The sequence below is a fragment of the Micrasema longulum genome, unplaced genomic scaffold (genome assembly GCF_059751315.1).
Source record: "Micrasema longulum isolate JH-2025_06_02 unplaced genomic scaffold, ASM5975131v1 h1tg000066l, whole genome shotgun sequence".
NCBI lineage: Eukaryota > Metazoa > Arthropoda > Insecta > Trichoptera > Brachycentridae > Micrasema > Micrasema longulum.
This window is the reverse complement of record NW_028277273.1, coordinates 300,164-444,342: the sequence shown is the minus strand read 5'-3', so window position 1 is coordinate 444,342 and position 144,179 is coordinate 300,164. Positions and strand designations below refer to the sequence as shown.

Sequence of the window (144,179 nt, the reverse complement as noted above, 5' to 3'; positions counted from 1 at the left end):
TGATTTACAAAATTCTCGAAACTCTTGATTTCCAAATAACTTAATTTTAAATAGATGCAATGCAACTGCAGCTTTAAATCATAATTTATATGTTGGGGAAAAAACTTTAATAATCTTCCAGAAATATATCTATATAAATCTAAATAATCAATACCAAATATTGAAATATTTAAATCTAAATTTAAAAAACACACGAGACCTTACCTATCCTGAACTCCATACAGTAGAAAATTTTGTATTTTCAAGAATATAGGATGAAGGAGAATTTTAAAGAATCTGTGTTAGATTGTAATAATTAAATGCAAATAAAATATTAAATATTCACTTATAAATATTAATGTAAAACAAACTTCCTTTCTTAACACAAGTTGTCACTCTATTAGAGAGGTATAAATGTTATTATTAATGATGTAAGCACAAAACATTTATTTGTAATTTTATACTTATTTTGTTAACAATTTTTTCAATAAAAAATAATTGTTTCTGTAATCAAAACTATTCTAATTAACTAAACTGATTAAAAGTGGTATTTGAAGCGTCATTAAAAACATTTTTATTGTACCTTACCCACATTTTACTAATTTTCCTAAATCCGCTGACACTAATATGTGATTTTAATTTTATTTTCAGATTGAAGCAAGCATATTATTTTAAGTATTTTATCAAAAAGGATAAAAATGAACACATTTAAACAAATTTACAAATCTTTTCAAGTATTTCTACTCCTACTGCTGAGTGTATCAGATGGTAAATACTTAATCATTTTAATTTCCGTACCCATTCATTTTAAAGTTAAACGAATCATGCCTTATGCCTTTTGATATTGTTTGCTTATACGGACCTTAATAATCTATTGTGCTTTTTTATCATGTTTTCGTAGAAACCTAATTATATAATATATGTACATTGTAATTAATTGGCAGTAGTGATGTATTGTACATTTAAATAAATTAGTACGTACTTGTTTTTTTTTTAGAAAACATAATAATAATTGAATAAATAAAGCATGTTTATATGCAGGGCTCATGATTATGCAATGGGCTGGTTTCAGTTTATTTATTTATTTTTATACATAAGTTTACTGTAAATTATTTGAGACATAAGTCCCAACTCCATGGGACTAAAAGTTCTGTATTGAGATGGGACTAGCAATTAGTTGACATAGACACATGAGTATATCACCACAAATATAGGATCAGAAACATAAAAAATATTTTTTTTTTAAATATATATTTATATATGGCACATCAATATGATAAACAGTAAAACTCAAACATTCGGAAAATCATCAAGGAGTTTCCTACTCAAATCCCTCCCACTAAGGAAAATCCAGTCCTTAACTACTTTCTTGAAAATCGTTTTTGTCCTTAAAGGTTAATACGCTCTTCTAAAATATTGAACACTCTCGGTGCGATAAATGAGAGATGTTTCTGAGCAAAAGTCGTACGGGTTTTGGGTATGACATAATTCGTGCTCTGGGAAAACCTCGTACGGACATTTTGCTGAGACCTCTCCTTATTGTTCGACCAGAAGTGTGTAAGTGCTTCTTTTAGGTACAGTTGTCTCATATCCAGCACCTTCATTTAGTGGAATATCAGTATCTGATTACTTTTCACCCTGTGTAAAATTTACCATTGTCTGTGTTTAAACATCCATATTTCTATTTTTAAAATGTACCTTTTAAACCTTATTAGTTTTTATTTTAACTTAATATCATAGAATAAAGAATAGTCCAGAAGGAGCGTAGAATCATATTTGAATACATCGGACTGTGTCCAATAATTCCCCCACTATGCCCTACTTTCGCCGCGCGCATTCGTGAGGTCGTAGCGTAATGTTGCTTGATGGGAAAAAAATCATAACACAAATGTAAGGTAAAATCTATTAATTTCTCTAAAACTTTATTGTGCACTCGGAAATATTGATTGACACAACAGAGTAGATAAGTAAAGGGTCATTTAATAAGAGTAATTGAATTAATGAACTTTAAACTCAAAATATAAAACAAATTTTATTTTACATAAAACGTATATTTTTATATCACGTTAAATAATATTTGAAGTTTTGAAGATAATGTCCGTCAAATGTCTAAAACAGAATTGTTTAATCCCAATTTTCATTAATTCTCTCATTAGATGAGCAAAGTAGGGTAAAAAAATTTACTACCCCAGGGTTGCCAGCAACACTAACGAAATTTCCATTTTGTTTCTTCGATAATCTGTCGGATGGAAAAATAATTCAATTTTTAAGTAATGCATTTGCCAATTAAGTATTCGTTTGCTAATTACACATGAAATGTGATACCATCCTGTTTCTTTAAGATCCTAGCAGTATTTCTACACTTTAAAAGGACACAACGCGGCATATTTGAATTCTAATCAGGGGTTGCGTACTGAGCGACGTCTACAAAGAAACTAATGGGTCAAAACGTAAACCTACTCATTTACGAGTAGTTTAGTCGCCTTTTGTTTGATGTGCGTATGCGATTTCTGGACTATTTTTAATTCTATGCTTAATATGTTTGCAGCCATATTTTAGATTTTATGAATTTTGATATTTTATACGATAATAATTCTTACAAATATATTTATGACATGATTATTAGAGATGCCACGAATATTGATTTAGCCGAATACCGAATGCCGAATATTTGGCCACGCTCTCGGCCGAAGCGCAAAATATTCGGCAAAAGATGTGAGCATTTTGCGCGTGCCAGGTTACGAATCACGACATGTCTCTGCGGTGCGAGGTGCGAGCAGGAGTGACCCAGTGACAGCGAGTGACAGGTGACAGAGCGGGCGTATTTGTTTCATTTGCGAGTAAATCATGTCGCGACTCGCGACATGCGTTTTTTGTTCATTATTACATCACATTGCGTAATTACTAATTATTTGTTCATTGTACGTCACGGCACCATCTAATGAAAAATTGCCTATTTGGAAATACATATTATGAGAGAGGTAATAAACTGGCTGTGTAACAATAAGATCTCGTGAGGAAAATCGCAATCGTTTGCCACCAACAAATGCTGAAAATTTGTTTTCATTCATCACAACTTACCACTGATAGATTTTAAGGCTGTAGTGTGGTAAAATGAACGCAAAATTAGGAAATCATACGATTTTGTCATTTTAAAACGAACGTTTTTTTTTTAATCGCACAATAATAAAAAAACATAAAAGGTATTTCTGTTATATACTTAAATTTTTTATGTAACTAAAATGTAATTACTTTTAGACCGGCAGATTACACCATTTCAAATTTAGACTAAATTTAGGTATCTGAGATCTCAATCAAGACTAAGTATTGAACTAAAATATGTTAGAATTATTTGAAGATAATAAATTGATCATGAAAGTGGCCGAAGCCAAATTTATTTTTTTTGATTTTGAAAAGAAATACAAGTATTTTAAATCACACACATTTTTGTGACATTTTCTTTTATTTCTATGTAAAATTATGCCTTCGGTTACACTAAAAAAAAAAAATTTTTGAAATATTTTATTTGAAACCATTTTTTAAAGAATTCTATTTTTTTTTTTTTTAAAGAAGATAATTCTGGTTGTAATATTTAATTTAAAACAACATCTTATTCACGACCTGCATACCTGCCCTTACCGAAAACGATAACGATAATTTGGTATTCGGCCGAATAGTACGCAGTATTAGGCCGAATACCGAATATTTAAAAATGTAGCCGAATAGACCGAATACCGAATCATCATCATCATCATTCCCTTTCCGCACATAGGGCCCTGCATTGGTATACAAATCGCAGCGTATCTTGATCATTTTTGTTACTCAAAGGTAAGATGATCAGTCTTACGTTTTAGGTGCCAGTCCAAGGACTATGAAATTTTCTAGTGTAAAAACACCTTTTTAAATCAATATTTCGTGTCAACCATGTCGGCAACCGAACCCGAGATCTCTTGCATGGTGGGCAAATGCGCTGACCACTACACCACGAGGCCGACGAATACTGAATAGTAGACTAATATTCGTGGCGTGGCATCTCTAATAATTAAATTCTCGAATATATGACGTATATTTTGTTATATTATTATTTAAACTATTTGCAATCGAATTACTGAATCTTTTTGTTTGCCTTTTTAAATGTGTTTTTTCCAAAGAAAGGTAAACCAACATGTTGCAGTGGGGATGGAGAACATTTTAGGCAAGGAAATTAAGCATTGACGGGGTTCGTGAGCTTGTTTAATGAGAAATATTGCCTTTTTAGTATTTGGAATCCGGTGCTTCCAATGTAACAGTAATAATAACTCCGCTTGTACCAACTTGGAACTCATCGGCAAGAATCCCCTTTACCCAATGCCCTGTACCGGACAGTATGACGGAAAGGAGCCGTTCTGCAGGAAAATCGTTATAGAAAGTAAGTTTATTGGGAGATTATAAAATGTATTACTTTTAAGTAGATAAATATCAAATCGCATAAATATGTTGTACCTAAGTAATTTTAAATTATACTTCCGCGATACCCGTTGTTCCAAGAGTTTTCTCCTGATCTAAACGTAATAGTACTGTCATATGCCTATGACAGTACTACTACGCGATGATCTCAGCATATCGTCACTTGAGCGGCCATATGACCTATCTATTTTTTTTGCACTTTATAGGAAAGACAAAAAACTGAATAAGATTTACGTCATGTTGTCGAGAAAATTTTGATATGTCATGTTAATATGAGTCGATTTGTGGCGCCTCTAGTGTGAGTTTGTCAAAACTGAGTATGCAGGTCGATTCAGAAGGCTACAAAGCTTTTTACATACTTCTCTCAATCTGGTAAAAGTAAAAACATAAGATTGGTCATGTTATGTAAGTAATTTATTACAAAAAAGGTTCGTTTCTGGAGTATTCATTAAGTATAGCCTGTATGTTCATGGTCATTAACAAAATAAATGTTAAAACAAATAAATGTAATACGAAAAATAAGTGTTTAAACTAATAAATGAAATATATAAATTTTCGATGCGGAGAAAGGCTTAATAATAAAAGTTAGTTACACTGTTAACAAAAAAACAGAATATTTTTTTTTATTTGGAAATATTTGCGTTCTTACGATTTATCCAAATATTTCAATTTTTGATCATTTTAAACATGTTGTAAATAACTCACTATTAGAAAATAGGAGTTAAGTTGGAGTAGAGTGGGGTCCGAACCTCGGACCTCTGATCCGTGAGTCCACAACACTAGCCACGGGAATACAACCCGAGTACATGATGTCTTACGAAGTGTGTTCCAATGCAATTAAGAAAATTCTTGAAAAACGTTTTGTTTTATTTGAGAGCCAACTGACAATTTATTAAATCATAAAATATAAAAAAACACGATATAAATAATGTATTAACTAATTAGGTGCTTTCTCGTAATATATTAGTTACCTAAATTGTCACATAAATATAATTTATAATTTTTGAGCATTATAGCATATAAGATACCTATGTATAAACATATTGACAGTCCCGTGGGTAGTGTCGCGGATCCCGAATCGGGATGTCCGAAGTTTGAACCTCGCTCTACTACAACTAGGTTTCCTTTTTAACACGGTTATCTAACACCAAATGAAAATGCACCAAATTTTAAATATTTTGGGTAAATCACAGGTTTCAAGCGCCGCGCCGTGCCAGATCAGGAACCAGAAATATTAAGTATAGTGTAAAAATACTCACAAAAATATTTCTCGTCGACCTTGCCGAAACCAAGCCAGTGGGTGCCAATTTCTACTCAATTCACCCAAATTAGGATTTTTACTCAGAATAGAGAACAAGTCGACAACACTCTTTCAGAATTCTGGTTCTATTATACACGGAGAATCGTTTTTCATTTAACCTGAATACTAGAAGACGAAGTGATTTTCAAATTATATTTTAGAGGTCTTATTATTTTTCTGTTTAAGTTTTGGACTCAAATAAGAACATCGAAGGAAGGACCATTCGGGGATGCGGCTGGATACCATTTAAAAACCCCTGTTACAGTGCAGATAATGATGACCACAATGAAAAGGTTTGCCAGTGCTTTGAAGACGGTTGTAACTCATCAGAGAAGACATTCCACTCCATTTTATCGGCTTCACTGTTACCAGCGTTCCTGCTAGTGAGAACATTCACTTAGCAAGCTTAAAAAATTACTCCAGAATTATATGTTTAAAATAAATAAATGACATAATTACTGGAGTTGGTGTGTATCCGTGTACCTGGTCGACATACCCGCCACAGATCTCCTTTTTATTCTGCAAGTTCTAGAACCAACTATCACACGCACTCCCCTATCCCCAGACCCCACGGATTAGGTAAATCAGTATGAGAAAAAGTAACCTGATAAGCTGTGATTTTTGGATTCTGGACTTGCTAATTATAAATCGAGTGTGATTAAAATTTTTTACTCGCTACATAATTCCTAAACTTTTATCTATGTTTGAAAATGTTTTTTTTAATATTTATATTTGTGTATATTTTTAATTACTTGTGTGTAATTTTCAATTCAATTCAATTCATTGATATTTAAATCATTAACTTTGTGGTCAAACATGTTCAAAAATGTTATTAAATTTGTATATAAGCACTGTTCATTTGTTTTTTTTTCTACATTTAATTTTTAAAGATTTTAGTCGTTCTAAAAAAATATTTTAATGTGCCAATATGTCTTCTTTCTCATACTGATCATCGTGGTTTCAGATGTAACAGGGTTTAAAGAACACCTGTATGTGTCTTACTTAACCGTAAGTTTGAATTTTGTTTCTTTTTTCAAAAATGTTTTCATAAATCATAAAAAAAAAACTGCCGTATAATAAAATTTAATTCGGAGACGTAATTTTTTTTTTAATTTAAGAAGTGTGAGTGTGTATTTATCAATTATGGTTAACTCACTATTTAAAGTAAAATATAAATAAATTAATTTGAATCGGGTTGTGGTCCCGTGGCTAGTATTGCAGACTCACGGGCCAGAGGCCCGAGGTTCAAACCCCACTCTACCCCAACTTGATTTATATATTCCAATAGTGAGTTATTTATAACTCGTCGTTGAAAATAGCCATCAAAATTGAAATATTAGGATAAATTATAAGATGGCTAATATTTATTTAAAAAAATATAAATGTACTTATATATTTTCTTATTACGCCTCCACTCTTTTGCGGGTGATAAAAATATGTACTATGAATCTGTACAAACATTCAAATACTGTTAAAACCTCTAGTAATAATTCGCCAAGCTATAGAGAAGCCCTTTCACTATGTTTCATAGAACAGAAGCGTTGTTGGTTAGCGACAACTTCACTCTGCTGGCGGCCATTTTGTTTTGTTTGACAACAGACACGTAACGGTTTTAACGGATGCTTTTGTCGCTGTGCTTGGCTTTGTTTATAAATAACTTGGATATTTACGTTTAAATAAATAAATGTTTTCACATGCTATTGATTTGGAATATTTTCCTTTGATATACATTGATTTTTGGCATTTATTGTCGCGGCATGTGTATTGTGTTGCTTAAAAACTTTCCTTAAATCAACATATTTACTTTAGATACTATTTTTTCTCAATTTAGGCGATAAATTTGTGAATTTAAGTATGTTTACTGCTGATAATGACAATTGATTACGGGCAAGATGTCAGGGCCGCACTAGGCATCCATGTACGTGTGTTTAAAACTGTCAAATAATAAATAAATAAACATTTTGTTGATTATCTCTGTTCATTAAGTTAGTCTTCTTTGTTTATTTTCAAATGTAAAAATATATTTTTTTTAAAGTACGTCGATAAGTGTCCTCGGCTCTGGTAACCCCAGTGAGGTCACATTATTTTTATTATCAATTATTGTTTGAAAGAGAAAAAATATAATTAAATAAATTTAAATTCCTAAAACTTGAAACGCCTATTTATATACATTTTGTACGTTTTCTGTAATGATTAAAATGATTAAAAATGAAATGTATAATAATGTGCATTTTGAATGTTCATGTGTAGGCACTTTTTTTAGCATTCCTAAAGATGACAATACGCGATAACAATGGATTATATTAATTCGATTTTGCAATTCTCGACCTGAGTGTTGCCCAATGTTTTGCTATGAACTATAGCTAACTTAATACTTGATAGTCAATAGTCGTAGAATGTTTTTTTTACGTTTGGGCTCATCTATAGCTTGGCGCATTATTACCCTGAGGTTAAAACGCATTTTAGACAATGATGTATAATTAATGAGAACAATGAACATTAAAATACATTAATTTGTATGTACATTAAACATTGAAAGTGAAACTGTTACAAAAATGTATCTTATTGCGTTCTATTAAATAAAATAAAAATATTTACCCACTTATACCCATTATAAACAATTTGAATAAAGAAGGTTATCGGTTTGTAATGACAGTTTTGTTTTACATTTCTTTTATTATATTTTGATTCTTAAGGTTAATATTTATGTTATTTAGGATTTGAAAAGCAGTAATTAACTTTCAAAGACTACATAATGGATTCAGAAACAGTTATTCTAATTATAATGATGGTATCATTGTTATCAACCAGATCACAAGGTATGTTTGGAGTATAAATTTAGAGTTTTTCGACGATAAATAATTTTTCTAGGCAGATTTAAAAATGAACACGAGTCTTAATCATAGTCATCATGAATCTGTGTAACAAGGAAAAAATGCTAAACATATCATTAGGATTCCTGTCTAAGATCTTTTTATATTCGCACACATAATTTTAAAAAATCTATTATTGTCATCGACCAATCAATTCACAATAAGTATTAATTCGAAATTAAAATTTAACAGAAACATAAAATTTTCGCTAAAACACCATTTTAATATTCCTATGTATTTAATAATGCAAACTTGAAAATATATTTAATGTTTGACAACATCATATCATCAGATTGTACCTAGTTAGGCAGACTAGACATGATCCAGAGAAATCTATTACCTAAGTGGATATGTAGTAGATAAAGTAATTGTTATTTTGTTAATAAACTATGATTATACGTATAATTATTTAAGTGACTAGATTTCGCATTTTTATAAAATGACGTGTTTTTTAATTTTTTAAATTATTATTTATTTTTGCACCACAAAGGCCATAAGGCTCAATTACAGTAGTGAATTACATCACAGAACACCTAGGGTTTAGGAAAATCACATCGAATTTTTGTGTTCTCACTGGGAATCGAACCTGGAACCTTCCGTCTGTGAGTTGAGCGTCTTGACCACTACACCACCTTATATTTTGATTTTTGATATTTATCTGTTACTGTTATAAACTCTCGTAACTCACTGAGACCAATCCATACTAATATTATAAATGCGAAAGTTTGTTTATGTTTCTTTCACGTCGCAACGGATGGACCAATCGATGTGTTTTTTTCCATAGGGATAACCGAAGAGCTAAATAGTGTCATGGGATACTTTCCATCCCGAAAAATCAGTCTTTTGGGAATTTTTTTTGGGGAAAAATGTATTAATAATTAAACAGAATAACGATGCTGCGTCGTAATCGTAACGGATTGTCGTATTTTTGCATAGCTATAGTTGGAGGACCAGCAAACAATACAGGCTTTTTTTTTTCAGAAAAATATTTCATTCCGTCAATGAAACTCTTATTGTTTAACGTCAAAATCATTAATGAACTTATTTCTCCCTAGTACCACGCTAGCGAAGCCGTGGGTAAAAGCTAGTATTATTATTATAAAGGAATATTACCGTCAAACATGACAATTTTGCCCACTGCCGAAATCCTTAACAAAATCAAGTTTTAAAGTAAGAAAAGTTACTGGTATCATAAAAATTACATTTGCTAAGTATATTTTGATAGTTCCATGGCAAAACAAAATATTTATTTTACCGCCAGCTTCAGTTGATCACTTGAAATTTGAAGTTAAACTTGAAGGTCTATTTGTGTATATCTCCAAATATTGTCAAAACTTTTGTTGTTGCGGAGTTTGTATTGAAAGGAGGCGAGTAAGTTTTATATATTTCATTGCATACAAAATAAAGACGCTATAGAACGTATTTCTGTATATCTATTTGAACAAACACAATAGATATTTAAGTGGGCAAATTGTCTTAGATTTCTTAGCTAGTGTTTTGACAATTTTGCCCGCGTCTAGGGTTGTCGCTACATACTACATTGAAAAAACATTATCCAAGAAAGTAGAAAAAAACAAAGTAGAAAGTATAAAAGAAAATGAAGTAAATGGCAAAAACATGATTTTAAACGAGGTAACGCGATGTTTTGTTCAAACTGGCCCATAAATCAGATTTTTTGCCAAAGATTTAACAAATAAGATTTAAAAATCTGATGGGGGTTTCAACTCAAATACACGCTGAAAATGACAAGCTAGTTATTCTGTTAAACTTTTTCTACCCCACAACAATTGGTAAACAATCCATCCGATTTTTCTCTGCAATCAGGATCAAAAGATACCTACACCTTATAGAGGAGAACATTTAAAAATGTTATAGCGACACGGAAACAACAGACTTTGATGCCTACTCAGTTGATGAATCAACAGATTTCGAGACATTCATGAGTCATTACGACGAATATGAACAACGTGCCTCCGAATCTTCGGCCGAGGAAAACGAAAAAACAGTGTCTGATTCGCTTGAAATTAATAACGGTGAAAACGTCGCTTTCGTTTTAGTAAAGTTTAACACTGTTGATACGCAAAATGACAAATATTATGTCGGTTAAGTTATCAGCGCATCAACTACCACAATTTTAATATTGTTATGTCATTTGTAAGACGCAAACGTAATGTAACTTTGTGTGATCTCAAGTTGAGGATATTGCTGATGTATTTAATTGGAACATAGTGAAATCTTTACTTGAACACAGGTTACAGAATTGAAACAAGATTACAGAATCTTGCGTCAAGGTTTTCATAAATTCAATGTAAATCTTAAAAACTGCAAGATTGAGTCATTTTCTGTGAGTAAATTAAAAATTGTTGTACAAAAACCAATTTTAATTTTTACCACTCAAAAATATTTTAAACCATAAAAAAAATTGTAAGAATATCCGACCACATTTTATTTATTAAATTTGCCAGTTTTTTGTGAAATTATGAAGACTTATTTTTTATTTTAAATGTTTTTTGTATAAATATTTTTAACAGTCTAAAGAAGAAAATAAAACATACAAAATATTATGAATTCTGTACAAAAAATACAATTTCAAAGTATAGGTAATCTAGCAATTAATTGCACTGCTGTACAAAAAAAATAAAGATCGTCTTTTTTTTCTACATACACATTTAAAGAAAAATCGTTTTGGTGGGAAGCTCCCTTGATTACGAAAATCGCATCAGAACTGAAATGGTTTGTAAAAAAAAAAATGGCTTATGCATAGTCAAACACGAACAAATTAAAAGGATTAGAGATAAACTCCTTTGGTTTTGTTAAAAATCCAATTATGTGCCAACCCTGGCCCACAAATCCACATTGTATAGAAAAATTGAGGAAATAGTTGACAATTTTGCCCACCGGTTTTTTTTCATTGATTTTAAAATGGTGATGCCTCAATGATGCTATTGTTTAAACATAAACAGTTTTTTTCGCCCAAAAAGTAGTAATAAACCGTATGATAAGGACGATAAAACCAAAAATAACAGTTAATTACCAAGTGAGCAAAATTGTCAACAAGTAGAGATAATTTTGCCCAGCATGTTTTGTCTTCTAAAATTGCACAAATAAAAGAAAATCAAACGTTTTGTATCTGTAAAAATGTTTAGAATAATTAGTATCACTATTCAACAAAATGGATAGGAGTACTCCTGTACAAAAAAAAATGATATTGTAAAAGTTTGTTAAAACTGAGCACAATTGTCACGTTTGACGGTAGCTAATTTCATTAGTTTATAAATATATTGTAGTATACTAGTATTTATTTAAATATGTTGTATTCTTCTTACATTTAAATACTATTTTTTTATCGTTGTTAATTGCTTACTTTTGTTAATTATCATCTGATTTAGTTCAAGGAATTAAGTGCTACCAGTGCAACAGCGTTGATAATCCGGATTGTATAAATCTTGAAAAAGATTTAATGCTTTTGGGTCCAACAGAATGTCCCCCGAAGCCTGATAAAATTGACGAATATGAAGGAAAAATTAGAAATCCATTTTGTAGGAAGATTTGGTTAGATCGTAAGGGCTTACTTTATTTCTTATAATAATAATTAAAGCTCAGACATCGCATCCTTGGACAACAAGCACCGGAGAGAGACAGCCGTAGCCAGAGAAGTGTGAGAGGGACCTTCGAAGGATTGTAATTCTCTGTTCTGAGGTTATTATTATTATTATTTTTATGGAAAACTTATATAGCGCCATTTTCGTAATACAATACCTCAAAGGCGCTTTACAAAGTGACTTTATAAAGATACTAATTTAATTTTAACTTTTTAATTTAGAAAAAGAATGTACTTTGTCACCACATGCTAAGAACTTACTCAAATGATTTAGAGAACAAGTGGGTTTTAAGTTTCTTCCGAAACATCACTTTACTTTCACAGTTTCGGACCTCTGCTGGGAGAGCAATCCATGCCGTAGGGCATGCGACCGCAAATGCGCGTTTATACCTATCAATTAATTTTTTTCAAAAATAACTTTTTTATTTTATTTCACTTTATTTCATTTCGTTTCCCATATTCTTTTTTTAAAATTTCAACATGTTTGTTCATATGTTGAAATATGACATGTTGACATAATGACAGTTTGTATGACCCCTATGACGCCCCCCCCTCCCCACAGCTCTTGACAGCAACGATTTAGACATTCCCAAAACGATTTTGGAAATTAATATGACCACACAACACACGTAGGGGAGACCGAGGAGAGTTGAAACAATGGCGATTTCGTGAAATCTACATATATCGCGCATTTATTGGTTTTTTTACGTGCCACTTGATGGAGTCGGCAACAGCAGTCTACAGGGACTGGTTGTGTGTATACTACATCTGGACGGAAAAAATACCAAAAGTAAGTTTTTTGCCAGTATTTTGATAGCCTGTTATCCGATATGCATTACGTAAACCCTGACATATATTATTTCCAATATGCACTGACTATTCAAGTTTCGAAGCGTGTTATTGTTTTTTAAAGCTCGCCTCTAGTTTAAAAGTTAAAAGCCATTATTATAAATAAGGCCTGATTTTTTTAGCCCAGGAGAGTTGAAACACCTTGTTTCAACTCTCCTCTGTTATTTATTTATTACTATAATGTTTTGTGGTGTAAATTTGGACACCGAATCATTAATGGTTCTTGTTTCAAAATTCCCAATCAATATGTACGAAATACTCGAAATATTGCTAAAATTTGTGATTACTGTACCATAAAGCCTAACCCATATATTTTTATTGATGAGCATACCAACGGTTGATTAAAGCAGTTAAATTTGTTTCACGCGTATTTTTCTAAATAAATTTTCTTATTTTTAAAAATGGTATTGTATTTATTTTTAAAAAATAATTATAATCCCCAAATACCAAACTGCTACAACTTACCTTAACCTCTGTTTCAACTTACCTCAGTACTAGAAGAGTTGTAACGCAAGGAGTTTTTTTAGTTTTAGCTGATTTTCTCATTAACCCCGATTATTTTTTCGTGTTATTTTGCTAAGATTATATAGTGTATAAAATTGGCTACGTTAAGATATAAAGTTCATTGAGGTAGGTCTATTTAGGCTGAGATATACTTGGTAATGTAAAAACTGTTTCAACTCTCCTCGCTCTCCCGACTACCTATGCACGTGTGATCTTAAATAAACAATGTTTCAATAATTTACCATTAATTTAAAAGGGTACTAAATCGATTATAATAAATATTAATTTAAGTACCTACTTTTGATTTCAGTGTATGAAGGTAGAATTTCAGTGGAAACCAGAGTGTTTAGGAGTTGCGCCTATATATTTCGCACCTTTAAAAAACTTTCTGAGGGTTGCCATGTCATCAATGAATTCAACAAGCTCCAAATAACCTGCGAGTGCTTCACTAACGGTTGCAATGGCGCCCAGAGTGCCCACTGCACCAGTCCTCGCTTACTCACCCCAATGATTACTGTAATCACGTTGATTGCATACACCTATTTTTGATTTTATTCAATCTGGTATCCTTTACCTACTCGTCTGTAAACCGTTATATAAAACCTTGAGTTTTTAAACATACAAGCAAACGTTACAAGAAAAAAAATGAAAAAAACTACATACATGCATTACAGTAAAGTTAAAATATGGCGGCCTCGTCGTTAAAGCTAGGGTTTCCTTGGACAGCGGTGCCGTATCTTAACGGCCGTATGAACGGTGATGCGGTGGACAGCCGTCGTAACGGTGACTAGAAAGTGGTTTCCTTGGAAAACGGTGTTAAACGGTGTTGATAACACCGTTTTTCTAGGAAACCACTCTCTATAATAGTCGCCGTTACGACGGCTATCCACCGCATCACCGTTCACTTCGGCCGTTAAGGTACGGGCACCGCTGCCCTAAGAAACCTTAGCTTAATGGTCAGCGCTTTTGCCTACCATGCAAGAGGTCTCGAGTTCGATTCCCGGCATGATTGATATGAAATATTTATTTAAAAGGGTATTTTCACACTAGAACATTTCATAGTCCCTGGACTGAAGCGTAAGACTGATCATCTTACCTGCATTTAACAAAAATGATCAAGATACGCTGCAATTGACGTACTAATGCATTTTTTTGTTTCGTTTACTGTAAAATGATGTAAATAGATATGTAAGTAAATTGAGTGTAAATATTAGTTTATATACTATGTAATATAAGCTAACTTAAGAAAAAAAAATTACAAAAACATTAGGTGCGGAAAGGGAATAATAATGATGAACGTTAAAATATAATATAATAATGTTGATTTAGAGTTTTGTGTTGAAAATGTGTCTTAGTTCGTTCCCAGTCGGCGCGGCGTCTGAGATTAACGTTTACAAACAATATGACATTATTTCGACCCTTTTTCAAGAATGTTAAGATTATAATAAAATAGAAAAAAACGACACTATTGACATTTACTCGTATTACAATATACCAGTATTTTTTAAACTTTTTGAATACGCGACCCTTAATAATACTTTATTATTTATATTATTTTATTTATTAATTGGCAGATAAACGTACGAACCAGTACACCACGAGGCTGACTAATCTTCACTCGATTTTCTTCAGTAAAATAAAAGTTATAAAAGCGTGTAAAAAGTTTCGGAAAAATATTGAAAAAAAAAATGTGTAACTTGTAATTTGTAAATATTTGTTCATGAGTAATTAACAAAGCTTAAAACATTTACCATCATCATCATTCCATGTCCGCTCCCTAGTTGGAGCATATGGTGTCCACGAAGATCCTCCGAGCATCTCTGTCGGCTGCCATCTCCTGTGCTTCCTCCCAATCAGGTTCGCGTCTTGTAGTTCTGACACGTATTTCCGACGAACAGTCAGCAGTGGACGTCGCGAACCTGATGGCTTGTAAATTAAACAAGGGTGGTTAAGGCTTTTGGGAGGCCTCCGCAGCACATGACCATGCCAACCATATCGCCTCCGGTTGATAACAGTTGTCATTGTTGTTAAAACAATAATAGTTCAAATATAAATACTGTTTCTTGTAAACGTCAAACTGCGTATAGCGGCACAGCGAAGCTCTTGTTGCAGAAGTGCACTGATAAGAATACGTTTTCAAAATATGATAAACGTGAATTAATATTATTTTTTCATTCCCCAAAATCCATTGAAAAGAAATAAATGTGTAGAAATGATTGAGAATTTAAGGAAATAATCTAGCGACCCAGTGTATGCATACTTGTTAACTGCAGCCCTGGCGTAAATAAACTAACTCGGTAACTACAGGTAAGTTTTCGTGTCATTACTTTTAAAAATATTTTATTTTACAGGGCACGGCACGTCTGTGTATTAATTTGTCAGTGGTCTATTTTATTTGACTTGATGTCTGAGCACCCGGTAACAAACTATTATTTGACTGTTTATCGGGGCAAAATATGTTTAATATTTTAAGTTTTATGCTATAAAATAATATTGTAATTACGTGTGTATTTTCTTGAATAAAAACGCTCTATAAAGAAAAACTTTTTGATGGTTTTTTTGCTAAAAAGGAATAGATTTTAAAAAATACAATTTTCGCATGATTGAGTTCAGAAAGGAAATCTCAAGATAAAAGCTACTATTTTTTAAATATTTTTTTAAATTTTGATGGCGTATGACTTCAAAGGTCACATTTTAAAACTAATGACTTTTTGGTATAGGGGGAAATCTTACAGTACTGTCATCTTAAGGTTTTTTGTCAATGAGGAAGTTCAGTGGTTTTTTCAAAAAAAAAAATTTTTTAATAGACTATTAAAGTAAGTAAAACAATTTTTTTTTCAATTTTTATATATCGTATTATCAGCGCTACGGTTTTTTAAAGTTTTGTATTTCTGAAATAACTTCGCGTGTAACGTCAGAGGTTCATTTCCGCTTATTCTCATTCAGTTCTTTCCATTGGTCCAGAAACGACAAGCAGACCGGAAATCTTCCAGCAAACTTTACGGCTGCACCGAAAATCCTCCCTCCATGGTATATATCTCTGTTATAAAAGTAAACAAGCAGCGACTGCTTCGCACCCCGCGAAACATGTACTTGTGTGAGGACATTACACAACGAGACACTGTCTGATAATAATAATAATGTTTGGATAATTTATATATCGCCATTTTTTTGAAAATCACCTCAAGGGTGATATTTGTGTCAGTATTCCTTAACAGTAACCGGCCGATACTGTAGGACTTCCCCCTAAGTTACCATTTTGCAGAATTTAAATGTTAGAATTTAATTTCCCCCTTAACTACCATTTTGTTATTTTAAATGTATTTCTGGGGTGCAATTATGAATCATCTCTATTCCCTAAAGAGTGACTAACCTTTTCCTTCATATATGGCCACACTGATGATCAAACGTCAAAAAATATACACACGTAAAATCAAACATGACGATTTTCATTTAGAACTAGAACATTATTGCGACCTTAATTATTACCCAAAACACTTAATTATGTTGAATTGACCAAAAGGTATTAGTTTTATTTCCGTTTTTAACGCAGTTTTATACACGATTTGACGTTTGATCATCAGTGTGGCCATTATATGAAGCAAAGTGTCGCCCCATTAAAAATATAAAAATCTTCAAATTAATCACTTTCTAGGGGGTAGAAACGATCCAGGATACTACTTCTGGTGAGTAAGCATATGGGTTTATTGTTTATTAGTAACATCTACAATATAGCATCTAATATCAGAGTAATAATGCGTAACCCAGAGAGAAACCCTATCACTATGTTACATAGAACGTAAGCGATGTTGGTTTGTTGGTTAGCAACCAATTGGTGGCCATTTTGTTTTATTTGACAACATAAACATAACGGTTCGATTAGATGTTTTTGTAGCTGTGCTTGGCTTTGTTTGTAAACAAATTGGAAATTTACGTTATAATTAATAAAAATCGACTATGGTGAATTGCAGTATGTTTGGTTGCGGCAGTAGGAGCGTCAAAAGTGTTAAAGGATTTAGTTTTCACAGGTAATTGGTTCCGAATATTTTCCCATAATTTACATTGATTTTTAGCATTCATTGTCCCGACACGTTTATTATGTTGCTTAAAAACTTTCCTTATATCAACATATTTACTTCAGATATTATTTTTTCTCAATTAAGGGGATAAATTTGTGAATTAATGTATGTTTACTGCTGATTATGGGCATTATGTCAGGGCCGCACTAGGCATTCATATAAAGTTTGAGTTTTTATCGAGTAGAGGTCGATTCAAATTTTACTTGAAAGTAGCAACGTTGACTTTGAAATCACATCTAAAATGACGTGTCCAAATTTCAGGCCGCTACGACTCGCCATTTTGGAGATGTGACGGACAAACAAACAAACTCAACACTGGACTTCGGTTCAATGGAGTTGGGATTTATGTCTCAATAAATATAACATAAATATATTGTGAATAAAATGAATAAATAAATAAAAAATAAAGACAAATATGTATTTTCAGTTTTATAAAATAAATATAGGCGAATTATAGAAAAATAGATTGGAATAGCCCTACAATGATAAATACACAAGTACATATTTAAAAATAATTACAATGCAAATTAACATCCATTTGGCAATTCTCGACCTGAGTACGGCCCATTGTTTTGCTGCGAACTTTACTTTACTTACTTTTAATACCCAATAGTCATAGAATGGTTTTCCTACGTTTGGGCTCCTCTCTAGGTTACGCATTATTACCCTAAGCATCTAATACTTTTATTATTTATGATAACTTCCTATCTTTCGTAATATTACGCAATGTGTCAAAAGTTATCGCCAAATGGTTTGTTTAATTTTCCGTCATTATTCGATAATATACAGGCAGGCGTGTCAAACTATATTTTGTAAGGCGTTTCAGGCCCAGACCGCGAAACTTTGGACGTTCCTCGTGGTAAATTAGGTAGTACTACGAATCGGGTTGTGGTCCTGTGGCTAGTGTCTCGGACTCACTGACCAAAGGTCCGTGGTTCGAATCCCACTCTACCCCAACTCGATTACCATTTTCGAATAGTGACTTATTTACAACTCGTTGAAAATGGCCCTCAAAATTAAATATTTGGGTAAATCATAAGAACGCAAATATTTCTTTTTTCATTAAAAAAAAACAAATAATGCTATTTTTGAGGTAAAATAATATTTTGCAGTTGGTTTTTTAGTATACTAAAAACTAGTAATCAGCAATATTTTGAGTTCGTCAAAATGTTTGAGAAGAGATGATGTCCCGTGGATAGTATCGCGGACTACGGATCCGAAGGCCAGAGCTTCGAATGCCACTCGACCACAACTTGTTTCCCATATTCTAACACGGTTATTAAAAGGAAATGACTCAAAATTGAAATATTTGAGAAAATCGGAACGCAAAATTTCTAATAAAAAAAGTACTCGATTTTATCCAGATAACGAAATATGGGTGTTCAAACATAGGCAGAATAATAATGAATGTTACACAGTGTGTAAAGTTACCACTTGAACCAGCACTTTACGTAGAGAGTAGACTCCTTTTATTTTTACTAATTTTAGAAAATTATATTTATTTCAGTGCCTGAAATATGTTTACTTCAATAAGGATTTATTTAGTAATAATCTAAACCGGATTAGCAATAGATCCGATAGAGTACTGTCAGTTCCAGGATGCAGAACTAAGTTCGCACAGAGGCACTCCTTGCATGTTGGTCAAGATCTTTCAACCTTCTACCTAAAGAATTACAAAAGATTAAATCACTGATACCGTTTAAAGTAGGTTTGAGGTCTTGGATTAGCATGGATGGAATAGATAGACACCTTCTTTAAAAATAAAAAAAATTATTACGAAATACTGCAAATGAATCCTGTGTGTTGTTCTACCAGCATATGTTAATTTTGTTTGTTCTTGTTTGTTTTTTTTCCTATCTTTCTTCATGGTTATGTCATCCCACATTTATATGCTATAAACTTTTAAATCATTCAAAAAGGAATGGCCCGCGGTCCGACTTAATAGCTCAATTTTAAGATGTATTTTTTAAAGTGTATTTTTTTAATTAAAATATATGTATGGAAAAATAAACAAATAAAAAAAATAAAAAAATTAAAGGTCGTGAACTCTGCAAACGCCTAGATTTTAATATTTCCGTATCTAAAATGTTTTGCATCTCTGTTGTAATATATGTTGATCATGATAACTCGTCGGGGCTAAAATTCAGTCCCTGTCTACAAACGTTTGAACAAACTCAAAATATTGTTCATAAAACCTACTGGTCCAAGAAGAAGCATAATTGTTTTTTATGCTTTCTGGTCTTGTTTGTAAGTAAAACAATTCAGTCAGATGTATCTCATCCGCATCAAGAAAAGTTTCAGCTTTTTGATTTCACAAAAATTAACAGTCAAAAGAGTTGAAGAAACATGATGTTCAACAGTGTGTGAAGTGGCCACTTAAACCAGTCAATGAACAGGCCATAAGCCCTGTAAATGTTCTGACTTCCGTATTCTTCTTCTTCTTTTTCCACATCCGCTCCTAAGTGGAGCATGTAGACATCGGCAGACGCCTCCAAGGGTGCTATTCTGAACCGCTCTCGTCGCCCTTAAATCTCGCTGGCACACTAATTTGTCTTAAAAAATAAATGTCCTACAGGAAAATACTCGACGTGAGTTGCATCTACACTTACAATATTTATTAAACGATTCATAATATGTTCTTCAATACGAATATCAAAATTTCTTGATTTTCTTCCAACGTAAACTAAAGGACAAGAATGGCATTTTAATTCCCTAAACACGCTACTCTCTAAAAACATGCCGCATTCCATGCAATGTTGAATCGTTTAATAAATGTTCCTCTTTCTAAACTTAACTTCGAAAATGAACAATTATAACTATCGAAAATTAATAATGGATATAAAACTAATTTAATAAATACTCTTTTAAATAAAAAACTAAAGAAAAAAACAATCAAACAATTTTTATATTCTGTCGACAGTAATTATGGTAATACTAAAAATGATAATAAATGAAGAAGAATTCTTTACGAAAATACTATATCCACAAATGTATTCTTTAGTTTACGTTGGAAGAACATCAAGAAATCTTGATATTCGTGTTAAAGAACATATGAGGTGTCTCACAATAACAATTTCTCCGAATTCGCAAATCACCAAATCAATTTTAATCATGACTCTTATAAATTATACAGGAGTTAAAATCTTACATATAAATAATAAAGGGTCAAAAGTAAATAATATGGAAATATTTCACATTTGCAAAGCTTTAAAAATAATGTTACATTGATCAATAATCAAACAACCTTTCAATAATGGTAATGGTCACCCTATACCTATTAAACTCACGCCCCTCCCTTCATCCCCTCCCTCTTTTTTCAATTATTTCTCTCACGACATAAAATATTTTCATAACCTAATCAATGCATGTTTGTCCTAATCAGTGCATGTGCTTATTAAAATGCATGTCTTGATGGTTTTATATTTTTGTGCAACAACTATGGTGAAGGTGTATAGTGGGTTTTGCATGTTGGTTTAATTGTTGTCCTGACGAAGAGACGGATACATCTTGAAACCGGTAGACATAGAAAAGTCGGTAAGGGGTTATATTCAAATATTTAATAACATTTAGTATATTATTACTATATTTTTTACTAATTTTTTAAGTGTCAAATCTGCCGACGGACACGTTAAAATGACCCAATTTTTAGAGTCTGTGATTTCTGTTTAATAAAAAATTTGCTTTAGTAAAAATATATTTATTTGCCAATTTTTAAAATGGAATTTTCTGCATCTATTTTTGGCAACACCATCTCATGGTCATAAACCGAATTGATAATATAATGATTAATTGAATAGATCTCATTGTACACAAAATAGTTTTTTACCCATGACTGCGCCGAACACGACATACATAATATTATACTCACTATCAGTTACACGTTGTGAAATTAGATCAACAATTATTCCGTCTCACTAGAAAAAGGTTTTTAGATAGGTGCATTAAGTATACACTAGCCAAAAAAATAAATTTATTAAATAACTCTTCACGTTAAATGATGCTGTTGTGAATTCAGGCTGATAGGCCGTCAAGTGACAAGTTAACATTTCGGTCAACATCCTGCTTAATTCCGTTGGTCTTCAGTGTTATTTACGCCAGCAAACATTTAATACGCTTATTTAACCAAATTCAGGAACCTCCATTTGCAAAAACGGATTAATAATTCGTGATGATATCCATCAATAAAAGTTATTTTAAACTCTTGATCGTTATGCTGATTTGTCACCTTCAATTGTCAACAGGTTCGAAAACTTTTTTTATTTTAGTAGCAATAAATTATTATTACCTTCATTAAATAAAATGTAATAATTTGTCATTTTCAGTGCAGGCAATAAGGTGCTTCCAATGTAACAGTAATAACAATTCAGGCTGTACAACCTTGGAAAATTACAACAAGAATCTCTTTTATCCAATCCCATGTGAGAATTATGACGGAAGGGAAGCTTTCTGTAGAAAAACAGTCATACAAGGTTAGTTGATGTAACATGTACCTTCATATCGCCATCATATCGCCAATATAAAATGTATACCGTCAAACGTGACAATTTTGCCCAGTTTTAACAAGCTTGAATGGGACTACTCCTATTCATTTTGTTGAATAATGATACTAATTATTCTGAGCATTTTTAAAAGTACACAACGTTTGCTTTTCTTCTATTTATGCCATTTTCGAGGACAAAATATACTGGGAAAAATTATCTGCACTTATAATATAAGAAATCAAACACTGATTTGAGTCTACTGAACACTTTATTTTATTTTTACACATATAAAAAATATAAAAACAAAAACTTCGTGACAATTGTTTCGCCTTGTTGGGGCATTTTCAAACGAATGTGAATATTAGATGGATTGAATGTCCTTATATAGTTATATAATTCAAGGTACTTAAGTAGAAAATAAAAATAATATTATGAACTATAGCATCAAAATCAGTGTTTGATTTCAAATATTATAAGTTTAAATATGGAGTTATACAAAATAAACACCAAATCAATTAATAATTATCTGCACTTGTTGACAATTTTGCCCACTTGATCATTAACTGTTATTTTAGATTGTATCATCATTATTATCATACGGTTTATTATTACTTTCTGGGCGAAAATGCTGTTTATGTTTAAAAAATAGCATCATTGAGGCATCACCATTATAAGATCGATGCAAAAAACAAGTGGGCAACATTGTCCACTATTTCCTCAATTTTTCTATAATTGTATATTGTGGATTTGTGTGCCGGGGTAGGCACATGATTGGATTTTTAACAAAACCAAAGGAGTTTACTTCTAATCCTTTTCATTTCTTCATGTTTGACTATGCAAAAGTCAATAAATTTTAAATCGCGTTTGCAATTTGTTAACAAACCATTTCAGTCCTAATGCGATTTTCGCAATTAAGGGGGCAAGCTTTCAAAACGATTTTTCTTTAAATGTGTATGTAGAAAACAAAAAACAATTCTTTATTTTTTATTTGGTACGGCAGTGCAATTACTTGCTAGATTATCTATCTTTTGGAATTGTATTTTATGCTCAAAATTCATTATATTTTCTATATTTTATTCTCTTCTTTGGACTGTTAAAAATATTCATACAAAAAACATTTAAAATAAAAAAAATAGGCCTTTATTATTTCACAAAAAAGCTTTCTTAAATGTGGTCGGATATTCTTACATTAAAAAAAATGTTTAAATTGTTTTTGAAAGGTAAAAATAAAATTTGTTTAAGTATAACCATTTTTAATTTACTCAATGAATGACCCAATCTTGCAGTTTTTAAGGTTTACATTGAATTTATGAAAATCTTGACTCACATTGATAGGTTTAGGCAAAAATTTCACTATGTTCCAATTAAATACATCAGAAAATTTCCTCAACTTGAGGCCACACAAAAGTACCCTTACGTTTGCGTCTTATAAATGACATAACAATATTAAAATTGTGGTTGTTAATGCGCCGATAACTTAACCGACTTAATATTATTTGTCGTGTTGCGTATCAACAGTGTTAAACTAAAAATAAAGCGCCTTCTTTACGGTTATTAACTTCGTTTAATAGATTGTTATCCAATTGCTGTGTTGTATAAAAAGTTTTTATGAACAGAATAATGGGCTTGTCATTTTCAGCCTGTATTTGAACTGAATTCCCCATTAGATTTTTTAATCTAATGTGTTAAATCTTTGGCAAAAAGTCTAATTTCTAAGCCAGTTTGAACAAAACATCCGGTAACCTCGTTTAAAATCATGTTTTTGTCGCTTACTTCTTTTTCTTTTATATTTTCTACTTTGTTTAAGCAGTTGGTACTTGCATTTTCTTCGGGTCGGCTGATGTATTCATTTTCTGTAATCTAGTTTTTGTCTTGGATAATGTTTTTTCAAAGTAGTATGTGGCGACAACCCTAGACGTGGGCACTATTAAGTCGCGTTTGTTGCGTGTTGTGGACCGGGAAATAATATGCAGCTACAGCAGCTCTAGAGAGATAATTTTCATTATTTGGTTTAAACCAAAGTTCAGTACAAATTTGAGATAGGCTATGTTATGAAAAGGCCTTGAAACTGGTATTCCTCTTAAAATACTTTAACGAGTACCCTGAAGCTAGATGTACTGATTTTAATTGGATTCGGGAGGCTTTGGTCACAGATGCTAGTGATGATTCCTTGTCGTTTGATGATACTCGTATCCCAATAGTTAACTTAAGATTAATTTCTGTTTCATCCTTTATCTTCCTTGTTTAATAAATATAACATATATATTAACTACCCAATTTAACCGTACTTCTAACATCTATTTCCACTTTATTCCAATAAAACAAATATATATTTTTGATATAAATATATCGAATATATATCGCGATGTACATCGGATATTTCAATATGTAAATACATAAATATTATGATATTTTGGAACCCTGATTTACGTACAGTAAATAAAACGACCTATCTTATTATATTGAATTTGGAAAAGTAAGCAATAACCAGAATATACCAAGACACCCAAGGTACAAAATTCACAACCTTCTAAACAATGCACAATATTATAAAATATTGTTTTATAATTAAAACATTATTATTATTAATTATTACATAATAGTTAAAATAACAAAAATACGGATATAGTTTTTTTTTTTACCAGTGACCGGGCTTCGTCGTGACCGACATCGTCAGACTGGTGTTATTGGCATATTAAATATTTTTTATCTAATTATGAGTTTATTTATTATCAAATCTTAACTAATAACGTTTCCTTTTTTATTCTATTCGGTGTACCTACATACTATAAAATAATTTATGTTACAATTTTTTTTCGGTGGATTAAATTCTTTTGTAATAAAATCGAGTTCCTTAAAAAAAACTATTCTCAAACCCCGATTTAAAATGAATTTAACTTTTACTGTGCGTTTGGCGATTTGTATGGAAGGCAATGTCGGATATCGTCATTATTTCACCTCGACCACATTGTTATTACAAGGAAACTAGAAAAAACTGCGGTCATTTCGCCCTTCATACAAGTCTTCCTCTTCTTCCCCAGCCTTTATCTCTTCCCCGCCGGATATGGGCCTCGTTCATGCCTTCCTTCTTTGTCGTTTGCATTTTGTAGCCATCTTTTCCCAGCGGTTATATCATCGGCCCATTACTTTTGATGTCTTCCGAAGCGACGCCTCTCTTATTCTAGGAGTCCATCTTATGGCATTTTCCCCTGCGACATGCTCTGCCCATCGCCACTTTAACATCGCTACACGATCCATGATATCCACTACTCTAGGTCTGCACCTAATTTCACAATTTCTTAGGCCTATACCAAGCATGGACTTCTCCATGGATCGTTACGTGTATTTGAGCCTTTCTGCGTGTTTCTTCGTAAGTGTCACCGGTCACCGTCTCCCGTCCATGCGTTAACACCGACAGTACTGTGCACCATTCGAAATCGTTTATGTTAAAACTAATTAAAATCTCTTTTTCTTGAACTATCTTTTTTATCCCGGGCCCGAACCAAGAAAAAACTGTTTTTATATATTTTTTTAATTTTATTAAAATTGCACACACATTACTACTTTAATAATAGAAATCCTTACAATTTAATGCTCTAATTTTAACCGCGCATAAGAATACATTTTTTATATCCAATTTCCCATAAGGCTGATCTTCCTCATTTTCCAATAAATATTGCAAATTAGGGGGGTAGAGGGGCCCGTACCCGGGGCCGTACCCCTCGTCGCCCAGAGGCCCGAGAATCGTTTCACCGGACCTGCTTACACAGGAATTTATTCGGCTTTTTTTACAGGGGCGCCTACGCCTAAGGTGTAAACTTTTGTAGTGTGTAATGTACTGTATTTGTTATTCCATTCGTCTAAATTTTTCGCTTGTGTTTTCAGTTCTCGATAAAGTAAAGCACGTGGAGCCGAGGGTAATAAGGAGTTGCGGATATATTCCTTACAAGAGCCCTTGCTACAGAGCGGACAACGAAGGACACACGGAACAAGTCTGTCAATGTTTTGAAGATGGCTGCAATACCGCTAACACCATCACGCTATCATCATTATTTCTCTTTATTTCACTTCTTATTTCTAAAATATTGTTTTATCGTATTTAAGTACCTAATAATGTTTTGGATTGATTCAATTCAGATAAATGTTTAACTTAGTTCCCACTGTCCCTAGTGCAGACACACTATATTTAAAACGTATATTGGGCTTAGAATAATAATTTATACTACCTAATAGTCTTTGTGTTGATGAAAACGAAAATATTAACTTCGTATTTATATAAATTCAAATTCAGTATTTTGTAAATTTAGATACTAGCGACATCTGTACCGATGTTTTAAGAACTACTCACATCTGCTACGGAAAGAACCTACAATATTATGTATGTAGGCGGAACAAAAAATATCGTTATTAATTTATAAAAAATGATGGGAAATAAATAATGAGTATTTAATGCGTAGTTTTACTTCTCCTGACTGCATTTTTAAGAATTGTAATGCTTATTTTTATGTCTAATGACTATTCACGCTAATCACGTAGATCACGCTTCACAACAAAGTTAATGGGGTGGATGCGTTTTGAAGCTGCAAGACTTTTTGTGATATTAGCTATCATATTATTTTTATCATATTATGTAAATGTTATCAACTATCAAATATCTAAATTTAGTAAATGGGGTCTAGAATTTCAACCGTCCATGCGCTCAGTAGCTGCAAGACTTGTTGTTATCTAAATTCTAATTTTATAAATTTGCTTTTTATTTCGTTTTTAAAATATCACTTAAACTCTAAACTTCATTGTAAAATAAAAAAATTGAAAATAAAAATGTAAATAGGGGCTAGATTTCTTGTTGTCCATGCGCTCTGTAGCTGCAAGACGTTTGGTTATCTAGCTCATATATATCATAATTGTAATATATCATAATTGGAGACGAGGAACTATAATCCCAACCGTCCATGCGCTCTGTAGCAGCAAGACGTGTTGGTATATTTATTTATTGTACAGCGCCCTTGAGGTGATTTTCACAAAAATGGCGCTATATAAATTATCCAAACATTAACATTATAGGGACCTAATTTTTATATTACATTTTTTGCCATTAAGCACTATTTATATTTATTTATTCGTAACTTCTGTCATCAGTAGGTACGAATAAATTAAAATAAACTAATAAATTCACATGCCCTTAGTACGAAATTGTTATACTTTACATTGTAAAGCGTGTGTATCAGCATCTAGCGACAAAACTAACTACTAAAACTCACTCGTTTCAAACAGTTCAACCTGAGTACAATTATTTGTGGTTACACAGCTACTAAAGATATCTACATACTGTTCAACGTTCAACCTATCTCGGTTTCAATGTTTCAAGGTTATATTTTGTTTGCATTTCGAATTTGGGTGCTACCGGCTAGAGGTGTGTAGTTCGCGAACGACCCGGTCATACTGACAAGGTCAAAAACATTGAACTAGAGATACGTTTCTCACATCTCGTTTATCTAGTTCGCGGACGAAAAGATCGCCGAACTAAATATAATATCTTTGGAATCTTCGTAGCATTTGCATCTCTAGTTAATTAAGTTCATTCATTTGGCTATGACTGCGTCCTTATCTCCATTGTAGATTAGGTGCCTACGTATATTATACGATATGTATCTGTAGTAGGTACATACATGCCGATGCCGGCTCCTTTGTTTTTAAAAGTCTCTCATCGCACGCCGTGTCTATGCCGGCTCGGTGATTTTATGAGATGTTATTTCCATTGAGACATAAACAAAATCAAATGTGAATAGGAGGTTAGTTTGTTCGCTAGAGTTTATTAGATATTATGACCTTTGCTGCTCAATATCAAAATTTTAAGCAACATTTTTATTAATTATTAAATTTAGAATAACTGATTAGTTCATTTTGTGTTAATGATCCATTATTGTTTTTTTTTCCATTTGAATTTGTATATTGTATACATTCACCGTTCATAAATGTAAAAACCTACTTTAGAGATAAATTACAACCCTCTAAGGGCGTTTAAAACCTTTTCTTGTTAAATAAAGCATTCATTGTAAAATTTGCTTGTGCAAAGTAAATAAACTTTGCCAATTTGTTTCGATTGTCAAGAAATCTGCTCTCACGGACAAACGTCACTTCATGGATTCGCAAATAAATGCAGCAGAAGAGGCATCTCACAGAAATGACTCCAAAACACTGTCCAAAACCACTCGCCAAATATGTGGCAAAACAACACCGTCCCCGGGTGCTGTTCGCAATCCCAGTGGGGTGGTTGAGTCTGATATGCAGCGAGTGTGCGACATATGGAAGAATAACTTCTGTGGGGTCCTTAATTGCCTACCTCCCTCGTACCTTTTTGATGTTTCGGCAGAGGCTGTTCAAAAAAACATCCCTATAGCAGCCAATATCCTTGACCATTCTCCAACCACTGACAAAATCATTAAGGCGGTGAAATGCCTGAAGAGTGGGAAAGCGCCGGGTGAAGATGGCATTAGTCCCAAGCTGATAAAAAGTATTTTGGAGGCAATGGTTCAACTTCTCCACACTTAACTGTCGAAAATTTGGGATGAAGAACGTTGTCCGAGGGATTGGATTAATGGTACAATCATTACACTTCACAAGAAAGGCGATTCTTTAGAGTGCAATAATTACCGCGGAATAACTCTGCTGAGCGTTCCAGGAAAGATTCTTGCACACATAATCTTGGGCAGAATACGAGCTCCTGTACTGCAGATTCTGAGAGACAACCAAACTGGTTTTATACCCAGTAAGTTGTGGGCGGACCATATCCATAACATAAGATGCATTCTCCAACAGAGCAATGAAACGAACTCACCCCTTGCGTGTTGCTTCATTGACTACGAGAAAGCATTTGATAGTCCGCATCGACCATCTCTTTGGAAATTTCTCAAGATTATTCCCGTTATAAAAGCGCTCTACATAGACATCAATTGTCGTGTGAAAATTGGTATCTCTTTGACTGATTGGTTCGGGGTCTCCACTAGATAAAGGCAAGGCTGCGTCCTTGGACCGTTCTTATTTATCATACTGATGGATTTTATCGTATGCAAATTAAAAACCACCTGATCGGAGCATAGAAGTGAACTCCCCCTCAAAGTTGTGTGACTTGGAGTATGCAGACGATGCAGTTCTTTTTGAAAAGTCTGTTGGTGATTTTCAGGAAATTGTTAACAAACTGCAGGAAAACTCAACTTGTCTGGGTCTTAATATTAATACAAAAAATACTCAGATTATGTACAAATCCTGTTTTGACGTGGTAGGAGGCAAATATGCTGGCTGGCGATAGGGTCTCCTGGAGGTAACTGGTGATGTCCACATGCTCCACTTAGAAGCGGATGTGGAAAAGAAGAAGAAGAATTCGTTTCATATAAAAATACCTTTATAGTATTAATGATCTTTTTGCAAATAAAATAATTTATCTGTTTTCTACAGGTGTGCAATATTATAATGTATGTAAATGGAACATTATTATAAAATCGATAAAAAAAAGTCGTGTTGATAAACCAGCCAAAGCTTATTTAATTATTTGTTTCATCCGTGTTCTTCCTCACAGCTCGTACACACCGCTCAAGAACTAAACAAACTACAGACACAAATGACAAGAACATACGAAAGATACGAAAATACAAATGATACGAATATGTAAAAGATACGGAAATACGATGACCTAAATGAGCCGAATGAGCTAAAGATACATTCGTTCAATTGAACTACTTAAAAGATTCGGTCACTTTGGTGAGTAGATCAACTGATACGTATCCTCTCGGTGACTGGGTCTTATGTCTTATCCACCTCTAATACCGGCCGGCCTGTAATATTGAATACTTCTATCTACCTAGTTCATTCTAGTATATAATATATAATCTGCGAAATCTTTAGTGCTTTATTCATTTTGAATCTTCTACTTGTCGGCAGTGGTCGGTTGACAGATCTTTAATCGGTAAGTTTTATTAAAATTTAGCTTCAGTTTGTAAAAATAACGTTAACAATTCAGCATAAACTTAAAGAAAATTAAAGTAATATTTTTCGCAGCGTTTCATACGAAATTATACCTAACGCAATTTTGTTGATAAACATTTTTTGTATCGAAAACAGTTTATTTTTTTGTGAATACATCTTGGGTAGGTACCTATATGGCATATCTTGCATACTATGCTTGCATAATTATTATTTTTAGTGTATTCTAGATGCAAGATAAAAGAAGTAGATAGCGAATGACTTCTGAAAACATAGGCTTAACTTATTTGCGATACGTTCGTTCGTAGTTTCTAGAACATTATTTTTCCATGGCTGTCTTCTCCTGTTGCATATATATGTATATCCATATATTATTCAATTCAACTTAAAAAGTTAGGCGAGTTTTATATTTTATTATTTCGACGATATTTTACAGAAAATACTTTCGATTTTTACAGTAAGAGTTAAATAACACTTACGAAATTAGGTTTTATTCTGAATAGGAGCTGTTGGCCATATGCAATGGGAAAATATCATTTTTTTAAACATTTTTAAAGGAATAAAGGTCTATGACCATAGGACTATTTTTCTAGCAACGTATTTTTATTAAATTTATTTTTTACATTTATGTATGAAAACATTTCTCCACAATATCCATATTGATTTTGAAAATACAATTGATTATTCTTAATCCATTTCATATATTTTTATCGGTATTCGTAGTATGTGATATTTCCCTATTCACCCATACAATCGAGAAAATCTTATAGAAACACCTATAGGTATCACAATGAACGAATCCATTTATAAATTAATTGCCCAATCATATAACTGAGATAGCGAAATGAACTACCCGCAAAATGTTGCTTTAGATGTGACACACACCTCATAACTGAAATTTTCGGCCAATTTTAGGTTTTGATGCGGAAAAATCCGCAAAGTCATTTTCCAACTTTTTGGTGATACGTTGTATGTACAGGAAGCTTATTTCACTAAAAAACTTCATGCAAGCTACCTCTCATAACTAGCCTTGCTAACACTTTGTACTGTAGACTTGCAGTTTATTCTCTCATCTGTGGATTCTGAATCTTCTGAATCGCCTTGAGAGTAGTTAATTTGAGGATTTTATTTTTTGCATGCACCTTAACAATGCTTCATTTATGGCCACGTTGATAGTTAAACGTCAAACAAATACGAACACGTGAAACTAAATGTAAAAATTTTCATTTAGATCATTATTGCGACCTTAAGCATTACACAGAACACTTAATTATAGTCCTCAAAATATAGCTTGATTAAATTGACAGTTGCCAAACTAATGTGACTAGTGGTGGAAAGTACTGATCACTTGCCATGAACCGATCAAATCCATTTTATCAGTTTTTTCATGCAAACATGAAACTCTGTTTCCGAAAATTGATATAAAAACGCTAAAACAAGCCTATTTCAGTGTGTTTAAGACAATTATTCACCAAAAATAAGACATTTTATACCTTTTTCATGAACAACATCAAAGAATTCTTTTTTTATTCGATCGATTTACATTGATCAATTTGTCCATTGGTTGTATATAATTATGTTGATTTAAATTTCAAGCATTGTATTAAAAAAATAAATTAACACTCCAGATACGAATGATTTTTCGTGTGTCAATATAAATCATTCCTTATAGTCCTTAAAATATAGCTTGATTAGAATGACAGTTGTCAGCAAAAGTGAGTGATTTATATTGACACACGAAAAATCATTCGTATCTGGCATGTTAATTTTTTTTAATACAACGCTTGACATATTAATCAACCTAATTATTTAAAATCAGCTTTAAACTAAAAAAAAACTAAAATAAACCTAATTAATAACGACGTTCTTACAAGGTTACGTCATTTTACAAAAATGTTAGAGATGGACAAATTGATCATCGTAAATCGATCGAATTAAAAACAATTCATTTGTTGTTATTTATGAAAAAAGGATTTAATGTCTTATTTTTTAGTAAATAATTGTCTTAAACACACTATAATGGGCTTGTTTTTGCGTTTTTATATCAATTTTCGGAAACAGAATCTCATGTTAGCATGACAAAACTCATAAAATCGATTTGATCGGTACATGGTCAGTGATCAATAATTTCCCATCACTAGTGACATTAGTTTGACAGCTGTCTATTTAATCAAGCTATATTTTAAGGACTATAGACGTAACTTTGCGTAACTACAAAGTTATGTCGTCACTTTTACTGACAACTGTCATTCTGATCAAGCTATATTTTAAGGACTTATAGATTGAATTGACCAAACCGTATTAGTTTTTTTCCGTTTTTTTAAACAGTTTTATGCATCGTTTGACGTTGAATCATTAGTGTGGCCATTTTATGAAGTAAAGTGTTGTCGCATTCAAAAAATTAAAAATCCCCAAATTAACCACTCTCTTCCCCTTACCCCTGGGCTGGTATTCCAAACGATCTCGCGGCCATAGATAAACCATTTATTTACTTACAAAATACACGATATAAAATGATTTCTACCCAAAACACTTAATTAGGTTGAATTGACCGAACCGTATTAGGTTTTTTTACGTTTTTAAACAGTTTTATACATCATTTGACCTTTGATCATTAGTGTGGCCATTTTATGAACCAAAATGTCATCGCATTAAAAAATTTTAATTCCCAAATTAACCATTCTCTAGGGGAAGGGTACAGAAGATTCAGAATACCACCCCAGCGGTGCTAGAAAACATTTTATTTCCATCCGTATTGGTTTTTTTTCTTGTTTTTAAGCAGTTTTATACATCATTTGACGTTGAATCATCAGTGTGGCCGTTTTATACCGTGTCACCTTACTAGGGCCCAAAGCAGCAAAATATTGAGTTTTGAGAATAAGTGTCTCGGAAGAATCTTGGGTGTGCGGTGGTTTGAATTTGTGCGGAATGAAGTAATAATAGAACGGACGCCGCAAAATCCGGTGACAACTGTCATCAAGCGGAAGCGATACGGTTGGCTTGGCCATGTACTACGGATGCCTCCTGAAAGCCTTAACCATGCTTGCCTACTTTATAAAGCATCAGGTTCTCAACGTCCTGGACGTCCACTGCTGACTGTTCGTCGGCAGTTCATGTCAGAACTACGGGATGCAAACCTGACTTGGGAGGACGCACAGGAGCTGGTAGCCGACAGAGATGCCCGGAGGATCTTCGTGGACACCATATGCTACAACTAGGGAGCAGACATGGAATAATGAATGAATGAAATGATACTTTCATTAATTACATGATTACCCACATCATAAAAAATCTACAAGTAGAAGAACTGAAGAATTTTTACAGGCAGAATGGTGAATCAAATAGTTTAAGTTCTTACTATACACGCACTGTAACATTCACCATTCTGGCCATGTTTCAACATCCATATTTCTACAATTCTTCAAATTCATTTATTTGAATAAAATAATTCAATGTAAAATTTCAATTTTAAAAATAGAATATTTAAAAGAACATTTCCAAAGGAATATCTGAGAATCTCAATTAATACCCTAATAGGTTAAATTCAGTTTTTGTCTTCAAACTTTGGACATAATCTGAATATTTTCAATCATTCATTTTTACTAAAAAAAACAATCAACCTACCCTTTTAAAAAGTCATGAAAACTATCGATATATTTCTTGCCCTAAAATCCTTATGTTTATTTTTCAGCACTAAAGAACCATGGCACCGAAATACCGAGTTTCTTACTTCCCTTTCAAGGCCCTCGGTGAACCAATTCGTCTTCTCCTGTCATATGGAAAAATCGAGTTTGAAGATCGCCGCATCAGCCCAGAGGATTGGCCTAAATTCAAGGAATGTATGTAAAAAAAAATATTTCACTATGAAGAATTAATTGTAAAATTTTCAATCATCCTCATTCCCTTTTCCGCACCCTATGATACTTAGAGCACTGCATTAATACACCAATTGCAGCGTATTTTGATCATTTTTATTAAACTAAGGCAAGACGATCAGTGTTACGCTTCAAACGCCCTTTCAGGGGCTCATTTCAAACATTTAGGGAATGAAAGTCACGGCTTCTTAACAAGGGGTAAATGCATATGCACTTCAAGGCGATCTAATTTTAATCTAATAGACAAAATTTTTGAGGCTAATATTCTTCCGCTATTCTGTTGTTCATATATTGATCTAGAAAGTAAGTTTGTTAATATTTTTTGCCATCACAGTTTTGGTCACAGTCAAAAGGAGTTGACGCCATTATGAGTTAGCTGACTGTTGTGTACACTTAGTGGTGCTTGTTTGAAATGCTGAATAAAATGGAAAATCCCGCCGCTTCTGAGATAAGACCAGTAATTCGCTTCCTTAACACGAAGAACATTAAGCCGGTCCACATTCATCAACCGATCTGTAAGGTGTAAAGAGAAGATGGGATAAGCGATCCAATGGTAAGGAGATGAGTGCGACAGTTCAATGAAGGTCATGATAATGTGCACAACGACGAACAGGGTGGGTGTCCCCTTTTATGAAAAGAACGGCTCCCTTTCATGAAGAAGGAAGACAAAAGCTTGTGTCGCGATATGACAAGTGCCTACAAAATGGTGGGAGTTGTGTATGTAGAAAAATAGTTTAACCGCTCGAACGTCAAACTAGTGGGGCGTAAAACGTATCCCAACTGCCGAGCATTTTGCCTGTGCGCACTGATTTTTGAGCCTTTTTTGTAATCATAATTTTTACATGAACGGGACATAATATCTGATGGGTTGCAATTCTTGGTTGGCCTCCATATAAACTGTATATTAACGTTCTTTTAACTCTGCAATATAAGATTACAATACAACATTCTTAGAGTGATAACTAAAATTTTGTAATTTGTGTTAAATTCGAATGTGTTAAAAATACTTAACTTCCTCATTACTTCTTCTTGCTTTTATCATCCAGGTTCTACCGGCTATCAAGGCAATGTTGTCGGTCCATCTTTTTTGTGGCCTTCCAACACCTCTTTTGTTTGTCCATGATCTTCACTTTGTTATTTTTATCATTACTGTAGATAATAAATCATGTAATAACTGTGTATTTTACTTGCTCAATGAATTGTTTATTTGCAGCTATGCCCATGGGTCAAATGCCAACTCTGGAAATTGACGGAGAGACATATTATCAGAGTGGAGCCATTTCCCGCTACCTGGCCAAGAAGGTCGGTCTCGCGGGAAGTACTGATCTGGAGGCTATGGAGGTCGATATTGCTGTTGACTCTCTGAATGACTTCAGACAAAGTATGTAGTCTGCTTAACTGGATGTAATAGCAAACATTTTTAGTATGAGTATATTTAAATTAGATCCAATATGTTTAATTGAATGCTATTTGGATGTAGCAGCAATTTAGTTCAACTCTCGCTATTATAAGAGTAGATAGTTCGCCCACTCTTTTGGTTATTTTCAGAATTAATGTAATGTGCATACGTATGGCTGATCATTTATAGTTTTTTGAGCATATTCCCTATTTTCTTATTTAATAAATACATATAGCTATTAATAAATATGGCTACGTTTTTTTTTTGTGCAGAGGTAGCGGCTGTTCACTATGACCCTGATGAAGAGTTAAAGGAAAAGAGATTTGTTCCCCTGAAGAATGAAGTGATTCCATTCTTCCTCAAGAAACTGGAGGCCATGGCAGAGGCTAACAAAGGTCACTTGGCCCTTGGCAAGGTAAATAAATAATGAAAAATAAATTAAAATATATTGAAATAGGCTCGTGTTATACCACATTTATGTAATACATATTTAATTTCATTATTTTATAGAAAAAAACCTTTAAAATATGTTTATCACTGGCAATTAATTACTCTACTGCATTTTTATCTTTAAATTCTCTTATTTTTTCCTATTCTAAATCTATGCTATTCTTATAGATCTTATGTTTATTTACAGCTTACATGGGCAGATCTATGGTTTGTCGGAATTGTGGATTATTTGAACTTCATGTGCCGCCAAGACATCCTCGCCAAGTGTCCTAACCTCAAAGCCGTCAAAACCAATGTTCTGGCTCTTCCTTCCATCAAAACTTGGTACGAGAAGTCTCCCAAGTGCGAATTTTAAGCCCTATTATAAAATAAAAATACAAAATATTGCCTCCAAAAACAGTTGTTATATTTAAGATTGTACCGCATATTTTTGTACTACTTACATAATAGGTACTATATTATATTTGTGTTACTCAAATGTGTAAGTTGCATATATTAATATATAATACATTTACCGTATGTCTTTATTTTTTTATTTAATACTGTGTAAATCTACTCCGCCTCTGGAAACTGTCTGACTTCAAATGCAAAGATGATGCTGTGCAAAATTTGAAGGCAACTAAGACAGCGGGATCAGCTCAACTGGCCACATCTCTCATGCTCCAGTAGATAGCTGCTTTACTTGCTGTCTCCTAAGATCTCATCATGAGTCATTTTGCCCTTCGTAACCACACATCTCCATTCTCCTCACTACTCATATCTTTGGTGAAAATTCACAATTAACAGCATCTACAGAATGCATTCATATATTGTTTACGAATATCCTTAAATCACAATAGCTGCCCACCACGGCTTTAGGTGTCAATAAATCTTGTAAGTAGCCAAAGGTTTGACCAATCCACACCAAATAGAAATTAGACTTATACGTATATATTTATGTAAAATAATTATTTTTTAAATGTTTTTCTTATCACAATGAATATACAAAAACAAGTATATACTGTATCTGTAATTGAACAGAATTATTTTTTACCTTTAATTCATTTTATTAGTGTTATAATCCTGTTACTCAAAAATTTATTTTTAATTGTAAAGGTTAACTAATTTGACCTTCATGTGATAGACCAGTGTTTTTCAAACTTTTTGAATACCCGACCCCCTTACGAGTAGAAAATTAGCTAGCGACCCTTCCCCCTCCTCGGACCAACTTTTGCCTTGTTTGGGGAGGTCGCAGTCATAACCAATGCACGGTTAAAATAAAATTAAGGTCCTGGGGAGGGTAGTGCCATATTTCTTAAGATCTGACACTAACCCCACCCTCCTCCCCCAGAATGCCAGGTTTTCATGTCTCACTTTTTACTTTTGCTTTGCTTTTGCCCGCGACCCACAGGTCTAAAACACTGATAGACCATTGGACATGATTAAAATCAATTTATAATCAATAATCTAAAACATTTTTATCACTTAAAATGATTTGGTAATTATTTGTTAGTATTCTTTGTTAATAATCAGAATTTAATATCTGTTTCATCAGCAAGTAAATATGTAATAATAAACTGATAAATTCATTCATATTTTAATTTGATTTGTGTCTTGACTGATTTTGGTAAGATTTTTTCTATGACTTAGTTTTGAGATATTGTCATCACATAATATATGGTTCACTTTTTCATATAACTATTAGTTTTACTGGGTAAATAACCTTAAGTAAAAATTAAAAGTAAATCAGATTTTTAGTTCCTAGATTTTCCTCTGCCTACATGTTTTATTGATTGAGTACAATAATATATTTTTCAAACTAAATCAAATCAACATGCAATTGATTTTATGCTAATTATTGTTTTAATTTATAAGTTATAAGTCCATTCACATACATTTGATATTTAAGTACCTAATAAATTAATCATATTTATAATTTGACTTTATATGACTCCTCTTTGTGATATTATATGGTTTAGGTATCGGTGCTGTTCAATTGAAATTGAAGATATCCAAAACAAATATTTAATTTGTAATATTACTGTATTATATGACTCATCTGTGTGATATTATATAATATATGTAGATATCTGTGCTGTTTGATTGAAATTGAAGATATCCTGAACAAATATTTTATTGGTTTTATAAAAAATTTAAAAGAGCGGTCAATCAGCTGAGCCTTTTTAGTAATCTGCCAGAAAGTATGTACTTCTAATGAATAATCTGCTAATAATCCTACGAAATGTTTTTTTTATCTGTCTCACTCCCTTTCTTCATTTTGATTGATTTAAGTACTTCTTGTGAATATTTTGTAAACTATATATTTTACAAATAGGTATATTAAAAAAAGACATTTTCAGAGAAAAGGGATAGTATAATAAAATTAGATTGATATTTTTGATCAAATTAATTGCGCATCTTTATAATCACTTATTCTGTTCAAAACATAAAAAATGCAGTTAAGTTTTCAGATTTGATCAACAATGGCTCCTCAGTACAAACTCACTTATTTCGCACTTAAAGCTCTTGGCGAGCCTATTCGCCTTCTTTTGACTTACGGAAAAATTGAATTTGAAGATGTGCGTATCTTAAGTGAAGACTGGCTCAAGATGAAGGAATGTAAGTATATTTGTAATTAACCAATAAATATGAATGACCAGGTGAACAATTTTTGAGCCCAAACTAGTGCATGTGCTTATTAAAATGCATGTCGTGTTGGTTTTATATTTTTGTGCAACAACTATGGTGAAGGTGTATAGTGGGGTTTGCATGTTGGTTTGCATGTTATTTTAATTGGTGTCCTGACGAAGAGACGGGTGCGTCTCGAAACCGGTAAACATGGAAAAGTTGGTAAGTGGTTATTTACAAATATTTAATAACATTTAGTAATAAAACTTTTAAGCTGACAAAAGAGTTTTCAACTATAATACATGTCTCATTTCCAATAATAATTTGAAGCTAGGTATAATGTGGTAAATTGTGATTAGATTGTTTAAAAAATATAAGCTTGTAAATATTGATTATTGTTTTAGCCATGCCTTTAGGACAGTTGCCTGTATTGGAGTTTATTGGAAAGACAGTTTATCAAAGTGTAGTTATTTCCCGCTACTTAGGCAAAAAAGTTGGTCTATCTGGGAGTAATGATCTGGAGAATTTGGATATTGACATCATTGTAGACACTTTGAATGATCTCAAACAAAGTAAGATAAAAATATTAAAAAACATAGTCGCTAAATTTATTTATTTATTTACTTATAGGTAGTTTATTACACATTATTTAAGACATACTTCCCAACTCCATGGGACTTAAAGTTCTGTGTTTTGCTGGGACAAGCAATTAGTTGACACAGACACATGAGTATATCATTACAAATATTATAAAGGATCAGAAACACAACAATAATATTTTTTTTTTTAAATATATATAGATGGCACATCAATATGGTAAACTCAAACATTCGGAAAATCATCAAGAAGTTTCCCACTCGAAATAGATTTAACTTGGAAGAAATTATTTTTAATCATCAGTAATGTAATATACGAGTATAATAAAATATGTCTTATTTATCTGCCAATTGTCATTTTTATTGATTTTGACTGTATAACAAAGATAATTAAAATCTTTCGATGGGTATTTTTTTTTAGTGTGAAGCCATTTATACTAAGTAGGTACTTACTGAAATGTGTCAAAATATGAATTATGTTTTTTTTAATGTAGACAATCATTTTCTCAGTGAGATGTATATGGTTTGCTACTGTACATAATTCTTTTTTATTTAAAGAGACATTTAATTACATTCGCACCGAAAAACAGTTAAAAGTTATATTTCCTTTTTTCATGCAACTCGTTTTGGCAAACAAGGTTATAATTATTTTCAACTTTTATTTTTTTATTTATTTATTCCTCCTGATTTTTCTATTAAATTTGTATCAGAAAATTAAATTTTGGAAATAATTTGTTCTAATAATAACAAAAACAAGCTGTATAAACAGTTAAAATTGCATGGTAAGATGCCTGGAAGTATGAAGAATGGAAGAAAGTTTAGTGATTTTAAAAAAATATGTCAAGTTTATGTAATAAATAATGTTGATTTATGAAACAAACCAAACCCTGACAAAAAAATTGAGATAAAAAGCATATTTGATCAATGAAGCGATGCACACCAAACGCGGATAAGGGAAGCGGCTGGGTAGGAGATGGATAAGGGTTTGTGGAAAAAATGCTAGTATGAGAAATTAAGGATTTACTCCATTTTTAGATTACAAAAATAAATGACAGTAATAAATTATTAGGATTTTTTTAGTTGACCATGAGGAAGTTTCTTCTCAAATTTCACGGTCTGGCCCTTAAACACTGTGTATAATAATGAAAATAATTGTAAATATTAGTTGATAGACAACAAATTTAATATTAACTAACTAAAGGAAATTAAATAAAAAAGTAATATTTAATAAGGACACTATATTTATTTTACCAAATAAAGACATAAAATTGTCCTTTTTACTTTCTGCTGTGATATAAAATTGTTATGTACACGATAACACGGATCTATCCTTGAAATCAAATTCCGAATAGAAGTATTTAAGAGCCTATGAAATATTTTCTCTTTTTTAATTTGATTTAATTTTTTTATAATCTTGGTTAATTTTCCAGAACTTGTCAATGTTCATTACGAGCCTGATGAAAAAATTAGAGAACAGAGATATATACCCTTCAAAGATGAGACCATTCCATTCTACCTCGATAAAATAGAATCTATTGCTGCTGCTAATAATGGACACCTTGCCCTTGGGAAAGTACGTAATATTTTGTTAACCCTCCGTGTAATTATTCAATATATAAATTTTCTGTTGAACTTTATCCAAGTCTTATAATAATACATAATATGCTACGGGAAATTGGATAAGAAAAATGTTTTCTTACGTGCGGTAAAAATCATAATTCCATATCCACTCCCTAGTTGGAGCATATGGTATCCACAAAGAGCCTCCATGCATCTCTATTGGCTGCCAGCTCATGTGCGTCCTTCCAAGTCAGGTTCTCGTCCCAAAGTTCTGACATAAACTGGCGACGGACAGTAAGCAATGAACGTCCAGGGCGTCATGAACCTGACGCCTTGTAAAGTAGACAAGCGTGGTTAAGGCTCTCGAGAGGCATCCGCAGTATATGGCCCAGCCAACCGTATTGCCCCCGCTTGGTGACAGTTGTCACAGGAGTTTGCTGCTTCCGTTCTCTTATTACTTCATTCCTTACAAAGTTAAACCACCGCACACCCAAGATTCTTCTGAGACATCTATTCTCAAAACTCAGTAATAATAGAGCATTTAATTGTACTGGGAAGTTACTCAAAAATGTATTAAGGAATCAAATAAAAAAGAGCTATTAATATATTACAACAGTGATGAAGAGCATTTTATAGAAGGGAATTTAGAAGTTTAGGCATTAACAGGGCTTATGATATGTCATTGGCTGGTTTATATGATCACCATTCTGCTGATGTTTGAATATGCATATTTCTTCAACGCTTTCATTTTGTGAAGTAAAAGAGCTGAATCTTTATTGATATAATCGAGTAACTATATACTAGTGGTGTGTAACGAATATACAATTAACCAGTAACAAACCGTACAATTTTTTATATTTTTTTAAAACTAATGTTTAACATCATCATTCCCTTTCCGCACATAATGGTGCAAAGCGCAATGCATCGGTACACCAATTGCAGCGTATCTTAATCATTTTTTGTTACATGAAGGTAAGATGATCAGTCTTACGCTTCAGGTGCCAGTCCAGAGACTGTGAAATATTCTAATGTAAAAACACAATTTTGAATTAATATTTTGTGTCAACCATGTCGGGAATCGCACCCGAGACCTCTTGCATGGTAGGCAAACGCGCTGACCACAACACCACAAGGCCGACGGGTATATTAGACATACCTACTTAAAAACTATAATGAAAAATAATTAAAACATGTCATAAATATATAAATAGATGTTTTTCACTGTAAAGTATGTTCAAATGTTTAATAAGGTTTTGTTAATGAGTCAGTGCCTGTCGGTGAACCAAGTAAGCATACAAAGTTTGTTTGTGTTAGTAGGCACACTAGAATATTTTATTTGAAAACATTTACATAAGAACATTTTAGAACTGTGCTTTGTTACAGTTTCAAATATGCTCTTACTGAATTATAAGGATTATATACAAAAATTATTGATATTATCGCATTAAATATTTTTTACAGTCTTCAAATATAAAATTTACTTGTTACGGATTTACATTATAATTTTTTGTTTGCAGCTAACGTGGGCAGATATATGGTTTGTTGGTATCCTCGATTACCTGAGCTTCATGGCACGATTTGACATCCTAGAAAACAAACCTAATCTCAAAGCAGTAAAAGAAAAGGTCCTTGCTATTCCTGCAATCAAGACTTGGTATCAAGGACATCATTTTACTTTTGCCCCATATTAATTCAATAATAAATTCGGCCCTATTGTTTATATATTTTTTAACTGTTTCAGTAATTATTTTTTCTGATTCATTTCATCATTAGAAAATTGAAATTACCTGAGAGAGTAATTAACACTTAAACACCTACATATGTAAGATATTTATCACACCCTCACCTACTTGTGGTTATTGAAGCACTTTGATTTAGATGAATAATTTTTGCTGTTCATTTTAATATTCATACATATTTGAAAAAAAATAAACATTCAATTTGATTTCATGTATTTACTTAATATAAATAATGTGTGAATGTTGATAGAACTTTTATAGTAAAAAAAAACACAGGTCATACTTTTTGTCAATATTATCTGTCGCATTAAAACAAACTTATTAAAATCTTTATTAAACTAAATAACATACCTAAGTAAATTGTCGGAAAAAAACTATTTTTGCTGCAATTTTTATATTATTTTGACAAAATTGCTGGCGATTTTAACCTTTTTTTTGCAACCCAATTATACACGGTATGTGGGAACATTCACCGCAAATGGGATTCTTACGTTTAAAACATAGATGAAGTATTTTATTTTTAGAAACTCAAGTAGTGCATTTCATATTACTTTTATGATCAGCGTTTGATGGATCGGGAACTTCAGTATTAATGTTACCAACTCGACATAATGTAGAGGCCCGCAATGAGGAAGTTCAGTGTCTTTTTTATTTTATTTTTTGTTAATAGACTATTAAACTAAGCCACAATTCTTATTTTTACATATCGTATTATCAGCGCCATTGTTTTTTAAAGTTTTGTATTTCTGAAATAACTCCACGTGTGACATCAGAGGTTCTTCTCTATCAGTTCTTCAGGATATCCTTCACAACTTTCATATCATTGGTTGGTGCATATGAACCAGTGACTTCGTTCTAAATAGTATGTTTTGTTCAAATATTTTTTATTATTTTTTTCTTACATTTTCAAGAAACTTTGCGGTACAATTTAATGCTCTAATTTTCACCGCGCGCAAGAAAACTTTTTTGTATCCAATTTCCTGTAAGGCTGAAGTTCTTCATTCACGAGGTAGGCGTCGATTTCTTTATGATTAGCTAAATATTATAATGGGGAACCTAGATATTTTATCACATTGTGGATGTATAATATGAATGATTGTATGTATTGGAGGCACACATGACAAGAATCTTTCAAACTATAGCCATTTCAAATGGTTTTTTTGAATAGTTGAGTAGTAGAGCATTTTTGATAAAGCATTTCTACTCCACATTAAGTCAGTTTAAAAGACTCAATTATTTCGAACTTCTAAGTGTTTTTTTTTAAATTGAATTGTCATGATGCATTGATTATAGGAAGAAACATTATATTTTTTGTAAAGCCAAAAATGTTTGATTCAACTTTCAACAGAAAAAACTCCTTCAAAATTTCTGTACAGTTTTTTCGGATTGTTGCAACACATATTTTTCTTAAATCCTCAATTCGGTGGACAAAAACGAATATCCTAACTTGTTGCCTGCTAGTAGGTTTGCATGCCTAACGGAAACAGTTTCTACCGAAATAGTTTAATTCGTAATGAAACTCCGCTCTTCTGGGTCTAAATATTCATACAAAAAATACCCAGATCATTAGCAACAAATCATGTCCTGACCTTGATCAGCCTTTCTTTAATAATGGGCAGAGGATTGAGAAAGTTGACAGCTTTGAATACCAGTAATTCTCCTACAGCATGGTAGATAGATTCCTATAAAATGTTTTGCTATGTGAAACCATGTTATATGAAACTCAGAGCCAGTACAAACAATGGGGTTCGGTCCCAAAAAAATTCAAAACTAGTTTTTTTCACATTTTTTTTAGTATATATTTTTCAAACTGTAAAAAAAAACTTTTTTCAAAACTAGTTTTTTTCACATTTTTTTTTAGTATATATTTTTCAAACTGTAAAAAAAAACTTTTTCTATTTTATTAGACATTTATATCACATAAAAAAAGGAGTTGGAATTTTTTTCATCCAAAACCAGTTTCGTCCATATTTTTTGATATTTCATTCTGGCTAAGTCCTGCCAGTTTCGTGGTGCAGACTGAGAGGTTCAACTGATGCAGATTTGCCGCGTACCTGATAACAACTCCTTTGCTTACCACAAAATCTGCAAGAAGATAGTCTTTGATAATATTTTCTTTTAGACGTTTTCAGAGCTTTTTGTTTAAAATCAATGATGGCTCGAATCATTGCTTCGTTTTAATTTATAGCATTTTGACAATGTGTAACATAAATTTTAAATTTTTACATCAAATTCAATCAATTTCTCTTCAAATTTGTTTCAACCGTGTTGTGAGAAGCCGTCTTGTAGAAGGGTTACCTGTACTTGAGAGTTCTCGTAACTGAGGATGGTGGCATGCACAGAGAGCTCGCAATCCGACGCGGAATTGCTGGAGTAACATATAACACAGCTTGAAGAGAATATTATAGGTGGTTCGATTTCATGACTAACATTGAAGTCCGAGACTGTTCTCGAGACGCATCCAAATGCAGCAGCCTCCTATAACGAGCATTTTGAGGATGCAGCGGTGGACCTGGCTTGTACATGTGCTGTGGATGCCTCAGGAGAGCCATAACCAGAGTTGCCTCTTCTTCACACCTGCGTGCTTTTACCATCCTGGAAAGCCGTCAATGGCGATCTATCAGCTTTATTCGGCAAAACTAAGGGATGCGGGATTTACGTAGGATAAGGCAAGAGTGCTGGCTAGCGGTAGGGTCTCATGGAGGTGTCTGGTGATATTCACATGCTCCATTTAGGAATGTGGAAAAATTAGAAGAAAGAATTAACAAAAACAATAAAGACTGTTTTTTTATAAATATTATTATTCCTTTCAGAACAATTTACACTTTGTTCCTTGCAGAATTTTGAATTATCGCCTTCGATATAATAAATTAATTTTGTATAAAATATTAATTTTGCCCTTAAAAAGGGTTTTATTACTATGGTTAAAACTGGAATCTTAGAATCATTATCCGTTTTGCAGGTCATTTTATTGAATGATCATAAAATATTTAGCACCAAACTTTGAACTAAGTTAACATATTAAAAATCTTGCTTAGTGTCAAGATTGTGAATTGAAAATGAATATTATTATTTAATATACTGCATGTGGATAAAAAAAAATCAAATGTGATTTTTGACTTTTGAATTACTTTCGAAAAACGATGTAGAAAAGTGTGGTAACATGACTTACAAGCTAAATAAATATTTTGTCAGTGTAATATAGGTACTGAAGTGTTCAACAAAGTCAAATAAAATACTTTTCCCGCTCTGATATAAACAAGAATAACTCTAGATTTGGTGGAAAAGTCATAGAGTAAATGTTATCGGCAAATAACAAGTAGTGGTGCGCATAACATTTATGGAAAAAATAGAGTAATCGAATATAAAAATTAGTTTTAGTTTTATCCATCAATTATTCATAATTATTATGGATAATAAAGCACAATTTTCATAATACTTTTAAAACCTTTGAGCTACGATTACAAACGCTATCTTCATTGGTACATATCGAGACGGTATAAAGTAAAATTCATATTTATGTACGAAAGGGTGTATATTTGTATGAAAAATTTAAGTATCTTCATCAGAAACCTGTAATTGAACATGTCTAGAAAAGAAATAAAAACATAAGTGTTCTATTTTTAAGTAAACTTAAATTCACTTTCTAGATAAAAATTGAAGATAAATTTTAACTTCCCATTGTAATTCTGGCACATGTAATAGCGCTTCACAAAAGTGGCAACGTCTAATTTGATATAAATTGAAGCCTAATTTGAAGATATTTTTTTTTGTGTTTTTTGATTTCCATTGCTTGTGGTTGGGAAAATTAAATAAAAATTATTGTTTATTTGGATAACAATACTTGATCGCACATATGCGATATATCACATAATAACAGGTTCTATGGTTGCGGCTCTGACATTAAATCTACTTGGAATGAAATTAATAAAGTATTAGGAAGAAATAATAATACTGATTGTGACACAGTTTTTGAAAAATCCAATAGAAGACACGACAGAAAAATTTGGATTTTTTTTTTAGGTTGGAGTGAAAGACTTGCTGCACAAATGCACTATTGAAACCAGTGAAATCACGTTTACATCAAAACAGCATTCAATGTATTTGCCTAGAGCTAAAACTTCTCAAATAACAAAAATTATAAGCTCAATGAAAAATTCTAAAACAACCGGAATTGACAATATAAGAATGTGCGACATCAAAAAACATGTCTCGGTGTTAGGTCCTATAATTACACACCTTATAAATATTATTTTGCTGACTGGTGTGATTCCGGATATGTTTAAACATAGCATAGTTAGACCAATTTACAAAGGGGGGATCATTCAATTATTAATAATTATAGACCAATTTCACTTTTACCTGCCATTGAAAAAAATTTTGAAAAATATGTCTGCATTTATTTAGATATTTATTTTTAAAAGTTCAACATCACTGATCCTTTTCAATATGGTTTTCAAAAAAAAGAGTTGCGATGACTTACTGCAGGACTTCGCAGATTTCATCAATAACAAATTAAATATTTTGCATCATGTCACTGTACTTTTTATCGATTTCTCAAAAGCTTTTGACACTTTACGTCATTTTAAATTAATATGTATTTTAAATTAATATGAGTCAATTGGCATAAGGGGTAATTTATTAACTTTTTTTTCAAATTATTTAGTGGGGAGGAAAATGAGTATAAAAATAAAGAATTCATTAAGTCTAGCTAGGGAATGTTTATCAGGGGTGCCAAAAGGGTCTATCTTGAGTTCTTAATTGTATATAATTTATGTGTCAGTGATTTGCAACGTTTTTAAAGAAGTAAGGAGATTTATTTTTGCAGATGACACCGCACTAGTTATTTCCAATAAAAACCCATTAAAATCACAAGAGATATTGCAAAGTGATTTCAATAAATGCAAAAAAGACTAAATGCTTATACATAAAATCTCCTCATGCCAAAAAATATGTTTTGCCTAATATTATTGCTCATTGCACAAATTGCTTGCATGATGGTATTTCTAACACATGTAATTGTGAACTCATAGAATTTGTGGAGGAGTATAAGTATTTTGGTATTTTTATTGATCATAATTTTAAATGGGATCGTCATATATTTAAACTTTGTGATCGATTGCGGACTCTTGTGAGTACTTTTTAAAAGTTATCTTTTATTTTGCCTAAAATTACTCTTAATTTATTTTTTTTCTTTAGTAGAATCAATAATAAGATATGGTATACAGTCGTGAGGACATTCCACCAAAACTAATATTAAAATGATCCAGGGTCTACAGTATTCTATAATTAAGCGAATTGTACCTGCAGAGATTTACGAACAAAGAAGTAATAATGTTGTCCTGTACAAAACAATCAAAACTCTGCCTGTTCGAGGACTACTGTGGCTTTGCATCATTTTGGAACAATTTAATAGTTATACATTCAAGCTTCCTCTCAAACATAACCATAATACACGCTTCACGTCTAATGATGGCTTGGTTGTACCAAAAGTATGTAATAAGTATGGAAATAGAACTCTCAAATATTTAGTACCTAGAATTTTTAATTTATTACCGAAAGAACTTAAATTTAACTCACATTGTAACAAGAGCAAAATAAGAGAGTGGCTACTCGATCAAGAGTTTATATATGAATAGTAGCTTAGGTGTAAATATTTTAATTTTTCATATATTTTCTTGTATTCAAAAAATAAATTTATATATTATTTTTATAAACATGTTTATTCTGATCTTTCCGGCTGTTAATTTTTATCTGTTATTCATTGTTTTTATAAATGTAAATAATATTATTAAGTTAGTATAAATATAATCTTCACCAACAAGCTACAAAAAGTGGCTTAGTGGGATTTTAGTTTCAGTAAAAATATAACAAGTGAATTTTTTTTCAAATTGTAAAAATGTATAATTATACTATTAAATAAATATTAAAAAATAATCAAAACAATGGTTTTTGAGCAACGACTAAATTTTGTTGAATTAAATGTTACTAAAATAAAAAACAGAAAATAATGACTATTTTCACCACCGATTATGAATATAGGTACCGAAATGTCAAAAGAATGTACCTAATTTAATGATCGATTACGGATAATATAGTCGAATAGTTCCATTGTGAAAATAATCGAATAATTATGTTGTGCACAGCATTACTTAATGTCATTTGTCATTTTGACTTTTCAACGTTTCTCGAGTTTTGAGCTTGAGTCTTGTGATCTCCTCGATATGATAAAGGAGAAGCAACTTCGCACATGGCAAAATATTGAGTAGCCTCATCTCAAGCCAAAGGAAGACATATTTTCCAATTGAAACCAAATGTAACAGAAAAGCCTTGATTTTCCAAAGTGATTCTGAACAAATTTGAGACATCTTCCATATGTAAAATGCGCATTGGATACTGTTTTAATAGTTCTCACCTGTTCAGAATCCATGTCCGGGACTCTGCCATGTGCGAATGTCAGCTTGAGGAGGAAGATCTAAATCATGTTTTTTTTGGATGCCCCATTAATGATTGTTATCCTGAGTTCCTATCTGACCTCTCCAATATCAACATCCCGTTCCCTTTTCATATTCTTACTCTCCTGTCCCCACCCAATAAACGTGTATTTAAAATTATATGTAAATATCTAGTTATAAATGGTGTTAAGCTGTAAATATGTCATATTATTATATGTGTATATTATATTAAATACTAACTTGTACATATTATATTACTAACACATGTGTAAATATGTATAAAATAAAAAAAAAACTCGACGCAGGCCAGAACACCCAACTTGAAAGGTAAAAATGCCATTAAAAAACGAAGAAGAAGAAGAGCTTGAGTCTCGTTTTTTGTGGTATCTCGGTATCTGGTTTATGACGTTTATGTCATAAGTCAGCATAAAAACTTATTATTTTTGTTCATTTGTCAAAAAACATCTAGTTGCTGAAAGTTTAAAGTGTTCGTTTCGTCACACAATAGTGCTGAATAACGCTGGTATCATCAAATTAATATCAAATGACTGCGTCAGGGTAAAGTCCAATATTTTGCCATAATACAAGTTTTACCGCTTTCAGCTTGCGCAATATAATTTCTTCACTTCAGTAAAGAAGGTTGTGAGTTGTAGAAAGTGTGTTCTCGGGAGTTTTGATATTATCAAAGTAATTTTACCATGGCACCTTCTAAAGTTTACGTGATCGGAGTTGGTATGACGAAATTCGAAAAACCGGGTAAAAGGGATGATTTTGATTATCCCGTTATGGCGAAGGAAGCCGTGACAAAGGCTTTAAGCGATGCTAACGTTCCATACACAACTATTAAACAAGCTTGCGTCGGATATGTCTATGGAGACTCGACTTGCGGACAGCGGTGCCTTTATGAAGTAGGGATGACCGGTATACCCATTTATAATGTAAATAATAACTGCGCCACCGGTTCCTCGGCTTTGTATTTGGCAAAACAGTTGGTAGAAGCGGGAAATGATTGCGTATTAGCTTTAGGATTTGAAAAAATGGAGAAGGGTTCCCTCAGCTCCAAATACAACGATCGTACAAATCCCCTCGATAAGCACCTTGAAAAGATGATCGACCTTTCCGGGATGGATGCATCTCCGATTGCCGCTCAACTGTTCGGTAACGCCGGGATCGAACATATGAATAAATATGGTACAAAGCCCGTTCATTTTGCTAAAATAGCTTACAAAAATCACAAACATTCCGTTAACAATCCTTACTCCCAGTTCAGAGATGAATACTCCCTTCAGCAGATATTGGATTCAACAAAGGTGTTCGGTCCGCTCACCAAACTGCAGTGTTGTCCGACCAGCGACGGCGCCGCCGCTGTTGTCCTGGCAAGTGAGGATTTCGTGCTCCGAAATAATCTCAAATCCCGGGCAGTAGAAATCCTCGGAATGGAAATGGCTACGGATCCGCAATCTTCTCTGTCTGATAGCAACATCAAAGTCGTAGGATTCGACATGACGGCTATGGCGGCGAAGCGACTGTTTGAAAAAACTGGAACTAGACCCGACCAAGTTCAGGTGGTAGAGCTGCATGACTGCTTCTCCGCAAACGAGCTGATCACGTACGAAGCGCTGGGTTTGTGCGGGCTCGGGCAGGCGGGGGCCATGATCGATGCCGGAGACAACACGTACGGAGGCAAGTATGTGGTGAACCCGAGTGGGGGGCTGATCTCCAAGGGGCACCCGTTGGGTGCGACGGGCCTGGCGCAGTGTTCCGAACTGGTTTGGCAAATACGGGGAGAAGCTGGTGCTCGACAGGTATTTTTAAATTATTTTTAAATAATAATTCTTATGTTCCATATGGTACCTAATTTTAAATTATTGAGAAAACTCTGAAATCTAACAAATTATTTATTCATTTACTTATAGGTAGTTTATTACGCATTATTTGAGATATAAGTCCCAACTCCGTGGAACTAAAAGTCCTGTGTTGAGTTGAAACGAGCAATTAGTTGACACAGACACATGAGTATATCATCACAAATATATAGGATCAGAAGAACAATAATTTTTAAAAAACAAATATATGGCACTCTGCCCATGTTTAAGCATCCACATTTCCTCAACTCTTCCATCTGTTGACAAGAATGTTACACAGTTACATGTGTAAAGTGGCCACTTAAACCAGCCAATGACAGGTCATAAGCCCTGTAAATGCCTAGACTTCCATATTCCCTTCTCAACAATGTTTTCCCTCTCTGTTGAAATAAATTTAAATATGAAAAACTCCCTAGGGAGGAAATCCAGCCAGTCTGCAAGCATTTGGACATACTCAAACATTGTTGAGAAAACTGTTAGTCAACTCCAATATCTTCATGTAAAACTTGAATTTCTGTAAAAATAATAAAATTAGCAATTTGCTGTATTATGCTAGTAAATGTCTTATCGAGTTCTTGAACTGTTTCAGGTAAAGGGAGCTCGCTTGGCTCTGCAGCACAACCTGGGACTAGGAGGTGCGGTGATAGTCGCCCTCTACAGGAAAGGATTCTCTTCTCCTGGAGCTGCTGCTGCTGCGGTAGCTGATTCTCCCGATATCTTCCAAGCGCACAAGTACCTCAACATTCTTAGTGTCGCAATGGTCGAGGACAAGGAAAATCTCATTGAGAAGGTGAGGGGTATTTACGGATTTAAAGTCAAAAATGGGCCGGGAGGAGCTGAAGGCTACTGGGTCATCAACGCGAAGGTCGGCAAGGGTAGCATAACTTACAATGGAAAGGAAAAACCGGACGTCACTTTTGTTGTGAACGATAGCGACATTTCAGAACTCATATCCGGCAAATTAAACCCCCAGAAAGCATTCTTCCAAGGAAAAGTCAAGGTTCAAGGAAACATGGGCTTGGCTATGAAACTTGCAGATTTACAAAAAACTGCTGCAGGCCGTATTGAAGAGCTTAGATCAAAACTGTAAATAACTCATTAGATTATAAAAAAAACATAATTTCGCTGGTAATATCTACTATGCAACATTTTAAGAATATGTTTTCCAATATTATTTTACAGCCAACAATTCATTGTCTTAAAGGAAAATAATATACATATTTCTGTTTAGTTTACATTCATTTAATATGGGTGGTATCAAGGTTATTTTTAATGTATTTATCCTCATAAACTGATAAATTGTGTTACTTAGCATAAATTACCCGAGCAATCAGAAAATATAATTTTTTAATACTTATTGTTAAATTTAAAAAAAAAAAACTTAATTTTACATTACATATCAATGACTGTTGGTTGATAAAAATAATGATTGATGTTCCATTTTCTCATCATTCTGATTAATTTGAACAATAATGTTGACAAGGTGCTTTGCATTTCTAGGAATGAAAACAGAGTCAACATATAACAGGTTAACATAAGTTTTGTGAAAATAGTTAGAATTATTGTATGCATCGGTGATAGGGTACAATATTTTTATGATATAAAAAATGTTAAATGTTTTTTAATTTCACCCAATACTATTGCTATCTATAAGTTTATGCATTAGTAGTAACCTTATTGGGACTCAAATTATTTTTACTCTTATAATATTTTTATATTCTATTTAATAACATTATTATATCAATAGGTAATATAAAATAATAATAGCTATTTACTCTTTGAACTGTCAGATGTTGATAGCTAAAAGCATTTAAATATAAATTATGTATGAAAAAATGTTATTTAAAATTCAAACTTTTTTTTTTCATTGTTGTATACATCCCTACTTTTATACAACCAACCTACTGTTTTTTAAATTTTTATTATTATTATTATTTTGCACCACAATAGGCCAGGAGGGCCCAATTACAGTGGTGAATTACAACGCAGAACACCCAGGCTTGAGAACAATCACATTCTATTTTTGTGTTCTCACCGGGAATCGAACCCTGAACCTTCCGTGCGTGAGACAAGTATCTTCACCACTACACCACGGAGGCCACCTGATTATAATTATACTAAATTCCTGAAAACTTATGCTAAAGAAATATAAAACATGTGTTTTTTGCTTTAGTGTCAGAGTGCAGAGGATTTAAAAAATAGTTTTGTAATAAACTTTGTGATATTTTCAATCCCCCTGTGGCAGTTAAAATATCGACTGTGTTTGGGTTGGCTCAAAGGCTTCAAACCATGATTTTGGCCAAAGTTGTCTAATTAGTTTAATAATGTTTTTATGTGTTTTTGACCAATTTTGTGGGTCTTGTACACATTCTGGCAAAAGAATTGCGCCAATAGGTGTTTGCGGTTTAAATACTTCTGCTAAAATGTGTATAGGACCTACGTAATCGGTTAAAGACACTTGAAACTGCTCTTTCTATAATTGTGGTTCAATGCCCTGAAAACAGTCGATGTAAAAATGTAGTAAATATGTTAAAAAATGTTTTTTAATTCAATATAACCTATTTTTTTTATTGTAGTTATAAAAAAACATATTGTGATAGTGTTATTTCTTTTACTAAATCTATCCCTAGATAATTGATAGTTGCCGATAAAACTTTTCTAGGCTGTTATTCCAAAGTATCAATATAACTTCTTCCTGACGTTTCCGACCGCATCGCAGTATCTATCCTCTGGACTAGTGTATTGTTAATCTGGATAATAGGCACTGTAATGTAGCCTGGGATAACAACACGGAAAATGCTATTAGTATGAAAGGCAGTGAAAATCTTCTAAATTTTAATAGTTATTTATATCTCATCTGTATCGAAATGTTGATAGTTGAGTTTGACATGTCAATGTATTCACATTGTGCACAAATTTCATGTTCATTATATTAGTTATAGAAGATTTGTAACAGATTTATACTGTTCTTATTTAGTAAGCTAGATACATATTCTTACTTTGATAATGCAAATATAATCTCTTGAATTACATATGTCATATGCCATGTCTTTCTCGTTTTCTGCATCCATCAACATTCGCATCGTATATATTTTTAGCCGTTCTTTCGCTGTCCATTCGCTCTACATGGCCTTGGCTACAATGATCCAGGGACTGTGAAATATTCTATTGTAAATACATCCTTTTAAATAAATATTTCACATCAACCATGTCGGGAATGAAACCCGAGACCTCTTGCGTGGCAGGCATTCGCGCTAAACATTACACCACGAGGCCGACAGCGCTATTGAGCTCATTGACAGCATTTATTGAGTCTGATATTAAAAATATTTATCCTGTTTCATCTGAAAATTTAAGCCACATGTTATCTTCAGTTGCTATCATTTTGATTTGTTTGCATTTTCAAGTGTAAAATTTATGTAATATTTATGCTCCCTGTTTCTATATTTTCTGTAAATGTTACATTTATTTATTACTTGTATATTTTTTATATTATATCTGACACATTTCGGTCTAAATCTGTTCTTATCAATGCTAATTTTGTACTGTCAAGCATCTATATAAAACACACATCTTATTTGACCAGAAAATACTAGTATTTTGTTTAATTTTTACATTTGGACTTTAAACAATATGAACTATTCCAATGTCCTTATCAAAAGGTCACATTTTCACACCCAAACAATTCATTTTTAGTTTAATGTTCTGCAAATAAAATAGATTGATAATGTTTTATTTAAAAATATGATATTTTTTAATTTTACTTTTTTAGTTAATTTTTTTATAGAAATATTTACAAACAGACAGCGCCTCCTCTACATTCATGATTATTCTGACATGAGATGTCCATCTTCAAATATTTGTTAGATTTCGTAATTCCATGTCTTTCTCGTTTTCAGCATCCGTTAACATTCGCATTGTAATTTTTTTTAGCTGTTCTTTCGCCATCCATTCACTCTACATGTCCAAACCAATGCAGCACTTCTTCTTGATTTTGTCAATAATGCTTGTCTTACCCTTACTTAACGCACGGATCTTAATAAAACTGTTTAAACAAGTTCAAGTTTTCAGAGTTACCTATCATTAGGAGTTAATGGAAAACATATTATAGTTTTTATTTTTTATGATGTAGGTACTTAAAAAAAAATCCTAATAAATTTTTTGGAAAATTGCATTTTTAAATAAAAAAAATTGAGATAAATGTATTCGACCAGCCAAACAATACGCACCGGACGCGGACTAGGAAAGTGTTTAGGTAAGAGAGGGGAAGGGGTTGAAGGGATGCTAGTCCGATATATAAAGAGTTTTCTCCATTTTCAAATTATAATTTAAAAAAATTATTAGGATTTTCTAAAAAAGTTTACCATGAGGAATGTTCTTTTGAATTTTTGGAGTCTAGCCCTGGAACACCATGTTTATTATGATATTTATTGCTGATATATATAATTTAGTAGGTGTCTTTGTTTTTACGAGATATTCCCGCGCTTCTCAGTATTTAACTTTATCGATATTTCCCGGGTACCATAAACTCGCGTTTATTGCAAGCTGTGGACTAGAATGAGGATCCACCTGGAGCAGGAAAATAATAGCAAAATTGGTATTTATCTTTAAATATTTCAACCAGCACTCTGAAGCCAGATGTACTGATTTAAATTGGATTTGGGAGGTATTGTTCACAGATGCTAATGAGGATTCCTCTTTGTCTGATGATATTCCAATCAACTTGATAACAGATTAATAAATATTACATGTATACTACAGTCCCGTTTAACCGAATTTCCGGATCAACCGAATCACGTAAATACTTTTTGTATTATCATATTCTATATAAATAGCAGGCGAGCTCAGCTCCGGTGATTATGATGGTCCATTCCTTCAAGAAAAGAAAGGGCAAAACCATTCAGAAGCAACTAGGATGTTTGAAGACCTCATGGTGTACCTTGACCGCCAAGAGGAAAATCTCTTGCTGAGCTACTTCTTATTAAACGCCTTAGAGATCGAGATGTAAAGGAACGTTCTTTTCATATGAAGCAAAAGAAAATATCACGTTTTGGTATGTTTTTAGAAATTTCATATATTTAATCATTCTATGCCACACGTTTTCGCTGTGTACATATTTTCCGGTTTAACCGAATTTTCGTATAATCAAAACCTTTTTGGTCCCATCAAATTCGGTTAAACGGGACTGTAGTGTATTTAAATACCTAATTAAACAGTATTTTAACATCTATTTCCCTTCAGTAAATATTCAAACATAATGAATATCCCTTTTTTTTATTATTTAAGTAAATATTTAAAAATGATAATTTTTTATTTATTTCAATTATCCAACAAAATAAATACAAATATTTACAAGGTTTCCAAAAAATATATACATATATAATACATTTACATTCTTTTTTTATTATTTGTGGATATAGCCACTACTCCGCTGGCCCATAGACATGTTCGTCGGTGTATTATTTATTTTATACAAATGAGTACTTTCTCATCAATTATAGTTATAGTTTCATATTAAAAAAATTAAAAGAGATTAGAAAATTAATTTTTAAAATTTGTACATGAAATGAAAAGAGAAAAGACTTACAATAAATATAAATTATACTCTGATATATGAGACATATTCCTCAGCTTCCCTTTCTAGTCCTTTTAGTTATCTATTTATAGACTAGAGTTTTAAAAAGGTTATTAATTTTGCTTATCGTTATCTCCATACTCAAGAAATTAAATATATAGGGGCCAGAAGATTGTAATGTCTTTGTCCGTAATTTGATTTGGTGAATCGAGTATTATTTAATAATCGCATTAAAGCTCAGTCCAATATACTGACATCTGTTAATGAATTTTGTAACATTTTATGTCGAAATAGGTTTGAAGCTTGGCTAAACAGATAGTTAATAAAGTTCACATCCTCTTTTTTCCCATTGAAGACTAGTATCAAAATTCAATCAATTAATTTATACACATATTTTTTTAATTCTTTTTTAAAAGGAATAATCCGCTAATTTTAATGCTTCTATTTTAAAGGCCTGTCAGCAGGCGGGAAAGAGAGGATATGTGGAATGAAGTTATGAAAAATACACCACAACACCCAGAGCAGTTGAGAATAAATCCTACTAGGATTTTTTCCTTGCAATTGGCAGGAACAGAATCCGCGATGCCAGCTTCACAGTTAGCCATCTAACCAACTGCGCCTGTCTATTTTTGTTTTTTTTTCTCACGCATTTTGAAACTAAAATTATAAAAATAACACCTTTTGTTTTATTTGTTAGTGGAAGAAATTGCTATTTGGCATTAAGCTCGCCAATGTACAAATATATGTACACGAAGGATAATAAATTTTTACCTACTTTGCTTCCGAGACCAATTAACGTATTAGTCCGAATATAACGCAATACTTTTTACTGAAAATATAAAATTATTAAAAAAAACATTAATTCGAGTTTAGGCCGTGTCCAGATGTACCAGAATTTACCCTACATACACACACAGTATAGCCGTTTCACCTATTGCGCACACAGCTATTGCGTGTCAGTTGCGTTGGTGAGACCTGGGAGCAGAAGAGTGGAAATGACACTGATGATGATACAAGCATGTCTGAAAAATGAAAACATTTTTTTTTTTATAATACAATTAACCTTATATTTTTTGCTTTATATTTTCAATTTTTTCTTTCATTCCTGCTCCAAATATATAGGTTGATTTGTACTCGAGGACGCATTATACTCGGACTAATATGGTATTTATTTATTTCAATATCACTTTTGTACTTCTTGCAACGTCATTTATATTTAAAAACTGTAATTCCAATATGAGAAAACCACTTAGATACTATGCAACCTCATTGTAATACATTTTGAAACACAACTTACTAGTCTTTTTTATCAAGGTAAAATAATTTAACTAATTAAATTTTCTTAATACTACCAGATTCAATTGGTGTACAATTGTTTTCAATTGAAGCTTCGGATGTGTGCATTTAGAGTAGTTTATCATTTTCCGTTGTTTTCAAAAGGTTTCATAAAAAAATGGCATTTTCTATAGAATTAGTTCTATAGAGCCGTACCTACCATAGGTTCAATGCCACAAAGAACCAGACACTTGATTATAAGGGATGGCAGCATAATATGCTCGTAATTATATACAAACCTGTCCCTTTTCTACTGATTATGGGGCGCTAGTGCCCTTTAGATCTGGCGCGGAAAGCAGGCTTCCTAGAACGCGCTTTTTATAACCTCACATTAGCGTAAAATAAATAAATAATTTATAACAATTATAATAATATTAGCCTTATACATTTAAAAAATATACTTTTAACCGTTAGAACTCCTTTGGCGGGAGCCACCCGCCCGAGCAAATTGTCATATAAAAAACGCGGTAACTTTCTTATTGTTCAGCATAAAATGATAGAGTTTCTATCTGTTAGAGAAAAATAAACCTCTCATAAACAAAAAAAATATGGGACGAAATACATCAAATTCTTACAACTGATATTCGATGTTTGAAAAATAGTCGGCCCATTGTATACTTTTCTTAACTCTTTCACCGCTAAGCTCATTATTCATTTTCATTGTGCTATAGGAACTTACTCATGTTTATGAATGTGTTGATGGAACACTGCACGGAGACACATAAGCACAATTATTAATTTTTACATTCTTAAATGATATCTTCAATACATTTGTTCTTGGTAAAACTCAGCAAACACACTTATTGTTTGTTCAAAATTCGTCCAATATTATATCCTAATTTTTCATATTTATTTTTTAACATCTCTTCGAATTTCAAAATGTATGAGAAGTGAAATCATAAAGAAACTCATATTCATGTTATTTTTTTGTTAAAATAAAAATACTTATCTTTATGATTTTAAGTTCCTACATATAAAATAATAAAAGTGAGTTTATCTTCTGTTAAGATCTGAGTTTTTCGTGGTATCTATTATATGGGAAAAATAATATTTAGAATATCGTCTTCAACATGAAAAGATTCATTCTCTGCTCATCACTCTAACATCGGTTTGACATATTGAGATATTATGATTATTATTTTAAAAATGATTTATGTTTAAAAAAAAAACAAAACATGAACTAAACAAAATGAACTTTTTGATGTAATTAATGTAGTAGTTATTATTTAAAGCCGTTATTATTATAAATACAATTATCATGCCTTATCAGTACAATAATAACACTAGGTACTCAATAACACGATCAACGAGCAGTTCCATAGAGATAAGGCCAATATGAGACTCGAGATACAGCACGAGGTTAATACCGAGCGGGAATTTTAAAACTGTTCTCTAATTTTTTCGCCTGCTCTGATTAAAATCTTTAATAATATGAACAAAAATAATACAAAGAGTTATTCAGAGATGTCACTCATCAACAAATGTTCAAGAAATATTTCGATACAAACTTTTTGGCCATCTATTGTGAACTTATCAAAGTATCAGCCTGTAAACTAGAAAATGTCTAAAGACAGTTGCCGCGTATGTGGGGCTCGATTTTTCAGACTGTCTAAAGATAGTTCCCGCTAGGATTGGGTTAACAACGATTTAAGATGGAAAGTCACACTTCTTAGCCAAAAGAGAGAAAGGTGGATCTAAGGACTGTGCAATTTCCAGTAACTGAAATAATAAGGGAGGGAGAAAAGAAACAGTGTAGTTTTGCAAAACATATTTCTGGAAATCTGGTCTGCACCCAGGATTGTGTTTTAAAAAATACTACGAAGAAAAAATTTCAATACTCATAAAATAACTGATAAAATGTTTTTTTATTTTAAATAAATTTGTTGGTAAATGAATTTTTTATTTTTTTTGTTAATTGATATTTATTTCTATTCTTTCAACATTTAATTCAGAGCTAGCCTAAGCTAAACAGTAAGTGTAAAATAAATAGAGTTCAAAGGTTATTGTATATTTAGGTTAATAAACAGTTGTGTTCTGGAAACTTGGAAAAGTTTAATAATATTAAAAATTACCTAGTTTACATATTCTACATTTCAATTTAGAAAATAATGGAGTTTCTCTAAAATGACTGACATATGGAACTCTTTAAATTGTGTTTTTTTTAACAGTTCTTTTAGAAAACGTGAAGATCATTTACAATGAGTGATGTGCTAGTGAAGATCAAATGTTAAAATATAGATTATTTTAGTTTCTGGATTTCTGTAATTTTTATCTTCGGATCTTTTCTTATCTTCGGAGTTGCGGGGAAGGAATAGAATAAAACAAAAGTTAAAAGGCGTAATGTGGGCATATATTATAATAACATATGGATGGGTACGTTTTTTCTGTAAAACTGTTTTTTTTAATTAATAAGAAACATTTGCAAGTTCTTTGTGTATTTGCATAAATATCTTAATTGGTTTCGCTTTTAACCTAAGTTCTAGATTATTGACATTTTTAAATAGATTTATTAACAATATTGCATTTTGAATGCAACAATTACAGGTAAACACGCTCACACCTTGAGATCACATGAGTACTAGGTCAGTCAGTGGGGGAGAGGGGGACACGGGCAGAGGACAGGGGGCAAGATGGCTACTACAAGGGCGGGAGGGCAGGGAAGGGGGGGAAATATGTTCCCCCGCTGCCCGCTGAACCCCTCTCCCGACACTTCCCTATTCGTACTTTAGAAAACCTATTGTTAAATCTACCATTAAATGTATTACATTCATAATTTACCCAATGCTGTTGACAATTGATACAGCACCTTCAAGTTTTGTACTTTCAAATCGATTAAAATATTTTGGATAGACGCATAAACGAGTAATATAATTTTTTAACAAATAATCTGGAAAAAAAATCAACAAGTAACATCGTATAATTTATATATGTACTCTTCTCAACAAATTCACCGAGTAAATAATATTAATAATCTTAAAGCGTAAGAATGATTATACAAGACTTTGTACATTGTTTCATGTATAGCGTGACTATGAGATATCATACTCGTTAAAATAGTACATGGGATTACTATGTTTATAACATAAGTACAATCCTTCCGCAAAGGACACACACGCGTCTCCCGTAGCGGACCACAACACTAACACTAGTGTGGAACTACCGGAGTGACACGCGTGAGGAACATGTGCAAACAATTTTATTGTTAGCTGCTCCATCATCCACAATCACGGAGGAATCCACCCATCTTGCTTCCATTACTCAATAATTTATATTACATTCTAACAGTACATTCTTTATAGAAAGTCTTTCTTCTACATACATATTAAGAAGGTGGGTTTGTTTCATCAGATGGCCTCTCCTCCGAGGGGTAGAATACTAGGCGAACCGCACACGGGTGCACAATAATCCCCGGTCACTCCTGCGGACTGTCAGGTGGCGGACTCACCCCTTCACTAGCCTTAATGTCTACAGTCTCTACACTGCCTGCCCTACACCCCGCATCCTCCACACTCACACTCACACTCGCACTCGGAGGTGCACTTTCTAATATAGTCTCACTGCCTATTACTGGTTCCTTTTCTATTAAAGCTTCACTTTTTTGCAAATTTTCTTCTTCCTTCTGTTGTAGAGCTTGCTCTTGTTTTGCAATCAACCATTCTTTTTCTTTTAATATTTCCGTCTGCTTCATTATAATTATGTCCTTTTCTTTTAATAATTCTAACTGCCTCGTAATAATGGAATTTTTTTCTAAGACTGACTCTGCCTGTTTGGCAATGACGGCTTCCATTTGCTTGACTTCTTCGGCCTGTCGGGCTAGGAGTTGATCCTTTTCATCCGGACACGGGGTTGTCTGCACGCCGACCTCCTGCGGCCCTTCCGGCCGATAGCTGCGCTTGGCGTTGTTGGCGTCCTCGTCGTCTGTGTCGGTGGACAGCTCGCAGTCGGGCGGCGGGGGCGGCGCGGCTCCGGGCCCCGCGGGTGGCGGGGGAGACGTAGATGAGGTGATCTCGTCCGAGCTGGGGGGGTCGGAGGATGTTGCGGCTTCAGAGCCACGTTGGGTTGGAATGTTCTCTCAAACCTTGATGTGTCTTTAAGACGCACAACTTTCTCAGGATGCTGCAGTAATGGAGGTTCTCGTGATAAGAAAGTGTGCTTGTTCAACCACGGCCCGTATCCTGTATAATTAACGCATTCATTGTATAGCGCTTTCATTTGGAAGTACTGATCAAACGGAAATCTGTAGGCGGCAGTGTAGAATTCCATCTTAGATTTCTTTAATGGCACTTCTAATGGCTCAGCTTTGCAGGGTTCTAATACCTAGAATAAAAAGAAAAGAAAATGTCAAAAACTTATATTACTTTATAGGTACATACATTTTCTTAAAATTACATAGTAGTTATCACATAACTCAAATGAGGCATTATTCAATAATTGAGAACTACAAAGCAACAAAAGCTTCATTTTGAAAAGTGTTAGTGTAAAATTATTCACCAAAATTAAAATTGACCATTGAAATTGAAATTATTTGACGCTCACTAAATGAAATATATTTTTTATAGTATAGTATAGATGATCATAAAATATTTTTTTAATTCGTTTACTTTAAAACTAGTTTATCCAAACTCCTGTCATCTGGATTGCCAAATAACAAGATCGTAATCAGAAAATAAAAAATACAGAAGTTTTTAATTTTGGTGCAATTAATTTTGCTTGACATATTTAAGTAAGTTTTCAATATAATTCCAATTCACTGTATTATTTTAAAAGCAATAAAATCTGGCACTCATTAATCCGGATAATTGGAATGTGATATTTTAAATGTATTTTTCATTAACATGCTAATTCTAATTATTTAGATTAATTAATTCATTCTAACAAATTAACATCAGGCGCCCTTTGAAAGCGAATATTATTATTAGGGTGCAATTTTCACAACATAATAATAATATTCAAAATGCTTTTGACAGATACATATATAAAGTAATACTGTTTAGGTACATATGGACATTTAAAAAAAAAATTTTGGGCAAAACAAATTTCAAAATGTCAGATCCCACAGTTTTTGCTTTATTAAAAAAAATCGATAGCGTAAATTGTTTTTTGAAAAGAAGATAAATGATGTAAGTAAATAATACATGCCTTCTGAAATATTTTTTAAAACATAAAAAAATAATTGCAAATTACGTAGGTATTAATACAAAGCCTTTTCGGACATTATTACAAAATTAAATAATCCAACATATCTTAATTTTCAATTTATTATCGCGCAATGATTTTCATTAATGTGTATTACATAGGTTAGATATCTTGCTTGGAATCAATCCGAGAATAATTTCTGATTTACACATACTATAATTCTGTTTTAGAACTATCGAAATTACATATCTATACAAATAAGCTTTATTTTTAGAGCTTTCACAAAAAACGGAAATAGATTAAAAGGCAACAGTTGCCTAACTCCAACTTAACAACCAACACCTGTCCTGCGCTACCAAACGTTTTTTGTACAAGACTTTTCCGCCAAGATTTTTTCGACTAATTGAAATTTATAATAAATATTTGTACGATGCAAATACTAAAACATAGATAAATGAATTATTATTTATGTTGGGGATTTCGTCGTTAGAAAACGTTATATTTTACAAATATTTCTTATTTTATTATAATTACAATGTGAAGTATTGATAGAAATAACGAATTATCTCCTACTACCTATCCACCATTGGAAATTGCAAAATACGAATCGCACACAATTCTGCCAAATGGTACACATTACAAGCACGCGTCGTGCAGAATGAGATAGTATTGGTTCACATTTTTTTTTTGACAATTTGACAAGTTTGAGAATGAAGGCAACTATTCAATCAATTACATTAATTTGGTTTTGACTTGTTATCGTATTGTTTAGGTCGTTAAGAACATCTTTGTTCGATACCTAAAAATGTAGTTTTGCAGAAATGCGTCATAAATATCGTAGCGACAATAATTCGGTGGCAAACTGGCGCCGCGCCGCAGAGTGTCGTCGCTGTCCGAAATAACTTCCTTTCTTCTCTTCTCTGCTGTAGTCAGGTAGTAGGTTACATTATATATATTGGCTGCGCTCTGTACTCTGTATCTGTATACCAACACAGCCATCAGCCCGCGTCCGCGTCCCGAGGAATGTGTTCAGCAATAACAGGCGCGACCATTAAATCCGCATCATCTTCGGGAGTTTGTCTTATAAGAACAATCAGTCCCTAATTACCTACTCGAATTCATAGCACGCGATGTACATTTCTATGACCGTGTTCTGTACGCGACTCGCACATCTTATAATTCTATACGGCACTACTGCGTGACTGCGTGTACTAGGCACTAGGCACTAGGCACACTCACATAAATTATTAGTTACCTACGGCCTACAGAGGTTCGATTGATCCTTCAGATATAAGAACGAGTGGCTAACGGCGATACAAGGGTTTAGAAATTTGCGAAGCTTCATTACGACGGTATAATTAAGAATAGTTATAAACAAAACTTTACTGCTAGATGTTCAATGTAATTATGACCCATCGATTTTTAGCAATTATCCCGCCACTATTATCAAGAAAGTAGAGATACAAGAGATTATTATCGAATATCTAGAGGCATTTTTTGAATTTCAACCAAAAAACGTAGAAGGAAGTCGAAAGAGCATATTCCTCTGCTGAATGTTGGCTGGATACATGGAAATTTTATTGTTAAATTTTCAGAAAAATAATATTAATAATTTGAAGTACTTAAGTCAATAATATAGATACTATATATATATATATATATATATCACTGTTTTATTTCAGTCTTTATTACTTTAAAAAAATTACAACTCGGAAACCAAATTTCAGATCTGCGTTTTTTAGTAAGCGGAGTTAGCGGTATTGCATGCTGAAAAATAACTCATATTTATTACTTGTTCTAAAGAGTCTAGGACGAAATCTGTACCTAGAGCTAATATTAATTTGGTGGGAAAGCCTTGAATTTTGGAAATCGGTGCAATATACACACTACTTGTTTATATTACTATCGACTACGCGCATGGTGCATTGCAAGGCCCGCCCCCGCCCCCGCCCCTCACGTCCCGCCGACATCACAGCCTGAATAAAAATGAGAACATCCAGACACCGCCACCACCTCCGCCGCCGGTACTGTCTAGGTCTAGAAGTTTACAGAAACAGCTGAGGCCGTGTGAAAGCATTATCGATCGGCTTTGCGGCGAGGGTGACGGAGAATCGACGTTCACTCTCTTTCTGCGCGGTTGTCCCTCCTTTACTAACGAGTAGGTATTTCGCCAACCTCTTCACACTGGGACCATATTACGGAACATCATTCGAGCGACAAAAAAACGACCTCCTCAAATGGTCGGATTAGCAACGCGAACGAAAGGCAGAACCCGCGGGCTATGGAATCAAAAAATCAAACAGCGTTCGACAGCTCGACTATTTAATGAGTTCGTTTTATCTTTCACTTGTATCACGTTTCCGTAATAGGGTCCCGACGCCCCAATAAGCGACTGTCTTGTCCAAATATTTCACCTCACAAAAAATAAATGGATGGTGGCAGTTATTTACAATACCGGCGCATCTACCCGCGAGTTTTATGACAATAAGCGCATTTTTATTATTACAAATTCAGAAAAAATCAAATAAAAATTTGTAAGATAATTTAATTTAAAGAAGCTAATAAATGCTGTCATTATGACAGTATGACCTGTTTCATAAGCCCTTTTTATACGATGATAGCGCCTACCTTGTCCTAAAACAAAAAAAATGACTGAATACATGTATATAAGAAGAAACGAAATGCGCGTGCTTTTATTTATTTTTATCAAATTATTAAAAAATATATATTATATCGTAATGATGTAATAACTTATATTTACATATAAGCTATTTATTTAAAAAAATACTTGGTGGTAATTGGTCAAAATAAACAAGTGGAAGTGTACAAAGTATTTTTTAAATTAATAGCTTATATGTAAATATAAGTTATTACATCATTACAATGGAATTCCATCAAGAATTGTCAATAAATAATTTAAATGAAATATATTATATCGATCAATCGAGGACGTCACGCATCTTGACATCGGCGTCGCGAGTAGCGACGTGACGTAGTGAAATGGACGCACCGCATCAAATAAATCAAAGAAAAGTTGTTGTTAAAAAGAGTATTGCACATTAAATTAAACGTAATTATGCAGAAAGCAGCCAGTCCACAATTTGAGATATTAGTGTTATTGGGTACAGTAAGGTCAATTCTATGTTCCACTAAAACAGCCAGACTGCTTTCATACAAAAAACTGTAATAATAACCTTCTGAAAATAATGTTGATCACAAAAACGACATTTCTCATTTTGCATAAAACACCCACAACACTAGAAAAATCTTACGGTACACCGTACGATTTTTATCTATAGGCACGGAAAATTAATGCCTCTAGAAATCAGGCGCATGCGGTGAATATTATCAGTAAGGATGCTGACAAAAAATAAACAGGCTTTTAAATTTAGGGGGTGTGATAGTACATATGGGTAGATACCTAATTAAAATCTAATTCTAATATCATAGGCCTATGTAAGTTTTCCATTATAATAAAAATAATTAATGGTTGATCATATATAAATTAACGGAGCACAGGAGCAGGCGCGTCTAGCGGTATAGCTTTAAACATTTGAGCAGTACCTAAAACTCGAGATATTCTAAAATTTTGGTTAAATTTTAATTACACGCTATTCAAAACTTTTTACTATACGTTATTAGCCGTTTTTTCTTTGCATTACTCAAGTTGGATGCTCTTATCTCTGCGAATCTCGTAGAATAATACAACAGTATGAACATTAATGCGCGTGCGCGGAAATTCGAATATTTGTAATAAGAGTAGATTCAAAATGAAGAGTAGTATCCAGATTCCAGCGTATCAAACGAGTACTATATGGAATTATGCATACGTATGGAATGCATACTGAAAATATTGTTTGAAATTGTAAATTGCGTGCGCTCGAACATTTTTTGCGATAATTTTAGGAATATATCTAGATTTTTTTCATATTTATATTTTTTAATAATAAAATACAAATAAGTATTTTCAATTACTCAAGGGATGCGCCGCATCCACAGTATATACGGACGAAACGCGACTGCTAGAAATATAGTTAACTTAAATAAATTAAAGTGGATAAATACAAAAGTATTTTAGTGTTGTAAATTCATAAATTTAAAAATATCTGTAATAAAAAAATATGTTTTAATACATAATGTCACCTTATAAATTCAAAGTTTGAATAAGATATCATTAACTTAAAAAATCACAAAAATTCCTTGAACACGTAATTAAAATATTGTTTAAGTTATTATAACAAATGAATTAAGTCATAACAATTAAGTACCCTTATATAAATATAAAATAACATGTTCAATACATAATGACACAACACACATCAGAGTTTTCCTAGGGCTGGCTGTTTTCTGCAAAATGCTCATCTTGGGTTGTGTGGTCAGCCAGACTTTAAAAATTATTAAAACTGGTCAAATACATAATGAAATTATTTTGTGGTATAAAACCTGAACGTGCGCATTATTAATAATTTGTCATAGCAAAAAACATTCCAATTGTTGTGTAGATTTGATTATCCACTATTATCCGCTATTATCTCAGTTTCGCTTTTCTATGGCTGGCTGCTTTCTGCATAATGTTCAATTTATGTTGCATTGTATAATTTTATACTTTTTCCACACTCACGACATGCAAATATTGAGACTATTGAAAAAATAAAACGAAATTCGTATTAAAATAATAATATTTTACATAAAAAATTCCTCGAAAAAATAGAAGATATTTACGTAATCTACTAGAGATAAGATTGAAATTGTGTATTTTATTAAAATGTCAATGATCATTGAAGGTCGCCGTAAAAATAATAATAGTACGAAAAATATTTTTTAAATGTCTATTGAGAAACGAACTACTTTGAGCGACGTCACTAGTTCATATAAATCAACCAATGATAAGAGACTTGTGGAAGATTTCCGGTTTACTTATCGTCAACGGACCGATCGGCAGAACTGACCGAGAAGAAGCGGAAGAGAACCTGAAACGTCACACGCGGAGTAATTTCTGAAACACAAAACTTTAAAAAATCATGGCGTTGATAATACGATAAATAAAGATTTTTTTAATATGCTTAGTTTAATAGTCTATTAACAAACATATATATTTTTTAAACACTGAACTTCCTCATTGAATACCATCAAATTTTTGTCTACAACTTTAGTACGTAGCATTCTGAAGAGTGGTGCGGCGATGTGGGGACCTGAAGAAGCCACTTACTCACTAATGGTGGAGAGAATACAGAAGGAGTTTCTTCGTTACCTGTACACGAGAGAGTATGGATACTACCCATTGCAGTACTCATCATTGTTCCTATTAGGTATGCTCGGTATCACAAGTTTGGGGACCAGAAAGAGCATTGCCTCGCTTATGATGGCCTTTAACGGGTTAATTTATAATCGCAACATTTTGGAGCGCATACAATTATATGTACCGCGCAATTACTTGAGAGCTAGGCAATACAGATCATTCGTTCTTCCTGAATGCAGAACAAATTATTTACCGTCGATTATGCCCGTGGGGAGGATAATTGGTCTGTCGAACAGCCTACCGAGAGAAGGGGATATTTTCCATGCTGGGATTACCAGTTTTAGACTGTTCCTCTCTAACTATGTATTCTAATTTATATTAGTGATTTCTTTATAAATATGTTTGTATATATTTTATTTCTTCACAATGTTGCCGTTTTATTTCAGTTTAATGTTACAGTTTTCCGTGTTTATTATAATTTTTATGGACTATTTGTGTTAATTAATTTATGGACCATTAGTCTATTGCAAACTTTTTAAAACATGTTTTTCTAAATACTAATCATATATGTTATGTATATAGTAATTGGGAGTTCTGCTGTATTGTACATTGAAATAAGTAAATAAATAGATAATATTGGATCAAAATACGTGATTGATTTAAACTGATTTTTCGCGATATATTCATACTTCCTGGGTTTGGTAAACAAAAGCCCTTTTTACCAAGGCCTACTTCTGTTAAATACTTTTATTTTAGTAACCCTCGCTTTTCACCATTAGGAGAAAAATAAGAGTATGAAATTGAAATGTGGATTGTTTATGTAAAGATATAAATAAATAATATACCTAAATTAATACAGATATACATAGTTTATTTTATAATAAGATAAGTTATTTTCAATATATTTTTAAATTTTACTTCTCTATCCAAAGCCTTATTGGAATATTGTTTCTCTATACAACATATTTTTTAAATATCGTAAAACAAAATGCATAACACTAGTATATAGAAGCAAAATGCACAAAAATATAAATATCTCAAAACAGTGGCAAATATAGATGACAAAAGAAATCATAAACATAAGTGGGTACATAAAATAGTATAAAAATATTTTGTAAAAAGTATTTAAGTGACGTAGGCCATGTATGCAATATTGGGTTCGGTGTCCCATTTCACACCATGGTAAAAATCCACATGGCACGATAAAATAATATAAGATGGATTGATTTTAATTATACTATTTTTATTTATTTAGTGGTAGGCGGACGCAATAACCAGTACACCACGACGCCGACTAATCTTCGCTCAAATTCCTTTTGGAGGATTTTTACCTCAGAGTAGCAGCAGTATATATATATATTTTTAAAATACTAATAATCACATATAAAGTCATATTTAGAGCCGGAAATGTGGTCCTGTGGTAGAGATGTGGACTCACGGGACCGAAGTTCAAACCCCACTCTACCACAACATGATTCACATTTTTCCAGCACAAGGTATTTAAAGTAAGCAAATGGACTAAACATGGAAATATTTAGGTAGACAAAAAATCCAATATTCCTTTTTCATTAGAAAAAAAAAACATGTCCCGCCTCATACAAAGCGTTGAATATCTTTACAGAATTTAGACCATATTGCTGAAATTCATAAAAGGTTAAAAAATACAATACCGAAAATAAATTTCTATAAAAAAGTGCATTAAAAATAAGCGGATAGAGTAAGTAAGTAATCATTCCCAAATGTAATTGTGTGTTGGTGATCAAAGCGGTATCCACATGCCTACATATTTATATTATTGTGTATATCTCTTCGTTTTATACGTTTATGATTCATATCATTAATTGTAGTGCTTTCACACTTATAGATTACGCAGACAGGGTATAGTCTAGGCTTATAACCGAGTTGCAGTTTAAACCTGAGCTGTGCCAGCGGGTGCCTCGGAAGACATCGGACCCTCCTAAAGAAACAAATAATTATTTCACAATATTTTGAGTAATACTTATATCCAAATCTTTGTAGAAAAAGCATTATTCAAAACAAAAAATAATAATTACTGTTCGTCACAATTAATAATTCATTGCGACAGCTTTGAAAATTACTGAAAATCGGGGAAGAATCGCTTCTCTGCTTTATATCGCGTAAAGAAGATATTTATCTCGGTATGAGTCGGTTAAGTTTCATTTCCCTCCAGAAGTTTTATTTCAGTTTTCGATTGAGGTGAGATGCGCGGCCAGCATTAACCACGTTCAGTGCAAGCTCCCCGTAACTGTTAATAGTTAAGTTCTGAAGGAGAGCGTACGCGTACGGTGTACGGTCGAGCTGAGTCCGTTTCCTGAATCCATAAATGCAATGGTCACCGAAACAACTTGTTGCGCTCTTCCTAACTACTAACTACACTACAGTACTTGGCTGCCCGCCACCCGCATTATTTGAGCGGACCGCGGACCTTTAGCCACTGTAGGACTGTAGTAAGCAGTTATTGCTATTTTTATTCCATTACATTTATTAGCTCAGCACGAGAAATGATATTATTTATTGCTTTGGTAAATTGTTCAAATTGCATTAGGCTACAGATCGCTCTCAGTAAGTTATAAGACCCTTCAATACATAATTTTGACATTCAGGAAGATAATTTTTTCCCCGCGCTAAGTTGTTAGTTTTCTTGAGATTACCTATCGAATTTTTGTCAGGTTCTTTAAATTACAGGTAGTCGTCGACTTACGACCACAGTCAGTTTCAATAAACAGGTGTAAGTAGGTCGGTAGGACGTCGGCTTATAGAATCCTAGGTTTACTATTTTTTTTATATTGTCTTTGTTCTAATGTGCACGCGGCAAAACAGGCTTATTAACAAATCGGTAGGCCATCTGAAGGGACCATCTGAATTTTTTCAGCTTTATAATTTAAAACAATTTCAATAAATATTTCAGTAAATACACATTTTAAAAGGTAGTTAATTTTTGAAAACTCGATAAAAGTCTTAATATTTTAGTTTTTAGATTAAATCGAGGTCTTATTCGAGGCTCTCCCGGACATTTTTGAAAATACAGATGGTCCCTTCTACCATCTGACTACCGAAATAATGAATTTTACGGGAAAGCAAAAGAAGAATAAAAATATTATTTGTGGAACACTAGCTTCAGATATTTAATAAAATATATTTTTAATCAATATAAAATATACTTTTAATCAATATAAAATATATTTATAAATACAATTGTAGAAAAAAACGAACAAAAACATATTAAAAAAAAAAAAACTTACTTGAACATACAAAAACGAATTTAATGCGGCAACAGTCACTAGTTTTTTTTTTGTCCGCTGTGAGCCCATATTTTCTATAGTTTATAAGATAGAGAGCCACATTTGGTTAATTTATGATATTTCGTTATATTGAACACATTTACGAGAAAATATGGTTAAAATAATGTGTAAAATAATGTGTAAATAAATAGCCGAACTCCGAAATTTTTGCGCACACCGCTACATCTTTAAATGTCTTTGTTTTTATGTTGATAGAATAACAAACAAGTCGATTCCATTCAATAGATAAATATAATAATCTCAAATTATATAATTATATCAGGGTAAGTGTAGATACACAGAGTAAGTGAAACTAACCTACCTAAGTTTCAAAAGATTTTTTTTAAACGCCATCCTATAGTCCTTAAAATATAGCTTGATTAGAATGACATTTGTCAGAAAAAGTGACGACATAACTTTGTAGTAACGTCAAAGGGGTTATTTATATTGACACACGAAAAATCATTCGTATCTGGCATGTTAATTATTTTTTTTAATACAATACTTGACACATAAATCAACATTAATATATAAAATCAGCATTAAAACTAAAAATAAACCTAATAATTAACGACGTTCTTACAAGGTTAAATCATTTTGCAAAAACGTTAGAGATGGACAAATTGATCAATGTAAATTGATCGAATAAAAAAATAGTTCATTTGATGTTGTTCATGAAAAAAGTATAAATGTCTTATTTTTTGGTGAATAATTGTGTTAAACACACTATAATAGGCTTGTTTTTGCGTTTTTTATATTAATTTTCGGAAACAGAGTTTCATGATTGCATGAAATAACTGATAAAATCGATATGATTAGTGATCAGTAATTTCCCATCACTAATGAAATTAGTTTGACAGCTGTCATTCTAAACAAGCTATATTTTAAGGACTAAAGTTAAAAAGAACTTGTCGGCCTCCGTGGTGTAGTGGTCAAGACGCTTGAATCACACACGAAAGGTTCCGGATAGAACACAAAAATAAAATGTAATTTTTCTCAAGCCTGGGTGTTCTGTTATGTAATTCACCACTGTAATTGGGCCTCCTGGCCTGTTGTGGTGCAAAAATAAATAAATAAATAATGAATAAATAAATAAACACGAGGTCATTTTAATAACTTCGTCAATAGGTGGCATTTCTGTAGGTCGCAAAATGCTTCATCAGTGCTAGTTTGCTAGCAAAACCCTAAAAATGAATTTCAATATGTTAAAATTGAGCCTTATTTCAAAAGAAAAACAAATGAATTTTCAATAGTTCTTCATTTTGAATATAAATCAATTTTCATATCGACTGTAGTCAGTAATACTAAAGAAATTTTATATAAGTTACACTTACCATAAAACAAGGGTAAGTGTGTCCATACGCTCGTTTTTTGTTATTTTACTGATTTCTCAATATTTTAACAAAATTGTTTAAAAATATAATCGATAGATTATAATTTTGGTTTAAAAAAATTCAAAATTAATTTTTAATATAATTTTAAATTCATCTCTTCAATTTATATGCCACACTAACCTTGATTCACCTTACATATTTTTAAGGCTATAGTTACATATATATTATTTTTTTCTTATATTACAATACCTAAGAACTTCATTTTAATACTTATACTTTGGCGCACCAATGAAATGAATACAAAATAGTCGTTTTTGTATTTATAATCCCATGAATTAATATAGTATCACCTATCACCCATAATTTTTACACTGTTACTTTGAAATAAGGTAGGTACCTAATTTGTAACTACTGAATAGTTATACCAGTCTTAAAAATAGTATATTTTTAAATTATCTAATGACATGGATTTAAATAGAAGTGCGTGTAATGAATGTATTTTATTTAATCGATGGGATAGGACTGTGGACTGTGGTTAGTTTTCCCTTCGCCACTCACCACTCACCACTCGCCAGAGACCAGAGAGATGAAGGCCGTATAAAGTAATGTCGGAATGTGTTTATTATTCGCATTGGACTGAGACAACATGTGGTTTCGTGTTATTTTAATAATGTTAAGATGGAGGACTCATCCCAGTGTTTACTGTTTACAAGTCGTTATTCCCATTTATTCGGTTAGCTTGCACATTATTTACATTCACCGCTTAATTTAGTTCCTTTTCGCGACATAGTGTTATTCTCTCGTGATGAGTCTGTTCGCCTGTTGAAGTCATTACGGCGAGATTATAATAATGGTTTTGTGGGATTAGTTAGGGCTTTCTTCGGGAAAGCCATTATTTGTAAAGTTGTTAATTTTCCTCTCTCATCACAAGCTTTCTTCTGGTCTGCTGTTTCTCAGTTCGTGTATAACTTTGCGTATTTGAAATCCCGAGTGCACACAAGTTTTGCGATTTCAGTAAATACCATATCTGACATTGTATATATTTAATATTGTACTCAACAGTAGCTTTATTACTTTAGATAAAAACTTCTGAAAAACGAAAAAAGGGTTTTGGAATAATCGTTGTTCAATCAATGAAACGAATATTTTTTTAAGCAAAATATTACTGCTTTTGGAAAAGAAAAAAAAAGCTTAAAAAAATTACATCGCACATTCACGGCAGAAAGTTTATCTCCCCCTCCATCCACTCCTGAAGCCGTAATAAAAAAATGGTTAAGTTTTATTTTAGATCCCCTAATACAGCGTTTTTCAAGTTTTTTGAATACGCAACCCCTCACTAGTTAAAATCTCCAGGACCTTAATTTTACTATACTACTCGTATTTCAGCGATTTCAACGAAGACGTATTTAATTTTCTTTCCATTGAGACTATATTATTATAAATTGAGAAATCAAGTGCAAGGTGGGAACGGACGCAGCGGGCAGTCAGCAGCGAGGTCTATAAATCTTACAGATTTTGCTGCTGATGGCAAGATTTCAATGGAATTTAATTCGCGTGACATCGACGTCTTCTGGGAAAATATCCAGAACTGGCAAGGGAAGCTTTGAAATTATAAAGGACCATTCGCCACATCCTACTATGTGAACTAACGTTCTCTTTAATATTGGACATAAAAACTAAAAAGATAAATACACTCAAATTATAAAATAATTGGATTATTTGCGTATCAAAAATAAAACCACGATTCCACAAATTGTAAAAAAAGAAAACAGGCACAGCCTTCTCACTGAAATTAGTGTATTTTTATTCTACAGTGGGACCTTAAACCCTCGCTTTTTACGTTTTTCCTTACTTGTGACCGCGACCCACAAGCAAGGTACAATGCCAACCCACAGGTTGAAAAACACAGCCCTAATAGATGTACACAGATACTCGTACCTTATATTTTATAAACTACTACTACTACGTACATACATATGGTTTAAATTTGAATACATCCACGATACGCACACGTACGTAAATGAAGTTCGCGGGTATATTATAGCGGGATGAATTGACTGTTCGCGCTGAGGGGAGGTTACTGAATAGATTTTTGTGAACATAAAAGTAGTACGTTCCCCCTCGCACGTGTGGCTCGACGGCTCGAGACCCAGGCTGGAGGAAGGTGACAGAGGGCCCTCCTTCCCCTGACCAGCTTGGACCGCTCGATACTCGAGTTTTACAGTAATTCAGAACTCGTACTCGGTAATCTCACATTACCCGGATTCGGTACTGCTTACTGCAGCATGCCGGTTTGCCAACCGACGGGGAAACGAAGTCTTTTCAAAGGGGGTTATTGTTCGTATTCAATAGGTAGGTATTGTAGTTTGCGTGTCGTGGTTCAAAGGGCTTTTCCGTAGTCGTAGTCAATAACCACTGTAACCAGTAAAAGCCAGTAGCAGTACTTACGTACGTACACGTACCTACGAGAGTAGCGAGAGATCGATATATTGACCATTGTGGAATCCGTTAGCGTGTTTTGTCTGTATATTCCATTATTCCATACCTCATACCGAGCAGAGGAGCAGCCAATGGGGTTTGACCCCACTTACCCATAAGCGCTTTAACCTAAATAATATTTACAGATAGAAAATATATAAAATGCCTGAAACAGTTTTTTAAGTCAAATGAGGAAGTTCAGTGGTTTTTAAAAAAAAAAATATTTCTTAATAGACTGTTAAACTAAGTCAATTTATTTATTTTTAAATTTTTATATATCGTATTATCGGCGCTACGATTTTTCAAAGTTTTGTATTTCTGAAATAACTCCGCGTGTAACGTCAGAGATTCATTTCCGCTTATTCTCATTCAATTCTTCCCATTGGTCCAGAAGCGACAAGCAGACCGGAAATCTTCTATAGCTCTCAGATCATAGGTTGATTCACATGAACCAGTGACGTCATTTAAAGTAGTGCGTTTTTATCAAAATATTTTTTATTATTTTTTCTGTACATTTTCAAGAAACTTTGCAGTACAATTTAATGCTTCAATTTTTACCCCGCGTAAGAAAACATTTTTTGTATCCAATTTCCCGTAGGGCTGAAGTTCCTCATTATAATATACCTAGATGAAAAACTACTCAAAGGTGCACAGCATTGATCTGTTAGTAATCATTTGGTAAATCTCCGTCAGTAGGTGAGAAATGCCGGTACATATTCGTATCTAATTCATGTTCGAGTTACATTATGTAATTGTATACTAAGTATTAATAAATTTATAGGCAAAAAAATAAATCAAATCTAGAAACACAAACAACTACACACAGCTGTCACAGAGTTATATTGGCCTCATCAGCTGCAACTGTTTACGAAATCTACGCAATATATCATTATTATTATTGAACACTTCATCATAATATTATTATCTTTGATAGTAGCACACAATAATAACTTTGAAATAGGACACAAAGATAGGTCAACTATTTTACGTAGATAGATACATATTTGTTGGGATCAACTAACACATAAATAAAACCAATAACAGATATCCACAATCATTACATACATTAAATATAAACATGTAAAGCATGTGTGTGGTCGCAAAATTCTACTATAACGTAAAGTACTGAAGACAAACATCGATGCATCAGTAACGTACAGCAATAATTCATTACCACCGAGTGTATGAAAAAATGTATTTTTATAACTTAACTTAGCATTAACATAACTTGTTTATAATTATGTATTTGTACAACTGCATAATTTGTACAACAGCTCCCCGGGGAGTTGAATCCAGTTCTTGTCTACAAAAATTTGGACAAACTCAAAATATTGTTGATAAATTACCTGGTCCATGAAGAAGTATAGAAATTGAAAAAATAATATTTTCAGGCGTTGCCTAGTATGTAGGTGAAATAATTCAATTGGATGAATCTCGCCCGCATAAATAAAGGTTTCAGCTCTTTAACTTCACAAACATCAACAGATGAAAGAATTGAAGGAATACAGATGTTCAAATATAGGCAGAATGGTGAATGTTTCACAGTATGTAAAGTGGCCACTTAAACCAGCCATTGACAGGTCATAAGCCCTGTAGATGCCTAGACTTCTATATTACCTTCTCTTAAATGTTCTTCATCTCTGTTGTAATATGATAATTGTACAACTATTTTTAGAATTTGCAATATTTCACAAAGTACGTTTATAATAATATTTAAGGGCGAGAAGGCTTGTGTTGGTAAGAGTGTGCGTTTATTATGTGTTTAATATGTAATATCAAAAGATTAAATATTATGTATACGAGTACATTGTACTGAATACTATTCAAAATGATTTATTCGCACATAATGTGCGTAACATAATACCTACTACCTACATACAAACTCGTAATAAAATTGTACGCTTTTATCTAATTTGGAATACTTACATTTTCATCATCAACATTCCCTTTCCGCACCTAATGATGCATAGGGCACTGCATTGGTGCACCAATCGCAGTGTATCTTGATATTTTTTTAATATTTTTTTATTTTTACAAGAAGGTAAGATGATCGGTCTTACGCTTCAAGTACCAGTCCAGTTACTATAAAACATTCTAGTGTAAAAACACCTTTTTAAATAAACATTACATTTCATTTCAACCCTGTCGGGAATCAAAACCGAGACCTTTTGCGAACGCGCTGACCACTACACCACAAGGCCGGCAACATTTTAAGCGATGAAAAACAAAGTGAAGGTGCTAAGTTCATATTACCGGTGACATCACGAGACAGGGACCTCATCACGGAACATCATTCAAGGGACAAATGAAACGAGCTCCTCTAATGGTCGAATTACAAATGCAAAACCCCTTTATTACTGGTGGATTTTTATAAGCTGGCGCGTGCGCTATACTTACACATACGCATTGTGTAGTATCCGTAAATAAGCCCATGGTATGACATCGCACGGCATACGCAGTATGAAAATAATATCTGTCTCTCTTGCGCTCAGACGCGTTTATGAGCGTGACATAGACAACTATTGCTTTATTAGTTGCTAATGACATGGTAATACAATATATACAGGATGCTTCTGCGTTCGTCTGAATTTCGCTGCGATTCTTAATAGTAAAAATATAATAATATGTACGATTATTAAGTTATGTATTAAAAACACTGGATTATAAATTTGTAGGTATTTTATGTAGTGATGGCGCTTTCACAAAACTTACACAAAAACATGTTTGGTGCACAGAATACTGATTTAAAAAATCTTGATGTTTTATATATTGTTATGTTAAATATTTTTAAAAATCTATTTTGGATTAGAGCAACAAAAAAAACAATTACTCAGAAAATGTCATATATTTACGAGTATTTATTCTTAAACAAGCATGTTTTTTATTTAATATTTTGTATAATTCATAATAATAATTGAAATAGTGTAATTAAAATGCACAGTACAAATTATCTCGAAAAAAAAAATGTACACACACTTATTGATAAACAATAAATCTTGTTATTTATATACTTAAAACAATATACACAACTTTGCATTCTAGTTCTAGAGTAATTGACTATAAAAAAAGTACGTTTTTTCAAATTTCAATTGCCCCTTGTTCTTGGAAGGACTATAATTAATAAAATGTAACATTTTGAAAAATGATTTGAAAAATATAAAATAATGAAACAAAGCATTTTAGTAAATTAATATTACATTTTCTTAACCCATTGTATTTTTTTTTTCATATAGACAACCCTCTAATCTAATACCGAATTTAAAACAAGATAGCATATTTGGTTAAAACTGAATACAACGTTTTTTTTAATCAACATCCTGTAGATTTTAAATGCGTTAGTGTGAGTTATCTGAACGCGCCAGCTTAAGTTAAACCACCAGTACCTGCATACGGGGCTGAGTTTCTATTTATTTCGAGGTTTGTTGACCTGAGCTCGGTTCATATTGCACGGACCGAGAGGATTTAGTTTTATTTGTCAATTTATCGCATTCTGTAATACGGTCCGGGGGTGATGCTTCACGTGCCAACTGCCAACTGCCAACACTACCACACTGATCTTACACATATACTACATACATACGGAAACTGATAAGACAACTTACTGTTATCACAATGAACGAATTATTATTATCGATTAATCTTGTTATTAAAATATTATTACATACCAATATTACTAATTACGGTGATTCAACAAATTAACCGTAGCGTGTGTTAATTGTAAACATCTAATGCTACTTCAACGCTTTTCTGTTTTTGAAAAATACGGGGTATTTTATAAACAAGCTACGGCGTGGCATATTTTGTAAATTATGAGCAAGTACCGCGGAAATGGCCGTAATGAAATTTTCGAAAAAGACAATTTTAACGAAATTAAAATCTGCATCTGTAAGTACAAACTCTAAAAACACCTACTGACTTACAGTTTACGCACTAAAGATGTACGGAATAAAAATACATTCTGAGTATTTACACAAAATTTATTTAAATTATAATCAATTTTCAGTGCGTTAGAATTTCAAACATCCATATATTTTGTAGCTGAAAGACTGGGATGTTAATACTGCGAAAATGGCGACATATAAAGCGTAACAATAATAATGACCGCATTAAATCATACTCAAATAAAAAAATTGGTCATTCGTCCAACAATTAATGTTTTACCCATAGAATTAAGAATAGTCCAGAAGGAGGGTAGAATCATATTTGAATACATCGGACTGTGTCCAATAATTCCCCCACTATGCCTCACTTTCGCCGCGCGCATTCGTGATAATCGTCGCGTAATGTTGCACGATGGGAAAAAAATTAATTATAACACAAATGTAAGGTTAAAAAAAAAGCAATCTGTTGATTTCTCTAAAATTTTATTGTGCACGCGGAAATATTGATTGACACAACATAGTAGATCAGTAAAGGGTCATTTAATAAGAGTAATTGAATTAATGAACTTTAAACTTGAAATATAAAACAAATTTTATTTTACATAAAACGGATAGTTTTATATCATGTTAAATAATATTTGATGTTTTAAAGATAATGTCGATCAAATGTCCACGATAGAGTTGTTTAATCCGAGATCCAATTTTCATTAGTTCTCCTATTAGAAGAGCAAAGTAGGGTAAACAAATTTATTACCCTGGCAACACTAACGGAATGTTCATTTTGTTTCTTCGACAATCTGACAGATGGAAAAATAATTCAATTTTTAAGTAATGCATTTGTTACATACACATTCATTTGCTAATTACACATGAAATGTGATTGCATCCTGTTTCTTTAAGATCCTAGCTGTATGTCTACACTTTAAAAAGACACAACACTGTATAGTTGAATTCAAATCAGGAGTTGCGTACTGAGCGACGTCCACAAAGAAACTAATGGGTCAAAACGTAAACCTACTCATTTATGAGTAGTTTAGTCGCCTTCTGTTTGATGTGCGTATGCGGTTCTGGACTATTCTTAATTCTATGGTTTTACCGCTGACAGTGGCGGTGACTGTGGCTGCTGGTGGTGGTGACGAGTGGCGAGTGGCGAGGGGGGTGGATGAATATTTCGATATCAGGAATCGGGACAATACGGATAATAGAAAAGTAGCGATAAGAAAGGTAACCCGAAACCCGGTAGCCCGTTGCTCAGCAAAAGTACACTACACAATATAGCTGAGGTAATACGAGTAGGTACAATTATTACAGTTCTTTTATCTACAAGTACCTACAATTATATCGTATGTCGGTCCTGGATTGTAATTTACAATGATACTGGCAAAAATAGATTATTTATTTAGTGTCGTTCGCTTGCGAAGTTTATTTATTACCTTGGAATGTAAAATGCGGTCGCTTTGCTCATTCTGCTCAATTTCACGGTACATATTGTTGAGAGAGTTGAGATATTCAGAATCTCTCGGGAAAATCCTGTTCAGTGCCGAAATACGACGTTTATTGGCAAAAAAAGTAAATAAATGCAATATAAAATAAAACAAAATAAGTATTAGACATTGAATTGAATTGCAAGAAAATAATCATAGCAGCTTCACTAGATACAAATATACCTTTTCTAGGGCTACATTTCTAACAAATAAACCATCACGCCGTTTCCCCGTAAGGGTAGGCAGAGAGGATAGAACGCCACAATACAAAGCATACAAATCTCGCTTCCTCTACATTCATACATCTTCTCATGCGCGCCGATTATTCCGACTTTTGACATGTCCATCTTTAAGTATTTGTTGGATTTGGTCATGCCATGTCTTTCTCGGTCTTCCTCTATTTCTGCATCCATCAACATTCGCATTGTAAATATTTTTAGCCGTTCTCTCGCTGTCCATTCGTTCTACATGTCCAAACCAGCGCAGAGCTCCTTTCTTGATTTTGTCGATAATGCTTGTCTCAGCCTTACAATATGTACGGATCTCAACATTTGTGCATCTATCGTACATAGTTTTACCACACATTCGCCTGAGAGATCGCATTTCGACAGCATTCAGCCTACTTTCATCCCTGTTTTTCCAAGTCCATACTTCGCTCCCATACATCAGGGATGGGACCAGGACTCCGTTGTGAACTGCCAATTTTGTCTCCTAACAAATATACACTATAATAATATATTATAATAACAATAATATTACTACATTGTAATTTTAAAAAAAAAGAAATGACAAAAATAAAATACTTAAAAAATATAAAAAAATATTTGACAAAAAAACACAAATAAAATAAAAATAAATATATAATTTTAAAAATATTTTGAATTTAGTTGGTGTACTTTTTTTTAGGAGTTCTGAAAAAGTTTGCAATAGTTTTTCTGAATCTTTCGGTTTTTAAATTGGTATTTTTTTTGGGAGTCTTAATTTTTTTCAGAACCCTGTTTCAGGTACTTCAGCGAGATTTATTCATAGTGCCCTATACAAGATCTTTAAGAATTTTCAGAAATAATCTATATGGTTTCAGACACTTCAGACCCTTTCAGTATTAATAATAATAATAATCACAGTTTATTAACGAAAAAATACGATTTCTTTATCTTCTGTATGTATGCATACTTAGGTAATAGATTTCTCTGGATTGTGTCTAGTCTGTCTAAATAATACAACCTGTTTTAAGGCAGACATTTTTATGCAAAAATAAACAATAACATGACTACATACTAGTTAATTTATTATAGAGTTATACAATGTTTAAATATACCATCTATTATTTTAGAATGTTTTTTAGTAAGTTTTCCGATTTTCTCTACCTAAATCCTATATCCTTCATTGTTTTCAATGTTTCAGTAAAAATAATGAATTGAAAACTTTATTAAATTGCTTTGCCAAATTCACACAAACCAAATCAGCATGTTACGAGTTTTTTTTTTTTTATCATTTTCGTATACTTATAATAAATTTACAATACAACTTTATGTCATATATTATGCCTATAATAATGACTTTTAACGATATTTCGTGAGTACATATACGAAATCTAAGAGTCAATTCAAGTTTTGTTTTTCTGAAATTTAAGTACGAGATCTCCCTAATCTCTATGACAAAAAAATAAAAGTTGTACATTTAAATAAATCTTATAATGTATATTATACCATAATTATACATAGTGCGTACAACAATAACAAAAGTTGCTACATAATATTGTAGTAAAATGATAGCCGTAGTCGAAATACATAATACGTAATTGAGTTTAAAAATACGAATAATATATTTACTTAGTGATAATGGAACGATTATTATTGTCCATGTTGATATCAAGAAAAGTGAAGCGGCCTCGCACGGGGGAGGTATTCGGTATTTGCTTATCTGGCGGAGAACGAATATTGGCGTCTGGTACAGATAATGAAGTATCTCAAGAAGACGAAAGCAATATCAAAGCTGTTCAATAAATACACATAGCGATAACAGCGAGCATTATGAGGTCGTGGGTGTTAGATTGATGGGAATAAAAAATAAACAATGCGTAAGCGATTACTGTACACTGTACTATTAACTATACAGCAACAGTGGTTCCCTAACGTATTTTTTTTTATGGAAAATCCAAACAAAATCTTCAATATAATATATATTATGGGTTATGTATATAACGTAATCATTCACAATCTACACTATTAATCTCTGAAAAACCTAAAATAATTCATCCAGATCTAAAAATAATACATTACCACAAATTGTTTCCATTTTTGTAATACAGTTCCGTCATGAACGTAGAACAACGACGCAACGTGCTTTTCTTCAACTTTACATGAGAGCGGTTTAAAATGTTCAATTATACATAGGTATATATTTATTTATTTTCAAACAAGGGCCAGATTACAGCGAAAACTTGAGGCTGTAGTCTGGTAAAACACACGCAAAATGAAGAAAAAAAAACATAAATTAGATAAAAACAATAATTTTTAAAGGTATTTCTACTAAAAAATATACTTAAAAGTTTTATGTGACTAAAATTTAATTACCTTTACGCCGGCAGATTAGGCCATTCCAAATTTAGTTTATACTTAGGTATCTAAGTTCTCATATAAAGACGTTGATATAAATAAATTGAACATGAAAGTGGCCGAAGCAAAATCTAATTTTTTTCTTTTCAAAAAGAAATACAAGCATTTTAAATCACGTACATTTTTGTGACATTTTCCTTTATTTCTACGTAAAATTATGCCTTCGGTAATACTTTTAAAAATATATATTTATTGAAATATTTTAGTTGAAACCTTTTTTTATAGAATTGTATTCTCTCCTTTTTATAAGAAGATAATTCGGGTTGTAATATTCAATTTCTAACAATATCTTATTTACGTTTTCATTACCTTCATACCTGCCCTTACCGGTACCGACAACGAACAGTTATCTTTAGTGTTATCTATAAAGTAAAATTAAGTTTTCTGTATGAAAAATAGAATACCCATACATTTTGTTTCTAAACATGTTTAATTACAGGTTACCGACGACGATAATTAAAATTTTCAAACAAATTTACGCATTTTCGTACATAAATTTCAATTTTATTTTTATGCTAGATAACTCTGTCAGCTTCCAGTTGTACTCGGGGCCCTGGAAAAAGCCTTTACCTTTTCAAGATTAAGTCGTTGTTCTACAGACTAACAAATGGCTTAAAAATATAAATAATCGGGTGAATCATAGGAATGCGAGTATTAAAAAAAAATTAAAAAATAAACGGGCCAGCGGTCAGTAAATATTAACAATAAAACAATGTTTTAAGTATATCCAAATGTTATAGACAGGCTGCATTTTCTTCCTAGGGAATTATTTAGATATAAATTTGTTACAATATCGAGGGAAACACAAGATGTGGATGTTTAAACATAGGCAGAATGGTAAATGTTACACAGTGTGTGAAGTGAAGACTTAAACCAGCCATTGACAGATTATAAGCCCCGTAAATGCTTAAACTTCCATATTCCCTTCTCAAAAATGTTTTCCCTCTCCGTTGCAATAAATTAAGACTAACCATAAACCTACTATAATTGTATCCCTACATATATACCATAAGTACCATAAATTGCATAACATTTAACACCGAATTATTAAGTTAGAGAGAAAAAGAATACAACTATTTCTATAAGCTACGCGCTATTTGATAAATGAGTTTAATGGATATTATTCCACATGTAAATTGTATTAACTGTAATAATGTCATCGTATTAACTTGTACTTGTTGTATAATATAATAAAAAACGGTTTATTAGAGGAGATTTTGATATGTTATACGTAAAATCATTTATTGTATTCTCATGCAACAGCTCGTTTTTAAGAAAAGTCACGATGAATTGTTTATTTTGAAACGTTTAGTATCAACTAAGTACAATGCCGTGTCTCAAATATGCTGGAAAGGGGAACAACGTGAAAAACCAACTAATTGCATGTGAAAATTAGGTAGATAGTAGATATTATATGGACACATGTACATAGTACCTACTCATTGTTTTGTAAAGGCCATCTGACACGCAGCTTACTACATACTTGCTGATTTAGACTCAGTAAAAGTGAAATATTTTTTGCGTACATACTGCCTACCTACACTCGAATAAAAAATATACTCAGTGTCACTCAGTTTACCCTGAAGAAGGCTCCTGTAATGGTAGCCGAAACGTGGGAACAAATCCAACACACACGGTATCACCCAAAAAAGAAACAAATTGATAACAGTGACCGTGAAAACCTTCGTACCTATTAAAAAATATACTGACCATTAAAATTCTAATATTATCTCTTTCCAAAATCACTCGCAACGAGTGGAGGCGTATAAAAAATATAACAACTTGCCGACTTTTCTATGTCTACCGGTTTCGAGACGTGCCCGTCTCTTCGTCAGGACACCAATTACAATACGTCTCGAAGCCGGTAGACATGGAAAAGTCGGTAAGTGGTTATATACAAATATTTTATAACATTTGGTCAAATGTCTGATCACAAAGTTAAGGCTTTCAATATTAATAATATATTTTTTATTTATTGGTAGCGGTAATGGGTATTGAAAGGGTTGAGATAGCCCACGCTGTGATAGATTATGTAGCCGGAGTTTTAATTATACGAGACCGAAAACACATAAACTGTCGCTACTTAGCTGTAAAAACATGCATGCAAAATTTGCAAACTTAAAATGTGCTACTTTTATGATTATGTTCCACTGTTTTATCACAGACCTTATAATCTTTATATTTACCGTGCTATCCTTTATTATGTTTTACCATATCTATTAACTAGCTAACTAACTTTCCCTTTGCTAAGTTCTAATATGTCTTATAACAAATTGGCTATGGCCGAAAATGAATATTACGATAAACACTGGAACCGCATTTTAGACGATTTTTTTACAAAAAGAAACACTGTTCAAAAATTACATTAAAAAAAAATTAACATTAATTTAGCATTGCATAATTACTACTATTACTATATTTGTTATTGGAATGCCCTACATCGCTCTTTTACTTAATTGGCGTATAATAATTATACGATAGTGATAGTGAATAATATTTTGGATATTTGAATCACTAATTTTTTTTTGTTGTAAAAAATAAATAAATTATTAGTTATTAGTAATAAATTAATTAATTAAATTATTAGTAATAAATTAATTAATTAAATTATTAGTAATAAATTAATTAATTATTATTACAGCGTTCTTATAATTTACCCATTTTTTTAAATTTTGCCGACCATTTTCAACGAGTGGTAAATAACTCACTATTAGAAAATGAAAATCAAGTTGGGGTAGTGTGGGGTTGGAACCTCGGATCTCTGATCCGCGAGTCCACAACACTAGCCACGGGACCACAACCTGATTTGTACTTTGAGGATCTCAATATATTTTGTGGATATTTTTGAGAAATAAAATTACTTTGTTTTATGAACCACTTTATTGATTTACACAACCGACTGGTTTCGGCAACAACGTGTTGCCCTCTTCAAAGTTATTAACAAGTTGTTTTAATATTTTATTTTAATTTTAATATTTTATTTTTTGGTAATAGTTAACACTTGACGATAATATTTTACAATACTTATTCCAAAATAATTTGGTTTGTAGCGGTTCAACGAGAAACATTATTTGCAAAATAATAATGAATAAAATTTAGCCAGAACCGAGTACAAACTCGATAGAAATTTGTGAAAATCTAAATAACGAGGTATACGCATACTTGAATATGTCGTCCGTATAATTATTTTTAATTTATTACGCAATAAACCACGTTAGAAAATGAATGGGCGATCGGAATGAAAGGAACTTGAAAACGCGGAATAAGAATGAACATCAGGGAATAAACAATACAATACCTTAAATACGACACGGAATATAATATTATGTTTAATAATAGGGTCATTCAATGATTCAAAGCTCACATTTTATAAAGCATTTTGAAAGGAATGATTTGTAAAGAACATTACGTAAGTACATATTTTTGTTCCATCACGCAAACAGGATAAATTTAGGCAAAAATATTTTGTGCTGCGAATTATAAATATGTACACGCTAAAATTGTAGGTAGGCACCTAACCTTCTTTAATTCAAAATCTAATTCGCAAAAAATACTACAGAAAATGGGTGAATAAAATATTCGAGAAAAAAATAAAAAATAGAGTAAAATTTAAATAATAAAATTTGTGAGACACTGGATTGTATGACGTCTTTACAGATAAGGGCAGAAACGTAAACAACCAGAAGCAATATACGAGATAAAGTATACATAAATATAACCTGTCAATAGCCTCCACATTTTATCCAGAATATATTATTAAATACATCAATAAATCATTGTTAATAAAGAAGGCATACGGAATTTCCAACTTTGGTATATTTGGGAGACAACTTCATCATGATTCTCTTATTCGCACAAAGTGGCGCATAGGACACTGCATTTATACTCCAATCGCAACGTATCTTGAACATTCGTTGTTATATTAAAATGAACAAACACGTTCTGTGTGCCAGTCCAGAGACTATAAAATATGGCATTGCAAAAACCCTTTATAAAATTTATTGGAAATCGAACCCGAAAACCTTATGAATCGTTGCAAAAGAGCTAATAACAAACTTGACCACGAGGAATAGGATTGGTACGAAAAAAACATCAATACGTATATACTTTCCATTAATTTCCTTAAATCATAATATTAGCCAATGCATAAATAAATAATAATATAATAAATAAATAAATACATGTATTAAGTGTAAAAAAGTAGGTATATATATTTTGTAAGACAGACAGTACTTTTACGAGGAAGTTCTATGGTTTTAAAAAAATATATATTTGTTAACAGACTATCAAACTGAGCCAAATTACTTTTTCAAATATTTTTATGTATTGTATTATCAGCGTTATGATTTTATTTAAAAGTAAATTTTAAAATTACTCCACCTGTGACGTCACAAGTTCTCTACGATAAGTTCTGCTGATTGGTGGGTTAGCTTCTCGTAAACCGGAAATCTATGACACTATCATCATCGGTTTATTCGGAAGAATTAGTGACGTCACTTAAAATAGTTGATTTTTATTATTTTTTTCATCTATTTTCGAGAAACTTGGCCGTACAATTTAATGCTCTAATTTTTAACTCGCGTATGAAAACATATTTTATATCAAATTTCCCGTACCACCGAGCTTCCTCATTGAATAGGTCAACATGAAAATGAATGTTCACTGTAAATAATAATTCCATATTAATAACTTTATTATTGATATGGACTGGTATCCAGAGCGCAAGACCGACCACCTTACAATTATGACATCTATAGTTATTGGAGATTAATATAAAGCATCAAAATGCCACAATTTGTTAAGGTATAATTATTTTTTTAAACGTTATATTTAGTTAAAGCATTTAAGCTGAAAAATGCATAAAATGATTTTTATTATTTATTAATCATATACGAGTAATATAAATATATTACAAAGTATAATACAAATTAATGATATTCCCAGGAGTTAATTAAACTCAATTAGGGACTAAAGTAATACTAAGAATTTTTAGTACATATTTAGAACAACAAAAAAACAAAGCAAGTTAAACATCTATATAACTAAATATAGTATATCACAACAAAATATAAACCAAAAAAAAGTTTCTTACACGAACAAAACAAATAAATAAAAATGCTTGTAAAAATGAAGGAAGTGGCAAATCTAGGACTAAGGGAGATATGGTCGTTAACATCACATGTTACGCAGACGATGCAACCATAGTGACAGAATCAGAAGATGATTTACAACGCATGTTACACAAGTTTTATAGAGCATGTCGGAAATTTAAGATGAGGTAAATCTATATCAGTTAGTTGGATAGTAAGTTAATTAATTAGGTTAGTTAGTTAGTATTTTTTTAATACTTCGTAATATAAATAGTGTCACGAGAAACTCTTGACGATAAGAACATATGTATCTATCTCAATTAGTAAAATAAGATGTTAAAATTTGCTTACTATTTATGTTTGAAGATCTCAAGCCACAGCGTTCTATACTCCGAAATGAGGGAACAAATGAGTAAAGCCTTGGCATCATCTAGATGCCTAAGAAATATCGCATGGCACGATAAACACATGCGGATTGGAAGCAAGATTCGGATATACGATATGTGTGTCGGACCAATCATGGTGTATGTAATAGAGACGGGGGTAGGTACGGTAAGAACAAAAAATAACTGCTCAGAACGTCAGAGATAAAAGTATTAAGGAAACCATAAGCGGCAGAATCCGGAGTCAAGAAGTTAAACGGACTTGCGATACCCAATGAATAGTACGGTAGGGCAGATCAAGGAGAAGATTCTGTAGAGATTACGTCAATAGAAGTGGAAGCAGGTGGAAGGACAGCTGGAACTCAGCATTTCAGGAGTCAGCTTCTAACTGACAACAGATCAACCGATATAAACCAAGAAGAATCTTTCAGAAATAATTTTCACTCGGATGCGAATTCAAGGGGTGACGGATCCCATTACATAAATAATTCATATATACAGTAGGTACCTAGATAAGATTATGTACTTGACAATTTTTAAACACTTTATATTTGTGAATATCTCGATTGATTTTATGTAAAATTCTTTATTTTTTTATTTTAAAGGGTAAACAAAAAACATGTACAAATATGAATATACATATTGTTAAAATGTTATAACAAAATGACGATCGCTTGATTTTCCAAACAATCGTGACTCGTGACGATACGACGTATACATTTCAGAAAACTCATTAAAGGTATTCAAAATACAAAAGGTACAAAACATTGCGAAGCAGGTAACTGATAAGTACAGTAGCATTCTAAAGAGTATATTGTGATATTATTTACACTCGTGCATAACACAGTAAACAAATAAACTGATTGCACAACGTAGAAATATTTTACGGTTCCATTGTAGTGAGTGCACCTCATCTTACATTATATAATATGTAGTTAGATGGCTAAAGGAGGCGCCCGGTGGCCTGATGGGCGAAACGGGAGTTGACGCCTTCGGCTTTAAAGCTGTCACGAGAAACCGCATTAACTATTATGTCAAATAGGACAAGGACAGACCTCAAAGGGGTTTAAAAATAGTCAATATCAGAATTTCGTTACACCAAACCAGTTTATTGGTTATTTGCCATGCTGCGCTGCAGCGATCCTTCTAGCATAAATCCTATGCTAAATAAACATTTAGTTATGAGTTATGAGTGACGAATCCTGAGGTATGCTTGTCCTATATTTTAAATAATATTCACAAAGATTTACACAATACTTTTACTCCATCTACTCTTGATATTCCAAATTTCGCTAGTAATAAAATATTGTTTATTATAAAAACTAGGCATCGGCAATACTTTATTTCCGACGTGAATGTTTTTTTAGAAGACACGGAAAACTGTCTTAAATCAGAATTTACACATATGCATTTACACATATACATATGCATTTACACATATGCATAACTATGACTTGATATTTAGGTTCTCGTCAATGTCGCGTTTTGTTGCGACTCCATGCAACTTGCGAAGGCACGAATCATATTTTTATATTTTATTGTACGCCGAGTAAACTTGTCAATACTCCCCTCAGTCACTAGAACTACCGATTGACAAAAAATACTCAAGAAACAGCTTATAATTTAAATATAAAGTTTATATTTAGAAAATCATCTGATTGAAAATAAGCATAACTTCAATAAAGACTGGATCAAAAGTACTTCATGTTGAAAATAAAATATTAAAATTAGACAACTTAGAAATCTTAGAAATTAAAAAAGGGATTCATAATAAGAAAACAATAATTAATAACCAAATAAACAATATTTCTTTAAGTCCTCTCCTGTCTTACTTCGAAAATAATGATATCAAATTACCACCCGTGTAAGGAAAAAACCACTTGATTTATTGGGTCCACGTGTAGTAATTAGTGAACATGATAGAAATAAAAAAAGGAATCAATTCACTAGTTACGTAAACCTTGACGAAGAAGCTTGTTTGCTTTGAAACCGGTCGGTAGAAAATAAAAATTAGTGGTTAAAAACAAAGTTGTTTTATTTATTTTATTACAGCTTTTAATTATTCATCAATGATGTATTATTATAGAGGTGCGTCGACTGTATAGTTAACAATGTTAGTATTCGGTGCACCGATATCAACGAATTTTATTATTTGTCAGCGATTGTTTTTTCATGGATTATGTATGGCATGGAGGACTCACTAACAAATTATCATTTGAAATTAACAATTATTATAACAATCATTCAATTAAACTACGTCTGTGGGTTGCAGAAAAATTATTACGTACATATTAAAATATGATAACACATTTAATACCAATTGATAACGAATAAATAAACTCATCATGATGCAGTGTTGATCTTAGTGACCTAATGATTGCGTACTAGTACCTAATAGTACTTTCCGCTGCTGTGTTATGCCAATGAACTTTCCATGCACGCCAGCTTAAGTACATTTACAATATAACTTTGGTAGAAGTCTTTGATGAAGATACAAAAAAATATTAATTAAACACATTTCCTATATTTCAGTTATAAGATTGGCGTACATAAATATGACAATTGCGTGGAATTCAATATATTTTTACATTTAAATGGCATTAGGCGGAATGCTAAGGATTTTTTAAAAATCTATTTAAATTCAAATGGTTTCAGAAGGTTTTCAAACGTTTATCAAACTATTTAGTTTTTTTTAATGTCTGTTTATCCGGAGATCTAAGAATTCTCAGCTTTACAATTTACAAGAGAGCTCATTAAAGGCGGAAAACTATTGCTGTCACGTGGACACTGGAAATATATCAATCGAATAGCAAAAAATAAGCATTCTAAATTACAGAATAATATAGAATTCGGTGGACGTAAGCAATAAGGATTGTCGATTGTCGATTAACCGAAATTTCATTACATTTTAATTATTTTTTTTTAACCCTTTTTGTTAATGAAGATATTGTATCTACTATCTGCATCTCAGAATTTGATGTAAATTGAAAGAAAAACATATCTGAACACACCACGAATAATAGTACAAATTAAGTATTTATAAGTACACTCTAATGCTTATGATATATTTTTTTCTACCATTTTACAAACTATGAGATTTCAAGATATATTCTAAATTATAAACATATTGTGGGGAGTCACAAAAAATATGTATCGACAAAAAACGTAAACTGTTGAAAATATTTTTTGATAAAATTATTAAAAATCTACAAAAATTTTGTTTTTTTTAAAGCATTTTCAAACTAATTAGGTTTTGAAGGCAACAAAATGTAAACACAAACATGTTTACGTAGCCTTATTTAAAAAAAGAACTATTTAACTTAGTAATGATTTTAAATAAAAAATAGTTTAACAATGCACTAAAAATGTTAGTGATAATGACAGAAATTATTTGCATATTTCTGGTTCATTTAGTTCACTAGGAAGTCCGAATTAATTACTATTTTTTTAAAGCGTTCCACACCGAAATCTTTATAATCATTTAAGTACATAGCACACATCCCTGAAGTCGTAGATCAGGTATAGGGTATAGGTACGGGTCTCAGAGTAATAATTCTCTAGAGAAGCCCTCAACTCAAGCTCTATTGCATAGAACAAAAGCGTTCCACACCGAAATCTTTATAATCATTTAAGTACATAGCACACTTTCCTGAAGTCGTAGATCAGGTATAGGGTATAAGTACGGGTCTCAGAGTAATAATTCTCTAGAGAAGCCCTCAACTCAAGCTCTATTGCATGGAACAAAAGCGTTCCACACCGAAATCTTTATAATCATTTAAGTACATAGCACACTTCCCTGAAGTCGTAGATCAGGTATAGGGTATAGGTACGGGTCTCAGAGTAATAATTCTCTAGAGAAGCCCTCAACTCAAGCTCTATTGCATAGAACAAAAGCGTTCCACACCGAAATCTTTATAATCATTTAAGTACATAGCACACTTTCCTGAAGTCGTAGATCAGGTATAGGGTATAAGTACGGGTCTCAGAGTAATAATTCTCTAGAGAAGCCCTCAACTCAAGCTCTATTGCATGGAACAAAAGCGTTCCACACCGAAATCTTTATAATCATTTAAGTACATAGCACACTTCCCTGAAGTCGTAGATCAGGTATAGGGTATAGGTACGGGTTTCAGAGTAATAATTCTCTAGAGAAGCCCTCAAATCAAGCTCTATTGCATAGAACAAAAGCGTTCCACACCGAAATCTTTATAATCATTTAAGTACATAGCCCACTTTCCTGAAGTCGTAGATTAGATATAGGGTATAGGTACGGGTCTCAGAGTAATAATTCTCTAGAGAAGCCCTTAACTCAAGCTCTATTGCATAGAACAAAAGCGTTCCAAATTTTTGGTTCGGTTTTAGTTTAGTTTTTAGTTGAACAACAAACGTGTAATGGACGGTTTCGGTTAGCGTTTGCAATTCTCAACCCAAGTACCTACAACCCGTTAAAATACTTAATTTTTAATTACCATTAGAACTTTGTGGTCAATAATCATAGAATTGTTTTTCTCCGTACGGGCGACTCTATAAGGTTATTACTCTAAGGTACGGGTAGATACAGGACCGAATTTTATGTACCCCTTAAATAACTGCGCATAGCTTTGTAATCTGAAAATAGTCCAAGTAATGAGATAAAGAAATGTAGATAAGTACGGGTTGTTATCTATGTGTGGGATAGCGAGTATAGTTACTATTGTAGATGTTACTGGTAATAGGTGCGCGGTAAGCGGTAATAGAAAACAAGATCAGAACAATAAAAAAGGTGTATGCATTGGAAGCACCAGAAATGGCGTTCTCTGTGATCGATCTGCGGCCTCACGAGAGCAATGACTAATCTAACAGGTTTCACGAGGTTTTTTTACTCTCGATATTCCATCCAATAATAACTGGGGGGACGGCGAGCAACGTGCCTAATTATCGGAATGAACATTAAAATTATACACACGGGATAATGTCGAAATAATCATCGACCTACGCGGCCCGAGAACGTTCCCCGTCGAGCTTTGCCGCTCGCTGTACCGCTGGGCTACCACTCGTAGGACCCAAACCTCGCGATCTGCCGCATTGTTGGTCCGATGCCATCATATTCGGAGAGCGTTCGAAGAAAAATACCTTCATTTGTCAGGAGCCAAAAATGAGCGGAATGTTAGCAAAAAGCAAACATTAAACTTTCAAATAACACCAGTAACGCAAATAAATTATAGCGGGATGAAACATTACTAATATAAGGCACGCAAAACGAACAGAATACTTCGAACGTTTTCACAAGACGCTCGAATAAAATGGCATTCTTCCCAAAATGAACTGGTCCACTGGTCCACCGGTCCACGATAAATACGACCACGAAGTTAGAGGAATTCTGTTCAGATGACGCAGCGATGGCAGTGAAACCGATCGTTAAAACTTAAAATATTTCGATGAAAAACATATTTTTGTAATGACTAATAACCGAACTTCAACCAACAATTTTCACTCACAAGCTTCAATAATCGCATATTCTAAGTTTTCGTCAAAAGAAATCAACATCTGTGTTATGTGTATTTTATTTGTGCAATACCGCGCTTTGAGTAATTAAAATACATGCATTTTTATACCTACCTTGAGGTGTAACGTAAATGCCGCTATATTAGTTATCCATAATGATAATGATGTAAAAAAACTTCTTATCAGTTGTAAAGAAAAACAATGATGAATTTAAAAACTTGGACAGAATTATACGGGGAAATACGCAGTACGAAAAATTTTAATGCGACATTGATATAAAATTAAGGCTTGAAAACACATACATACTAAGATTCCGCTGAGAATCTTATTTGAAAATATAGAATAATAATATACCCACGACTTCATCACCGATCACCTTCATTTCAAGATCAAGGAAACGATACCATCACTAATATATATTACTTATATTATTAGACTTTTTTTTAATCTATCGTATTCTTCCAGTAGCCTTCAATTATTTTTTGTATTGTACACCCACCGTCATGTTACGGGCATGCTACGCCATGCCGCGGCAGGAATGTGATAGTGTATTTTGTAGGTATTTGTAACATATACTGTAAAAAGCGAAAAAAATATTTATTTAAAATACTTAATTTTTAATTACCATTAGAAAAACGGTAAACGTGTAAAAATAAAATTATTTTCAATTAATGTTATTTTTATTCCTACTACCTATTGAACGTCCCTTTTATATATTTTTATTATGTTTTAGGAGCAAAACCTCATCCACACTCCACAATGGTGAAACGTTTATCATAATTATAACGGACGCATTTGTACAGAAAATTTCTTCATGGGGTCGATTATTTGGGATAGTTGCTGAATGTACATCTTGAGTGGTTTATGCTATGTATATGTGCCACATGTAATGTATATGTTTGTGTATGTTTTATATGTGCGTTCATGTGTGTGCGTGGATGGCTCGGAGTGTACATTCGGTATTTTTATTTATTTTAATTTATTACCTCCATGGAAAAGGCAAATGTCAACAATTATCCTTTTCTCACTTAAAATTCTTATTTATTTTTTATTTTTTGTCACATTTAATGTTTATATCTTTTTAATTTATGAAAACTTAATTGGTCTTTTTATGTTAAAAAATTGTTGTTCTTAGTACTTATTTTGTATGACTGTATGTTTTCTAAATAAAAAAAATAAAAAAAAAAAAAAAATATATAGTGCTTAGGTACTTATAGCATAGACTTTACTTCACTTTCAATAAGTTATGATGGTGTGTACAGCACGAACGAGTAGGTACTAGTTTAGGTACTATAAATCTAATCACAATGAGAAGCAACATATTGTTGTTATGTATCTGTGTAAGTAAATATATTACGGGGTACTAAAACTGCAAGCATTTTTATTACTGCAGCAACAAAGGAATGCAAATATGTGGCTTCCCACAAGTAAATAAAAATATAATGCAAATATTCTGCGGTTGTCCTTCAACAACCCACAAGAAACTGAATACTGAATATTATTTACTAAGCTTTCGGCGCGAATGAACAATGCAGCGAGTGAAAAGAAAAAATAAATTATTTGTTTTTATCAATAATTGTACTCCGCCTATAAAAAAATCAAAGCTCACAAAAGAGTTTATTGAACGTTTGTATTGCATTAAATGTGAATTTGAAATTGTGCAAAGCAATTAACTTTGCCGGCCATGTTTAAGTAATTCCAATAAAAAAGTGATCTTAGGGTAAATTTTGCGTTTTATTTCGAAACGGTGCCTTAATTTAATGTTTAATCCAACTATCCGGAATTCAGCATATCCGGATAATATGTGGCACTCATTAATTGGGATAGTTATAGTTTTACTGTATTTATCTATTCATATTTTCATTCTAAATAAATAAATCATTCAAAACAGATAACATAAGGTTGTTGGTCTAAAAATATGTTTTGATATTAAGGTACGAGTATTTAGTAATATGACATATTATACTTCCAAAGGCTTTTAATCACTAATTTAAATAAAAAAAATTACTAACTAATCACCAAGTGTTTATAATTATTTCCAACACAATCTGTTTCTTCATAATCAAGTTTACAGAATTAATAATATTAGATGATTTAAGTAAACGATTTAATTGATAACTTTTTTATACGGTCAAAAAAAATATTTGAAAAATGTATAAATTTATTTTAATATATTATTGAGATGATTTCAAAATTTACAAATGTTTTTTCAATCAGGAGGCTTAGTGTTCTTTTTTTATTATTTGTTAAAAAACCAAAAAAATATTTTTAAAATTTTTATGTATTTTCAGCACTATGATTTTTTAAAGTTTTGTACTTCTGAAATCACTCAGCGTGTGAAGTCTCAAGTTCTCTTCCGCTTCTTCTCGGTCAGATTTGCCGATTAGTCCGTTGACCGTCAGTAAACCGGAAATCTTTCACAGCTCTCTTATCATTGGTTAATTCGTATGAACTAGTGACGTCGTTCAAAGTAGTTCGTTTGTATTTTATTTTTTTCATTTTTTTCGTGCATTTCCAAGAAACTTTGCCGTACAATTGTATGCTCTAATTTTAACCGCGCGTTAGAATACATTTTTTGTATCCAATTTCCCGTAGGGCAGAAGTTCCTCATTGGACTTCAACAATGCTTATTCAATGTTTACTTATAATACGTATTGAAAAGAAACTGATTATATTAGCTATCGTTAGAGTACGTAATATTTTGTAAAAATAAGAAACTACATAATATGAAATGAACTGTGGCGATTTTACAAATTCAAATCAACTTGATTAAAAGGTGCGCTTTATAATTGATGAATCTATTTTATAAATAGGTGCATTGTCATGTATAACAAATGTATTATTATTTCAATTTGAAGAACAAATTTCGCTATTCTAACTTTAGTTTACGAACCAATAAATGTATTATTTTGCATAACTGATCGTGCTTCAAAAGCACTCTGTTGTGTCGTCTAGTGCGAAATAATCAATCATTTTTGCTAGATCTCGCCATTTTGCCAATTCAGACTGTCAGACAACGATAACAGCCAACAAAAATATAGCATAGACACGTATACATTTTGTTTATACAGTAATAAATTATGGAAATACTGGTCGCGGGAGTACCTTGTTAATCAAGGGAAGCCCTTTACTCTAAGGTCATACATCTTCTAGTTTCAGGGTCTGCGCTTTTCATTCTTCACTTGACACGGTAAAGTATGTAGTAAGTATTCTGCCTTGCACCTAAGTATTTGTACCTGGTGCGTACCCACAAATTACTAACATTAAATTACGTTTCGGTATGACGCTTTTTGCACCATAGCAAAAATCCACACGGCACGATAAAATAACATAGGGTGGATTGCTATTTATTGCTTTAAAATTATTTACTTAATGCTGGGCCAACGCAATAACCAGTACTACACCCATAAAGCCACTAATCTCCACTCGATCTCCTTTTGCGGTATATTTATACCTAAGAAAAGCCGCTGAATATTGTTTTAATAAATACAAAATAATGTAATAAATAAATGTTAATTCACCGTAATTTTAACGTGCCGTGTGGATTCGGACGATACGTGTGAAATGTGCCTATGGGTCTCATAATGGCTTGCTGATACAGCCACCTTACTTATTGCATTTTCAGTTTGCTGTAATATTATGTTTTTATGTAATTTACCACAAAATCTACGTCAAGAAATAAATTACGGAAAATTTAAGGATACATTAAAGAAAAGCTTCTTGGCATAATTAACATTAACTGTATTTTGGAAATAAAGATATATGTTTAATACGTGCATGTGTTTTTATTTAAATTTTTTTTAGTATTATATTTTCTCAGTATTATATTTTCTCAATTTTAAAAAATTGTTTAATTTTTTTTTATTTTATTATTTTGTTTTGCATTTTTTGTTTCTTTTTTATGTTATTTTGTAAACTTGCCAAACACAAGATCCAGACACTTTTTTGGCAAGTTCAACCTTAAGTGTTACATTTTTTTACCGAATATATTGTTTATTTATGCTAATAAAGGTTTTGATTTAAAAAAAATAGAAAATAAAATTTTAAAAAAATAAAATGTATTTATTCACTCGAGATAAGTGGATTAAATACGTATATTGAATTAATATTTGAAGGACTACCTTTATTATGTCCCAGAAGCTCTGGTAGGATTTTAAATTTTTTAAAGTTTGTTTTCAAGCCTCAACAGTCGTGTTTCGAAACTAGTCGACACATTCAGTTTATTTTATGATTTTTCATTTAAAAAATGCGTAGTTACATGAATTACGAATTCAACCATTGTTTAATTGAGCTACTTATACTAAATGAATTAATTTATCAGACTTCAGTGTTTAGTAGAATGCAATTGTGTGTTGACTTGCATAATAATATTACCGCTTATTCACTTCACTTTCTTACAGTTTAATTTATTTACTAATAAATCAATGTTCTTACTATCGGATTACATGATGAAAAGTTACTGTTCCCTGTCGTTAAAAAAATAATTGATTAAACATAATTGGAACATTTATCAAACTATTAAATTAGGAGTCCATGTAAAATTAAATGCACTCGTACTCCAAAGTTGATTGGAATCAATGTTTTTTTTGTTGGAAGTTTTTAATTTTTGGACTGTGTTATTTCGAAACCGTGTAAAGCAATGTACCAGGTGTACTCGCCAAGCCAAGTTGAACTAATCTCAAACAACCAATTGTGATTATATTTTTCAAAAGCATGAATATAAAATAAAATAAATGAAGTAATAAAATCAAACTTCTTGATTTTAAATTGAAACCGCAAAATTATTGAATTGCTTGATTATTTTTGGCCGGCTTCCCACTACATCAAGTAATTGTATAAAATAAATTTTTAAAAAATAACGATTCTTCGCCATTAAAATATAGTTCGAGCTTTAAATATGGAAATATACTAGTATTATGAATATATTTTTTCAGGAAGCCCACGATATGGGTATACAATTCGGCGCCTAGTGTACGTACTACGTAGGTACTTACTATGTACAATGTGCATCTAATTATAAAACAATACAAGTACAGTAGAACTCCGTTTATCCGAACTCCAGTCATCCGGATCGTTATTGGAAATAAAAAAATAAATAAAGAAGATGTTTTTTTTAATATTTTAATTTAATTGTAGAATTGGATGGTGTTATGCAAAAATGTGTTAAGCCACACCAACCTCAAACTGAGATAATGAATGTTTAAAATACGATTGATAAAGGTGATTTTATTTAAAGTGATAAATAAAATAATATAATTTTTTTTAAATATAAACAGTGCTTAATAGACCAGAAAAATGTGTAATTTTTTAATTTTTTAATATAAAAATTTAACAAAAAAATGGGACATTTTTGCAGAATACCTTTTTAATAACAATAAGGCAAAAAGTTTTAAACAATGTTATTTCCCAAAAAAATTTAAGTGACAAATTAAAAATGAAATAAAAGCTTCGTGTTCTAAACCAGACGTGAAAAATATCTTGGAATTTACTTGCAATGTGAAAAAAAAATTAGCTGCCGTTTTTAATAAACAAAACTTCGCAATTCTGGCAAAAAAGGCGTCTTTTGCGGGATTAACACATTTTTTATTATATATATTTCTATCATGAGCCACATATTGATCTCAATTCGCAACAATAGGTTAAGCATCTTAAAGCAGTGTTACATTGGTTTTAGACCAGTTGCATGGTTTTTGATTAACACATCGGAGTATTACAAAGATTGTGTAAGTTTAAACTCGTCAAACTATGATTTCAAAGTAAGAATATCACCTTTGGATTACGATTCTGAAACTATTTTTTTTTCTATTTTGCGGCTTGACACATTTTTGCATAAAATCATCCCTTTGCATGACATGTTTAAGTATGTTTTTAATGTGATTCCAATTCGTTGTATTATTTTAAAATAACAAAAAAATTGGCACTCATTAATCCGGGTAATTGGAGTTTTACTGTAATTTTATTAAAGTTAAAGTTTTCCTTCTTTAATAAATAACAGTAATTGCAAAAATGTCATAAATTTTTAATTCTTAAAAACCCGTTTCATAAAAATGTTCATGTTACTTTTTAGCACATTTACAAAAGAATATGCTGTGTTTCTGAAACCTGTCCATAATTACATTATTTTCCATAACAATGAAAAGGAAATTATCATGAAAACAGTGGAATATAAAAGTGAGTGTTTTAAATATTGATTATGCTACTAAAATATCTAAATGGTATATATTTATAGGTATAATGTATACAAATAAGTAACATAATGTGTGATAATTAACGATCTTCGTACAAAAGCTTTTCTACATAAAATACATTATTTTAGATACATGTATTATGTACATATGTATGATACAAATATTATAAATATTTGTTTACTGCGTAGGTATCTTAAAAGCATCAACAAAATTTCGCAGTAGTTTTGTTAATTTATTTATATTACGAGTATTTACATACAACCGTTACTTAAATAAAATTCCATTTCAAAGATTTGGGGAAGCATCATTTGCAGAGCTTTTCAAAACATATTCCTCTATTTTGGCAGAAATATAGAAATATAGTATGTATGTAATATAAATATAATTCAAGTAAGCAATAGACACCATAATCTTGTATAATTTCGGAAAAAACTTAAAACCCACTTGTTCTAAATCATTCGAATAAATCCGTAGCACGTGATAACAAAATAAATTGTTTTAATCAAATGACAACTTTAAAAGCTTCAATTAAATTTATTTATCTATAGAGGTAAAGCGCCCTTGAGATATTGTATTACGAAAATGGCGCTATATAAGTTATTTATAATAATAATAATGTTTTAAGTGTTTGTGTTTTCTAAACTTTTTAAAAATTAATTTGTATTATTGTTTTTTATTTAGTTTTTGTTAGACTAAGAAATTGATAGTGGCAATAAGTCCGCCATTTAACTATTTATAACTTTTGATATTATTTTTGTTTGCATGATATTGTTTATTATAGTTAGTAAATATTTATTATTATTATTATATATTCTTAGTTTATATTTTTTTGGGTGTTTTATGTAATTATTATTTTTTTTTTAAAGAGAAATACTTGAGTTCTTACTATTACTTAAGTTTTCCGACCATTTCCTACAAGTCGTAAATAACTTGTGCTGGATACATGGAAATACTGTTGTGGTAGAGTGGGATTTGAACCTCGGACCTTTGGCCCGTGAATCTACAATACTACCACGGGACCACAACCCGGTTTTATATTTAATAGTAATGTTTAAATTCAATTTTGTCTTGTATTTCTTTTGCATAAGATTCGTTATTTGGTAGCGATTACAATAGATTTTTTAGTACTGAAACGTTTTTTTTCAATGTACCTAGTCATAAAAAAAAAAAAGAAAGAGATTTGAGTTAATTCGATAATGCAATAATGGTGTTTTTAATGGGAGTTAGGGCATTCGAAGGGCTTATGACTTGATATCGGCCGGTTGGGATCGCTCGTGAACTATGATTCGAGTTGAATATGGTGGGTAGAAAGGGGCACAGACCTGCTTGTTGCGCTTCAGGGCGCTCGGGGGGCGCTCGTGCTGCGCCTTCATAGCCGCCAGCACCTCGGCCATGCGCTCGCGGTCAGGCTGGTCGTCGGCCAGCAGCAGGTAGGCGCGCCAGTTGGCCGAGTCGAAGCCCCAGTGGCACGTGCGGCTCTCCAGGGAGCCGTGCGCGTGGCACACGAAGCGGCGCGGCGAGAACAGCCCGCCACACTCCGCGCACTGCACGCAGCACGCCTCGCGCTCCGTGAACAGCTCGGGGAAGCACAGGCCGCGGCACCTGCCGAAGCACTCGTGGTACACGTGCAGCGGGCGCGCACCCTCCGGGGGCCGCCCCGCGCCGCCCGCGCCGTGCAGCAGCGCGCTGCACACGCGCTCCGCGTCCGTCTTGGTGATGAGGCCGCACGACGTGGCGTTGGCAGGCAGCGTGCCCGTGGCCTTCAGCTCCGCCAGCTGCTCGGGCGTGCAGCGCGAGCAGTAGATCTGCAGCGTGTCGCACGCGCGGTTGATCTGCTCCAGGCTGAAGTCCATGAGCACGCTGGTGAGGATCTGCGGCAGGCACAGGCGCTTCTCGCCGCCCACCACGAAGCACGAGATGGGCTCGCCCTCCAGCAGCGTCTCGCAGCGCTCGCCCCGCCCGCGGTCGGCCGCCGTGAGGATGGGCTGCTGCAGCGGCGCCGCGGGTGGAGCGGGGGGCTCCTCGGGCTCCGGGCCAGCCCCCAGGCTCTGCCCCGGGCCCTGCAAACTCTTGGTGGCACTGTGTTGATAGGTCTTTAAAACTGTTTTCAAATGAGGAGTGACTAGCTCCATCATTCTAGAGTAATACTGTTCGCGCTCGCGCGCCTATACCATGTTATTACAGAGTACGGAGGGACCCGCTCCTCTCCGAAGGCGTCGCGAACGCGTCAACGCCACGATTTGCGGCAACGGACCCGGCTTCTACGCCAAGTCATATTGCCATTTCACTTCCCGTACATTTTTACCACAATATTAACACTATTACGCAACAATATCATGGTCCTGCCCTCGCTTCCACACTTCGATCAAAACATGTCTGCCGATCCGTCGCGACTGTGTAGTCTGGAGCTCGAGCGAAACCGATCTTTTCACTGCACTCACGCCCTGTCGCCTCTGTTTTCGCGAAGCGAAATTTTACAAAATATACAAAAACATTTCTAGCAGCCTGTTTTTCGCATATTTTATAACACAGAATCGATCGAGAATTTTATTTTAATAATGTTTGTAAAAAACCGTTTCTTTTGAACGATTAATAAAATTGCGAGAGGATATTGAAAAATAAAATTTAGCTACAGACTGGGGCGTGTGTTTGGTAAACGTATCGCAGTCAAGCGGTAGACGGATGCCTCGGCTACTGGAAAGTCTAGCCAGCCCGCTCCCCCCCTCCTCAGGCAGTTTTGTTCACGTGACCGACCTTCCCGTCAAAATATCCAGAATGCCAATGCATTGGCGACCTCACCTCGCTCCATGTGCGCACCTATCCACTCGCCACTAGCAGCCAGAAGCGCCGAGTACCAGCACCCAGCACCCGGTTACTAGTTACTAGTTACTGGCCACCTCTATCTAGTTCTCACCGTTCGCTACGTTCTCCGCTTTTGTATTTATATTTGTAGACTTATAAATACTATGCATTGAGAATGCAATCATTATGATAATTTTATAATACCTTAGCGCGTAGCAATGTATAGGGTTCCATCATGACGTATTTTAAAGATGAAAATGTTTAATGCATTTCTTGAAATATTTTACGTGTACCCAAAAGTATTATATAATAATTACACTGCAACAAAAAACAGCATTATGCCATGAATTTTTTTTTCGAGTGTTGGATTAAAAATATTATTATAATTTTAGTTGGATAATTTATATTGCGCCGTTTTTTGTGAAAATCACCTCAAGGGAGCTGTAGAATCAATCAATATTTCAGCATGTTTTGCAGCTACAGGCGCACGGACGATAGAGATTCTTGTTCCTCGTTTCCAATTATGATATATTTCAGTTATAACAGATAAGAGCTAGATTTTAGCACATCTTTTTAAATTTTTTAATTTATTTAACTTTTTGTACATAATGTTATTTGTACATTGGTGGGTTTATTGCCAAATGGCAATTTCTTCCAACCAACCAATAAAATAAAAGTTTTATTTTTATAATTCAAGTTACAGAACATATTCAATAGAACAAAAAAAAGATTAAAAAGCTAAAAATATAGAAAATAGAAATAAACATATTTGTTTATAAATTACCTTAAATCAAAACTATTACTCAATGGGAAAAAGGAAAAAAGAGGAAAGAGGAAAAAGGAAAGGAGGAGAGATTAAGGAAGAGGATGTTTCTTGAGACGTAATTTAAATCTTGCAGCTATAGAGCGCATGGAGGGTAAGTAATCCCATTTACACTATAATTTAATCTGACAATGAATAAATTTAGAGTTTGAATGATATTAAAATAAAATAAATCAAAATAAAAATACCTACCGTTTAGATATTACGGTTTTTATTAATACAAATGTCTCAAGCCTTTATCCTCATTCCGTTAAAAAGTAGTTTAAATGAACAATATAAATCCATTGAAATCCATTTAAAAAACATAGCAGTAGTGAAATAATTCAATACAAACGTAAAGTAAAAATTTACTTTCAGTATAAAACAAGTCGCAAATTTTCTTGCCTAGTTAAAAGTTAGTCAACTATAAAATATTGTCCCATCAAATCTGTAATGTTAGAAGAAATCAATACTGTTGTCTCATTGTCCACCTTTTTTAATTGACTAGCCGTATGCTGTATGAATAAAAAATATTAATGGAGCTCATTTGAATCGTAAAAACGGTACTTTGTCTCTATACGCATTCTTGTAGCAGCATAGGTAAATATATAATAGGTGTATTGATTTATTATTTCTTACAATAATATAAATAATAGACGAATGCGTTATGTGCCGATTGAAAGTAGATCTAAACTTTGTGCGATGAACGTAAGATTAATTGCATTCAATTCAAACCTAACTATAATCACCTGCTTACAAACTGCATTTTATGCAGTTCAGTAGGACTTGATAATTTTGATTTATTTTTTGTCCGTTTTTGATAAATAAAAAAATATTTTTGAAATTTAAGGCATACATTGGATACATCATATTAAATATTTTTTAATATTCTGATTGGAATCTTACTGGTTTCATACGGGAAGTATCTGACATTAATAGGCATCATCTAAAAGAACTGCATCCAATAATGCGTTCATTATATAAGTTTGATGTATTCTTCTCGTTATAGTGTTTTCAGTCTGGTTGTTATTGTTTATAATAACTGAAAACAATACATCATCATTTTAAGTCTTTCCGCAAATCGGAAAACGATTTTCGAGAAAACTTTTTCTATGGTTTTAAAAACCTCCATAGACGCATAACACGGAACCTAACTGGACCTTTCAATAAATTGTTGTAAAGTTTAAATATTCCAATGTTTTTTTTCGATAATATAAAACCTGTCAATTAACATTACAATAATTTATTTTGCGGTTGGTTGTAGGCCTTCGATATAAGAAAAAAACTAATGTATCTAACTAACTATGTTTTAAAGAAATATATTTAATTTAAAAGAAATTGATAGTTAAACGCATTATTCACAAAAATACCAGCACTGACAATTAAAGTATACAATTTTAAACAATACTATTAATACCAGCTATTTTCTTACCGCTTCTCTTAAAGACTCAAAAATCAAGTGGATTACAGTCTCACTATAATCCTAATTATTGTACCTAAACCAGGCGAAAGGAGTATGCTTGTTGTCATGTTGACTAAATTATGTATGAATTGAGAAAATAGGAAACTGAATAGGAGAAAATAAGGATAACTCATTAAAAACAGAATAACTATGCGGGTAGCTTCAGTCCGACGCCGACGATAGAATCTAATTCAGGAGTTTCAGGAAACGGCATCTAGGTATTGAATTTTTTTTGTAGTAAAAATAGTACGTGTCATATAACTATTTTCAAAATACATTTTACTTACTATGTACATTGAAAAGAATAAGGAAGTTCAGCGCCACGGGAAATTCGATGTAAAAATGTTTTCTTAAGTGGTTCCGCGAAGTTTCTGTGCAATTTATAAAAACGAATTCTTCTTCTGAATAAACCAATACAACCCACCAATCAGTAAAACTCGCCGAAGATAACTTGTGACGTCACAGCCGGAGTAATTTCAAAATCACAAAACTTTTTTAAAAACCATAGCGCTGATAATAAGATACATATTTTTTTACACTTAGTTTCGGTTTAGTTCAGTGCAGTAATACGGGTTTTATTGACAAAAAATGAAAGTACATACTTGCGATACAAAACAAAACAAAATGAGTGTTTATGTATATTTATGTAAAAATTGCAAGAAATTATTCGTGGCAGCTTTACTAGATTCAAAAATACCTGTTCTAAAGCTACATATAGTATTTATACTATAAAGGTATATACTATAATAATATATAATAATACCATATTGTAATAAAAATTAAGAAATTACAAAAATAGAATACTTAAAACATTTATGAAAAAGTTTAAAAATTGAAAAGGAAGATTAAAAATTATTTAACAAACCAAATAAAATTAATGAATAATTTTCAAATTGGTCTCTAACAGTCTAAATTCCAAAAACTAAAACCAAGTAAAGAAAATTACAAATTTTAAAAATTGAAAAAAAAAAGTTTGATAGCCATTGACAGATAAAAAAAACTACGGAACTTCTTCATTATGCTTAACACACGCAACAACCCAGCGTAGTGCCTTATACATTATTGTTATAATATTATACACAAATTTCTGTGGCATATACAATACATATATTATAATTACAGCTTTACATACAGTCAAACCTTTGGGAATCTTTTCAAATTCTGTCCCTTGATGCTCAAATTGATAGGACGATATATTTATGTTTTTACTAGTTGAGCTATTTTAAATGCATACATATACAATAATTTTCGAATTAATAAATGCTTTTGAGTCAAAAGTCAATTGCTGAAATAATTTCTATGTAGGTATATCAATAAATAAAATGACAAACTTATTTTTAGAATTTATAAATTCAACCTAGTTATTTTTCAGTACTTCAAGTAGTGTTGTCTACGGTTTTCACTAAGGATACAATACAAACTCTGTTAGCTTTTTGTATAAGTCATTGCATAGCACTACTCCGGAACTTCAAAAATATCTTAAATAAGTCTTACGCTTGGATTAGCTACATATAGGTACAGCATTATGAAAAGTTTACCTCTACCCAACCAGCGCACTGAATTAGATGAACGCGTATTTGTGGAAGCAGGTTCAATGGCATGGAACACTCTCTCAACAGATGTGCAAATTTGTGAGAGTGAAAAAATTTAAAGCCTACCTGCTATCTCAATTATTTGAATAAATCACATCAATTACTTTATTCGAAGGTTTACATAAATTCAATTAAAATTATGTTTAATATCCCATAGAATCTTTTTTGAAAAGCGGGGTTAAGATTATATTTGAAAATGCCCCTATATAAGCCATAATAGTAATAATATTTATTTAACAAAATCTGCATATACATAATAATTATATACTGGATATTCCAAATTTGTGGATGAAAAGCATCACTCGTCTTTTATTTCTATAATAAACTATTATTATTTTTCAAAAGTTAAGTACCTACTTTATTGAATTATTTTTATTTTTACGTCTATGATTGAAACTCAATTTTCTTTTTTCTACTCTTAAAATCAAAATAGACAATAAAAATAATAGAAAGGTCAAAACCACAGACTACTAGTCAAAGCTGTCACTCGTGTCACACAATTTCACGATTCGCAATTGTTGTTTTAGCTTTCAACGGTGCTTTAACAAATTAAACAATATTTTGCAATCTGATGGCAATAATATTGAAACTGTCGAAAGCACTCCCTACGTTTTTGATACACTGCTTGTAATCTCTCAATACAAATTATTTATCGTTTGAAGTAAATTACTCCGCCTGCCGCTATAAGAAAGTAAGCTCATTTATTTTCTTTCGATAATAGGTAATAAATACTACGTTAACTATTTCAGTTAAATTTGACTTAATCTGTATAAATCTTAAGCTTTTCTGTACTTAATTACTTGACCTTGATTGCTCAAAATCCTTTCCCCAAACTATCTTGTAAACTAAAATAATTTACTGCGGTGTCGGCGAAATTAAGTTTGATTACGCAATTATCTTAACCAAAGTACGCAAACTTGTACTATTTAAAAAATGTGGGCTTATAAATTTATCGTACTTCTGCTTTGAGGAATTATATCTTAAACTAGATGCTTTATAATTGTAATTATCAGGTTTTTTTTCTTTCCTAAACATCGTTTTTCTTTTTAGAAAACACCTTAGCAGTACCTTTTGCTTGTGTGAATTATTTTCTACTCAATCATTTGTAGAGGGTCAACAATCATGGCGCTCAGCATAAGTCTGAAGGGATCATGTTTCGCTCTCATTACCGGTGCCTCTCAAGGGATCGGACGTTCTCTCGCAATAGAATTTGCCCGCCTGATGGGGCCCAATTCCCTTTTGCTGCTATTGGCGAGGAATCTAGAAGGCTTGCAGGTTACCAAGTCTTTAGCTGAAACCCCTAATGTTAAGATTTGCATTGAATCTGTAGATCTTTCCAATATAACCCCAAACAGCATGGAAGCATTACTGGCCAAAGTGACAGCCGATTTTGACTTGAGTGAATTTGATGTAAATATAATTATTCATAATGCCGGTTCCATCGGTGACGTATCTCTTTCCGCTTCGCAGCTTGATAACGTAGAATTGTGGAGAAAATACTACGATCTCAATGTTTTTCACGTTGCTACTCTTAACTGTGTTTTTATGAAATTCTTCAAAAACCTAGAAGATCGCACAGTGGTAATCAATGTTACTTCTCTTTGTGGAATAAAACCGTTTGCTGGACTTCCATTGTACTGCAGCGGTAAAGCTGCTAGAGAAATGTTCTTTAAGGTATTGGCGGAAGAAAATCCCAAGATCAAAGTGTTGAATTATTCTCCCGGACCGGTTCAAACAGCCATGATTCAGTATATCATCGATGATACTCCCGACGATTGGTTAAAGCGTAGGTTTGTAAACTTGAAAAATGATAATAAATTGCTTCAGCCAGAACAAACTGTCCAAAAATGCTTGGATGTTCTACTCGGGGGAAATTATAATTCTGGTGATCACGTGGACTACTATGACAAATAAAACTCTCTGGGTAAATATTGGATAACTTTCTGAATGTACCGACAGATTCATGGGACCACTAGTGATTTTAGGAATTTATTATATTTTTATTACACAATACTTTCATATAAAATTGATTATTAATATTCTGTTTTTATTTACTTTACTTTTATACATCGTAATTTAAGATTATATACGTACATATTTTATAGCGTGTGAATTGAATAAATTTTTCTTTTGAACTTGTTTTATTAAATTTTTTTGAATACCAAGCAATACCAAATATAAATAATAATAAATTTTGTCATCCTTTTTCATTGCACCGTTTTGGTGAGTTTCGAGGGCCCTGTACATTTTACTCTGAAAAAAGTCATCTACCTACAGGCTGGCTAACCCTTAACCCAACGTTTAAAATTTACATGTTTTATTTGTTAGTTTATACACTTATTTTTATTAGTTTAAACACCTATTTCATAAGTGACTACCCTGACGGCAGTATTTAGAGCAAGTGTGCGAGGACTTGAACTGCGCCTCATATGTTGAGCCGAAGAGGGCTGCAGGAGTAGAGCACAGTGAAGAATGAGATGCGAGACTTTGCTGCAAACCAATCCTCCGGATTTAGACTCCGAAGAAGATTTAAGCTACGAACCTTTTTCATAATAAATTCCTCACATATGCTGTGAGCACCGCGTTGTAGTGCTTTCATAGGTGCTAAGAGCAGAGCGGTGAATCTGTTAATTATTATTATTATTAATTGAATCGGCATTCACTTTGTAACACTTGATTATAAATTATTATGAAAATTGAACTTTGTTATTAGTGTACACAATTCTTTAGAGTTAATTCAAGAATAATTATTCCTTACCGACCATGTAATACAATACATACATTTGTACTGCATGGCTTTACATGGATTGCATCTGAACAGAAGCACTTCTTGAAGAAACAATTTCGCAAATAAACGAGTTTTTTTTTCTGGAGAGTGATTCCGTGGGGAAGGCATTCCACGGTATCACACTTAACAATTTCTCATCAATAATTCAATTTATGTACTCATCATTTTATACAAAGTGATACCTTTTAAGTGTAATTTAAAAGTAAGTCACTGCTTCAGAATTTCTTCTAACTGGGTGACTTAGTTAAAACAATGGTTATTAATTTTCTATTTAATAAAATTATTCGTATAAATTTGCTAACTCAGATATAGATGTTAAAACATGATTTGAAGTAAAAATGTCGTGAGGCGACGGCATGACCGTAAATTTTGATTTTAATTTCTCACAACACTCCAAATAAAGTTTTTATTTATGATTCTAGCTGTCAATTTTTGTCGTAATGCTTAGTGGTGTGGAATTTTTCTTTTCTCTAAATAAATGCAGAGTTTTTTTTCCAACTTAAGATGATAATCTTAATACTTTTGTAGCAAATAATATATGTTCTGTGGGTTGTATATTTCTTATTATTGGCTGCTTTTTAATAATAATATTTAATAAGGAAGTTCAGCCCTATGCGAAATTGAATATAAAAAATGTATTCTCACGTGTGGTAAAAATTAGAGCATTTAAATTGTATTGGGAAGCTTCTTGAAAATGTTTGTTAAAAAAAATGATTTTAATAAAAACCAACTATTTTGCATGACGTCACTAATTCTATGACGAATTAGCATCACTCATCGAAAAGAAGGGGAAGAGAACTCAGGACATCACAGGCGAAGTAATTTAAAAAATACCAAACTTTAAAAAATAATAGCGCTGATTGACTTGTCTATTCAAAATTTTTTTTTTTTAAACTACGGAAATTTCTCATTATTTCCTCTGTAATAATGATTCTTCATTTGTTACCACTACCCTACAAGCAATATTGTCAATATGTTTTATTTGGAAGTAAAACAATCTTGTTTTAAAATAAATTATCACAACTAAAAGTATAATCTTTTTTTATCTGCTCCTAATGCATTGGTACACCAAATGGGTGCAAAATGAACAGCCTTCACCATCATTCCCTTTCTGCACATAATGGTGCATAGGGCACTGCATTGGTACACAAATCGCAGCGTGTTTTGATCATTTTTGTTACATGAAGGTAAGATAAGTCTTACATTTCAGGTGCCAGTCCAAGGGCTATGAAGTATTTAAATGTAAAAACACCTTTTCAAATAAATATTTAATGTCAACCATGTCGGGAATCGAACCCGAGACCTCTTGCATGGTAGGCAAACGCACTGACCACTACACCACTAGGCCGACCAAGGCTGATGAACAGCCTTACACACTTCAAATTATTTATTTATTTACAAAGAAAAAAGTACACATAATTTATTTTTTTAAATTTTAATTTTAAATTTTCTCAGATATTTTTTGCTTAAATAATACATTCCATTTAATGCTGACCAATTGATCAAAAATTGGTTTTTTAAATATATTACAAACATGATTTGCTTTCTTATTCGTTTCAGGTAGTTGTGACTCCGGGTAGACATGGTAGCCGTAGGCTCAAAGCAAGATAGCTTTTTCTTATTCATTATGGGATTGGCTTGGAGGTGCAGATATTCTATCCCAGCTTTGTTGACATGTTCACTGGCACTCATAGGACAAGCTTGTGTGTTTGAAATCAATATACGAACTCGCCATATTAATAATCAACCGTTTGAGGTAAGACTTTCCAATATTAATTAGTGCTAATGCCACACATTTTCCAATATGTTTGTCTCTCTAGATAAAAATCTCTTAGACTATGAGTTAGATTTAAAACAGCAAAATGGATTTAAAAAAAACAAAAAAATTAGTAAATTTGATTTATTAGAAAAATAAATTGTTGTGTAATTTAATTATTAGTGTAACTTTTTACTGAAATAAAAAGGTAAGGGACATCTGGAATATATACTGGTAAAGACATGGAGACTATATCCCATTTTTTTTTTGGCTATAAACAATTTGTAACTTTCAAATATATTTTTTACAGGATGAGACAGATGATTCGGGAGCAACTGATTCCTCGGCAGGTTCTTGGGAAACTATTAATGAAGAAGTAGTTCATTAAAAAAACAGTTTATTTTATTTGGTTTGAACTGTACATGGGAAGATTAATGATATTTTTGCAGCTAAGATGTATTTTTTGATTTAATAAATAATAATGATAGTGAGTTTGACACAATGCTCGGATATGGAGAATCTCAGAGGTAGGATAAATATTTAAACAGAATTTCTACTTTTATATTTCAATAAATAGTGAAAAAATTCATGCTTCGGGAATTAATATAAAATACACTTATTTGTTTATAAATTTGTATAAACCACTTAATTTTTGATAACAATAATATAATATAAAATATATTAAACTCCCATTACGAAATTGTAAAGAATTAAAAAAAGGAATTTAGGATTAGGTATTTATTCGTAAATATGTTTTTAAAAGTGGGTTCATGGCAAACTTTGTATTTATTTGTATTATTAATTTTATGATGATTATGGGAATGGAACAAAAGTGGTATGAAAGCATATTTTTAATAAATTAAAACTGTTCTAATATATGTAGTATCTTCACAAAATTCGATATTTATAAATCTGATGCTCACTTACATGATACAGCTTTATATACATTTATATTGACCGCCAGATAAGGATGCCAACGCTAACACATCCTTTACAATGGAAAACCGTTGCGCATGGACATCCTTATCTGACGACCACTGTACCTCGAGGCAACATTGAATTTACTATTTATATTCTGTAAATCAACAAATACAATAATAATAAATTATCTGTACTTGACCGAAAACAATTTATGCATACAGAATATAATTTTTTAAAAAACGAGGTACATGAAGTGGCACTATTGATGTGTTTAAGTATCATATTATATTTCTGAAGATACAAACCAATATTTTAAAATCTAATTTTTGTTTGAAATGATGTGTGGACTATGGAGGTTGTGGCTAAGTTATGTATTTTATTTATGAATGAAAAACTTTCATAGGTTTTAGTAAACTAAGGCATATTAAAATATGTATTGGATAATGGTGTATTTATTTATACATTTTATAGCAAACTTTGATTAAAATCAATAACATGCATTTTAATCACTCTCTAATTTGTATATGATTACAGATATTAATCTGCTTAAAGAGATTTTACTTTTTAAATAAATAAAGAAGATTTAATTTTATCAATTATGAACATGTAAATTTAACATTTTCAGTTTATAATATCTGGTATCAATTAAACAACTATAATAATAACTTATAAATTAACAACTATAATAATATTTATGATACAATAATATCATCTAACAATATTTATTATTCCTCATCTTGGTGGTAAAAAGAAAGCCACAATTATTATTATTTTGAGAAAAATTACTTAACCTTCCACACGCGATGGATGCTCTTGTTATTTATCAACAAACGAACAAACCATTCTCTGCGGCCACTTTTAAGTGAATATTTATTTTTACATTTGCATTCGGCACTTGTTACAAAATATTGACCAAACTTAAGAAACCCTAAATAACATTGTAGTCGGTGGGAGAAGCCAGGCGAGATACTAGTGATTGATAAGAACCCCCAGAATTTTGATTTAATTAGCTATTTTCTTATCTTCGCAACTCGAATAAGTGGTCTCTTCTGGATTTTTAGCTAACTAACATATTATTTTCATTAACAACCGTAGATGGCATTAGTAGTATGGAATATCCCATATACTAGTCTGAGTTTAATCGTCAGCATATCAACATCCTTTATGCTTGCATTGAACAAGAAGAAATCTAGTATTGAGCGTGGCATACAATGACTAAAAAAAATATATTTCTGAAAGGACTTAGATTTATTCAACTAGGTTGATAAAACCTTAGAAAATATGCATTACTATAAATATACATACTATAAATTTACATACTATAAATTTACAAAATACGTACATATCAAGGAGGTGTTTTTCACTTGTGTCTTTTTATCACCAAGATGACAATATACAATATGGAATTTGCATCTATTATAATATGATGAATCTTTTATATTTTATCCAGGATAATTTATATATGTATTTCCAAATACTAAACTTTCGGAATAAAATAATGTCCAGTTCATCTATTACTAATTACTACTTCTTCTTTCTTCTTCTGCAGTCTTTCTCTCTCCACTGCTGGATAAAGGCCTCTTCCAAATGTCTCCATTCCTTCCTATCACCCGCTTTCATCATCCATCACTCTTCTCCACCTTTGCAGCTCGCTAGCAACATTGCTTCATATTGATTAGCTTATAAAATCCAAATTTGCTGCATTGTGGCATTAATTGTTAGTTGCAATAATTTAAGAATGCCAGTGAAGATTAGTTTATGTTTAAACAAACATGGCTGCCTTAGGTAATAGACAATAAAACCAAAGTTAATAATAATTATCAGTAGTAGCCTTTACAAATATATTTTTTAAACTATCATAAAGCATCCTATTTAAAGTTCCTTTAAAGAAATAAAGCAATAGATTCAAATCACACTCTGTTTGTGGCATTCTTTCGCTAATCATAAAAATGATTCAGACCCAAAAAAAATATTTATCTGATAATGTATTAATGTGTAATGACGAAGTTGATTTTATACATTAAAACATTTTATCATGGTAGACTACTCCAGTTTACTTACATATTTAATACTTTTTGACTCTTACAATCAAACCCTATAAATATGTAAGTATGTATTTTTATGTTATTTTATTCCTTATCTATGTTTATTTGTGATTTGTCGTGTAATATAGTAATATACATAGACATGCAATACAAATTAACCAACTAAAATGAGTTTTTATGCTATTATTTATCGAAGATAATGTTGACTCCTCAAACTATTACAAAATGATTTCATATTATTTGAAAAATTTAGAATTATTGACTGGTATTGAAACATCCTGTGCTGCATCAAGTTGCAGTCAGACAATTTTAATTGTACTTTTAAAATGTGTTTAGATGTAAAATATTTATTTTTATCTGTGATCAATAAAACTCCTTAAAGATACTGATTTACTATTTTAATTTTAAAATAAATTTATGTTTTTTCTACTGCTGATTGAACCATTTGTTGTTTATTTTTTTAATATTTGTATAAATACCAACACTCTGATTCATCACTGCAAGTAGCGTTGCCATCTCTGAAACTCAGAAAGCCGGACTTAGCCGCTAAAGAAGTCGGTCTTTTGGGTCTCAAGGCCGGAGTTTAGACTAAAAATTTAACTAAAACACATATTTTTATAACGAAGATTTAATCAGTATTATCAACATATTTACCTTTGCCAGAAACTTGCTTTAAAAGCTCAGTTTCTCTAATAACTTTTTCATAAAAGCCTAACAAAAACGGGCCGGACGCAGTCAAATTTGGACGGACAAGAGGTCAAAAAGCCTAACACTGTCTGGCTTTAACCGGGCGAATGGCAACGCTAACTGCAAGAAACAAGTTAGACTTGGATAGTTTGGGCTGCTGAGAAGTAACAATGATATACAAACGTAATTTATTTATCACATTTTATTATTCAGAAACAAAGTTAATTTTTATGCTCAATAGACCTATTTTTTCTCTCCTAAATATGATTATTTCATTATGTAATTAATATAAATACGAATCATTCATAAAATAATCAAAAAGATCATAAAAAATTCCTTAATCCCTTTTTTTTCTTTTAAAACTTATAACATTAGCCATTGAACATAATAACTTAATAATTGACAAAGAGGATCAGGCAAAGTGTGGAAAGCATACATGGACAAGCTTTTTTATGATAATAGATCCATAATTGATATCCCTGAATGTTTATTGGGCCTAAGGGGTCCAAGTGTTATAAAGGAAGAATTAGAAAAGGCCATTTTACAACTAAAATATGGCAAAGCAACAGGTCCGGACTTAATAGAGGGAACCATTTTAAAACGCTCGGATTCAAGCAGTGTTGATCTTCTGCATACAATTTTTAACAAAATATACGACGCAGTATAGGTACCAAAAGAATGGTTAACATCAGAATTCATCACACTGCCAAACAACCAAATGTTAAGTCATGTAACGATTATAGGTTGATTACTTTAATGAGCTACACTCTTCAGACATTTTTACAGATCTTGTACAACAGGCTTTGGAGAAAGATTTATATGCACATTAACGAGACGCAATTTGGTTTTCACAGTGGTTTTGGTACAGGAGAGGCCCTTTTTTTTATTCAAATGCTGACCCAAAAATGTTTTGACCAACAAAGATGTGTCTATATGTGTTTTATTGATCATGAGAAGGCATTTCAGAATATAAAACGCGACAAGTTGTTAGACCTCAATGAAATTGGCTTGGATGGGAAAGATATCTATAGCCTCTATAGAAATCAAATTCCACACGTCTGTATAAATGACATTAAAAGTGATAACATAGCTTACAGGGGTTACATACTTTCGTCAATGCTTTTTAACTTATACTCCGAATTTGTATTTAGACAGGCACTGCGAGATGTTGACATAGGAATTAAAATAATTTACAAAGTAATATAAATAATATAAAATATGCTGATGATACTGCCATTACATCTGATACTGCTAATCATCTACAGCAACTTGTCGACAAGGTAAAGAATGCAGGTAAGGAATTCAGACTCAAAGTGAACGCTCTTAAAACCAAAGCTATGGTGGCCAGCAAACGAAGAGGCATTAACATCTCAGACTAGTGGGGTAGAACAGGTTACCTGTTTGAAATATTTTGGATGCTAAAAATCTGGATATATATACAAGTCAGGCATGTATTTTACAAAGAAGTAACAAATAAAAATTAATTAAGAAGAATAAGAAATTTTTATTTAAAAAAAAAACATACATATAATATGATATTTATATTATATACTATATTAAATTATGATATTTATATTATATACCATATAAAAAAATATATAAAAAGTTAGAAAAATAATAATTGAGAAAATTGATACCTGTAAGTTAAAAAATGGTACACAATTTAAATCAAATCAATCAATTTTATTTAGGTATTTAAATTTGAAGATAATTAATTGATACACTGCCTTTTAAAATTAAAAAGATATATCTATTTCATTTCTAAACGCATGAATTCTCATTATTAGCGTAGTTTGTTGTAGATTATTAAAAATACTAACAAGAATAAAATGCTTGAGACGCATCTAAATTTCCAACATACCTAGTTTACGAAAATGGGTCATCATTATTTTAAATAAGAATATGTAGGTGCCCACATTAGTATCTGATAATCATATTGCTTCTTAAAGCTATTAGAATTACGCATCAATGGATTAAGAATATTGATTTTTCAACTACCCTTATTAGGCTTCCCGATAAAATGTACAAATATTGTGTATGTATTCTACGGGAAAGGGCATCACAATATATTATTTGCATATCTCAGTTAATTGTTACTAAAAAAACATTTAAATGAGGTATGTTATATAAAATATAATAAATGATGCTTTTGTTTTCTTCGTGATTTTGTTAGATTTTAACTGCATGTCTTTTAATAGGTTACCTTGGGTTACTCACTAAAAAAAATGGTCTTATTTAACAAAAACTTATTTTCTATGAAAAAACACATTTTGTCATTACCAACTCAGTACAACCGATCGTATTTTAAAGCTCAGAGGGATAAATAGGACACTCACAGCGAAGGTGGGTCAAAAATGATCCAGTGCAAAATAATACAAAAATGCCTTTGAAGAAATAACTGCTTACAGAAAAAAATATGATTACAAATCATGATGTGGACAAAATACATTTAATTCATAATAAATTTCAATGTTACTAAAAAATCTTGAAATACGATTTTGTTGTTTATTTTAAGTTTTGGAATTTGAAAATGCGGATGTGTCGAATGCTTGTACCAAAGTAAAAAATTAATTTGACTTCGCATGTACAACCCTGTCTGGATTATTACTCCCCGGAACATGACTAATCCTGTTAGGTCTGTCAATTATTTTCTTGTTGCTCCATATGAACACAATATTGCAATGTTTTCAAATGAAGTACATAATCATTTAGAGTCAATTATGTCATCTTTCATTTACACCTTTAACCCTAAGTAAACCATTTAATTCATAGTGTTCGCAGGAGTGTGAAAGTGTTCAGTCAATAATAGTTTGACTGTAATAATTAAATTTGTTTTGGAACGGGCTGAATTGTAAATTGCTGCTAACATGTTTAATTTGTATCAAACAATGAACCGTCATGCGGAGGGTAAAGAACAAAAGGAGCCAGAAACTACTGGACATGACAGGTTCTACCAGGAGAGGGTTGGAAGAAGTAGTTTTCGAAAAAAACGTAAGCCCGCTTGTCGAAGAGCCCAGAGTGCTGCGGAATTTAATCCGGCTTCTATTGCAGCAGCAAATAAGAGAGCCGCTTTCCGCGCAAGATCCGTGTCTACAGAAAATGAGAGTGAAGGTGGGTCAATAATGTGAAAAGTTTTTCAGTGATTAGCTTATTTTTTTTTGTCAAATACAATGATGGATTATTGTATTTGACAAAAAGGTGTAAGAATAATAATTAACAGTTGAAAATTTCCAATAAAAATTACAACAATAATGTACTTACACTAATTATCCGATTTTTACTATATTTTTTTATTTTATTTGTTCAAAGAAATCAGAAAAATTCTCAGAGTAATAATTCTCTACAGAAACCCATAAGCTCTATCGCACAGAACAAACGTGTTCCAAATTTTTGGTTTGGTTTTTAGTTTAACCTACCTACCGTTGTATTGTTGTAATCTGTAGCTAGCTTCGTAGTCAATAATAATAGAATTATTTTTCTCTGTATGGGCGACTCTATTAGGTTATTACTCTAAGGAAAATCATTATTTTCATAACACTTATTTCACTTGTTTGGCAAAGCTATTTTACTTCTTGTTATTTTTGTTTGGATGACTATTAATTTAGAGGAAGGCAGTACTAGTGCAGCGAGTACAGGAGAAAAAGCTCCGCTTGTTGCAATGAAGATCGATTCACTTGCCAAATTGCTTTTCAACAAATCGCTGATGGGAAGTCCCAGTGGGTCTTTAAAAGGATCTCCAGTAGAGGAAAATAACACAATCCTCAGGTAACAAAATAGATATATTTTTATAACTAAATCGAAGTAATGTTTGTATTCACAATTGGAAAAAGAATGAAGATGAAACATATTTTTTGCTTTAGAGATGGTGATAGATGCATTCAAAAATCTGCAGCGGGCGCAATATGTATCAAGTATTTAGAGAAATCATCAAGGTATTTTTTTGTTAATCTTTTTTAGTCAATAATAGTATTGAATGTTGTTTTGCGTATTGGTTTTACTGATTGTGTTATTAAATTTAGGTGTTTAATAAAATTTCTACAAAATTAACTTAATCTATCCCACGAAAATGATTTCATAATAAGTTGCTTTTAAACACCGAGTAGCATTTGGCATAATTTATTGTTAGGTGCATTTTATTTTATTTTATTCAGGTATGAATTCATCTCACAGTTAAATGATATTGGTTCAAGAGCAGATAAGCATTGGTTTGCAGTTAAAGATTATTCTATCAAAACAGAGAGGCTCCTCACACTGGTTAGTAGGTACTTTTTAATAAGAAAAATATTTATACCGATACTTTAAAAAAAGTTGTTAATTTTATTCATTATACATTTCAACTCTTCCACTTGCTTCTAGACCCCGTTAACTGCAGATTGTCCAATAGAGCCATCAGAGAGATCTAGAAGTGTCATAATTGAGCTGTTTCGTGCTCTTCACCATCCTTATATTTATCCGGTTTTAGATGTAGCATTCTATTCCGGATACACTCTCTCTATTATACCTTTTAATCCAAAAGGAAGTCTAAAGGATTTGATATATAAGGTAAACTAATGCACACCAGATATTTCTAAAAAATATTGAGAAAAGGAGAGAAATAATTGAATAGCAATAACATTTACAATATTGTCATTACTTAATAGCCTTCTAGTTCATAATCTTATGATTTAATTTTTTTATCTGAATATTTAAACGTTAAAAAAAAAAAAAACTTGTGTTGGTATTAACCAAATTAATTCTTTGACTGCGGATTCCAAATATACTGTCATATATCTCATTTAAACACTCACTATAACATTAATAGTTTTTATTTCAATTCATAAAACGCCTAATCAATACTTCAGCATAACGATTTCAATAGCATGAAGAGTAACAGCTGGTTATTCATACAAACAAAATATTTTAGACACAATGGCAAGATGACTGGTGCAGAAAGCACAGTTCATGCGATGCTCGCTCAAGTGTAGCCGGACTACCGATGTGGCAAGTGGGAAGATTAGGACGACAGGTATTAGAAGGGTTACTGTTTCTGGCAGACAGAGGTTTCCCACCATACAGGCATCTTCACAGCGGCAATGTCATCGTTCAAAATGGAGTCGCCAGGCATGTTCTTTTGTTTTTAATTTTACGTTTTAAATTATATATTATATGCTTTAAAAATTCAAATGTTTCGTTATTTTTTTATGTTATTAATTTTTCAAGTATCCTAAGATGTTAGTGTATGTAAGTACCAATTGGATTGTATTTTAGGGGTTGAAACTGTTACATTGGTGAAATAAAAACAAAAATGAAATATTTTCAAACATACATTATTTTCAGAATATCAGGATTAGAAAACTCTCTTCTGGGCATGTGCCCTCGTGGCCTCCCATTAGTATCAGCGTGTAACACACAGCCTGAAGTATTGGCGTTGGGCCACCTTATGTTTGAGATGTGTGCGGGATATGAATTGGATTGCCCCGCACCAACACCGGGACATTTACAACTTGACCTAGAAAGATACCCTCAGGTAAGATATGGTTTCTCCCCTTCTTCTTTCGGTATCCTGGCCAAGATGTTAAATACCACACTAATGGCGTCACATCCTGGTGCTAACTTTGGCGCTGCACAGCAATTCTTCAGTCCACAGGTGCATATTTTGAAACCACAACTTCTTTTTCCAGCATATCTGCTCCCATCCCGGTATCCCATTTCTAAAGCACAAAAATATTATTGTAAAAAGTTGTTTGAATGATTTTCTTTAAGAACTTTGAATCTCACTTTTACTGAAGAGTAATGGATTCACTTTTATTTTATTGATTTATTCACACAATTTATGTTTTGCCCTGCTTACAAGGATACATACATATTTTCTTTTTAATTTTCTTCACCTGTCTGGTCTCCTTATTATAAAATTCATTCCTGCGAAATTGAAAGAATTCAAAAAATGTTTATAAAAAACTTAAATCGTAGACTACATCTCAATTTTCCAGATTATCGCCAAGCGTGCGTTTTTCATAATATTCAAACTCTCGCTGATAGACGAACCACGGCTGATATAGTGTTACTCACCAACATAATATCTGATAAAATAGATTCCCCCGAATTGGTTACCCGCATTCATCTTAAGGTACCACAGAGACAAACGCGTTATACACAACTTTTCCACATACCTAAATGCAGAACAAATTCGTCAAAAAACGCTACGATTAACCGTATTATGGATACGTATAACAGGAAATTTAACGAAATAGATATATTTACCAAAAATATTAAATTTATCAAAACTGCCATAGGTAATAAGTTGTCTTTGTTCGCGTCCTCCTCTCCGTTGCTCTCTATCCCTGAACAAATATAAGTTTTATAGTGAGAAGATCTTTTAATATAATTATGTATCCCCGTACTGCGGGCCAACTGTTTGTGACACCTGATTTTTATAATTCGAATCATTTCTATTAAACTTATATGTTATTCTTATTTATATATTATGTAGGTGCATATAATATGCATTTGTGTGTTCATTTTGAATCAACATTCGCGTATTGTCAAAACCTTATTTTATTGTTGTCATTATTTCGTATTTACTGCATTTTGTGGTTACCTACTGTATTGTATAGGACTCGTCGCACATTATTCATTCGATGTGTATCAGTTAAATTTTAAAATAAAATGCTTTTTTTTTCAGAATACGGTTTTGAAATTTAACATTCTTTTAAAAAAAAATACAACTTATATCATTTCGTCATTTGAATTTTAACAAAAAGGTTTCTGACTTTTTACTAAGCTCTTTATTGTACCATTTTTAATACAATTTACAAGTTTTAAACAATTATTTTTTTCATACTTACGCACCCTCTCCCTCATTCATTCCCACACGCACATGTATCCTCTCCCGCATTCATTCATGCATACACACATTCACATACACATGAATACAAACGTCACACAAATACGATTACTAAACTTCTTTTCTTATATATTATGTGTCATTATATTTACAGTGGATTTTTTAAATTGGCTTTAGTATTGTTAAGATTTTTCTAATTATTTTGTTTATGTAATAGCTGTAAAAATCCCAAATAAAATAAAATAAAATAAAATACATACCCTGTTCTAAGCCAGGGACTAATGAAGTAAACTTCAAAACTATCAACAGCAAAAATATTATTATTTCAAATATATTTTTGGTTTATAATTGTTAACTATGAGATTCATATATTTTTCTCATTATTTTGGTATTTCATGTCCGATTACAGGTTGTAGAAGTTTTGGAAGTGATGTTTAGTACAAGGACTCCTACATTAGGAGAAGTCGTTCTCTGCGATTTATTTAGAAAAATTGATCTGCGAGAAATGAAAGGATCTTGCCTTCCAGTGAGTATAAACAAGCCTTATTTTAAGAAGAAACGTAACAATTTGTGACTAAATGTTTTTGACCCCATAATTGTTTTCTGCCTTCTTTAGAAAAATTAAATTAGTTTAATTTCCAAAATTCATTTTGTCCAATTTTTATCAATAAATGAACGGATTATGCCATTTTATGGCTTATCAAATGAGCCACATAAATCTTCAGCAAAAATGTCCAAAATTTGTCTTTTGCAGTCAGTACAACAGCTGAAAAACATCGTCCAAAACTAGTTGTCTGTCTGCTCCACATTTCCAAATAATATTATCTTGTCCAATTTGAGGGGTTAAATGTTTTACTTATTTTAGTACTTTTTCTTTGTTATAATAAATAATAAAATAAACAAAGTTATATTTTTTTAAAACTACATTAGAAAATATTACCAAAATTCATCTTTGTCCCTTTATACCATTTTCAAAGTGCCATAAAACCATTACAAAATTATATATTATTAAATAATTTTAAAAAACCTTTTATCATATTTTAGAAATGTACTTTTCAACAACGCTTATTTTTCAATCTATCGTAAATAGGATGATTTCTGCCATTACGGAAAGAATGTAATAACATGCAATAAGGGAATTTAATTAGGTAGAAATTGAAGCCAAAAAAAAAGAAAAATTTACTTCACCACGGCTATACTTAATTGCATTTTTTGATTTAAACAAATTTTTTATTAATATCTCAAAGCAAAGCAAAATGGACCAGATGAACATTGAAAATGGGTGACTAAGAAGGGTGGTAAGGAAAAAATTACCCAGCGACATGTAGCAACGTTACAGAAGAGCCAATTAAAGTTTTTTTTTAAATAAAGAATCTAGTACTTTAAATTTTTATTTCAATTATGGAGGAATTAGGATAAAGTAATGTGTTTATGAGATTTTTTTATTTATAAAAAAAAACTAAAGAACTTTAATTGGCTCTTCTGTAAAGTTGCTACGTGTCACTTTGTAACTTTATACATTCCAGCGTTGATATTATACCTTGGAAGTTTTAAATTGCATTGTGAATTTAAATGGTTTCAGAACTTTAACCAACGGCTTAGCAACTCGTGTGTAAGTCTCCTGAATCAGGTGTGTCGAAGTGGAGCACCACGCCAACACCGAGCATTGATCCACCCTCGCTCAGCTGGTTGTTCTCCAGTAGCAACACCAGTACCTCGAAGGTTTGTGTGTGTCAGAGCATCTAACTTTACATTTATTATGTATATCCAGAAAGTAAATCCGTTTGAAAGGTTAAAGAAAACGAAAAAATATTAAGAAAAAAAAAATAGACCTCAGGCTGTTTTCTACATAACTTCCACCATTTTGTAGGCACTTGTCATAGCAGCACAAGCTTTCGTATTTCCTCTTCATGAAGATAGACACCCACTTTGTTCGTAGTCATGCAAATTATCACAACCTTCAATGAACTGTCTCACCCATCTTCTTTCCATTGAATTGAAACATGATTAAATTAAATAGCAGACAAAACCAACTTAGATATGAAGGGTACAAGATATAAAAGATGAATGAGCTCAGCAGGACTTTAATTTAAGACTATTTTGTAAATATTTTTGAAAAAAAAAAAAAGACAATTTTTATGTTTTTTAAACTAATAATGGCAATCTACATTTCTGTTTAATAAAATTAAATTTACAAGATAATTGAACAAGAAAAAAATTGCAAACAGGGGATAAAAGGAGGATGTCAGTTAAATATTGGAAATAAAGGGATAATTTACTATTAATAAGAACCATTTTACATTAAGCAGGTTCCTTTATATTTATAATTTTCTACATAGAATTATAATATACCAGAAGGCGCATAGAATCAAGTTTGCATACATTGCATTGTGTCCAAAAATTGCCAAATGCCCCTCTGCATGACATCCCACCTGCGCGCGCATGCATGAAGTGGCCGCGTAATGTTGCCAAACCGCGAACAATATATTATCATAATACAAATATACGATAATTTTGTGTTGTTATGTTTTACCACAAAAAATATTTTACTGACTGGACTATAAAAAAAATGTACATTTATTAGGTAAATGTAAAAAAAAAACATTAAGTAATCATTTTGTAGATCAGTAAAATTAATACAGTTTAATATTATACTAAGGCTTATTATGTCTCGTAAGTTGTAGTTATGTGTCTAGTGTTGCTGACTCACGTATAAGAAGTCCATGGTTCAAACCCCCCGCCCCCCTACCACATATATATCCCCTTTTCCAGCACAATTATTTACGATTAGTTAAAAATTTGCTCCAAAAAATAATTATTTAGGTATAAAGAGCACCAATATATATATATATATTTTTAATAATTCTCTTTAAAATAAGATATGCAGGTTTAATTTGCATTTATTACATGCATTTTTGTAATGAGATTAACTTTTTTTTAGGAGACACTACACAACTGATGACTTTGAAACAAGCTGGTATTCTTACACATAAAAAACCCATAGCAAACTCAAAATTATTCATTCTTTGATTACCAAGTTTAGAATTCTTATATCAATAAAATGCGTAAAATATATAAATGAAATACATACACGAGTATTAGATTGTAGTGATTTTTTTAAAGCATTTAATCCGTTAATGGTTTATTATTACATTTTTGTATTCTTTTTTTTCAAAATAAATATGTATAACATCAACTAAAATAAAATACATTGTTTTACTGAAAACTGAAGCTTTTATAATTAGACTAAAACTTTGATAATTACACCAATGCACTACATATTTACATAAATAAAATGTGTGAAACCTCTAAATTTATTCAATTTCCAATAATAAATATCATGTATTTTATCTACATAATATGTTACGGTTGTGTATCAATAAAAGATATTGGTGGTAAATAAATATTTATTTTTGGCAAAACAAATACAATTCAAGTAACATTGACTAAGCAAAGAATCCCTCAGGTGTCAAAAAGTTAAAATAAAATACATAATATTTGACTTGAAATCAAATTAGAAGCTGCTCCTACCTAGTACAAATACATTAAGTTTGTGTCAGATAATTATGTATTTACAAATTTTCATTTTAATACTTAAAAAAACATCTTTACACCTAATCAAAGTATTTAACAAAATACATTTTACAATCTTTTTATCAAAATATTCTATATTGTTTGGTCCTTTTTTGGTTTCTAAATATAAAATATTGTAATACTAGAATTTTAAGCAAAAGATCTCATTTCAAGTTGTTTTTTTCTTTTACATAATTATTTGAATTAATCTACACATTTTTTTCCCCGCTTTTTCAGTGTGGACATGTGTAATTAATATGTTTAGTTGTTTATTAATATTAAATAATTAATTATCGTGTGATATGTATAGATTTACTATTTTTAAGAAGTAGTGTTTAAAAACAAAAGCATAATTATTTTTCTTAAACAAAAATAATTTTTACGAAAAATAAAATCGATACTGGGAGTCACTTAAGTAATCTCATATTATAAATTAATGCTTATGACGAGGAAAATTGTAAATGTCACAGACAATACACAGGTAAAATGTGACAAATTAAGACACCTGAGAACTCTCAACCATATAAACTAAATTGTATTAAAATAAATTAGCAAAATTACTATTTAGATAAATAACATAATTTGTCTAGAAGCCTCTTTCAAAGAATAAATATAAAATTATATGTACATAAATGTAATAAAACCAACAACACTGGGTTTCCCATTTAGGTTTACTTTTATAACAACAAAAAAAACAATGAAAAATCTACCAAGAACTTTCATTCATCAATTTAATTGTTTTAATTTCATTTACTGGTTCAAACAAAGTGATTCTAATTTTATATTTTCAGCTGAATAGATTATAAAAATATACATATAAATATTTGAAGTGCAATATTCAACACAGTAAATGCAAAAGTTTGTACAAATTCCATTTCTAAAATCACTGGTCATTTGAATATTAATTTATGGTGAAATGTATGAGCAAAACAGGGTCTTGGAAGTACATTTACCTTTCTAATAATCTCTAAATAAATTAAAATTATTATATTTTTGATAATACATACACTATATTCTCAGAGTAATCAAATTTGCTACCCGCCCATACGGATAAAAACAATTCTAGGATTATCAATCACGAAGTTAGCTACAGTTTACAGCAACACAACAGGCCGTCGGTACTCAAGTTGAAAATCAAAAAGTTGCAAGCGCAGCGACGAACCGCCCAGTACACGTTTGTTAAAACAAGCCAAAAATTTGCAACACTTTCGTTGTTTGTCTATGCAATAGAGTGACTCTATATGTCCGGGACTCTGCCATGGGTGAATGTCAACTTGAGGAGGAAGATCTAAATCATGTTTTTTTTTGGATGCCCCCGATTGTTATTCTGAGTTCCTATCCGACCTCTCCGATATCAATGTCCCATTCCCTACTCATATCTCTCCTCTCTCTCAACTCTCCTGTCCCCACCTAATGTATTCAAAATTTTATGTAAATATGTAGTTATAAATGGTATTAAGTTGTAAATAAGTTATATATGTATAGTGTATGGAATATTAAATACTAACACACTGGCTTATATATAGTACTAACAAATGTGTAAATATTTAAATAAATAAAATCTGAAACTCGACACTGGCTAGAACACTCCAGTTGGGAGGCGAAAAAGCAAAAAAAAACTAAGAAGAGCGACAAAATAAATAAATAATTATAGTGGAATGAAGTTCTATTCTCTCTGTGTCTGGGAAATAGCATGTGAGTTCGTTAGTTTTAAATATGCAAGCTACGAAAGAAAAAAAGCACTCTAATAAACCAATTAAAAAATATATATATTTTTGTATTATGTTACACGTATCTTAAAATAATTATTATGATTTAGTATTGAGTTTCGATGTGTGGCAATATTTACGTTTTAATGGAATACTTATATTCTTGTAGATTATCCTAATTCTAATAATATATCAAGAAGTCTATAAAGTCAAAATCTGTGTGCATTTTTCAAACATTGCCACAAAATAATATAAGTAATGGACGAATGTGTGATGATGAAATAATATTACAGATGATAAATAAATACTTAATTTACCTCATTTTTTATAAAAATATGTGTCTCTTTACAAGACACTTAGTTTTACAATATACAGAGAAGATAATCTTCAGGCACTGTTTATACAGTAAATAAATCTCAAAAAATATACTTTTATACACATTTGTAAAATTTTCTAAAAATTGTAAATAACTTAATATTAGTTATTAGCGTGAGAAACGCGCATCTAATCACACGTAACATATTTGGTATGTACGTGAAAACTACGCACGGAGCTTGAAATAACTAGTCTTGTTGAAATTGTATACGGTGCAATGAAATCAGACCCTTCGGTACCAAGCATTCATCTGCTCCAAGAATATGAAGGTGAGGGTTGTGTGTGGTCCTAGTCTAGCGTAGTACGGTAGGAAACCTTTCCACAGAGATAGAACTCCTTGTTTTCGCAGAATATCCATCACTACCTTTTTCATGGACATATTCCCCTCCGCATTTTGGATCCTGTCAAATTTAAAACATTAAGTATGTCAGCATATTAAGCATAAAACAGGAGCCTCGCTATTATTTAATAGTAATCTATTAACATAAGATAACAGATTTTGTATCCTGCACTTTTTTAAAATTCTTTTTTTGTTTTTTTTACAATATACATAAGAGGTAAAAAAGAGTATTAAAAAAATAAAGGATAATAACATAGCAATGAAATACATATTATCAGTAAAAAAAGTTTAAAAAAATCCTACAAAGGCATGGCCTGTTCGTGGTTATACAAGAAATGTTTATGAATTTTTCCTCCTATAATAAATAGACAGGTATTTACAACAGTTTTTTGTGTGTTTGTTTTATAATTATGTAATGGTTTTGGACTATATTGTCTAATCAGCTATGTTATAATAATTATAGACATACATTCATAGGAAAGGAAGTTACAAAAATCTTAAATGTAACTTGGATCATAACTGACAGATTTTTAAATAGTTTTTTTTAAAACAAATACAAAATCTTGCAGTCTAATAATGGCAGAATAAGTTTGTTCTTTTTATATTTAATATGGAATGGTTCATAAAGTTATTTTTAAAATTAAAACATATACATATATTATGACATACTTTGTTTTGATGATATCCACCGGCATGGAGGCTACAGTGGTGATAAGACCGGAGACCATGGAAGCAGAGAAGTGGAGACCAATACCATCCGGAATGTAAACATTCAGCATTTCACGGGACTAAAAACATCAACATTTTAAATCCATTTAATTTTCCTCGAGTTTATTGATTTACATAATTACTATTTTTTGTTGAATATCTGAGTTAATTTTTTTAAATGGACCTAACCTTTTAGTAGACGCAAGGTTGCTTTGAACCTAACCTAACCTAACCTAACCTTTTAGTAGACGCAAGGTTGCTTTGAACTCCTAAAATTTACTTCCCTTACATGCAAATACTGAAATTGTAAATCTAAACCAAGGCAATATTTTATTGAAATTAGTAAATAAATTAGATTGATATACTTAAAAATACGACGGGCATAAAAAAAACAATGAAACACAAAAAATATTCACAAATAAATTATTGTGTTATTGGGCTTAAATAATTATCTGACATTAGGTAGCAATTTACCTGGGAATAAGAAGAAAGCTGCGCCGCATTGACCACCATAGCCCTTCCAATTGTAGGAGTGGCTCCTCTCCAGAGAGAGAAGATCCCTTCCTCCTTGATGATGCGCAGGAGGGCATCGGCTACATTCTTGTAGTTTCTGCGCTTTTCTATTGGAAGACGACCATCTGCGGTCATCCTGATGAGGGAAACCTCCGCTGGAGTTCCCACGAAGGCTCCAACTCCTCCCGCGAACACACCCAGCAACATCTTAGTTGTGAGGCCCGGAGGGGTGCCATCGGTGCTAAAAACAATTTTTATTTTATTCATTTCAAATTAAGTTACATTTTACATATCTCACATTGGAAAGAATAGGGCCGGGCCACAAGTGCAAATTTTGACAAATGGACATTGCCACCAGATTTAGGGTTTATTTTTTAAAATAGGGCTAAAAAATGTCTTAATTTAATTATGTTCTTTTAAAAATTGGCATTTTAAAAGCAAAAAATCAATCAATGAGGTCACTTATGCAATATGTTGATAAGAACACCATTTAAGAAATTGCCATTATCAAGAATTTACCTGATAATCTTTAAATACAAAACCAGTTTTAATGATAATACTGATTATAATTGTGTTAAAAACGATAAAATTGAGGCTGGCATATTCAATAATAAATAGATTCCCCAAATATAAACTCAATTAACAGTGATTTTTCAAATATTCAAATGCTGTTTACTCAAAATGGATTATTTTCAAAGTGCGATATATTCATGAACTTGTTATAGATATTTAGGCTGTGCCCATGTTAAACCATAATAATTCAAATGGAAAAAATAGTCAATTAGAAGAAATAATAACAAATTATACTGTTATAATCTTATATTTAAATATAAGTTATTGAATTGAAAATACTTTATACACTTCCTCTTATTTATTTGACCAATTAGCGCTTTCACCCTCTAATGGGCATCTTCACATCATTTATATAAAACTAAATATTATCTTAAGTGTAGGTATATTTAAAAAATAAATCGAAAGAGATACAATACATAATATTTTAATGCATTTACCTATGCATATAGAAAAGTAAATATCTTATAAGCACCTTAATGTGAAATACCATTTTAAGTAGTTAATTATTTATTATTTCTCTATAATATACTTCAATACAGAATTGATAAGCGATGCATAAGAAATTAAAGTACAAGAATAATATTTTCAAAGTCCATACATTACATAATTATTTTTTATCAAGGTCAACAAACAAGGCTTATGTATGTAAATGATTACTATAGATAATATTATGCTTTTTTTTATATTTACTAATCTATAATTCAACCATATTATGTAATGTTTACTTTTTAAAAAAAGACAACAAATAAAATACAAATTCATTAGATCGTACAGATTTTAATAAATAATTATTGTTTAAACATGATTAATAAATAATAATTTAAAAAATCACTAGTTCTTCTGCATGTATAATTTTTACAGATAAATCATTGAACAGCCAAGCGATTTCTTTTGTTGTTGAATGTATTTTTTAAGTTTGTTGTTAAATAATAATTTATTGAAAAAAGTTAATTACTTTTAATTTTGTTTTTAGTTTTGGTTTTTATGGGTGTATTTATAAAATACAACAATCACGGTTTTTTACAATGAAATAAATTATACCTATATACATTCAATATATTTGTGATTTATTTTATGTTAATCATCGTCATCTTTCCCTTGTCCGCAAGTAATAGAGCATACGTCACGGCACTACTGTGGTATTCCAATTAAAGTGTATCAGCAATAATTTAATATGTAATATGTACATGAAGGCAAGAGCAATAGCAGTATAAATAAAAATTTATCTTGTAAAAGATACACAGATTTATTGATGTAATGTATATGGATTTTAATGAAACTTTCTTTGTAACTACTCTTAAAAATAGTACAGTGTACAATCTTCATGTCTGACAAAGAAAGGGGTGGGAAACCGAATCAATGATAAATATGTTTTTTTTATTCACTTTTACACATACTGGGATACCTTACATTATTGTATTAAACTGATTAAAAGGTATCCGTTGTTCATGTTCTTAACCTCTAGCGTCTCCGGGTACATATGTGGACCTCTGGTTTTCAATTTTCTTTCGATACTGCTAATGTTTTTTTACATTGGCAATCGCATTTTTGTGCGGCCCGCGAGCTACAATTATATCGAGCCATAATCGGCAGAACAATGTAAGCGACAAATAGTGAATAGTGCAGGAGAAGGTTTTTTGAAATTTTTGGTCCATATATATTTTTTTAATAATTCGGTAAATGGGATTTATAATGGTTGGTTACTGCCAATACTGAATTGACAGCCAAATCGTTTAAATACCTTCCGCTTTTAAGATAGTGGCGGTAACGCTGTTTTGCCTATAACTCTGACAGTGGTGCAAGATAGCGTAACCGCCTACATTGTCGTTGGTTACGTTGTTTTCCTTAGCTTAAAAATAATATGTCGGCATATTTTTATTTTTTTTAAGAGTGGAATGATGCGGAGTAATACATAGAAAAATATAATTTTGGTTTATTTGTACTGCTATAATGGCTGTTGTTTTCTTTTAATAAATAAAATAAATATCCTAAAATATGGCAGGTGAACTTCATAGAGCTATGATGTTTTTAACACTTGTGCAGGGGGTAATAAGGAACACTTTTCCTTAAAAAAACGCAATTCGCCAAAAATGTTGCTTACGTTGTTCTATCGATTATGGCTCGATATTCCTGAAATAAGTCAACTTTTTCTGACTTTTAAACTTTAAAAAAAATAATTTAATATTATAGAATTTATCAACATAGATCTATTTAGCGAGCGGTCACAGGGAGTTCAAAACTTTGACCCCAGATATCTCTGCATTTTATTTTTGTCACATGACGAATGTATCCACTTAAGTTTTCAATTATTCATTAATTTGATGGTAATTAAATTTTTCAAAATCACAGTTTTGGTTTATTTCCAGTTAAGTTTAAGTTTTTCTGGTAGACAAGTTTGTCTCAGGTTTTAAGAGGTTAATGATATATTTTCTTACCCTTTGGCAAGATCAAAAAGCCAGGTGTAAATACCGAGCCGGGTAGTCGTGTACGTGGCCTGACGCAGGAGACCCGCAGACAGACCGGTGTAGATCCCCATCAGCCCCTCATTGCGGAAGATCTCAGCTCCCATGGCGAAGCTGCTGACATTCCTGCCGCTCAGTTGCATGCGCGTCTTGATCAGATCCAGTGGCTGGACAAAAACGGTCGCGTACATACTGGAAAAATATTCATAGACTTCTTAATATTTTAAACTTTGCACTATCATCATCATTTTCCCTTTCCACACCTGCAAATGCAATGAATTTTTATCATCTATTACATGAAGATAAGGTGATAAGTCTTACGTTTCAGGTGCCAGTCCAGGAACAATGAAATGTTGCAGTTTAAATGACTTTTAAAATCAATATTTCACATCCATTCTGCCAGGAATTTAACCCAGGACCTCAAGAATGATAGGCGAACACGTCAACCACTGCACAACATTGCACTATGGTAGAGTATAATACACATTATACATTTTAAACTCATCTTTGTTTTCACCACTTAATTTTAACTTAATGTTTTATGTAGTGTTATATTTTATCATAAATTGTTTATCATCTAGCTCTTTCCCAGTGTACACTATTTAATACATAATTTTCAACTGGTATTTTCCCCGATGAGTGGAAATCTAGTTATTTGGTGCCACTCTACAAAAAGGGTAAAAAAAAAATATTTAAAACTATAGGTCAATATGTATTCAATCGGTGATACCTAAACAGTTTGAAAGTTAGTCTTGGATAAATGAAGTATTCACTTGCACAGCGTAATTTCGTTAAAACACGGTTTTGTCTCAAACAATCTTGGCTCTTTATGAAAACTTTATTTCCGAGTCTTTGGCTGATAAAGTGAAGGTGGACTCCATCTACACAGATTTTAGCAAAGCATTTGATAAGGTCTGTCATACACTACTTTTGCTTAAGTTGAACAAGGTGGGTGTTAAGGGCTCTCTATATGATGACTGGATAAAAAGTAATTTCACTAATCGGTCACCCCGGGGAAAAGTTAAAGCTATTTCCTCTTACAAATTAAAGTGGTAAATTGAATCACAAAAAATATGATTTTTTAATTCGGACACGCTTGAATTATTATCAGTGTTGCTTAAATGATTACAACTCGATGCATCTTTTTTTCCATAAAATGTTTTCTTCACTTCCATTCAGATTGTTGGCAATGCAACATTTTTTTTTTTTTTTTCGTTATACATGTCACTAATCTTCTGCCAGGCGGTCATGATCCATTCCCCTAAGACTGGAATTGATAGTTTCTTTATTTATCTTGTAGGGGTCAGAGGACACAGCCTAAACACAGAATATAATGTGAATGTTTTTTTTAGAAAAATATTGTATTATTTCAATATTGCATTGTATTTTTGTGGATATCTGTCATTGGTTTTGTTCTCTGTATATTTAAGAAAGGTTGATATATTATTTTCAATAAAAAAAAAAATCCTTGAATTACTGTTTATTTATATGTATAAATGTTATTGAACAATTAAAAATACAAACAAATTTAAAATTTAATAGTAATAAAATAAGTTTGGCGATAAACAAATGAAAACAACAATATATTGGAGAATTGCGGACAATGAACAATCGCAAGTTCTGTAGTATGCACGGTGATCGATTTATCGTTCACTCATGTTATCGAGCTAATGAGGAAATATCATACCAATTGATTAGTTTGTAGATCACTTCCCGTCTATAGTAAAATGAACAATAAGGACTAAGTTTAATGCAATTTCATACAAGATATAACCCTTATCGTACGTGAACTCAAAGCAATCACTTTTACCATTTGGGCATAAAAGGCAATTTCTTACTACCTACCTAAACATTTCAGTGTGGGGTACTAAAGTTAATGGGAGAAGCAGCCATAAAAATTACGGTATATTAATGATTGCCTCACCTGGTTCGATTTTTAGTGAGATCAGAATCAGTAAACGTAAATTTTATCAAGCTTGGGTGTTCTGCGCTCTGATTCGTCACTGTTTTAGGACCTCTTATGGAGATGAATATAATAACATAACAATAGTTATTACAAAGTGTAATGCTACAATCATAGTATTAGTCTCAATTAAGCTAATTTTTAGTCATTTACAGCAAAAGTGCTAAGTAGATTTCTCAAATGCAGTTTTTTTTAAAAAGTAGAATAGAAAGTTCCGTTAAACTAAAAATCAGATAAAAGCATTATTCTATGTAAGCATATGCTTAGATTATAATATAAATAATTTGACCTTTGTTATAGTATGTTAGCCCTTTGAAATGATAGGTTGAGTTATCGAATTGAACCTAAAGAGAAACATAACTTCTTCCGTTGAATAGAATTTTTTTTTCACTTATAAAACATAACGTCGACGGAAATCCATCTTCGCGTAACTCAAATTTGACCGCTTTTTCACTTTGAAACAGAACAAAATGTTTATTTCAGTGTGTTCACTAAAATTATGGGAATATATTTTTAATACATTTAAATCTTATTTTACACAGTGTTACAGGGCCAGACCGTGAAACCACAGAGGAATATTCCCCGTTGTAAACTTTTTAAATTTTTTTTTTTTCTAAAAATTTATTAGGATATTTTTGCAAGTACATCATAAAAAATGTTCCTCTGAAGTTTCGCAGTATGGCCCTGAAAAACCGTGCATATAATGTTTTGATGACATAACTGGATGACTTAGGTTGTGATATTACATACACGGTGATGGATTTCCGTCGACGATAAGTAAGAACATATTATCACTACGTACCTACTTCACTACTGTTTTAAAATATAATTCTTTTTATTGAATTAAAATTAATATAACGTCCGACTCGTGGTATAGTGGTCAGCGTGTTTGCCTACCATGCGAGAGATCTCGGGTTCGATTCCCGACATGGTTGACATGAAATATTTATTTAAAGATGTGTTTTTACACTAGAATATTTCATAGTCCCAGGAATAGCACCTGAAGCGTAAGACCGATCATCTTACCTTCATGTAATGAAAACAATCAAGATACGCTGCGATTGATGTACAAATGCAGTGCCCTATGCACCAGTAGGTGTGGAAAGGGGAATAATGATGATAATGATGATGATGAAAATTAATAAAGAATTAGAGGCAATTTGTTACAACATTCATTTGGCAATGCAAATATAAAATAACTCAATTAACCCTAATATGTTAATACTGTCGAGATTATTTATATTCGTTTGCTACAAATTTACAATTTATGGTAAATAATTAAATTATACAATGCCAATTAATTGGAAAATAAATATATTTCAATACAGTGAGTTTAAAGACTCAGACAAACTTTTCAAAAGGCGTAATAAATATAATTATCAACAACAGAATATAAATAAAAAGTGATCTATTATTTTTATGAAATGAATGCAAAAATCCGTAAGGGTTCATAAATAAATTTCAAATAAAAAAAATATACAGGTGGCCGGAGAAGTGACGTCCAAAGGTAAAATGTAGGTGCCTCATATTGAAGGGTATCCGAATCACCCCAACGTATGTACCGCGATTTTGCGTAGTTTTCAAGTTATGATTTTTTAATGGGTTTTGAAAATTTTCAACTGGATCAGTTTTTAAATATTTTTTTTTAATTTATGGAAGGTTTTTTCGGGATTTTTTTTTTAACTCATTCGTTTTAAATTAGACTTTCACGCATAAAATAATCGGCTTCGTAACATTATTGAAAGCTACAAAAATTTTGACCTAAAGTGCAAAATTTAAGTTCGAGGGAGGCTGACTTGAATTTTCAACTTAAAATTAAAAATCTAAAAAGGCAATTTCTTAGTTTTTGAGTAACTTTAATAACTTCGATTTTTAATTTTAAGTTGAAAATTCAAGTCTGATTTGCTCGAACTTAAATTTTGCATTTTATGCCAAAACTTTTGTGAATTTATTAATGTGACGAAGCCGATTATTTAATGCAAAAATGAACAGTCTAAAAATAATGGGTTGTAAAAAGAATCCTGAAAAAACCTTCCACAAATTAAAATAATAATTCAAAACCGATCCAGTTAAAAAAATTAAAAAACCCACTAAAAAAAATCATAACTCGAAAACTATGCAAAATCGCGGAACATACATGGGGGTGATTCGGATACCCCTCAACATGAGGCACCTACATTTTACCTTCGGACGTCACTTCTCCGGCCACACAGTATATTTATTGTTATATATTTAAATAAAATAAAGGGAATTAATACTAGTGCTTAAAGGAGAGTAAACTTCATACTGAACAAATACAGTTTGTTCGATAAATCTACTTGTACCATATGCCCACAAAGTACATGATAATATAACGAATCAGCCGATTGATTCAGTAAACAGAGGCAACGTTGAGTTACAAGGTTAATTAAGTGCTAAACTGCAAATCAATAATGAAAACCACGAATATGTACTCTACAGAGAAAACAAATGGTACATCAAACAACTAATGCAATATGTATGTTATGTATATGTACAATATCTTAGAATTGTTTGGTTTGGGTCAAAAATAAGGCATTTAAGAAAATTTACAAAAATATAAAAACCTCGATACATTGCTATGTAAACAGTCCATCCCGTGGTCTAATAGTCTGCGCATTTAACTACCATGCAAGCGATCCCGGGTTCATTTGCCAAAATAGTTGACATAAAATATTTAACAATGTTTTGTGTTTGTCCAAATTTTTGTAGACAAGGACAGGATTCAACCCCCTAGGGATGCTGTTAATATTAACATATTACAACAGACATGAAAAACATTTTACAGAAGAACTTCACAAATGTCAACAGATGGAAGAGTCTAAGGAATAAAAATGTTAAAATATAAGCAGAATGGTGAATGTTACACAGTGTGTAAAGTGTCCTCTTAAACCAGCCAATGACAGGCCATGAGCCCTGTTTAATGTTTAAAAATGTTTTTCATGTCTGTTGTAATATGTTAATAAAATATTTATCTAAAAAGGTGTTTCTACACTAGAATATTTCATAGTCCCTGGACTGGCACTTGCAGCGTTAGACTGATCACTTGTTGTTGGTCTACCGATGCAGTATCCCTTGCACCATTAGGTGCAGAAAGGGAAAGATAACCAAACAGTTTGTTAATATAATAATATTTTCAGATGTTTACGTATTTATTTTTTTGTATTTATTTTTATTTAAGAAGATAAACATGAACAGAAAAAATATAATATAAAATTAAACAATTCTTAAATTAAACAGTACAGTGCCAACTTGCAAATTAAGGATATATGAGGGGGCTAAAAGCAAAAATGCCCCTTTCCAGTGCACATTTTGCTTTTAACGCCCTCATAAGTAATTACTAAATTATTGCTATTATTTATATGTATTTTAATCTTAAACTAGGGCACACATTAAAAAATTGTTATGTGTACTCTAATAATAACAATGTACATATATTTCATTTAGAAGTTGTTTAACACACCTTCAGTTTGAATTTTTCAATTATGACATTAGTCGGAATCGGACTGTGGCCCTGTGGCTAGTGTCTCGGACCCATGGATCAAAGGTCCGTGGTTCGATCCCACTCTACCCTAACTTGATACCCATTTTCTAATAGTGAGTTATTTACAACTCGTTGAAAATGGCCCTCAAAATAAAATATTTTGACAAATCATAAGAATGCAAATATTTATTTTTACTAAACAGATAAACAGATGAAAGAAAATAAATCAACATTTCAAAGCAACAGTTTCATAATACCAAAAGATTTGCTCTCCTGATTATGATTTAAAAACATTTTTTTTCAGCAAACATAAAATACTATTATTATAATGTCTATTTTACTAACAGATTACAACAGAGATGAAGATCTTTTTAGAGAAGGCAATATAGAAGTCCAGGCATCTACAGGACTATCATTAGCTGGTTTAAGTGGCCACTTTACACACTGTGTAACATTCACCATTCTGCCCATATTTGAACATCTATATTCCTTCGATTCTTTCATCGTTGATGTTTGTGAAGTTAAAGAGCTGAAACCTTTATTTATGTGGGTGAGATTCATGTGAATGAATTATTTCACCATCATACTAGGCAACGCCTGAAATTTTTATTTTTCAATTTTTATATTTCTTCATGGACCAGGTGAACTGAATTGAATTGAATTTGATTAAATTTGAAAGAATTGAAGGAATATATATGTTCAAATATGGGCAGAATGGTGAATGTTAAACAGTGTGTAAAGTGGCCACTTAAACCAGCTAATGACAGGTCATAAGCTTGGACTTCCATATTGCCTTTTCTAAAAAGTTCTTCATCTCTGTTGTAATCTGTTAATATAAACAGCTCCAAAGGGAGTTGAATCCAGTCCTTGTCTACAAAAATTTGGACAAACTCAACATATTGTCTATTTTATGTTTATTTAACTTTCGAATAAATTTTATTGTTTTATATTACTATTAATGATAATAGTTAATGGCCTTGACGAATTCTGTACAAAAAATAGGGCCAAATTTTTTTTTTTAATATTTAGTAATGGTTTATTATTTATTTTTATAATACAAAAGTTTTAAGGTGCGTTTCTCGGGTTAAGCTTATAATATGATATTAGTTGAGTTGATATTATAAGGAGGACAATTTTTTATTTGGAGGCAGCAAGGGGTTGGAAATAAACCATAAAGCTTCGCGTGAGAAAGATGCATAGAGTTTTATCATAAAATTACATTAAAATAATAGGTTCATTATTTTATAAACTGAAAACTAATTTACTAAACAATAGAAAAAACAATATCATAATCATCTTTCACCTTTCCACACCCAGTGGAGCATAGGGCACTGTATCGATACACAAAATACGAAAATAGAAAACAATATTATCATCATTCCCCTTCCGCACCTATCGTAGGTAAGATGATCAGTCTTACGCCTCAGGTACCAACCCCGGGACTATAAAATATTATAGTGTGAAAACACACTTTTAAATTAATATTTGATATCAACCATGTCGGGAATCGAACCCGAGACCTCTTGCATGGTAGGCAAATACGTTGACCATTACACTACGAGGCCGACAACAATATGTTAGTCAATTATCCCAGGCACACAATATATATTTTTACCTTTGTGTGATTCATTTTAAATTATTTGTTTCATCCAGTTTTATTGATTATTTAAAAGAATAAAACTTAAATCTAACTTTAATGAAAAGTTAAAAACAATCGCAATTGTTGTGAGCAAAATAATAGTCCATATTTTTAATTCTGTGCATTTAAAATATTAATTATTGATAAATGTACCAGAACTCGCGACATTAATTTGACATAGTTACGTGCGCGGTTTTTTGTATTTTCAAAAATAGATTTCAATGAATATTGACAAGGATGACCTCCAAAACATTTCCGGATATATTTTTTTATTTAATGTAATGCAATTATTTATCAACCCAGTTTTTACACATGTTTTTAGATTTGAAAAACCTTTAATTTTTCATTTATTGATTTACATTAAACTAATATAACCATTTAGACACGGCAGCTGTCGTAAAAATGTAATTGTTTTAAGTTCAAATTAAAACTTACCCCGCAAGTCCTCCGAAGAGGAATTTAACTCCATTCGGAATTGGTTTTTCTGGTGGTGCTTCCATTTTATTATTATCGTTAAATCTCGTCCGCCACCAACTTGAAAATCATTGACTGAAATTCGAAAAATCACACGACACGCGACGAGCGACAGGAAATTTGTTTTACTAAAATGTTGCCAGTCTATCTCTTTTGACGTTTTATATAATCATAGACATCAAATAAACGAGATAGAGTCAGTGTTGTCATATTATAAATGCAATGCGACAGATTTCAAATTATATTATAAATATATTCGGGTTGTGGTCCTGTGGCTAGTGTCTCGGACTCACGGACCAAAGGTCTGTGGTTCGAATCCCACTCCACCCCAACTTGATTCCATTTTCTAATAGTGAGTTATTTACAACTCGTTGAAAATGGCCCTCAAAATTAAATATTTGGGTAAATCATGAGAACGCAAATATTTCTTTTTTTTAAATAAAAAAAAATATATATAAAATTTTCATAATTGCTATCATAATTATTAAGTTTGTTATCTCTCAAAGCATTTTTCATAAATAGTCTTATCTTACACGCACTGACGCACCAGTGAATACGCCACGCTTTTTCTGTTTTAAACTTTTTTTTAAATATTTTATTATTTTTATCATTATAATAGTATCTAACTAACGGCCGTAGCCAATTTGTTCAAAACCAAAGTTATATAATATAAAGAAAATATCTTTAATTGTTATGGTAAACTTGGTAAAAGTAATGTATAGTAAAAAAATTAATAAAAGATTTATAGTAAAAAAGTCAAGTATAGAAGAAAAGTAATAAAAAGAGATGCATTTTAAGTTTGTAAATCTTACATAGGTACACATTGTTAGGCACACAATTTCAGCAAAAATAAAAATAAATAAGACATTTATATGAATATATTATACAAACAGACTGAATCTCCGATTCATCGGTTATTGTTGCAAAGTCAATAGTACTTACTTCCTATGTACAACCGAATGAGCATAAACCTCTAAGTAGCAAGTATGACTGCTTTTATATACATATAATGTAGGATTTTAAATACATTTTTCCATTGTAATTTGGATTATCAGTGCCACGGGAAATTGGATATAATTTTTTTTTTCTTTCACGCGGTAGAAATTAAAGCATTAAATTGTTTTTCTAAGTTTCTGGAAAATGTATGAAAAACGTAGTAAAAAATATTTTAATACAAATTAGTAAATTAGATAGGTAACCTACATTAAATAACGTCACAAGTTCTTCCGAATCAACCAATGATAGAGTTTTGTGATGTATTTCCGGTTTCCGGGAAGCCAACTCACCAGTCAACAGAACTCACATGTCATGTCACACGTGGAATAATTTCAAAATTACAAAACTTTAAAACATCATTGCGCTAATAATACGATACAAGTTTTTTTTTTTTAATTTTGGCCTAGTTTGATAAAATCTATTAAAAAAAAAATTAAACCACTGAACTTTCTCATTGAGACTGGTCACAGGTGTTACTGGTCCAACGTTTGTAGATAATTAGATATGACGGAGTTGGAGGTGTGTTTTATCTTCTTCATCGAGCTTCGTACATTGGTGCTCTGAATTATTTCCAGGTTGCGTAATTTAACAAAATTGAAATAATCATAAAAACATTTTTTTATCGCGAGGATGTGGATAGGGTTCACTCAAAAAAGGACAAATAAGTTATTCTTATGCTAACATATGCTCTAAAGCAATACTGCGAAATAATTCATGACAAAAATCATGACGTTTTTAAGTGCTTTAAAAAATGAATCGTACAAACAAATAAAAATTCTTTATTGTAGAATCAAATTATTTTTCCATACTTATTATGCGTTTTTTTATGCTTTGGCGTAATATATGTGTATTCGCATACATATTTTCGTTGCTAGTTTAGTACTTAAATATTTTTTACGTCAATAAATGGTACAATTATAAAATGCATTTTTTTATCTTCAATTTGTAATAAAAAAATAGGACATATACTATCAACAATCACTGTGGACGAATACTGCATTTTATTCTCTCGGGATTTTTGACAAGATTTTCAGATTTTCCATCTCTTTTTTTATTATTTTGAAAACAGTTAAACTTTTTATGCCGACATATTTTTTATCTTTACTTACCCAAAATATTTATGTACCTATGCGTAGGTAATTTTTATTCAGATCGGTTGAGTAACTAGATTCATATTGCCCATTTTTTAAATTGAAAGAAAAAAAAAATAATAAAAAAATGGTTGGGTCTCATTTCCACAAAGTAACTAAATTATATTATGTAAATTAATAAGCTCTTGGAGATGGCGGTGACGTAATATTATTTGCAAATTCTAATGATAGACGCAGAATTCAAGAATACCCAGTCATTGGCACTCCGCCAATTAGATAACAAAATCTTGCATTCATTGAAATTTTTGACAATCTTGCGTTATTTGTTTTCTCAAGCCAGATGTTTTAGCATCACATGACTCCATGATTGAGTCGGATGGCTAAGAACCAAGAAATATTATCGTAACGTAGGTATTTACTTATACTTTTAAACCATGCAGTCTGTTGAAAACCGTATATTTCATCAGGAATTTAAACTGAGGTCACGGTTATTGGCCAAATATTATGTTATTTGTGGAAGATATCAGAATTTTAGTCTTTTTGGCTGAAAACTTTATTCTCAGCTTGTACCTAACTGAATATTAAAATTTAGGCTCAACTATTATCTGCCTACGTTGTATGAGAATTCATATTAAAAGTTTGAATAATAATAACTAAATACCGAAGCATGTCAATATTTGATCATTTATATGGCGCGTGAAATCACCTCAAGTTTTATTGTACTATGCCCATCTATATCTATACTAAGAACCATGGATGTAAATTAGTACCTACCACGCTTACCTACTGATTAGGTTACAAGTAAAAAAATAACTAATTTTACACGTGTTTAACATTTATTTATTGATTTATACGCCCTAAAATAAAATATAAAATACTAATTATAAAATCGTGCTCGATGAAAATTTTAAATTTTTTGTAAAACTATATAATTAAGGCCTATTCCCGAATTCATAGAAAATAAGTTTTCTGACTCCAATATTTAAAAAGGGTAATAAAAATTATAGAAAAAATCATAGACCTATTTGCATTCAATCAACTATTCCAAAACTATTTAAAAACCTTGTACTTGATAAAATAATTTCTTAAATAAGACATGCAATATCACCAGTTCAGCATGGTTTTACTCTCGGCAAATCAACTCCAACAAATCTGATTATTTACCAAAATGACATAAATAATGCATTAAATAAAAAATGTCAGGTAGATTTGATTTACACTGATTTTAGTAAAGCTTTTGACAAGGTTTGTCATAAAATTTTGGTAAAGAAGTTAGATTTGTTAGGAGTTACAGGCTATATGCTGAATTGGTTTCATAGTTATTTAACTGGTAGATATATGATAGTTAAAGTTAATGATTTTGTGTCACAATCATTATGGCGACAAGTGGGGTTCCTCAAGGATCCAATTTAGGACCTATTTTATTTGGTATTTTTGTTAATGATGTGATAAACATTTTTAAAGAAGTTAATATTTTGCTTTTTGGTGATGACTTAAAAATATATAAGAATATAAAAAATGTTACTGATTGTTATATTCTTCAAGAAAATATAAATAGATTGTACAAGTGGTGTAGTTTAAATAATCTTCAGTTAAATATAGGTAAATGTCAAAGTATAACCTTCTGTAGATGTAAAAACTCCATTAAATTCACATATTCTTTAAATTTTATCGATTTGAAAAGATGGCCTCAAATAAAAGATCTGGGTATTTTACTTGATGAGAAACTAATGTTCACTTTACATATCAATCAGATGGCTAACGATGGAATGAAGATGCTTGGGTTTATTTTGAAAGTAGCGTCAAATTTCCAAAATGTATTTACTGTAAAACAATTGCTCATAAGTAAGGAGTAGACTTGAATACAACTCTACGGTTTGGTCTCCCTACTATGAAATTCATTCACTTGCTATTGAAAGGGTAAAAAATAAATTCTTGCGTTTTATAAATTATAAATTAAAAATACCCGTAGAATCCTTAAATTATGATTTCCTTAGAAATGAAATGAGATTACTCGAATAATCTGATCGTAGAGTAATAGCTGATTTATTATTCTGATTTAAAATAATGAAATCAATAATTGACAGCCCTGCTCTGCTTGAACTAATTCAAATTCGAATACCTAGTAGGTGCACTAGAAGTAAGGAATTATTTTTTTGCAACAATTCGCGGACCAACTTTGAAATGTACTCTCCTATACCCAGGATACATAGGTATGGAAATGAATTAGAACAAATATTCGATATCTTCAAAACAAATTCTGTTCATGAATTAAAACGAATTCTCACTCGTTATTTTTTAGAAAAATAATGGATTTATTTTTAAATATATTTTTAAATTTAACTTTGTTTCCTGGAATACGTGATTTTTTATTTCTTTATTTAACATGTTAGACATAATTTTAAATTGTACATTGGT

The 144,179-nt window shown here is 31.9% G+C and overlaps 9 protein-coding genes across 12 annotated transcripts; 7 read left to right on the top strand and 2 right to left on the bottom strand.

Moving 5' to 3' along the window:
- Positions 1–8,406: 8,406 nt before the first annotated feature.
- On the top strand, positions 8,407–14,345 carry LOC148285081 (UPAR/Ly6 domain-containing protein crok-like). The gene is made up of 3 exons (XM_088230456.1): positions 8,407–8,544; positions 11,988–12,158; positions 13,863–14,345. Exons 1-3 carry the CDS (start codon positions 8,481–8,483, stop codon positions 14,099–14,101), a joined length of 474 nt encoding a protein of 157 aa, XP_088086582.1. The 5' UTR covers positions 8,407–8,480; the 3' UTR covers positions 14,102–14,345.
- A 15,592-nt stretch (positions 14,346–29,937) lies between these two features.
- Positions 29,938–36,335, top strand: LOC148285080 (glutathione S-transferase-like). The gene is made up of 5 exons (XM_088230800.1): positions 29,938–30,075; positions 33,784–33,931; positions 35,181–35,348; positions 35,639–35,781; positions 36,004–36,335. Exons 2-5 carry the CDS (start codon positions 33,796–33,798, stop codon positions 36,169–36,171), a joined length of 615 nt encoding a protein of 204 aa, XP_088086926.1. The 5' UTR covers positions 29,938–30,075; positions 33,784–33,795; the 3' UTR covers positions 36,172–36,335.
- Positions 36,336–38,143: 1,808 nt separating this feature from the next.
- On the top strand, positions 38,144–42,519 carry LOC148285079 (glutathione S-transferase-like). Its single transcript, XM_088230789.1, has 4 exons — positions 38,144–38,414; positions 38,828–38,995; positions 40,450–40,592; positions 42,097–42,519. The coding sequence occupies exons 1-4, from the start codon at positions 38,279–38,281 to the stop codon at positions 42,268–42,270; spliced, it is 621 nt and encodes a 206-aa protein (XP_088086915.1). The 5' UTR covers positions 38,144–38,278; the 3' UTR covers positions 42,271–42,519.
- Positions 42,520–49,116: 6,597 nt separating this feature from the next.
- ScpX (Sterol carrier protein X-related thiolase) lies at positions 49,117–61,449 on the top strand. Its single transcript, XM_088230811.1, has 2 exons — positions 49,117–50,578; positions 51,228–61,449. The coding sequence occupies exons 1-2, from the start codon at positions 49,472–49,474 to the stop codon at positions 51,726–51,728; spliced, it is 1,608 nt and encodes a 535-aa protein (XP_088086937.1). The 5' UTR covers positions 49,117–49,471; the 3' UTR covers positions 51,729–61,449.
- LOC148285077 (ski oncogene-like) lies at positions 59,877–102,560 on the bottom strand. Its single transcript, XM_088230824.1, has 2 exons — positions 101,488–102,560; positions 59,877–61,865 (listed from the first exon to the last, which is right to left on the bottom strand). Exons 1-2 carry the CDS (start codon positions 102,298–102,300, stop codon positions 61,362–61,364), a joined length of 1,317 nt encoding a protein of 438 aa, XP_088086950.1. The 5' UTR covers positions 102,301–102,560; the 3' UTR covers positions 59,877–61,361.
- Positions 102,561–107,375: 4,815 nt separating this feature from the next.
- Positions 107,376–108,965, top strand: LOC148285076 (sepiapterin reductase-like). 3 transcript variants are annotated; one of them, XM_088230742.1, is made up of 2 exons: positions 107,376–107,514; positions 107,874–108,965. In XM_088230742.1, exon 2 carries the CDS (start codon positions 107,946–107,948, stop codon positions 108,735–108,737), a length of 792 nt encoding a protein of 263 aa, XP_088086868.1. In that variant the 5' UTR covers positions 107,376–107,514; positions 107,874–107,945; the 3' UTR covers positions 108,738–108,965. The 3 variants fall into 3 exon arrangements, with proteins under 3 accessions (XP_088086868.1, XP_088086884.1, XP_088086876.1); XM_088230758.1 differs by having other exon boundaries at positions 107,396–107,514; positions 107,933–108,965; XM_088230750.1 differs by having other exon boundaries at positions 107,406–107,544.
- LOC148285075 (uncharacterized) lies at positions 107,378–114,722 on the top strand. 2 transcript variants are annotated; one of them, XM_088230772.1, is made up of 3 exons: positions 107,378–107,514; positions 111,172–111,367; positions 111,678–114,722. In XM_088230772.1, the coding sequence occupies exons 2-3, from the start codon at positions 111,194–111,196 to the stop codon at positions 111,753–111,755; spliced, it is 252 nt and encodes an 83-aa protein (XP_088086898.1). In that variant the 5' UTR covers positions 107,378–107,514; positions 111,172–111,193; the 3' UTR covers positions 111,756–114,722. The 2 variants fall into 2 exon arrangements, with proteins under 2 accessions (XP_088086898.1, XP_088086904.1); XM_088230778.1 differs by having other exon boundaries at positions 107,411–107,544.
- Positions 114,723–115,354: 632 nt separating this feature from the next.
- Positions 115,355–125,156, top strand: Slob (Slowpoke binding protein). Its single transcript, XM_088230717.1, has 10 exons — positions 115,355–118,131; positions 118,626–118,785; positions 118,881–118,952; positions 119,172–119,274; positions 119,377–119,562; positions 119,924–120,120; positions 120,337–120,526; positions 122,253–122,369; positions 123,426–123,565; positions 124,785–125,156. Exons 1-10 carry the CDS (start codon positions 117,888–117,890, stop codon positions 124,834–124,836), a joined length of 1,461 nt encoding a protein of 486 aa, XP_088086843.1. The 5' UTR covers positions 115,355–117,887; the 3' UTR covers positions 124,837–125,156.
- An 80-nt stretch (positions 125,157–125,236) lies between these two features.
- On the bottom strand, positions 125,237–139,813 carry LOC148285073 (mitochondrial 2-oxoglutarate/malate carrier protein-like). The gene is made up of 5 exons (XM_088230728.1): positions 139,636–139,813; positions 132,070–132,288; positions 129,023–129,302; positions 128,510–128,628; positions 125,237–127,901 (listed from the first exon to the last, which is right to left on the bottom strand). The coding sequence occupies exons 1-5, from the start codon at positions 139,698–139,700 to the stop codon at positions 127,724–127,726; spliced, it is 861 nt and encodes a 286-aa protein (XP_088086854.1). The 5' UTR covers positions 139,701–139,813; the 3' UTR covers positions 125,237–127,723.
- Between the last annotated feature and the right edge of the window lie 4,366 nt (positions 139,814–144,179).

What these genes read in the sequence shown, in the direction of transcription:
- LOC148285081 (XM_088230456.1), top strand. Translation starts at nt 8,481, where the DNA reads ATGGATTCAGAAACAGTTATTCTAATTATAATGATGGTATCATTGTTA. An exon ending in GTTATCAACCAGATCACAAG is followed by an intron (nt 8,545 to 11,987) that starts GTATGTTTGGAG and finishes CATCTGATTTAG; the next exon opens with TTCAAGGAATTAAGTGCTAC. An exon ending in TAGGAAGATTTGGTTAGATC is followed by an intron (nt 12,159 to 13,862) that starts GTAAGGGCTTAC and finishes TTTTGATTTCAG; the next exon opens with TGTATGAAGGTAGAATTTCA.
- Slob (XM_088230717.1), top strand. Translation starts at nt 117,888, where the DNA reads ATGTTTAATTTGTATCAAACAATGAACCGTCATGCGGAGGGTAAAGAA. An exon ending in CAGAGAGGCTCCTCACACTG is followed by an intron (nt 119,275 to 119,376) that starts GTTAGTAGGTAC and finishes ACTTGCTTCTAG; the next exon opens with ACCCCGTTAACTGCAGATTG. An exon ending in TAAAGGATTTGATATATAAG is followed by an intron (nt 119,563 to 119,923) that starts GTAAACTAATGC and finishes AAAATATTTTAG; the next exon opens with ACACAATGGCAAGATGACTG.
- LOC148285076 (XM_088230742.1), top strand. Translation starts at nt 107,946, where the DNA reads ATGGCGCTCAGCATAAGTCTGAAGGGATCATGTTTCGCTCTCATTACC.
- LOC148285077 (XM_088230824.1), bottom strand. Translation starts at nt 102,300, where the DNA reads ATGATGGAGCTAGTCACTCCTCATTTGAAAACAGTTTTAAAGACCTAT. An exon ending in CCCTGAAGCGCAACAAGCAG is followed by an intron (nt 61,866 to 101,487) that starts GTCTGTGCCCCT and finishes TTTTTATTCTAG; the next exon opens with GTATTAGAACCCTGCAAAGC.
- LOC148285079 (XM_088230789.1), top strand. Translation starts at nt 38,279, where the DNA reads ATGGCTCCTCAGTACAAACTCACTTATTTCGCACTTAAAGCTCTTGGC. An exon ending in TTTGAATGATCTCAAACAAA is followed by an intron (nt 38,996 to 40,449) that starts GTAAGATAAAAA and finishes TTAATTTTCCAG; the next exon opens with AACTTGTCAATGTTCATTAC. An exon ending in GACACCTTGCCCTTGGGAAA is followed by an intron (nt 40,593 to 42,096) that starts GTACGTAATATT and finishes TTTTGTTTGCAG; the next exon opens with CTAACGTGGGCAGATATATG.
- LOC148285080 (XM_088230800.1), top strand. Translation starts at nt 33,796, where the DNA reads ATGGCACCGAAATACCGAGTTTCTTACTTCCCTTTCAAGGCCCTCGGT. An exon ending in TTGGCCTAAATTCAAGGAAT is followed by an intron (nt 33,932 to 35,180) that starts GTATGTAAAAAA and finishes GTTTATTTGCAG; the next exon opens with CTATGCCCATGGGTCAAATG. An exon ending in GTCACTTGGCCCTTGGCAAG is followed by an intron (nt 35,782 to 36,003) that starts GTAAATAAATAA and finishes GTTTATTTACAG; the next exon opens with CTTACATGGGCAGATCTATG.
- ScpX (XM_088230811.1), top strand. Translation starts at nt 49,472, where the DNA reads ATGGCACCTTCTAAAGTTTACGTGATCGGAGTTGGTATGACGAAATTC. An exon ending in GAGAAGCTGGTGCTCGACAG is followed by an intron (nt 50,579 to 51,227) that starts GTATTTTTAAAT and finishes GAACTGTTTCAG; the next exon opens with GTAAAGGGAGCTCGCTTGGC.
- LOC148285073 (XM_088230728.1), bottom strand. Translation starts at nt 139,700, where the DNA reads ATGGAAGCACCACCAGAAAAACCAATTCCGAATGGAGTTAAATTCCTC. An exon ending in CTCTTCGGAGGACTTGCGGG is followed by an intron (nt 132,289 to 139,635) that starts GTAAGTTTTAAT and finishes ATATTTTTCCAG; the next exon opens with TATGTACGCGACCGTTTTTG. An exon ending in CTTTTTGATCTTGCCAAAGG is followed by an intron (nt 129,303 to 132,069) that starts GTAAGAAAATAT and finishes AATTGTTTTTAG; the next exon opens with CACCGATGGCACCCCTCCGG.
- LOC148285075 (XM_088230772.1), top strand. Translation starts at nt 111,194, where the DNA reads ATGGTAGCCGTAGGCTCAAAGCAAGATAGCTTTTTCTTATTCATTATG. An exon ending in TTAATAATCAACCGTTTGAG is followed by an intron (nt 111,368 to 111,677) that starts GTAAGACTTTCC and finishes TATTTTTTACAG; the next exon opens with GATGAGACAGATGATTCGGG.